A 104,447-nucleotide genomic window follows, 5' to 3' on the forward strand; every position below is an offset into this window, starting at 1 on the left:
CGGTGGACGACGGGAGGCGGGAGCTGCGAGCCCCGCGGGGACTGGATGGAGAAGAAAGACTCGGGGTGGGGAGGAAATCCGGGTGCGCGTGTATCAACCGAGACCGTGTACGTTGGGCTGGCGGAGAAGGGGGGAGTAAGTCGCTGAAGATTGCCTGGCTGGGTGAAGCTGCAGAGGGGTGCCAACTTCAGGCAGTTGGGTCTCTTTGTCGAGGGGGCCGGTGCTGGGTACCTTATCACCACTGCATACGCTTTGACGAGATAGCTGCCACTACTTTTGAACCCCAATCTTTCAACTAAGCAGTTATTTCCTTTTGAGATGAAGAAATGCACAGTAGGAGAGCGGGAGCTTTCATGGCTACGGACGCAGTACACGGTGTAAACAGCAGATGCCCGCGCCACGACCCGACTCGGAGGCAAGCAGCCTGGACGACATGGCGCACGTCCGCAAGCAACTCACGCGGGGGGGGGGGATGACGAGACGCCTAGAGCAGTGCCTTTTAGGGCTGGGGCGTGGCATCCGAGAGGCGTACTGGTTAGGAGGCCATGCGCGTATGCGCGCCGACGGCCGGGGGGATGAGCAGGACGTTTGACGGTTGAGTGATGATGCGCGCGGACGCAGGATGGGCGCCACGCGGTAATGGCCTTGCTGTTTGCGATGCGCATGTGGGCGAGCAAAGGGGTTTGATGCGTGTCCAACGCTCGCTGGCAACGTGGGTGGATGTTCTCGCCAACCGACCCGTCCCCCGTGGGCCCCGGCGGAGACGGGCGATGCTCTTGGTCCCCCTCTCCAAGAAAAAGGGGGGGGAGGGGGTTGTTGGGGCCGTTTGTACCCAAGCGCAGCAGCAACAGCAGACCAACGTGCTGGCGCCGTTGAAGACACCCCTCCTTCCGCTGGCGGTGTCTCGGCCGGTTCGAGACTGGACTCGGGGGAGGTTGTTTGTCACGGCGATGCCGCGGCCCTGGGCCCCCCGCGTCTGTCTTGAGAGCGAGAACGCCTCATCGAGACGGAGACGCATGACACGAGCCGGGCCGTACGTCAAGCGGCAGTGATGGCAGCGCCGGGCGCGCAGTCGGCGGCCAGAGGCGTCCCGGCCATGCCTCAGCCTTTGCTGAGCAGGTGATTTCTCGTGGCTGCGGGCTTCCAAGGCACAGACCTGGCCCGGTTGAAGCTCATTTATCTGCCGTCGTTGCCCAGGCGCGCGTTTGGAGCTGCACTCGGCGGCGGGCTGCTGGAAAGGGCCCGTGGGCGTCGAGGGCCCCTGGTCAGGGGAGAGGAGGAGGAGGAGGAGGAGGAAGTGAAGGCTCTCGGAGGGGCCGGCAGTAAATGAGAGACGGTCTGGGCGGCATAGATGTGCCTTGATTTGAACGACGATTCATATTGGATTCTGTCTCCGTGCAGTACGTTTGCCAGCCGAGTTCCCATGCGTTCTATCAATCTTGTCGGCGGACGTTTGCCCGGGCCATCGGACTATCTGACCACACACGCCCCGGGTACGGAGAATTAGGTACGTATTACTAGGCCAGGGCGGAACACTATCTAATTACCTACAGTAGGTACTGTACCTAGGCTCTGTGCCGTAGTGGGGGCAAGCACCAATCCTTGTCTGCTCCCCGGAGCAACCCACTTAATTACTGTGCTCCATAATTCGTACTGTAAAGCGTTTAAGCTATCGTCTCCCCGTCCACAGTGCCGGAACGATTCTGGTGTGCACGCAACAAACCTGGCCCTTTTTGCCCGTCCCTTTCCCCGGACAGTGCTGATTGCGGAGCCTGGCTGGCCCTCAGCCACCCCTTTTCAAGCTACAACACCTGCTCGAGGCAAATTGGGGAAACTCTTGGCGTGTTGCTCAGGGAAGGGGAGAGACAGAGAAGGGCAGGGAAAGACGGTTGCTTGTTGCTCCTTGTGCGAAGGGTAGGTAAGTCATGTCTAGTTTTGCTTGTGTTGGTGCTGGTGTCGTCTCCCGTGAGCGGCTCAAAGGACCGCTGCAAGCAACGCCAAGCAGGCGCATGTACTTCATACATCTAGCAGCCATGCACGGCCGGTAGAAACTACCTTAAGCATGCATGCTGCGTAATTGATAATTACTGTACATGTGTACGGAGGTGCTAGAGACGGCAGGGCCAGGTACAGTAACTATACATAGTAGACAAGGGGAGGCGCTTTCAGAGAAGAGGTGGTGGGCGGCTCTGTGGCGCACACATCTCATGCAGGTCTTGCTGCTCTTGAGGCGGGCGAAGGCCCCGGGCTTGTTTGCCGGTTTGCTTCGTGCATATGTGTGTGCATACGCTTATGAGGCGTGGAGAGTCGACTTGGCTTCCTTGACAGCATCGCTCATGAGGCCCGCTTGCTTGCCTTTCTTGGCTCTGCCAGGGCCAGCTCATACAAAACATATCGACTTATCCAGGGTAGGTTCTAATACTTGCAAGGGACGAAAAACGCTGCTTTTCGCATTGGAAATGGCGAGAAACAACAGACACGCGCACCACGACATATGCAGGGCGGCCGTGCCACCCCGGGCCGCTTTCCCCCTGATGCCTCTCAGCCAGCGAGCCAGTCAACCGCCGACCCAACACGTAGTGAACTGAATTTAGATTGGAAAGGATTGGGGTCCGGACTGTACAGTAGGTGGGCTTGTTGGGGCCGATGCTGTTGGGGGACAGCCTTGGTGGTGAGGGTGAGAGGTGCACGAGTGACGAGACAAGCGACGCGCAGAGCAGAGGACATACATTGTGCCGTCCCGATGTGCTTGCTGGCCTGCAAACAGGTGCCATGGCTTGCGAGTTGGCTGGCTGAGCTTGGCCTCCCCCGGCTCGCGCCACGCAGTTCTCGTCATCACAGGCACGAGGCGGCGGTGCAACCAAGAAGGCCGGTCTGCTTGGGACCCCCCAATGTTTTGCCCGATAAACGCACAGACTGGCGCCGAACATGACGACGGCGATGGCAGGGCCAAGTCAGGTCTGGGAGCAGAGAGGATCACGAGACACAAAGGCGCTTGATTCCTGTTGGCCGCCGTACGAGGCGCCAACTCCCAAGTTAGCGTATGTGCTATGTAGCAAAGAAACGGCCTCAAGGCTAGTACTGCAGGTCGAAAGAAGAAGGGAAAAAGACGGAGGGCGGGAACGGCGGCGCTGGGGTCGGACGGCGAGGAGAGCAAGGCGTGCTGGCCGAGGACGAAGAGGAGGGTCCGTAGAGGAGCGGGAGATGTCTTTAGCGAGACCTGGGTTTCGGGCGGGCAGGCAGCGGGGGCGACGAAGGATTGTGCCCTGGACTGTGGAGAAAGTTTGTGGCTCCAAAGACAACAAACAGGTGGATGAAAAGAAGGAGGGGATGAGGGGGAAAGAAAAGAAACCAAAGGTGTGTCGGAGCGTGCCGAGACGACGTGACTTGATTGGCTCGGGCCGGATCCGCCCTTGCTTTTTCCCGCACGTCCGGTCTCTTTATCGCGGCAGGTCGATCCGAGGCCGATTAGGGGGTGCGAGGGAGCTCTCGACATGGGCAACTGCACTGCTGGCCACCAGGTACTGTGAGTACATGCAACACCTGCCCCCTCCATGATTCCAGCGGCAGCGTTCTGGAAAGATGCGGGGAAGCATGCGCGTCCGTTATCGGAAGAGCTCAGAAGTGACATGGAACTTGAACAGTCACAAGAGAAGCCCTGCAACCAGACGCCGACGAAGCTCGGGGCGGCAAGGAATGCAGAGGCCGAGTATAGTAGACGTCCATCGAGAACCGTGATAAGCCGAACAACACCCATCGCCTTGACGGGCTAGAGGCAAGCAAGCAACAGCCACCTACCTAGCCTTGCGCCATCCCGGGACACGGTATTGCCTCTGGCGATGGACGGACTATCTTTGGACCTGGACCCTGTTGGGTGGGTGCAGGGTGCCAGGATCGGCATGTACCGGGCTCGGTAGCCATGCAGAACAGGGTTAGTGATGGTCATGGTACCGGACATGGTGGGACCCAGATGTGGAGGAACAAGAAAGAAGAAAATAGCCCAGGCGTCGGTTGCTTGCTGCCTGCTGCGCTCAGACGGCGTTGGCAAGGGGTGCCTGTCTCCATACCGACGATTTTCGCAGGGTTACCCGCTGTGTTTGGGTTGATGGAGCACGAGGGGGTTTACTTATTGATGACGGCATTGGAGCAGCCCGCCCTGGTTGAGCCAGGGAGAAATCCGCCAAAAGTCGACAAGAGGGCACCTGATGGAAAAATCGGGGCCAAGGGGCGTGAATCAATGAATGGAGGCATCGTGTCTCGGGTACTCACTCGTACGTTTCGTTGTCCACGCGGCATCAAAGAATGGGGGAAAGATAGAATACGTATCCCCAACCTCGATGCTTACTGAGAAGAGCGCATGACCCAAGGCCGTATGCAGTCTTGTTTTCTTCTTTCCCTGCCTCGAATGTGCAGTAGCATACCGTCTGGTTTGCGAGCCTATCGCGATGCCTATTGTCGATGGGGGACGTGCACCGCATTGTGCCCCATGATTGCGTATCCGGCCAGTCGATTTCGTCCCAAGCAGCTTGCGTCGACGACGACGAGGCCGTGGCCGCGGGCTCGACGTGCGGGGCGGCGGGGGAGAACAGCCACCAACGCCTGGCGGTGCACGGCGAAACGCCCGGACGAGTGCGGGGCCACCGCTAGTCCGGTTGGCCGGTGTCGACGGAGCGGCAACAAGGACAAGCGGAGGTGAACAGTGGGAGCGTGTCCTCTTCTCCGTCTTCGTGAGCGGTTGCTTGGAGTCGAGGGCTTCGAGACGCAGACACCGCAACGGGAGCCATAGGCCGGCGCGCACAGAGGACACGGGGTAAGGCTGTGGTGATGTCAGTCCCTGCTTGTAACAAGGCAAAGGGCAGCGGTGGTGTGCATGTGCATACGTGCGCTTCGGTTTGGTTGGCGCGTCTTGTCCTGGCCTTGGCCACAGGCTCCGAGATGCGCTGTTGGTTGGCGGTATTAGCGCGCGCGAGAGAGAGCAAAAGAGTCTGGAGAGAGAGGGGGTGAGAGAGGGGGAGAGCAGAGAGAGGGGATAGAGAGAGTGCAGTTGGCAAGTATACAAAGTATACACGCGAGGTACTTGCAAGCCAGCAGGTACTTGCCCCCAACCCCACCAGCTCGGCTCCGGCTCCCCTCATCGCTCTCGCGCCCACCGTGGCCGCCGCTGTGCCGAGAGCAAGGCACCGAGCTCTTGCCGAGGCTCAGGACCCTGTGCCCATGTACCGACTGCAGCCGCGGTACATGCCACTCTGCCGGCTACCAAAACAAGCAAGAGCCTTCTTGTTAGCGCCCTGATCGACCGCCAACTGACAAGCCGGCATTAGCGCGCCCCGCAGCCAGACCCAATCCCTGTTTTGAGCCCCAGCCAATGACGGTACTTGAGAGGTCCCTCTCTTTCGTCCGGCTCTCCAGCTCGACTTCAACTCTTCCTCCTTTTCCCCCACTCGCCGCGTCTCGTCATCTCGTCGAGTTCAACCGCCCACTGTGCATCGTCCTCCCTCTGTGGATCCAGCTTTCTCTCCTCCTCGCCCTGCTTTGTTCGTCTTGCCAATCGCCCCACCATTTAATATGTCATCGACTCATCATCATCACCCCAGTCTTCCCTTCTCCTCGGCGCTCTCGGAGTGAATGCAGGATTTGCGCCCTCGCACGTCGCCCGAGTGCACCCCAGCGAATGAAACCTTGAGGAACGAGGCAAACCGACCGTCCATTGTTCCTCATGTCAATAAGTCGCCGCAATAGGGAGAGAGAGTGTGTGTGAGAGAGAGAGTGAGGCCGCTTGGCCACGAGTCTGCTCACCGCCCGCCCGTCACCTCGTCAACCCCAGCCTCAACCGTTCCCAGCCTCTTTTGATGTCCTCGTGATCTGAGTGCATGATGTATGGGAAGCTCGTTGCCGTAGTGAAAATGCAGGCAGAAAAGAAATAAAAAGCATGAGGTTGGAGCCGATGCCGAGCAACGCGCCGCAAACACCTGGCAAGAGGCAGAACACAGCTACCGGCCGACGTACAGTATGCTCTCTCACAGCTGGATTTCCGTACCGTACGTGCTGTCTGGCTACACATCCGCACAGCTACCTAGGTAGTAGGCTGCACGTGCAGCAGGCGGGTTCCGGCCAACAACCACTCATAGCATAGCCAACCGGGAATTCTCCCCTTACGCGTCCAATTCCAGACTTGTACACGGAAGAAGATTAAAAAAAGAGGAGAGCAACACCCAGAGCAGGGGTAGAGGCGGAGCCAACTCTCCAGGCAGTGGGAAAGCGAACCCTCGCAGAGGCCACCCCCGGGCATTGTCATGTCGACTCGAAGAGCCCCATTTATTTGCCCTCTCGCCTCCCGCCCTATCTCTTCCTCTCCTGCTTTGGTCATTTTTTTTCTCACTCCCAACCGCCCAGGGGAAGGAGGTTTACTGGGGGCAAGAGCCGAGTCACTTTCCCCGATCGATACCTTCTAGATTCCATCTTGGTTGCCCTCCCCATTAAAGCTCGAGCCCCGTTGTGCCCTTTATTCGTAGCCAGAACTTCAATTTAACTTCCCGTGTCCTATACTGGCGAACGTTGGATCTTAAAACGAGCCTAGAGCTAAAGCCATTGCAAAGTTGAATCCTTGATAAAAAAAACATGCCTTCTACCGTGCCTTGAATGATTTCCTGAATCGTGCCTTGAATGGTACCTCCCTTTTTGTAGGTCCTGGATTGTGTAAAGCAAAATTGTCGCTCTGCTGTCTGATTGGAAGTCATCTACACGATGACAAGAATTGAGATCGTTTCCGCTGAATCTTCGCCTCTAGAACGCGAAATGAAAGTCTTCCAGCGGGTTGTGTGGAGGACTTGGAGGAAGATGAGCAGCTGGGTACCGTTAGTTTAATCATCTGTGAATGGGAAATCTCACTCACTTCTTTCGCCCTCTGACTGAGATTGACCAAGGATCTTATCAAGATCAAAAGGACTGTCGATGTCGAAAGTTTCATTCTCGGGGATATTGTCAAATCTCATCACGGGTTCATTCGAACCGTCGATGTCCATCCCTGCGTAACTGACCGAGTAGTCATAAAAGGAACGCGGATCCTGATATTCGCGTTGCATGGACAAGTGCGTAATGGAATCGACATTCTCCACGTTGTACGACTTGACGCCAAAATGTCGGATTGTGTTTTCGTTGTAGCAATCGCCAAGGATATCTTTTGACGCTTGAATCGGATCACTTCTGATCATGTCGATGAAACCCATTTTCTCCTTCGTGTAGGAAACAGGAAGGGCATATTTGGCGGCGCGCGTAGCCATGATCCCGCTGTGGCTGGATCCCATCCTCTCCACAAGATCGACGCCCTGATCGGGGAAGTACCCAACTTCGACGAGAGTGGACAAGAGTTCGATTTCGGTGCTGGGGTATTCCGATGACAGCGAGCTCGATTGGTCCAGAGTTGCAGACGATTCGTCCTGGACCAGCTTCTTGGATCCTGCGTCGTCCTCTTGAATAAACCACCCGAGCGCGTTCAGATACGCAGCGGGCTCAATGATGCTCATGATAGGGCAGGCAAGGCTCAGAAAATATGCCAGAGAAACCTTGTCCTTGCCGATTTGGTCTCTCACAAAGGAGTACACCTTCGCAACCAAAGCCCACTTGTTTCTGAATGGGTCTTTGTGCCACAAGGTGGTGAGAAACCCAGAAGCCGTCTTCTGTTGCACGTCGGGAAACAGCTTCAAGTAGTAACCTAGCAATGCTGTGTCAGCCATTTCAATATGCATGAAAAGAATTGAACATACTCCGAAATGCCATGAAGGCATTGAGAGGGCGCTTCGCTCGATCACAAGACACATCTTTTGTCTGCCCAGTGGCGCGAGGTGCTGCTGCGGTGGCCACGGGTGTAAGAACGTCGGCCTCCGTCGTCGATTCGTAGTATCGGGACGCAAGCTGAAAGATTGCGTCGTCCGATAGAAAGTTCAAAAGAATGTCGCTCCGGACAAAGGACAGATGATGCAAAACCTCAGCTCTAGTCGTCATTTTGTTTCGATGGCCAGCTGCCGAGATGTGAAGTGTGTGAAGTCAAAGATGTTAGTTCCAGAAAGGCGAGAGGAACACGAGGAGGTAGGTACCTAGTTAGGGGGGTGGTTGGATGGGGGGTGGATGTTCTGGTGAAAGGGGGTAGAGGTTCAGGGAGGTAGTGTAGGTACGAAGTATACAGTACCTCAGGTACCTACGAATATTTACAGGTACTAGTAGGTAGTAACGGTAGATGGTTGGCAGGGCGGAAACGTACCGACTGGGGTGCCCTGTGGCTGGGGCCCGGCGAGCTGCGAGCAGTTGGCCAAACAGCTCAAAACAAATTCGTGCATGTTTTTCTTTGAGCAGGTAGCAGCCTACCTATCTCGTAAATAAGATACCAGACATCTGATATCTAGTAGCTTCAGAAACGACGTGAAAAGCAGCAGTAAATTGCGTGAAAAATAATCCCCGGGGAAGGAGACCTCAGCTTTTATTGTAAACCATGCAATGTAGTATATTAAACATAAGGATCGCAGAAACCAGTTCTCGTCCATTTCTTAGCGTTCAAATGTCATGATGTGGAAGTCTGGGTCTACCTCATCCGGCTCATCCTGGAATCTCCAAGCTCTGACCAAAGTATTCATGAAAGGAAAGGTCAAGTGACCGCGCATGTCGCTGATTGGCTTTTTGACCTTTTGGTATATACGAATTAGCTCTGAATCTCGAAGGTGAAGCGTGAGAAAATCATACCATGGGCAGCTTGTACAAGAAATCCTGCACTGGTTCTTCGGTATACGAAGCGTTCTGTAGTTCATTTTCATCAGCAGAATCGCCTGAAGCAGTGAAGATTATTACTTACGTCCTCAGACAAATCTATCGCGGGATAACGTCGACCAGTTGCCTCGGACAGTGAATGAAACTGTCGAATTTGAGATTCGCGGTGAAGCACTCGTCGCTGACGTCCAGTCTAAAGTTTATTGTTAATGGTTTGACCAAACTGTACGACATAGGAGATGGCCTGCTTACCTGATCCATACGAGACCGGAGCTGAAAGTAATACTCCTCGAAAGTACTTGCCAGAGTGCTCAACGAACCAGGTACCGTTATGCGAAAGTCTGAGCTCTGCGACGGTAGTTCTGGAAATATCGGCTGGCTGTGATTACGCAAAAACTTGTTCCACGAGGATCCAGGAACGTTTCTGAGTGGGTGCCATGGTGGTGGAGAGTGCCAGGAAGAACGCCCAATCCTGGTAATAAGGTCCATTCCATCGCTGGAGAGTCTCACTTCGTCAAGTGTTGCTCCAAACTCAGACCCTGGTGCTGGGGCATTCAACCAAGTGCAGTTCTCGCGCATAAGTGACCAGGTAGACCTCAGGAAAGTTTTGATCGTTTCATCGGGCCGTGTCAACTCCAAGAGATGAGTCCATGTCTCCTCCAGCATTTGCGGAGAGATCAGAAAAACCGCGTAAAGAAGTGTAGCGACGGATCTTGCAACGAGAGAGCCGGTCTTGAGAAGTGGATGAGCTTCAGAATCGCAAGGTTCGAAGGTCATCAATATGGCCACGATTCCAAGATTTGCCGAGGCGTGTTGTTGCGCCGCGAATCTTCGACTCCACGGGTCAAATTCTTCCCCATTTCCGTCGAACTCTCGCGGGGCTTCTGGGTTAAACCCTTGGAGAGGATCTCGGGAAATGGCAGGGATGGCACTCGAGTACCACATGGCCAAAGCCCCTTGAACAATACATATGGCATCGCTCTGGTGATGATAGCCGATAGCATGAAGACGTTGGAGGATTTCGTTGCTGTCGTCCAGATTCTCCAAAAGGAATCGAGTTATTTCTAAGCTCTCGGATATCACGTCTATAGTGAGGAGTTTCATTAGCGGATGATCAAATAGAGCAAAAGCGAAAACACTTACCTTCAACGCTTGGAGGATGAAATGTTTCCTCTTCGTGTTTGTCGAGATATAGGTTCAAAGACCTTGTGCGGATGTCTTGTATGGCATCTCGAGGCGCCGAAACAACGTCTGATTGTTTCCAAAAGGGCTCAAAGGAGCAAATACTCTCCATATTGCTCGAACTCCAGCTCAAAAGTAGTTGGGGAGAGATTTCGGCAGGCTCGTTAATCGTAAAAGATTAAAAAATAACCTGTGCCTCATGGTGGTGCGGTGGTTGTCTGGTGAACAGGGCAAACACCCAAGTGGCTCTATTTTTCTGTTCAGCTGGCACTCATGTGACTGACCGCTTCAAGATGATGTCAGATTCTTCACCCTACTTCTTTCCTTGTTTTTCTTTCCAATTTTCTGCAACTCCAGCTATCCGCCAAAATTTCCCGAACACAACCCTACCTTACCTGGATAAGTTGTACAGGATGAGACCACGAGTGAAGATACCTGGACAAGATGACGTCGCAGACACTCTAGTGACTTTCGTCACGAGTGAGACTCAAGGGAACGTGCATGTTTTCCTGCCCGATACTATGGAAATGGGGCTCGTGGAAACCATCGCCAACAACTTCAGGTACGTAATTGTGTAACCCAGTGGGCGGATAGGGCTGACCTCTTCAGTCGCCGTGTACAGCAACCGGTCAAAGTTTTCCACGACGACTGGCGAGAGAAATACCGATTGTGTCCGCTCCCACTCGGTGTCCAGGCCAATGATATCACCTACGGTTCTCTCTGTTTCGAGTGTGGTACAGTATCTCCTCACCAGAGCTTCATAACTTACGACTAACTGAGCTCAGACTCGTCCGAGCCTCTTCCAGAAATGAACTCAAAAGACGACGTCGTGGATGGTAAGACAGGTCACATCCCTCGCCCGCGCAATAAATGGATCCTTTATCGCCAATACCACGCCGCAATTATCAAGAAGGAGATCGGCCTTATCACTGCTTCGGAGATATGTATGTGTGAAGGAAGTACTTCATCGAAAAGCCTGTACTAACATTCTGTAGCTACCATGATTTCGAACATGTGGAGACAAGCGTCTGAAGCCGAGAAGGCAATTTGGCAGCAGAAAGCCGAAGAGGAAGACCGCTTGCACAAAGAGAAGTATCCTGATTACAAGTACACGACAAAAAAATCTCCTTCGAAGGGAAATTGAAAGCAATCAAGCTTGACTCTGGGTGAGAGACATACTCACTATTATCTATGCGTCTCAGCCACTAATTATTGAATGTTTGCAGCACTGCGAAGCGATTCTATTCGATGCGCAACAAGAGAAATACCGATCAAATCTGGAAGAAGCGTGATGGGGAAAGCAAAACGTTATTTTCATGCTGGTTGTGGATCGGGGCCTGAGATTTGAACGGCTTTAAATTTAAGTCTTGAGAAAGCTTTAATCATCAGGCAGTCCGCAGAACTCAAGTTCAGACGAGAGCATGCTGTCATGCCAGACTCGATGAGCTTAATTAAAATACTTCGAACACCCGTTAAGTTGCCAAGGCAAGGGGCTTAACGGCTGAATATCCAGCCCGAAGGGTGAACATCGTATACCTGTAATTGAACTTTCCTAGGGGGGGACCCCCTAGAACCCCCCTCGCCTGCCGCGGGCAACATGCTGTTTAAACCGCTTCAACCTGCAGCCTAATAATCTCTCTACTGCTTCCTGACAGGCCCAATCTAACTACATACCGTATATCGAATCTCCCCCTTCCCGGTAGCTTATAGGAAGACGCCGTTTAGTCAAGGTAGAGTGGTGTATACGGTGGATTGGTCAGCTGTTGAGTCTGACGCCGTTGTTGGTCAGCGAGGCGCATCTTCATCCCTGCCTTGTAGTTAGCCGTGAACGCGGTACGTAGGAAACTCAGGCGTATAAACCTTCTGTCGGCGTGTACTTATAGAGGCTCTGGCGATCGAAAGGCGCCTCAAGGAGTAAGCCTTGCAGCGACGTAACCCGTGACACAGCAACATAGCTAATACCGGCCTGGAAGTCGCGTGTAGCGAGGTCAGTAACTATTTGATCCTTCGTTAGGCTCTGGCATTTGTGAACCGTGATAGCAAACGCCACCATCAGGGGAAACTGCGTGCGAGCGCAGGTCTCGTTGCCCACTAGGAAATCACGCCTGACTGGCAGGATGGGTGAGATTTTCCTGCCTTCGTTAGTTGTTAGATATGGCGGTCCGTCGTAGCCATCAAAGTCCACCATAATAACGGCTGGGGGATCTTCCAATGGTTCGGCGCCTGTGTTCCAGCCGATATCGTATATAGTACCCTGGGCGCCGTTAACTAGGCCAGCTGGCTGCCATAGGTTAGTTGTGAGCATTACCCTGGCGCCCTTAGCAACAGGGAACTTGTTAGATAGATTGCCAGCATTGTCGCTTGGTGCCTGCCCCGCGCCTTTGCCCTGATTTTTTGCCTCCACCTGCATTGCCGGGGCGTTGAGATGCACCATATGCTCGTAATTGTATTCGTTGACCCTGGCCTTTGTAGAATACACCCGCAAAGCGGCCCCGAAGCTGTCAACCTCGCTCTGCGTTAGTTTGGCCTGTACCCGATTGCTAAGGAGGTTCCAGGACGGTATGGATAACTTGACTTCACGCAGTTCCTGCAACGCCTGACGGAACTGGGCCTGATCATCACCAGCCTGGCGCTGTGCCGTGGTCAGGAAGACGGTGCGGTCAAATAACCGGTAGGCCACCTGCCCTCTCCTTTCCAACGAAGACAGGCCGGTGCTAGTCGAATACAGGGGCTTCTGCCGGACTGGTGGCAACTGGAAGAAATCGCCCACAAGCAAGACGCTCACCCCACCAAAGAACTCGAGGTTACGCTGTGGAAAGGCCTGCCGCAGACGGAATCGATCCGCGCGAGCTGCTCAAGCCCTAGCATGCTCTTTTCATCGATAACGAGGTATTTGACGTGCCGTAGGCGGGACTGAAGGGCGGCTGCGTCGGCTGGGGGAAGGTCGGTAAAAGTACCTCCTACCGGGAGGCGTAGCAACGAATGAATGGTACTGCCCTGTATCTGGTTACTCGCAACGCCTGTTGGCGCAACACGGCAAATAGGACTAGGATTCGGTAGGGCGGCTGCCTGGAGATGGGAGGAAAGCACCTTGATAAGGAATGACTTGCCTGTACCACCACCACCATCAACGTGAAGAAGGATTTGAGCAGGATTTTGCGCCTGGAAGTGACCCATAAATGTGTCATACACGAGCCGTTGTTGTGGGTTCAGCCGATCACGCCAGTGAGGGCCAAGGACCTCCACATCGTTGGCCATAGGGTGGCTAGCGATTAGGTCTTTCCAGTAACCGTCTCGAAGTTCCGGATAAGTACCTACATGCCGTGTCCAGTCGTAATTGACGTCGATATCGCGGCGGCCAAGTAGGTCGAGACCTTCCTGGGTAAGGGGGTTGTCAGGTAAAAGAGCGGCGAGGCGAATCCAGTCTTCGTCATCAAATTCTTCCTCCACAGGCAGAGCCTCGTATTGATCCTCTTGAGGCTGTAATCGAGCCTCTTTTGGCCGGCCGTAATGGTCATCACCATGACTGTGGTGCTGCCAACAATAGGAGAAAGCCTCAACGTGAGAACTAAAAAGCTGGCTGTCAAAGGTGAGGAGCTCATCAAGGCGGCGATGTGGGTGGTTTAATGTTAGCTTTACACGGCAGTAATCTGGCCACTGTTGTCCTTCTGGATCAACCTGATAGCGAGGAAAGTAAACCAACACACGAGGCCTGCCATTAACGTTGCCTGGCCGCCATTGCTTCCATGTGGAAGAGTCCCTAGAGCGGAAATTCCAGTGTTTGAGGAAGGAAACGAAGGTCAGGTCCTTCAGGGCTTCCGGGCGTCGACCATACTTTTCGTAGACGTTGGGGGCCTCGTCAACCTCACCGCCGTCAATACGTAGGGAGCGGGAATGCCTGTCAGGATGACGGCAGTCAACGTACAGGCAGGTTCGTGAGCCCTCCTGTAACGGCAGGCCGAGGAGTAAGTGGCTAACCTCCTGCTTCGAGTAATCCCGCTCAGCAACTAGCTGATTCAGGAGCTTTGACGTGAAGGAAACCAGGGGGTTGTGGTCCTTGACCCGGGGCATCAGCGCCTTCCCAATCTGGGCAAAAGACTCGCTCTTCTTTTCCGACTTGGAGCAGTATTTGGCTGCGTAATCGATCACCTGCTGGAGGCTCGTGCAGGGCGAAACATCTGTATTGGCTAGCCATGAAACGGTGAGCAAGCGGTTGTAGTGGTTAATCTGACCATCGTTCCTCTCACCCCTGAAGCTCCAGTGCTTGGAGTGAGGAGCCTTGTCAAGGGAGGCTAGTAGGCGCTGGTCGTGAGGAAATCCAAAGCGGCACTCTACCCGCTTGGTATGCTTATTGAGCTGCATACAGTAGTTGTTGCAGCGGTGGCGTTGCACGCGGTTGACTACCATGGATAGAAACTGAACGGTAAGTGGCTGCTGTAATAGATTGATGATCAGGGGATTCCCTTCCCCGGGCGCCTGTATTCGTTGAGGCTCTGGGTTGACAGCAGATACGTGATATCCCCAGATACGGGCAAATCGCTCCCGGGACTGATCATCGTCAGGATCCAAGTCTGGGTGGCCATTCAACCAATACAGGCCATGGTGGTGACTGGACCCCCTACCCTGCCACTCGTAGCGACCCCAAAAGTCCGTCAGGTTAAACTTCTGCTTCAGCACAATGGTTCTAAAAAGCGTATACCGCTTATGAAAGTGGTAAGCGGCGATGTGGGCGTTGTCTCGCAGTAGTTGCCGGACAGGGCCATCCGGGCCGCCTCAGGAGCTGCTTGCCACTCGTTAAATCGAGGCATATGACGGTACAGGGACTCCCAGTGGTAATCAGCTGCACTTGCAGTAACGAAAAGGCCAGGCCTGCCTAGGTTATAGGCACATGCTTCCAATTCCTTCCTTTGTTTATACCAATACGGCCGGGTGCCCCTGATTACCGCGGCTTGGCGCGTGATCGACTGGATCAGGGCCTGAGCCTCCGGCTCGTCAGGCTTAGCCATTGCTTCCTCTAGGTCAGCGCGTGTAAGGGCCTGATGGCGGCCGTCGCGTTGCTTGACGAAATAGCCGCTTCGTTTTCGGACCTGCGCACGTAAAAGCGTGTTGAGGGCGACGAAAGGCCATGTCTTATGGCGGGCAAAACGTCCGTCATGCCATCTCATCGCATGGCCAAGGTAGTCCTGGTACGTGATGCTCCGTAACCGAGGCTCCACGAAGTCGGCCTTGCCGTCAGGGTAGAGGGTTGGGAACGCGAGCGTCAACAGCGGCTGGGAACGGTTGAATTCGTCGATGGGGGTCCTGCGAACCGAAGGCAATGGCATCCGGTGTTGAGCCTGCGCGCTAGGCGGCATATGCTCAACATCAGCCATACGCTCAGAGTCAGGGGCAAGATTAAGGAATCGGGACTGCAGGGCGTTTAGTTCGGTATCGGTAACCTGCAAATCAGGGATCGCTGATGCGTCGGCATCGAAGGGATCCTCTTCTGAGGCCTCCTCAACAGGGCCTTGAGGTACCTCGCCGCCAGGTATGTCAGCCACTTGGCTGGCAACGGAATCAACTATGCTGCCGTCAAGAGGAAGCCGTTGCAGGCGATCCCGGCTCACGACGATATCGCGATAGCCCGGGTGGTGGCGCCGTAGGTAATGCAGCCAGGTCAACAGGCATGAACGGCGTACCCGGAAATCGCGAGCAAACTGCTGCTGGAAGCGAGGGTCGCCCTCCATATTTGGAGGCCGTAGGAGCACGATATCTAGCTCCTCCGGTAGCACTGGGAGCTCTTCAAATAGCCTACCAACGTTGCGAAGAAAGTGGACAACGTGGCCTCGATATTTATATTGAGCGCCACGCACTTGTAGGACCTTGACGTGTACGTGAATCCTAGCGATAAGCATCTCCTCAACCATCGTTAGATCGGGTAGATTGCCGGGGACTTCCCCAAAGTCAAGGTTATTTGTAGCGCTGAAGAAGTAGGGCTCGTCGGCGGCTTTCTTCCTGTCTCGACTAATGCAGCGGCTACAGATTCCCAAGCTGTTTCGCTTCATATCGAACCAACGCTCATGACAACGAAGGCAACTATGCATCTCATCGTCATTCAGAGCAGTATGGAACTCCCACACAAGGGCCTGATCTTCCTCACCAAGGGCAGGCAAGTTAAGGTCCCCGGTAAAAGGCGGATCAATACTCTGATCAAACTGTCGCTCTTGCGGCTGTGTGCCTTGACGTGTATAATGGCCGCGGCGATGACCCTGTAGCAAGAATGAAGGAGTGGTAGGAAGCGGTTCCTGTGGTATAGGAGTGCCTTGCACAACAGGAGCTGTAGGAGGAGTGTCTTGAATCGGTGTGCCCAGAACTACTGTTGGCAGGCTAAGGGTAGGAAGGATAGGGGAAGGTCCCTATAGCACTTGGGGTAGATGGCCCCAGCGGAGGTCTAGGCAGTATCAGTGCAGGAGCCAGGCCACGAAATAAAGCAGGCGTGGCAGGACGTTGTAGGCCGTTCACAGGCGCAGGCGTTGGCGCAGTCCGCCTTGGAGGCGTCAGGTTAGCTAGCGAATCCGTCCTCTTCGTCACTCTGCGTAGCGATGGCCTCGAGGCGATATTCCGCATTGCGGCAACGGCGACTCGCGATTCGGTTACCTGTTCCTTTCGGCGTGCCCTACAGCTAGCGCACTGACCTGTAAACTTCGTAGGGTCCTTGACGCTTCGAAATTCGACTTCGGGCTGGTCTTGCTTGCAGGTACGGCAGTTGCGGACTGCCTGGGGTATATCGTTCTCCATCTGACCGTATATATATCCACCTCTTACCCACCTAGACTGCTAGATATTGGTCGGGTAGGGAGGCTTTGCGAGGACTTACGTGGCTGCGCAACACACACCCGCAGGCGGTGCTAGCAGCTCACAAAACCGCCTCAAACATGCGCAAGGGTGTTGTCTGGCAGCCCAGATGTCCAATGCCGTGATGGATCTCGGTGGGGAGGTTGTCCTTGAGGTAGTTAGATCAAGTCTCAATGATTAGGGGGGAAACTGCACTGCTTGCCCGGAGACAGGGTAACCGGGGAATCTTGATAGCTAGGTCGGCCGCGGAGTGATATGTGAACCTAGATTTCGTCGCAAAATGGAAGTAGAAGCGTGCTTGGAAACCAACAAATTGATTGCATTGAAAAGAAGAACTGAAAAGCTCTCCGGAAAGCTGGCTAGCTCGTTACCTAGTCAACGCTCAGGGGTTTGCGGGCTTTGCGGCAGGCCTTCATTTAGTAGCGTTATCAACCAACCACTCCCCGCACGAGTTGAGTACAGGGGAGGACCAATTAGCCAATCAGAAGAGGTTTTATGCCCTTCTTTCTGACTGAATAAACGCCCTTCGGGCTGAATTAGTAGCTAGACAATTCAGACACGACATGGTACTAGATTTAAGCCACCCGGCTCTTTAAGTGACTGCGCCACAACCTCCCAATTCTGGTCGGCTTAAAAAAGCCAGGAAGGAGGCTGGTTATCTGGTCAAGGCGCTCCCTCCTTCAACCCTTCCAACTTTCACATACCACCATTCTTCACTTTCAACCGCCTTCTGCCTCCTGTACGCACGGCGGGTATTGCAAGGGCCGGCTTGAACGGCCACCCACTCCCGCTATTCGGTCACCCAAAAAGTGGGCTACTGTGGCTTGTCAAGACGCAGCGCCGATACCGCACATTTTGTATGCGCGCATTCCCCGCCCGTAGGTCGGAGACTGCAATAAGTGCCGTCCGCACCAATGCATACTGATACGTACGCCCCGGGCATGCGGGTCCCCTGCTCAAACGCATGGCCGTGTCGTTGAAAGTCTCACCGCCCCGGCGTACGGGCGGGGAATGCCCGGCGCTAGCCACACTAGCCCACCTTTTTAAGTGGCCGAATATTAATAATTAGCGGCCGTTCTGGCCGTTTAAGGCGGCCCTCTGCTTGTAGCGCCCCACATGTCACCTGACTGCGGGCAGCTGCCAGAGGATCAAGGCCCTCAAGAGCTGCCTGCCTACTGCCTGGGTTGGTACTTGGTAGCCAGCTTAGCATCTTCATCTTGCATCTTCATCTTCAATCACAATTACGATGCATCCATCCATCTGGAGCCACCGCCTCAAGGCCGCTGCCTTCTTTGTGCACTGCACTGCTTCTGCTACAAAGCCTACGATCCCTGCCCGTACCAGCAGCTTCAGAAGAAGAAACGCAGCCGTCGCCCTGGACTAATCACCCTGCATCAGCTCCAGTCAATCGCGTGCTTGGAAAAATATACGCAGCCATCGCCCCCAGACAGCGATATGGTCGCTCTGCAACACCTCCAGTCAAAGCGCACCAATGTCGCCCGGAGCATTCGAAGCGTCAGGAAATAACTCAAGCCGGAAGCCCTCTCTTTGATTCCGAGTACTGGACAAAGAGCTCTGAGCTCTGCAGCCTGGACCGGGACTGGCATCAGCCGAACTCTGATATCAAGTTCAAAGAGTTCTGTCGAGCAGGCGGGAAAATGTCCCGGAACGAGTGGCTACAGGCAAACGACGAAGCTTAGCAAAATGCTCAAGCAGCGTCTTCATTCGAGAAGCTGGGAGAAATTTCCGACACGCAAGCAGGGCGCCTCAACACCAAACGGCAGAAGCAAAGCTCGGAAATCCTCCGCCCGCCGTCACCCCCCATCGTCGCCCCGCCGTCACCCCGAGTACACACTGCAACAGCCCATACCGCAAATTTATGTGCGCATATTCCCCGCGCCTACGTACGGCTCCCAAGGCACACCTGAAAGTGAGATTATCGCAACATATAGAAGATAGCTCTCAAGCATCGGCTTGAGAGCACAGTGGAAGACACAGACAGGGGTCTCAACGAGGTGGATTTAGTGATGCATGTCTTGGTCTATCTATCGGGACGAGAGAAGGGCTTCATATAGATATAGATGCCACAAATAGTTGGCCAAAAAAAGGAAACTAAGATGTTTCTATACATAAGTTACGACCTCCACTCGTCACTCTGTTAGGAATGCCATCTTGGCCCGGCAGACCCCCTTTGCCGGCTCTTGTACCCCTTGGGCTCGGCTTGGACCTCCAGGCTCGGCTCTCCTTAACAACAGTATATTAGGCGCCCTAGCGGCGTAATGACTATATGTCTGTAAGAGAGGCCCTCATCACATAATTCTTGTTGTGCCTGTCCATCCTCTTAGACTTCTGCCTCTGCCTTATCCGATCGTGCGGCTATAACCTCCTACTCGGCCGGCCCAAACGACCTGTGCTCTAAGTCTTGCGAGAGCTCCTATAAAAGCTCTTGCAAGAGCTTTTGCAGGGCTATTATAAGGGCATCGCGACGATAATTTCGTCTTTTATAAGGTCAATCGCTTGGTGTTGTGACCCATCAACCGGTCCTTGTTAGCCTCTTCATTGTTAGCCGCGTCATTATTAGGAAGCGGCGTGGAGCTGCCCGGATTATATGTATCGTCGTATTGTTGATGGTATCGCAGGCCTTAGGTAGTGACTATAGCCGCAGTATTCTTGGTGTTTAGCGCCGGCGGCCTTATGGCCTAAGTGCGTTCGATACTTTCTACGATCTTGTGTGCCGATGGGCTACGCCTTGTGCAGTGTGTTTTCTCGAGGTTAAGGGCGCCCCTGGGACGAACATCACGGTCGAAGGGACTGTGGGGCAGGATGGCGGATGCAAAGTGTCTGCGTTTGTTTCTTTTCGTTGCACTACAGGTAGGCAGCAAGGGGTAGATGGTTGTTGCATCGCAAGACAAAGGCGAGCTGGAATCAGACCCGTTCCATGGCAGCCTCAAGGCTCGTTTGCTACACGCTGGAGCAGTTCCAGTCGCTGCTCCAGATAAAAGTCCCGCATCGCCACTCCGAGCCCTTTTCCTTTTCACCAGACGGACCGAGCGGTCGTGGACAAATGTAGAACGACCGGCCTGTTGCACCATCAGTGACTGACCATCTCATGCGCGGCGCAATGCTACGAGCGGCAAGCAGAGGGCAGCCTATCCAGCAAGTGTGTGGCACTACGACAAGACTCACCGCAGTTCACGCCCGGCTTCTTGGTCACGAGGCTGATGCATGGCTCGTCGTGCTCGCAGCGAGGAAGTAACCGCTTGCCGAGCAGCTTCGACCACGACTCCTTGGCCTGTATTGGATCAAAGACACGCTCCGGCGATTCTGCAGATTGTCCGGCGTCCTTTGAAGGCGACGCTTTGCTGAGCACGCTATCTTGTGGGTCTGGTTTCGAAGACATCGACGGCGTGGAGGAGCCGGATGAGGCTGGCGCATCTTGCGGCCCTAGTTTCTTATTTTTCTTCTCAGCAGAGACAGAGTTGGACATGGCCGGCTTAAAGAAACCCTGCAGAGTTTTCTGACCCGAGTTCGCCTTGGCCTTGCTTCCATTCGGGTCGGCACCAGGTTTGACCCGCTTTGCAGACCGACTGGAACCATTTGTAGGTTTCGACGATCGCTTGAGCTGGGACGGTTGCTGCGGGCTTTGGGCTGGTGCGTTGCGTATTGCAACGGGAAAGTCTGCAACGGGAAACTCATCGCTCGCTGAGGTGGTAAGCTTCGTGGACTCGCTACTGCCCGGAAACGAGCTCGAAATGCGTTGGCTTGCAGGGTAGTCCTCCGTCTTGGACCACGTCTCGAGCCTCAAAGGTGGTTGTGCGGGCGCGTTTGGCTCAGGCTTCTTGGAAAACATGTCGCGGATGCTTTGGCGGCGGTCGAACTCGGGTATCAACTTGGCAGACAAGGGGAGCACGTCCTTTTGAGACCACTCGCGAACCCGCTTTCCATCTTGAAACATGCCACTCGGATTCATCAAATCAGCCAGGGCAACCTGTCCGTGATCGACCTCGACTCGATCCACCATGGTAGCATATACGGGGCAGTGGTCAGAGCCCATCAGTCCCTCCTGGATGTTTGCGTCCATGAACCAGCTCTTCAAGCCATCACTGCACAGCACATAGTCGATTCGACTGCCGTTGTTTGCTGGCCGTGTGTTTCTCTTAGTATCCCAGCACGTGTTCATGCCCTCTCGATGTGGGTGGAAGCATCGGCACAGATCCCATAGAACAGGGGTTTCCCGACCAGCATCCCGTGGACCGGAGACAGTTCCTTCAAAGAGGAGCTGGTTGAAGATGCGCCGCGAGGGCATCGACATCCAGTCGTCCAAGGGTATTCCTTCCTTGCGCAAGACGTCGAGCAGATTTGTCGTGTCTAGTTCCGAGCGAGTGACGTTGAGGTCCCCGGTGAGAACAACCTGCTTTCCGGCTGCGACCACGTTGCGAATCCGTACGTCGAGAGCTTCAAGGAACCCGAGGCGAAAGTCATCACGGGCCTCGTTTCGATTGGCTGGGCTGTAGACGCCGAAAAGAACAAAGGCAGGGAATTCGAGGATAACGCAGCGCCCTTCGGAGTCCAGTTCCAACTCGTCGACGCTGCCTGAGAGCTGACCAGGGCGGGGATATCCCCCAATCTGCTGGTCCTCGGGAAGTTCGCGAAACTTTGTCGAGGATCTGGGGGTACAGAGAACGCCCGTTACTCCTTCTTCGGCACGTGTGGGTGCGCAAGTAGAGTTTCGCGTGTAAATAGCCACGCCGGAATATCCTAAGGGGAGTAAAGTTGGTTATTAGAGCTCATGGAAACAACATCGAGACGGGCGGAGGAGTATTGCGTGCCTTTCTTGTGCCTGGGAAGGCTAAAGTAGACATCCCATCCAGGCACGAGGACCATGTCATCCTGCAGATCTTTGCGCTGAATCTTCGTTTCTTGCATCACCACAATGTCGGCCTCCAAGATCTCGAACATGGCCTACAGAACCAAGGATTAGCAACTGCATCGCTTGCATTTTGACGGAGCGGGGTCTTGCCTGGAACGTTCTCTGTTCTCTCCATGGCTGATATCCGAAAGGATTCCTGCGATCGGTGTGAGAGGCAGTCTTTCCAGAGTCAGGTCCTGAAGTCTGAAGATCAAGAAAGCATACCTAATGCCGTTGACTGTGTGGTTCGTCAGCCGTGCCGCAAAACAGATGTACCATGCAAGATCGCTTACCATTCCAAGTCGTTATACGGAGCCCCATTGCTGAAAGAGAAGACAAGTTGTGGGTGATGCCTCAACATTGCAATGCAAACTCGGTGCTGCAAGATAGATAATGAAGGCGATGACATCAGCCACAGTCGAGATGGGCGCCAACGGGAGAGTCAAAGACTGACGAGATGATAGCAGAAGACAATGCTTCAGATTGATACGTGATGGAACTAAAGGTCATCCGATTTGCCGCCAAAAAGTCGTCACATTTGGGCTGGCCGTGAGACCAGACGTCGTCATAAACCACTAAGCCGTGCCCCACGTCGCGAGAAGGTCGAGCTCGATAGGTTGCGCGGGCGGAGCGCGATATCACGTGAGCGGCACGAGCTTTGACGCCTGGCAATTCAGGCACCCATGATTGGCTCGTTGGTTCCGCGCTGCCGAATGACCTGATCTTGCAATCCACCCCAACCTCATCTGCTTCGGAGTCGCCAATCCGTCGACGACATACCACGACAACCATGTTCGCCACGCGACAAACCGCCCGAGTCGCTTCGCGCTTTGCTGCGCAGCTGCGCGCCCCTGCCCAGCGACGCCTTGCGAGCTCGTCGACCGAGAACGAGTTCATCAAGGAGCGTCAGCACATCAAAGACCACGCCAGTGGGACGACAGGTAAGTGGGCTAGACTTGCTGGCCGACGCTGCGGGCAGAGCAGAGCGCACACTGACTGACTGGACCCAGAGCTTTGGAGGAAAATTTCCATCTAGTATGTCGTCCCGTCCCCGCCCGAGCGAATTATCGAGGTCGAAATCGAGGTCAACCTGGGCAACGCTGCCATGATTCTGAGGAAACCCAAGACTAACTAATGCCGAAGCGGCGTCATCCCCTGCCTCGTCCTCGCCGGAGCCAACGCTTACTACCTGTGGGAGGCTCATTGGGAGCACTGGTCGCACATGCCCCCTCTTGAGGAGCGCACCGAGTACCCCTACCAGAACATTCGCACCAAGAACTACCAATGGGGTGATGGTGACAAGGTGAGCCACGGCAGCATGTCTTGTGTGACGAAGGATTCTTTGACCACTAACGGAGTGATAGACCCTATTGTAAGTACCGACTATCTGACGCCAGGCCGTGTGTCGCGGAGTTCGACAGCCCCAGGAGTTTGCCGCCGTTCTCTTGGATCATCTGGTTGCTAACGGTCTGCATCAGCTGGAACGAGAAGGTCAACTACCACAACAAGGACAAGGTTGCGTAAAGTGGACTTTGAAGCCGGAGTGGTTCCAGTTGGCCTCTGACCGACACCCACCCAGTCGGAGAGACCCCTATACGGTTCCGTTTGTCGAATTGAAACCTGACCCTAATATATGCGCATGCCATGTGAACCTCGCTGCCGTGATGTGGTAATTGTTTATTTGATCTCAGTCTCGTCTTGGTTGCTTATTGTCTTGTCCGTATCTCTTGATCGACGGCCCAAGGAAGCATGCGTCCTACCGAGTACGCCCAATGCTCGCGGTGGACGAGCCGCAGCCGATTTCTATCACACCTCGTTCAGAAGAAGTAAAGTTTCCAAAGTCTCAGAGACGTGATTTGCGCGTTCAATTGCTCTCCCGGTCATGTAAATCGCTGGCTGTTGGGTGTGCTGCGGCAATTGCATCATCGGCAACTCATCGCTTACCGAAGAATACCCGGCCGCGATGGCGAGTTGGCGACCGAGGGAAGGAACGCGTCTCCGGCTCGACATCGAGAAACAAACGGTGCCAGACCAGCGGCGCACTCTCTCTCCAATGGGCGGACCAGTCCTTTGTCAACCGTGGTCGGCAGACGTCTTCCTCTTCGGCCTTGACCGCGTCTCCAATCGCAAACACTGAGCAAAAGCAGAGAATAACTGCGGCTGCGCCCATATTTCATGGCTTCAGTCCTTCACGCCGACGGGACTGCACTGCATCTCACACTGCGACTGCTGTATTGACGGGAACCAGACCCTGCTAGGCTTACAGAGTGAGCGCCTGTTGTGGCCATGGCTCGATACCTCAACCCGGCCAAAATCGGCCTCCTCGCCCTCATTGAGCTCTACACGGAGGAGGCTGTCCCGAGCGACGCGGTACTGCCGGTGCTCTCGTTCGTCACGTCACATATCCTGGACCATGGCCACGCCGGCTCGTCTCCGACGCCAGAAATGCGATGGAGCAAGGCAGAGCGCACAGTTGGTCTCGTCATCACTGTCAAGGATTTCGAGAGGCTGCTCGGCACCTATCCCTTTCTCATGGGCATGCCGGGGAGGACGCTGTGGGACCAATTCCTCACCAAGCTCTGGGACATCAATTCTCTGGATGCCCTCCACAGCTTCTTTGAGAGAATCTCGATGTTGCTGTCGAACCCCAAGGAAGCGCGCCGCCGATCGGACGACGATGAGTCTCACCAGCAAGACAGCAAGGTGAAGCTGTCACGAAACTCCCCATTTGGAGCCTTTGTCCGCAGGGCGCGCCTCGAGTTCCAGCGCCTGAGGTTTCACGATTGCACGGAGCTGTGGAGGGACTTTGTGAGGTACCGACAGCCAACAGCCCAATATCTGAGACGCAAGAATCCCGCCTTCGGCCGTCTCAGCTTCGATAATGTTTTGCTGCTTGGGGAGAAGGAGGAGTGGAACCTGAAAGGCGTTACTGCGTTGGCCGCGGTTGCGTACGGAGACATGCTCACCGGTGACGAGAGCGGCACTATCCCTGTGAGCACCGACGACATTGAGGTTCTCCTCGAGTTTCAGATCGAGCAGATGCAAAGTAAGTGGCTGTGCCCCGACAGTTCTACCCGTCGCTCTAATAGTGGTCTTCCAGAATTCGGCAACAGGATCCCCCTGGAAATTCGCCATCAGTTTCAGGATCTGCTTCGGGATAGCTTTCTGGTGCCAAGCCTCACGCATTACCTCAGGTTGTTATCTCCAGTCTCGGTTTCCCATACTTGTCATTGACAATGGAGCAGCTTCCTTGATGCTTGGAGAGCGGGAGACTACACCACAGCCTTTGACTACCTACATCGATACTTTGACTACACCATGCAGCATCGCGATCGACTCTTTTATCAGTACGCCCTCATGAATTTGGCTGTCCTCCAAGCAGACTTCGGGTGTCACCAAGAAGCCGTGTCCGCCATGCTCGAGACTGTGTCCACGGCGCGAGAAAATCGAGACATGACTTGCCTCAACTTTGCCCTGAACTGGCTCTTCCACTTCGGTCGCGCTCATCCGGACCTCGTGCGCGACCTGGAGTCGAACAGCCTGCTGGGGACTGGAAAAGAGAGCCTGGCCTTCCTCCGCGTCAAGGCAAAAGAGAGTGGAATGTGGACGCTGTGGAGCTCCGTGCTTCTCAGCGAGGCCAAAGTCGCTCTCATCAACGGAGACTCGGTGGCGACTTCACTTGAATATTTGGTGCGGAGCTCGCAGATCATCGTTGAGCGAAACTTGAAGAGCATGTTTGGCTCTCAGCTATCTTTGTACGCAGCGCTGTGGAACCGGCTCGGGCTGGCGCATTTGTCTTCTCTCACCTCCGACACATTCTTGCGGTGCCACGCGCGGCATTCAGTCTTTGATGACGAGCTCAAGCACACGTGTCGCATCGCCCTTGCACTCGCAGAACGCGGAAAGTACGACGAAGGCCTGGAAAAACTTGACGGCTTGGATCAAAACTCACTTCGCTCCTGGAAGCCGAGCCAGTACTGGCATAAATACAGGGGCATCATCAAACTCAAAAAGGACCTCCACCACAACAATCTGGATGGCGCCAGGCAGCTACTGGACCAGCTCCTGCAGTCCAAGGTGGACGACCTTGAGCCAGATATGGCCTTTTTGATCGACTCGATGCACATTGACTATCTCTCGCGAAGAGGTGATCTCCAGGCGGCCTTTGAAGAGGTGAATCGGCTGACTCTCAAACTCCAAGACGAAAACAGAGACATTGCCCTCCGTGTCAAGTTACTCTTGCTCAAAGTCTCGCTCCTGGACAAGTGTGGACGGCCGCAGAGGGCCTTCTCGACGGCCGTTCGGGCCGCCAACATTGCTTGGCGGGCACGGCTGATTCCCTGTCTGTGGCAGGCTATTGGCGCCGTCTCCAACATCTTGGTATCACTCGCGGAATTCGACGCCGCCGCCCAGCTGCTTGTCGCTGTGCTTCCGCGGGCCCTTGAATGCGGTGTGCTAGACGTCGCCGCGCAGCTGTATTCGTTCCTCGCCGACGCCAACATGGGCCTCGCGGGGACCATGCAGCCTAGGTCGAGCAAGCGGACCGAGTACATGACGAGGGCAATGGGGGCGCTGCAGAAGGCGTTTGATCACTACTCGGCTGTCGAGGACATTGAGCGCCAGTGCGAGACGATGGCCAAGAGAGCCGCGATTATGAGGATGACGGGAGATGTTGCGTTGTCGACAGACTATACTGCGGCCTATAATGAGCTACTAGCCAGAGCGGTGGCGTTGAGGCAGGGCTTGAGGTGAGCCACGACAGAGGGAGTCGAGGCCCTGAGTAGGGTTCAGCACATGACGAGGAATGATTCTTGAGTACCATTTGCCCAATTGCACGCAAATCTCCGTTGTCGCAACCGTTGCTGCCAGTAACTGCATCGGAAGAACTGAGAGCTGCCTGCTTCTCTGTTTGCCTGGCTGGCTGCAAACCTTTGCCGGTGCTATACCGCAGTCACGTTCTTAGAACTATAGGCTTGGGGACAGTACCAGCTAAGAGGCAAGCCGGTAAAAAGCAGTCGATCCGCGTGCAATCGGTCAAAGTGGATATTGACTGCTGAGCAAAGGGTCGTTGTTTTTTTACAGTCATGAGTCCGGTCTACGTGTCCCTCGGCATAGGTAGAGAGGGTCCTGTCTTTGTTCGGAGTATCGAGCTGGAAGTGGACAACCCTAGAGTAGAGCTTGATATACCCAAGAATAAAAGTTGACTTTGCTATCAGCGGTCTCGTAGACATTGGTCCGCTTCAGACGACGGCTGTGGCGCAAGGACTCGGCCCGAGCCGGGCAACCGAGGCGCCCGACCGGCCATCTGTCCGTGTCTTCGACCGGCGACCTGGTATCTCTTCCTCCGACGGACATGAGCTTGAAGGATGAACGGAACGCGGGGTACCATCTGGGACGCTAGCGCGTCATCGCAAGTAGTTGTCACCTTGAGTCTCATTCCCTATGGACATCAAAATGCAGACCCTGCCATGCTGAGATCTTTCCCATCCGGACGCAACACCACAAGAAACAAGAAGCAAGCCACCATACACTCCGCCCAAGGACTCTTCTTAAATCGTGGTCTCGTAAGGCAGAGGGGTGACGGTCTCGGGGGGGTTGTCGGTCAGGGAAACTGTTCGTGCCTCGCGGGGTTGGAGAGGCTGGCGCTTGACTTGGACGGTGATGCCCTCGACGCGGGCCTTCTTCTTGGCCTCGGCGTTGGACTTGACGCGCTTCAGGAAGTCCTCACGCGACCGGGAGGGCTGGATGTGCTCGATCCTGACGTTGATGCGCTTCTCGATGTATCGGTGCCACACCTTCTTGTAGATGATGACACCAACGGCGCTCTTGGTGACGTTGTAGACGACACCAGTCTTGCCGTGGTAGACCTTGTAGGGCATGCTTGTCGATTGTTAGCCGCGGCGTCCTTGCAATGGCCTTTCCAAGTCCAGCAGGAGGCCAAGGAGATCTCGAGCACTCTTACCCCTTCTGAACCGCACCGTTGACCTTGATGTCAACAATGTCGCCAACACTACTGCAAATCAGCCGCCTGCTTCCTTCAAAATCGTCGCGAAAACACCGACCGGTACTGTTTCAGGTACGTGTTCAGGGCGATCATGCCCTTCTGGCGAAAGTTCCTGCTGAAGGCATACTGCGGCTGGTCAGCGATGCGGCCGGGGTTCGACAGTCGAGGGGCTCAACGTACGCGGGTGCCCGCTCTCTTTCCGTAGGAGTGACCCATCGCGTTTTAGTTGCCGAACAGCGGGTTCGTGATCGAGGTTTGGCAGAGGTGGATGATTAGATCCTCCGTCGTGGGTGTGGTGTTTGTGCTGCAGGCTTGTGGGAATTCGGACTGAGAGCTTAGGTAATCCCTCTTTTTTTTCTCCTCCGCCAGCGAGATGCTAGGGCAAGTGCGTGCGCTTAGTGGGCCCTCTTGCTGGCGGCCTGCGTCGAGACTCTTAGGGCTCAGCAGGCAGGTTGCACGTGATGCTAGTCGGCGAAAATTACACCCCACAAGTTGCGACCACGAACTTTTGCAGACTTCCGTGCAACTAGCCATCTCCAGCCAACACCACAGGAGCAAGCCAAGTGAGTTTTCCGACCGAGTTTCTTGCAGCGCAAGCATTAACATCGCCCAGGATGCCTCCTCGCGCGTATTCGAAGACCTCTCGTGTCCCCCGCAGACCCTTCGAGGCTGCCCGACTGTCAGTATCACCGGCCACTGAACACGAGCTCGTCTCTGTTTAAGTCGATTGTGATGGGAGACTGACTGGGATACAACAGGGACTCGGAGTTGAAGCTTGTCGGAGAGTATGGCCTGCGCAACAAGCGTGAGGTCTGGCGAGTCGGTCTGACTCTGTCCAAGATCCGTCGAGCTGCCCGGTAAGATGCCCGGAACGACGAAAGACAGCGCGGGAATGGTATGCTGACCATCTTCGCAGTCAGCTTTTGACCCTCGACGAGAAGGACCCCAAGCGTCTTTTCGAAGGCAATGCCCTCATTCGCCGTTTGGTCCGCGTTGGCGTGCTCGACGAGTCGCGCATGAAGCTCGATTACGTGCTGGCCCTCAAGATTGAGGATTTCCTGGAGCGTCGCCTGCAGACCTGTGTCTACAAGCTCGGCCTCGCCAAGTCCATCCACCACGCCCGTGTCCTCATCCGCCAGCGCCACATCCGCGTTGGCAAGCAGATTGTCAACGTCCCGTCCTTCATCGTCCGTCTCGACTCCCAGAAGCACATCGACTTCGCCCTGAACTCGCCCTTTGGCAGCGGTCGCCCCGGTCGTGTTCGCAGAAAGAAGGCCAAGGCCGCCGAGGGTGGCGCTGAGGGCGAGGAGGAGGAAGACGACGAGTAAATGCATTAGCCATGTCATTGCGGTTCTCCCATATATCTTGGCTCGGTGGTCCTGGTGTACCGCTGGTGGGATAGGATGTCTAGTCACGGCTTGCGGCGTTGGCCAGAGGGTAAAATGAAATGGTTTCACGCTGAAGACGTTGTCATGCCGTGTATGTGCATCTTGTCACGGCTATTGAGCTTAAATGAAAGTTGCCGCCACCTTGCGCGCACCAACCATGGATGACGGTCGACTGCTTTCCACGTTCACTTGACATTTATGCAAGGCTTGAAACGATGAAAGTGCGCTTCTACAAAGCGGCTGGAGAAGTTGGTCGCTAATGCTTTGCCCGAATGTCTCCGTTAGGTCAATAATTCGTCCTTGCCCAGTATCTTCGCCATGGGGTCATTTGCTGCTGTCCTCTTCCGCCGGTACTCCTCCATTTCAGCCTCGGTGACCCCATTCATCATTTCTTCCCGCGTGCGCTTCTTGACCTTTGTTGTTGTTTCCAGGTCTTGGCCGGCCGCGTCCTGCCCATCGACCGCTTCCCCATTGGCATCGTCCTCGACAAGATTAGCTCCGGTCCGCTGGCGCTCAGCAATTTCCCAAGCTAGCTTGCCCTCCTCCCCTGTGCAATAGCTGTTCTTGATGAGGGAGTGGCAGCATCCGTAGCCCCATTTGAAGTTGGACCACCAGCTTCCCCAGACCGACGTGTGGTTGTTCGTCAGCACGTCCTCGGCGTACTTGGACTTGGCGGCCTTCAAGGGCGCGCCCTTGATCAGCCCGGCCTCGTCGTACTCGACAAATGTCTCCGACTCGGTCACCATCATGCCGCGCAGTGCCGCGGGCAGCAGCTTCTGATCGCCCCGCCCGTACCGGTCTGCCAGCAGTTCGTCGCGGGCTGCCCGCATTCTCTCAGTCTCTTCTCGCTCCTTCTTCCTGGAGAATGCGCCTGCAGTCGGGTTCGCCTGCAAGTGCTGTGAGGTGTTGCCAGTCTTCTCCTGAGTCTCCCAGGCGTAATGTTGCGCCTTTTCGAACTCGCCCGCTTCACCAGAAGACTTCAAGAAACCTTCCTCAGCAAAGACGGCCGCCGACTTGCCCCCTGTTGCGCCAGCGTTGACGAGCGACCGCGTTTTGGGGTCGTATCTAGCGGATTCGAGGTCCAGGTTGAGCAGGTATTTCGCCGTGTCTTCTCTTATTCTGAGCTGCCGTGTTGCCGTGCTCTGATGCTTGCTCATGTCATTTTCCTCGGCATACTTGTCACCCTCGTCCTCAGCCTCGTCGTCATCTATCGCCTGCTTCGCTTGCTTACGCAGTTCCTCCATCTGGTTGAACTCCGCGACCACATTCCGGTACTCCTTGGTATCGTAGCCGTTCCAACGATCGCGCTTCGCGTCCCAGCCGAGGTTGACGTCTTGGATGACCTCGTCGGCTTGTATATCCTTGCCCGTCCACTTTGCGCCCTTTGCTCTGGGGCGGCTCAGACAGTCCTTGGCCTTGTGCGTCATTGCGCCGCAATTCTCGCAAGCTCCCTTTCGGAACTTTGTGGCTGCTGGGCCGGCCTTCCTGCCCCTGTCGTACCATTGTGATGACTGTTCGGTCTTCTCCTCTCGTCGCTGATGCTTGAGGTAGTCGGCATCGTCGCCTTCTTCGCCGGTGTAGAAGGGCCGCTTGCTGATGAAGGATGGGATGTAGATGTTTTCCTCCTTTGATGCCGCGCCCGACGGGGGCTTTCGGGGGGGTGGCGGTGGCATGGTGAGGCAACCGGCGAGACTGTCTAGAAGCTGCACTCGAGCTCAAACAAGGAGCGAAAGCGAGTGCGATGACACCGGGTGGTGAGATGACTGACCCCGGGAGAAGTTCGGATTGGTGTGTCGGTGGTTGCTCCGCTTCGCTCAGGCGCAGAGTCGCACGGCTGGTTATCGTGAAGCTGCATACAGTATTGGAAATGCTAATCATCACGTGACCTCGTGATGATGCGGAGCGAGCGGAGTTTGCCGGACGCGTTGACCCACAGGGCGTCCGCATGCTTGACCACCTGAACGGACCGGTGCTCTTGTCGCGGAGAGATGCTTCGACGGCGATTTCTGAGCTGGTGCTGATGGAGCCATCCGGGGCAAAGCATGGACCTGTTCCGGGTCAGGCTGAATTGCATCGATCACTACCAGGCCTCACCAACGCGTTATGACCCCCAGTTGCGCAATGACGTACGCCCTTCGCAAGCATCCAAGGGTCCCAAGGTGCCCGTGGTGCGGATCTTTGGTTCTACGGAAACTGGCCAAAAGGTCTGCGCGCACGTCCACGGCGCGTTTCCCTACCTTTACGTGGAGTACCGAGGCGGATTGGCTTCAGAAGAAGGTTCGTTCCGCTCCCTTCGTTGTGAACTTTGCGTCTGGCTGACTCGCCCTGCAGTCGGTGCCTTCATCTACCGTCTTCATCTCTCCATTGACCATGCCCTTGCCGTGAGCTACCGGCGGGATCAGTATGGAGGCAATGCCAAGTTCGTGGCCCGCATCACGCTGGTCAAGGGCATTCCCTTTTACGGGTTCCACGTGGGCTACCGGTTCTTTCTCAAAGTCTACATGTTCAATCCCGTTGTCATGACGCGGCTGGCCGATCTTCTTCAACAGGGAGTCATCATGAAGCAACAGTTTCAGCCCTTTGAGGCGCACTTGCAGTATCTTCTCCAGTTCATGGTCGACTACAACTTGTACGGCTGCGACTATCTCGAGGCGTCCAAGACCACGTTTCGATCTCCCATTCCTCAGCAAGAGCAGGGGTCAAACTCGTCGCACCTATGGCACAGCTTGTCAATCCCACCAGAAAGTGTCACCGACGATCCCTCGCTGCCTCGTGTGAGCCACTGCTCAATCGAGGTGGACGTCTGCGTCCAGAACATCACCAACAGGAAGATTGTGAGGGAACGCCAGCTGCATCATGACTTCGTGGAGCGTCTTTCTCCTATTCCTGGAGATATGAAGTTGGTGCACAGCATGGCGGGCCTTTGGAAGGACGAGACGAAGAGACGAAAACGACAAATGCCGCGTGTGCAGCAGGGCAAGAGTCCCTTCCCTCCGGACGTGCTCGTCACAATGTCCGCGGACCCCCGAGATTCCCAGCCTCAAGGATGGATTCACGAAGAAGAATACCGCAACGACATTCGCGACCTGGTTGACAGAGAACAAGCAGATCTCAACGGCGAAGAGGTTGGATTCGATACCTTTGCCGGATCAACCGAGCTTGAGAGGGCAGTGAATACCGTCCTGCAATCTGTGGAGGACTTGTACCCTTCCAAGCTGATGCCGGCACTCGGTCTACCTTCGCATCCAAGCCAATCGTCCCATGGCGTATCATCCAGCATCGAGGTGGACGAGACAAAAGCTCGCCAAGTCCAGCTGGCCAATGATGAATTCTTTCCGGACGACTCCGACCAGGACGCCCTTGGCGAGTTGATTGACGGTGAAGAGTTTGATGAAACATGGGAGCGCAGAGCAGACACGGCTGGCCAACTCGGCTCAATAAAAGCTGGGAAAAGGGCTTTAATGGGCGCGCATGAGCCCCAATCCTACCTGCAAATACCGGGAATCTGTCTGAGCATGCTCAAGACAAAACGACTGCCGACGATGCCGGTGTCTGCAGCGCTGCTAGAAGCGGCCGAAGATGAGGGTCTGGTTGGCAGAGTCAAAATCACGGACAACCTGACATCTTCAGCACGGGATCAGCTGAAGCGCAGGAGGTCAAGCGCTTCTACTCCCAGTTCCTCTTGGAAACGGCCTAGAAAAGAGCCACGTTCTCTGGGTATCAAAGACAACGCAGCGTACGGCCTGCGTGTGGGACAGTCTGGTGACGAGCAATCTGAGCCTCGAGCTCGTCATGAAGCAAAACCAGTCTCTGCCACAAGTCGCCATGGCTCCTCTGCCGGGACAGCTGCTCCGAATCAGACCCTTAGCTATGCGATTGTCAAAGATCATCTGGATGCAAGCAACAAGTTGCACATCAGCCAGAATAGCCAGCTATCTGCCAGTCAGCGGAGCGACGAAGCCATGAACAGTAAACAGGTGTCTCTTGGCAGAAACGCTCTTCTGGCAGACCAGGGCCACGCCGGCTCTCAACTCTCGGTACTGTCCCTATTGTCCTCGGACCACCTTACTTCCCCAGCTCAAGCCGCCAAAATTCGAAACGCGCCTACCAATTTCTCGAATCGCCCGGCTCTCGTCTTTGCGCTTCAGCCTCCGAGCAGAGCGGAATGCAGCAGCATGAAGGAACACAGCCTGCCCGATATCATCTACCAGGATGCGTTCTACGGTGAAGAAAAGGACGTGCCAGAGCGGAACCGCGAATATGCTGGGCGGGAATATCGACTCGATAGCAACACGGTGCCGTTTCTCCCACCCTTTGAAGTAACTGGGTCGTCTCCAGCAGTTGCTGGCTTCAAACAAGACCCCGTCCTGAGAAGAGCCGGCCTTGAACAAGAACAAGACCGGCAGCGACGCGAGTGCAGCTGGAGGAGCTGGGAATTTGCTCAGCCACCGCCCAGTCGTCGGAGTGTGGTGGATTGGCATGACGAGAAGAGGGACGCCCTTGAAAAGAAGGTCGAGGAGCGTCGTGGGACTGTGGCACGCCCGGCGGCGTGGTTGTCGCAAATCTGCGGCCCAACGCCCAAGAACAAGCACGGATTCAAGTACACACAGAAGCGGAAGTCGACAAGCGTCGAGCATGAAGTTCAGTACATGAGCACCATGAGCCTCGAGGTTCATGTCAACACCCGGGGAAAGTTCGTTCCCAACCCCGAGGAAGACGAGATCCAGTGCATATTCTGGGCATGCAAGTCGGACGAGAAGATGCTGAACACCCAGGAATCGGCAAATGCCCTCCATTATGGAATGATTGCGCTCTCTGGCGATGATTCGGCCATGCGGAAGATGCCACCGTGCACCAGGGCCGAGGTTGTCGAAGAAGGCTCTGAGCTTGATGTCATGATTCGCGTGGTCGAGGTGGTGAGGACGTTTGATCCAGATGTTTTGACGGGCTTCGAGGTTCACAGTGGCTCGTGGGGCTACTTGATTGAGAGGGCAAGATGCAAATACGATTACAACCTGTGTGACGAGCTTTCCCGCATGAAGTCCGACTCTCACGGCCGGTTTGGAAAGAACACTGACCGCTGGGGCTTCAACACGACATCCACCATTCGCATTACGGGCAGACACATGGTCAACATATGGAGAGCGATGCAGAATGAGCTGAATCTTCTTCAGTATACCATGGAAAACGTCGCGTGGCATCTTCTCCATACCAGGGTCCCTCACTACTCGTGGAAGACGCTCACACAATGGTACAAGAGCGGGAAGGCCAGGGACTTGAGCAAGCTCCTGCGATATTACCGAACGCGGACCCGATTGGACATTCGGATTCTGGAAGCCAATGAGCTGATCCCAAGGACCAGCGAGCAGGCAAGGCTGCTCGGCGTCGACTTCTTCTCCGTCTTCTCCCGTGGCTCGCAGTTCAAAGTCGAGTCCATCATGTTCAGGATTGCGAAGCCTGAAAACTTCCTCCTCGTGTCGCCCAGCAAGAAGCAGGTCGGCGGGCAGAACGCGCTCGAGTGCCTGCCGCTCGTCATGGAGCCACAGAGCGCGTTTTACAACAGCCCTCTTCTCGTGCTGGATTTCCAGAGCCTGTATCCGAGCGTCATGATTGCGTACAACTACTGCTACTCTACGTTCTTGGGCCGAATCAAGGACTGGCGCGGCACCAACAAGATGGGCTTTTCCGAGTACAGCCGCCAACAAGGGTTGCTACTCCTCTTGCAGGAGTACATCAACATTGCGCCCAACGGCATGATGTATGTCAAGGCGGAGATTCGCAAGTCGCTGCTGGCCAAGATGTTGACGGAGATTTTGGAGACAAGAGTCATGGTCAAGAGCGGCATGAAAAAGGACAAGCACGACAAGACCCTGCAACAGCTGTTGAACAACCGCCAGCTCGCCCTGAAACTCTTGGCCAACGTCACGTACGGCTACACGTCGGCGTCCTTTTCCGGCCGGATGCCCTGCTCCGAGATTGCGGACAGCATTGTGCAGACGGGGCGCGAAACGCTGGAGCGGGCCATTGCGTACATTCACTCGGTGGAACGCTGGGGCGCCGAGGTTGTCTACGGCGACACGGACAGCCTCTTTGTGTACTTGAAGGGCCGGACGCGAGACCAGGCGTTTGAGATTGGCGAGGAAATGGCCAAGGCGGTTACCGAGATGAACCCGCGGCCGGTCAAGCTCAAGTTTGAAAAGGTCTACCATCCCTGCGTCCTGCTGGCCAAGAAGCGCTACGTCGGGTACAAGTACGAGAGCAGGGAGCAGGAGAAGCCCGACTTTGACGCCAAGGGCATCGAGACGGTGCGCCGGGACGGCACGCCGGCGGAGCAGAAGATTGAGGAAAAGGCGCTGCGGCTGCTGTTCGAGACGGCGGACCTGAGCCAGGTCAAGGCCTACTTCCAGTCGCAGTGCGACAAGATGATGCGCGGGGCCGTGTCGGTGCAGGACTTTTGCTTCGCGCGCGAGGTGCGGCTGGGCACCTACTCGGACAAGGGCCCGCCGCCGGCCGGGGCGCTCATCAGCACGCGGAAGATGCTCGAGGACGCGCGGGCCGAGCCGCAGTACGGCGAGCGGGTGCCTTACGTGGTCATCACGGGGGCGCCGGGCGCGCGGCTGATTGACCGGTGCGTCGCGCCCGAGGAGCTGCTGGCCAACCCGCACTGGCAGCTCGACGCCGAGTACTACATCTCGAAGAACCTCATCCCCCCGCTCGAGCGCATCTTCAACCTGGTCGGCGCCAACGTGCGGCAGTGGTACGACGAGATGCCAAAGGTGCAGCGCATCCACCACGCGGCCGCGGGCGGTGTCGGCGGCGGCGGCAGCGGCGGCGGCGTGGGCAACAATGGCCGCGCGGGCAAGAGGCCGACGCTCGAGTCGTACATGCGCTCGACGCACTGCCTCGTCTGCAATGCAAAGTTTGTCGCCGACGACAACGGCAGCGACGCCCAGGCCCTCCTCTCCCCGCTATGCCTCGCCTGCCGCGCCGACGCCCCCGCCTCGCTGCTCGCCCTGCAGACGCGCCTCGCCGCCGAGCAGCGCCGCCTGCGCGACCTCGTCGCCGTCTGCCGCACCTGCGCCGGGCTCGGGCCCCTCGACCCCGGCGACGACGGCGGCGCTTTCCCCTGCGACTCCAAGGACTGCCCCGTCTTCTGGTCGCGCATGAGGCAGCGCACCAAGCTCGCCGGCGCCGTCGCCTCGGCGGCGCCTGCTATTCGCGGGCTCGTCGATGCCGCGGACAGGGCGGCTGCGTTGGACTGGTGAGGGAATCAAGACTGGATGATGTCGGCGACGAATATCATGATGTTTATGACGACTATGACCGCCCAGCGAGCATGGCGCGGACATGGAGGTTGGATACAGCGGGGTGAACGGAGCAGAAATGGATCCTGTCGTCGACGGACTCGGGCAGCAAGCCAGTCCGCCATGTCTCGTCATGCCCTCACGCTGAAAGAAAGAAAGAGCACTCCTGTTTGGCCAACAGCGCGTGCATCGATTGCTTGACTGGCTGCCAGACTGATTGCGCGCTGGGAAAACCAGGGTGATTGACACGTTGTGGCCAAATACCTCAAGGTTTGGTCTCTGGCAGACGGCAATACTTGAAGGGCAAAAATACAAAGAGAATCATTGTAAATTGATGTCTTCATACGTGCTCCTCCTAGCCTGTCTCGGCACCCAAGTAAAGCCCGCGTCTGGAGACTCGCATCCCCTCTTGGCCACCCCGTGCCATGCCATAAAACGCCCTGCGCCCGCTATCAAAAGTGGATGGATTCCAAACTTCCTCCGTTTGCCCTCTCGTAAAAAAAGAACCACCATGCCGTTCACCAATGCCGGGCCCTAAACAGCCGTACTCAGCCATACATGGCGATGCCCATTCTAGAGTGAACCCCAAGCCCTTCCGTGCACTATTGAACACTGCCAACGACGGCGGCTGGCAATCTATCGCCATCATGCTGTTCCTCATCCAAAATGTCGTCCTCCATCCACCCGGAGAAGTCATCGTCGTCGTCAACGACAGCAGCTGCCGCTGCTGGCAAGGCGATGAGCGGACTTGCCGGCGCCACCTTGACATCCAGCAGAGACGCCTCGCACTTGCCCGTCGAACGGCCCTTGAGGGATTCTGGCGTCAATACCGGTTCTTCCCCGATGACGGCAGTGATGCCTGCCCAAGAGCCCCCGTCGTCCAGCCGCATTTCTTTATGCGGTGTTCCAGGCTGGGAATCATCTGGCGCTGCCACGACCAGCATCTTCTGCTCATTGCTCCCCATCTGCTCTGGGCTGGCCCCGCGCCTCCTGTTCTGCGGCAAAGACGATGGCGGCACAGGACGGGGCTCTTGTTCTTTGTCCGTCTCGTGGGCCTCCGCGAACGCTTGTTCCGCTGTGAGCTTGCGCTTGGGCGCAGCCACGGGCACAATTCTCGTACTGCCATTGGTGGGACCTGGCAAGGGGACTCCAGGTGGCGGGAGCGGCTGGCCTCGGCCCATGGGCTGGCTGAGGTCGACCTGGGTGACCTTTTCGTCGCCACGCTTGGCGTCTTTCTGTCGCTGGATTGCGTTCCAGCCCCATTGCCTAGCCTGCGCGGCGGCATTGGTAACGGCGGCGAGCGTGCCTCTCTTCACCTCTCCATTGGAAGACTCCGTCGAGGCTGTCGTAGCGTTGGAGTTTTCGCGCCGTAAAAAGAAGCCCCGACCCAGTGTCCCTGTCTGGTTCTTTAACGAGCCTGCTGGGGAGGACTGCGTCGGAGACTCGACGTTTGGTGTGTCGCCGTACAAACTGGACTCGGCAGAAGACGCAGTGTTTCGACGTCCACGAGGTACGGGGTGGGCGTTCACGTCGTCGCTTTTCTCGCCATCTCCTCTATCCTTGTTGGAGTGTTGCTTCGAAATCTTGGCCGACTGTTTGGCCTTGACCGGTGAGCCCGTAGGAGTGGTCACTGGCAGGATGTCTTGGGACCGCGAGTGCAATGCGGCCATGAAATGTGTGGCGTGGTCAGGTGGCGAGGAAGATGGCTTGAAGAGGTCGGCGTGCGCGGTCTCGGTGCCCACGATGGGGTCTGTCGAGTTCTTGAGAATGCTCGGCGAGCGCAACGGACTGGTGCTGGATGCCTTGGCGTCCACGCCGGTTGAGACGACCGATGTCGTGCTGTTGTTCTCATTCTTACCCAGCTTCCTGCCGAAGAGCCCTGTTCTCTCCTGCTGCCTCTCCAGCACAGGCAGACTGTGGCTTTTCTCCAGCGGCGGCGGGGTTTCGTTGATAACATGGGCATTCTCATCGGGGCGATGGGCCACGGGGGCCTCCTCGCTAGGCTGATCTGCCGAGGCATCGGCGTCGGCTGACGATTCGAGAGCGTCGTCGCTCTCAAATATGCCGCCTCTCCATCGCTTATGCTCGGTACGGAAGAAGGGGACGTCGTCCCAAAACGGCAGCACGAGTGTCTCGGCAAAGACCTCCTTGATTCGGTTCTCAATCTGGCGGAGAATTACCGTATACGTGATCTGTCTCGAGCTCACAATGGGTTCGATGGCCATCTCCATTTTGGGCATGGTCTGGAAGGAGAACCAGAGCCTGTTAGAGGGGGGCGCTTTTATCTTAAAGAGGACGTGGCCTTCAACACGCTTCAGGAGCACGGCCAGAACCAGGTTCACCTCGCGGGCCTTGAACCTGGCCCCGAGGTCGATCTTGACCGTGGCCCCGACCTGGATGCGAAAGTTGCCTGTATACCTGACGTCCGCCTCCACCACGCACTCGCCCTCGACGGTCAGGTCTTTGAGCTTGAGGTTTGTGAAGCACGGTGCTGCCTCTCCGGTATCGATCCCCTGGATGGTAATGTTGGTGAGGAACGATGGGCGCTTGACGCGGGATATCTTGTTGGTGATCTTGTCGCGAATGAAGTTTTCAAGGTCGCGTGTCTTGTAGACGGCCAGGAAAAGCCGGCCGAGCACGGCGTTGAGCCATCGCGAGTGAACGTGGTCCTCGGAGGAGTGCAATCTCTGGACCAACGAGATGATATTCTTGACATCAAACTGCTTAGGCTTGGGTGCCGAGGCGTCGAAGCCAAATGTCTGCTCCTGGTTCTTCAACAAGGCAAAATAAAAGTCTTCCTTTGCTGAGCAGTTCTCGGAAAAGAGGTAAAAGGGCTTGGAGACATGGCTATCGGGTGTCTGGTCTATCCCGTCAGGCTTGCGCGACAGACACAGGGCGTTGCGTTTGATAAACAACTCGCCCTCTGGAGTTGCGTCTCCTCCCGAGTATATGCTGATATCGTGATGTGCCAGCGAAATGACGTGTCGTACTTCGAGCTGCTCCTCGTCGTCGAACAGCATAAGGTGTCCGTGTCTTGGATGGGTCAGCCAGAGTCGGCGGATGCGCTCCGGGAGCCAAGGCAGCTTTACTCACCGAAGCACAACGTAGAAGACGTTGCCGGCCTTTTTGGGCCTCTGGCTCAAGCCATTAAGGTCCTGGGCGCCAGAGGCCGGCTTCCGATCAAAGATGCTCCTGTACATTGTCTGGTAGACGCTGGGGCTCGTGGGGGCCACCGTGGTCGAGCCCAGGGGAGTCGAGCGCTCTATGGGCTTGGCGTTGATGCCCATGGGCGTGTATTCGCGGCACACGGCAAAGTAGCCAGCGGCCACCTCCAGGTCTCGATTCGCACGCGCCTTGGGCTCCGAGGCGACAGCCTTCCGCGCCGCCTCGAGGGGTGCCTTGTCATCTCCAGGCTGGAGGATGCCGCCCTCGACATACTCGTTGTTGGGGCCGGCGACGACATCGTGGCGATGGGGGAGCGTATAGAAGCCGTGGGCGAAGACGACGGCGAGCACGAGAGGGATGAAGGTGACGCCTCCCACAACGTAGGCCACTAGAATCGCCGTCAAGCCACCCATGACCGTCGAGACTGGCGGGCAAGGAGTCGTGCTACCGTCGGGGGTAGCCCGGGGCGGGAGCGGGTGCTCGGCCAGCAGCTAGCTGTCTGCTCGACGGCGACAGGAAGCGCGAGAGGAACGGGCGGCATAAAGGACACAGAGACGAGGCGAGTGGCGGGGCCGACGACGAACAAAGGGGAGCCTCGCAGAGAAGGAACGGCGCCGTGCATCCCATGCCTTGGGAACGCACCTCAAGTGGCGAAACGATTTCGAGGGGCGGCGGAATCGTGCGTGAGGTTGGGTAGGATAGGTTGATGGTAGGGGAAGGGGGAGAAGGAGGGAGGGATGGCACGGTACCTACAGCTGGTGAAGAGTGCTGTGGAGTACAAAGTACTCCGTACCAAAGGGAAGCTCTCGCGGCCCGTGACATTAGTGTGGGTGTGGCGGGGCCAAGTGGCTTTCTCCTCTGACCTGAGCTTAGCGGCGAGTCAGCACCCACGTGTGTGCCGAGTACAGGGTACCGAGCAGCCCGACGCCTGCATTTCGGCACCCCTGCAGCCTCTCATGTAGACTGTACATGATGTACTCCCACGTACCGCCACGCTTGGGCTGTTTCTTGTTGCAGGTGTGCAAAGTAACTTAGCAGTACGTACGTCATGTGACGGGCCAGGCTGGCCACAGCGCCCTCGCCTCTCTCTGTGGCGTCCTTTGATATGAAGGGAGCCAGACTGACTCTCTCTTTCCGTCTGCCTCTCCCATCCTGCGTCTCCTAGTTATCCTAGTTATATGCTAGACGTACCGCGAACTCGCTTGGCCCTGTATATGTGGGGCGCAGAGAGAAAAGGGCCGATGGGATGGACACGGACGCCTCAGTCCGACTTACACCAGCCAGGCACCATCAAACATTCCAACAACTTGGCAAATCATGTAGTGGATATGTAAAGATATATGACAGTCTCGTACGGCCCGTCCATGGCATCCGCGAACCCCCACTTTGCCGACCTAGCATCGACACAGGCGCTGCTTTGAGAGACAATCCTCTCGGACACCTCTCAGACATCGCCTCACGGGCCGCTTCCACCCGGCCAACCTCATCCCACCTCCATGCAGTCTGGCCAACAAGCTCGGCATGAATCCTCCCTGCCAGGTCACGGGCGGTAGGCTATCTGCATTGCCGTCAACGCGCGCAGGCCCCGTTCTGTCAGTTGCTCGCCACAACCGACTCTTGATCAAGACGTGGGAGACTCGGCCTTGGCAGCCTTTCTCAATGTGCTTAAATACAACGCCCCTTTCACCGCGAAAAGGTAGACGAAAGAAACTCAAAAAGAAAACAAGGACGGCGTCCAAGAAAGCGATTGTTCAGGGTTGGTTCGTAGTCTCGCCAAAGAGGCTACTGGGCAACAAGGTAGACGAGGTAGGTTTCCAACCCGCAAGAATGCAAAACAATTAGGGAAAAGGCAAATCGTAAGTGTCGTCAGATACACAAAAAAAGAGGCGCAAAGGGTATTTCTCCCGGTGTGCGTGGCCAAGGTACACGACAAGCGGCTCCACGGGCCCCGCAAACATCAAGGTATTTCCCCATCGACGCCCATCATCCTCGCAGCGCCCCATGGTTGCGAGGGGGTCGTGGCTTCTCAGGCGCGGGAACGCGTCGACGCCATGGGCATGTTCAGCGAAGCATGTGAGTGCGTGTGCGGACCACGGCCTGCTCTCGAAGAGTGCGTCAAGGTTCCGACGTCATGTTTGCCTGCAGACGCACCGGTCAATTCACCGCCTCGCCACGGGCATGTCCACTGGCATTCCACACTTACCGTCGCAGCATGCTCTCACATTCTCAAGCCGGTCCGAGTCCCTATCCTGCCGCTCAATCATCTCCCGGAGGTCCTCGGCGCTGTCGTGAACCGCGCTCGCCTCGTACACTTCCGCAGGTTGACCCCCCGAGCCCCGGCCGCGCAGGCTCGAAAAGGTCCCAGACAGCTTAGGGGCGCCGGCCTTCCAGTATCCACTCAGCTTGCTCAGCGTGCCCGCCGATGTCCTGGTGGCTGCCGACTGCCTGTTGTAGTTGGCCGGCGTCAAGGTCGGAATCTCCATCGATGCCCCGTCCGCCAAAGTCTCATTTCGCGTCGTCCGCGAGTGGTACGAGGATAGCGATGGCGGCGCGCGCTCGGGCTGGTTACCGTTGGCGGGTCGGCGGCCGAACTGGGGGTTAAACTCTTCCACATCTTCGCGCGTCATGGTCTCCGCCATTTCTTCCGCGTCCGACTGGCCGTCCCGGTCTGTCCTGAGCAAAAGGTACGAGAGCGCATTGAACCACGTCTCGTGTCGTTGGCCCGTCGTGCAGGTGAACTTGATGGTGCGCCCGGGAGAGATGATGATCAAGCTCTTGCGGTGCAGGCCTGGGGGCATGGGGTTGTCGTCGCTCACGACACGCACGGCCTCGATCGGAACGCTCTTGGCCTTGAGCTCGGTGCGACCAGCAGTCGAGGGATCTCGATCGCTCCAGTACAGCGTTCGAGTGTAGGGATGGACCCAGAAGTAGCGCCTGTGTCGATTCTCCGAAATCTCGCCGCGCCCCGGCTTTCTCGTGTACTTCCAGAGGAACTCCCCGATCATGGTCTGCGTAATGGCTTGGATCATGCGAGGATCTGTGTCGGGACTGAAGCCCGCGGGACCCATGCCCATCTCGCCGGGTCGGATGTTGAAACGAGTGTCAAGTTCCGAGGCAAAGGACGATACCGACGACTTCCTAGATCGTGCCGTCAGCTTCGACGGCGAGTAAATCTCCGCAGTCCCGTGGGCCGAGCCGCCGCCATTGAATCGTGGTGTAGCAGTTGCACGGGCCGACGCAGCCGACGTTGGCCGTTGCTCGAGGGGGGTACGAGGCCGCTGCTGCTTCATTGCCGAAGCGGGCCACAGCGGAGGCCCCATGGTGCCCAGGGTGCTACGAACGGAGTTGGATCGCGCCGCGTCGATGAGCTGCCGGTGGTTGGAAGGAAGCGGCGGCACGTCGTGGGTAGAGCCCTTGCCGCTGGTGGCGCTTCCGGGTCTGAATGGCGGTGCTGCTGTCTCCAGGGCCGACCCATCCACCACCCCCTTGCCGCGAACTGGGCTGTCCAGGGTCTCCTGCCAGCGGTGGACCTTGACCGTCCCTGTGGTGTCAGGGCTGCCCATCGAGCTCATAGAGGCATGACGGTCGTGGCCGTGCTCTTGCTGCGGCTCGCTGTTGAGGAGCTTGTCGATGGCGCTTGAAGTCAAAGAAGTCTGAGCACCTTGGTCGCTCGTCGGCTCGCGCTGCTTTCGTGGTAAACGGCCGTTGGAGTTGCTCGAAATTTCCTTGAACGGGCGCTGCGATTCGGGCGTCTCGACGTCAGGGGCGTCTCGAGGGGTTTGGCTTGTCTCATCCTCGGCAATGATAGGAACAAAGTCGCCCTTCTTGCCGCGACCCAAAGCCAAGCCAAGCGCTTTGTTGTTGAACGGTGGCTCAGGCTGCCCAGGCTCACGGCTGTGGAAGTCATCGTCTCGGGGGAGAATGAAGCCGTCTCTTCTCAGACTGCGCGGCGAGAGCGGCCGCGTTTCGATCGACTCAATGTTAGTAAAGCCAAAATTGGGTGGCGTAGGTGTTCCCAATAGAGAAGTAGCTACGGGTTCCACGTGCTCGGACGAAATCGAGGACATGGCCAGGGCCGGTGGAGAGGGAGGTGGCTCCGTAATCGGATGTGTGTGTTCGGTCGCAATTGGGGACAAAGCCAGCGTAGGACCGACAGGCGGTGGCTCAGACACAGGCTGGACGTGCTCTGCCAAGATGTCTGAGAAGGCCAGGGGCGGCTGTGGCCAGACTGACTCTCGTTCTTCTTTTGGCTCCAGTTGCTCGGCTCGAATGGTCGACAACGTGAGGGACGGCGAAGTGACCAGGATATTGGGCTCGCTGACGGGCTCCACATGCTCGGACCTTATGATCGACATGATGAGCTCTGGCAAGGCCGGGGTGATCGCGGCGGGCATCTGCTTGGGCACATCTGGCTCTGCGATCGGCGCCACTGTCTCGATGGAGATGGCAGACAAGGTTAGAGATGGGAGAGGCGTGGCCACGGGATCAATGACTTGTGCAAGAACAGGTGCCAGGGTCAACTCTGGGCGAGGAACCTCTGGTTCCGCCACAGGCTCCAACCATTCAGCCATAATTGTCGACAGAGAGAGTCCGGGCAGAGGGATCTCCGGCTCGGGAAGCGGCTCGACGTGCTGCACGGAGAGGGGCGTGAGGCGAAGTGTGGGAGGAGTCGGCGGTGTCTGGACTTCTGCGCGAGGCTCGAAAGCCAGGGATTGGATAGACGAGAAATCCAGAGAGGGTGGGGTCGGCGGCTTCGCGAGAGGAGAAGACGTCGGAGGCACGGGGAACTGCGCGAGCTTCTCCCCAAAGTCCGGCTCGTCGTGCGTACCCGTCTCGCCGTGAGAGACGGTGGACAATGGTCGCGAGGCGGTCGCGTCGGCATCGTGACTGTCCCTCCATACGGTCGAGGGACGCATGACGGGTGTGTTAACGATGGATTCCATCGAGATGGGTCGAGGAGGCAATTCTTGGAAGGTATCCGTCGTAATCTTAACGGGCTCGGTCATGACGCCGCTGTCAACCATGATGACGTTGGGCAACTGTGGGACAGCGGGCGGGGGCGACACGTTTCGACGCATCGAGCCGGGGGTGAAAGATCGTGTGCTCCGACGGCTGGGCGTGCCGGCGCCAGACTCTTCGTCGCTTCCGCCAAGATCCTGCAGCTCGGCGAACAGACTTTGGCCAGCTTGAGGAGTCCCTCCGCTGGCGAAGCTCGCCGGGCTGCTTCGGAAACTGGGCTCTTCACTGGTTTGTCTGGAAGTCCGAGACATGGAGCCGCCGCGGCCGAGGCGGAGGCGGCTTCTCTGAGAGGACAAAGACGCCGTGGGTGTTCTCATGAGCGCAGAGTCTTCTTCGTCGGCCGAGGTGGATGCGGTGCTGTCGAAGGATCCCCGGCTCCTTTGTCGGGCGAGGCCAGCGGGCAGACTCGGGGGACGCCTCATCCGACCAAAGCCTCGGGATGGGCTCCCGGTCTCGGTCTCGGTATCGTCGCTACCCGAAAGCTCCTCGTTGCCGGTCTGGAAGTCCTCCGTCTCCGTGGCCCGCTCGTTGGCCGTCTCGAAAGCAGACTCGCTAGCTTCATTCGCCGTCTCGAACTGATCGCTGGCGTCTCCTCGGCTCGTGGCACCCGGGCCCCGAGCGGGACCGGTGCTTGCGGATGCTCCTCCTGGAGACACATCTGGGTTGTCCTCCCATTCAGGATCATCCACCAATATCTCATGCCGGCTAGAACGGAAGTTGCCGAGCAAGCGCTGCGACTTCTTCAAGTCCTTGGATTCTACTTTGCGGCTTCGCCGGTTGGATGCAGCGCCTGTCGCGTCGTTTTTAGCCTTTTCGAGATCGTCGCGGAGGTCCTGGATGAGGCGCCGCAGCTCAAGCTTCTCCGTCTTCTCGCGGTGCAGCTGGTTGCGTTGGCTCTGGATGGTCCTCTGAGCATGCTGCAGCGAGGTCTTGACCGTCTCCGTTTCCAGCATGGAGTGCCTGGGCGTGCCCTTGATGGGGGATGGTGGCGGAGAGTGCTCTGGAGTCATGTTATCCGTCGCCGTTTCAAAGTCATCGTCACTCGCGCCCGCGCCCGGCTCCCGGTCGGTTGCCCTCCCGCGCTGCTGGGAGAAGGCCTTGGCAAGCTCCTGGTTTTGGCTGGTCAAGTCGTCAATCTTGCGCTGCAGGGCCGTCCGTTCGCCCTCGGCCATGACCATGGTACGCTTGGCCGTGCCCAGCTCGATATCATGATGCTTGATGACGGCGGCGTGCTCCTCGGCGAGTTTTGAGAGTGAGAGCTTGACCTCGTCTAGGTCCTTCTGAGCGGCAGTTTTGTCAGCGTTGGTGATGCCGAGCGCCTGGGTAAGCCGCTTTTCACGATCAGCGGCCTCTCTTTGCTGCGACGAGAGCTCCTGCAGACGAGTTTCGAGGTTCCAATTCTCTTCCTTGTAGCGGTGCTCGCTCTCGTCGAGCGTCCTGAGGCGCTGCTGCAGGTTCTCGGCCTCGATCTCGAGCTTGGTCCTCTCCGAGTGGAGAGTCTTGTTTTCCTCATCCCGCTCAGAGAGGAGAGACTGCAGATTCCGAACTTGAGCGATGAGCGAGGTGCTGATTTCGGCGGCAAACTCAATGTCATGGACGCGGTTGGTCGGCTGGTTGCGGCTTCTGCGATTCGGCACGTTAAGCTTGGTCGGAGAGCCGGTGGCCTGGCTTTCAAACTTGGAGGGGCTGACGGATCGCTAGCATGACGGTTAGCAAGGCGCGCTCGGTGTAGAGGGCTACCAGGCAAATGCTCACCCTGCCACTGCGAGCCTCTGGCACGTAGGGGGAGCCCGGATTGACCTCATTGCTGGGCACGCGCTGCTTGGGCAGGAATACGCGGGCCGACTCGCGGGCCACGTCATTGTACTCCCTCTCGATCTCGACGAGCTTCTTGCGCAGATCTGGACCTATCTGGCCCTCGGCCTGCAGCTGCTCCACCTCGTGCAGCTGCTCGGTCAGCGCCTTGCGCTGGGAGACGAGGGCGGTGCCGAGTTTCCCAGCTTCATCGAGGCGGCGGTCCGTCTCTGCGAGATGGGCCTCGAGGGCGAGCTTGGCCTGCGTAGGGGACGAGCCAGGCCCAGCGGCGAAGAGGTCCTGGTCAAAGTCGGAGAAGCGATGGTGCGTCTTGGGTGCGGCGGCGGCGACGAAGGGGTCGTTTGCGGCATCCCCAGGAGCGGGGAGGCTTGGGCGCCCGTCCGCGGTGAGGGACGAGGCCATGGCAGCGAGCCAAGACGGTCAGGAAGACTGACTAGAAGCACGGCGACGGCATTCAGAGGTCGAATCCGTAGCACTCGGGCGGCCGTAGGGAGTCTTGAGTCGCACGCAGGACGACGTCGGGGGCACGGCGTGGAACCGAGGCGCGAGGTGGTGAGATGGACAGGTAATCAAGCAATCTATCCGAAGTATTTCCTGCAGGGGTGGGAGGAGCCGGAGCGCACAGTGAAGGAGGGACAGGCGCGTGGTAGGGAGGCGGAGGGGGCAGGCCGCGGGCAAGAAAAAGGAAAGAAAAACTCCTCGAGAGGCAGAATGGGAATAGGGAAGAAGCAGGCCGCCCTCGGTTTCAGCCGTCGATTGTCGGCAGCGAGAGAGAGGCGCTGGGCTGGAATGATGTCGCGCGATTGTTGACCATTCCCCGACGCCCAATTGAGTTGGCGCCCGTTGAGAGGAGCAAGATGCGCTGCTGGGCCGTGCCGCTGATCGGCCTAGCCGTGCGCGCTATCAACTTATAATGTTGTGAGTGTTTTCTGGTGTGTGTATTCTCTCGCTGGCGCTGCAGGGGAAAAGCGTCTCGAGGGGTGGATTCTTCAAACGCTTTTTTTTAGGAGTCGTCTTCTGGAGAGGGCTTCGGTAGCCAAAGATGCGAGGGAACGAACGAGTCGCGCACGCAAACCTACAGGATGAGATGGAACAGGGCGCCGCGGATAAGGAGCGAGAATGGGATGTTTAGGTAGCTGGTAGGTGTCACTGGGCAACAAACGGGCCGCTGCGGGGAAGAAGAAACGAAAGAAAACAAATGCGCTGCTAGCAACAAGGCTCTGCAGCAGAGCGAGTGTGAGTGGGTGTGGATGTGGATGGTGGTGAGTGGGAAGAGAGGGTTGGTGATGAAGAGAAGACACGCACTGCCACCAGTCGGTCGGCAAAATTGGGCGGCGAGGTGGGGGGCCATCCATGGTTAAGCTGGCTATCTCGGTGGATCGCCGCCGCGGCCAGGGAGCAAAAGGCAGCGTCTGATCCTAGCGCCCCTCGTCCAGCTTCCCTGTCTGCCGAGCTAGGCCTTGCTAATTACTACCTAGTCTGCAGTGGGTGTGTAAACAGTCCATAACAGCCCATGCTTGAAGCTGCATCAACGATAAACAAAGAGCAGCAGCGCCGGCAAACGGAATAGCTATAACTTAGATGCTCACTTCATCCAGCAATAGTCTTTCCGTCCGTACCGCCCACATCTTGGACCATCGGAATGCCCGCCAACTATCGTGTCTCGTCCGTCTTCTTTTGCTACTTTGAATTGACGAGACATCTCGACCCTCGGGGCGCGTCGCGGATCATGTGCTCATCTTCCTCTTAACTCGTCTTTATAGCCTGATCCACCGCATGATTGACTACTCCCGATTGACTACTCCCGATTGACTACTCGACCGGCTGCTCGATTTATTGCCCGATTAACTACCTGCCCGCCTGGCTGGCAGCCGCTGGCCCCCCGACCAACTGCTTGCTCTCGTTGAGCGCGCACATCGCCATCAGCTAACAACCATCAAGCGCATCTACATTGAGGTGATACAGCACGAGCATGATGCATATTGTGTCATGTGTGTATCCGCGTCACTCACTGCCAGTCGCCGCTAATGTGCTCGCCAGCGTGTGCGTCCTCGATATCGTACCTCGTCTTGTTTTGCCAGTCCACGGACTCCCACGAGTGTGCATCTTGTCGGATATCACTTGCAGACCGACTCAGACGCACAGATACTATGTCGCCGAGCTTACAGCATATCTGCAAGGAGCGCCAGTCAAGGACAACACCAAGTGCATGTAGGCGCAGCAGATGCTTCACCTAGCTGCATGTTCCGCCTCTCGGCGACCTTGGACGCCTTGCTTGCTTGTGAAGGCTATAGTCCCAATCAACAAGACGCAGTCGCTGCTTTATACTCAGACAACCAGGCGAAACACGTGCCGGTGCGCTGCATAAACAGTTTCTCAATACCTTTCCTTTTTCCTGTGCCCAGCCGGGTCTGGCACCGAGTTTGCGAGTCAAGCACTCGGGTAAGCAAGGTGCCGCCAACCAACAGGTGCTGGGCGGGCGGGGTTCACGGATCTCGGTCTGCGCGACGCGCTTCATCATCGCCTCGGCAGGGTGTGTCTCAGTTGGATGTCTCGGTTCGTTATTGTGGCGAGCTAGAGGTATCGAGTGCCAATGGAGCATCAAGGATCAAGGCCGCGCTCCGCAAAAGGAAAGCCTCGACGCGAAACCGCGTGTCTAGTCGATCCGTCAGTGATGGAGCGAGCCGAGCAGGATGGAGGCAAGTAGAAAGGAAAAGGGTGGTGAAGGGTCCGGCAATAGGCAATGTCATGTTTTGCTTATGCGTCCGGTCGTTTGTTTCTGCCCACTTCAGTCAAGTCAGGGTCTCCGTAGATTGAGCTTGATCAGGGTCGCGTGCTTCGGCTTGTTAGTCATCACCCCGCTGTAGCCAGCAAAGCAAATCTGGATCCTTTCGCGGCATAGATTAATCAGCTTGCAGACGCTTTAACCCTCTTGACATCACCGGCATGTTGCAAGCTCCTTGGTTCCGTCATTTTCCATCACGACCACCGCTTCTCACCTCAGAGCAATCAGCACCTAACATGGAGGCAACTGACGCCGGTGCGCCGCAGGTTGAAAGCAAACCTGTCGCCATATTCAAGCGAAGGGGCGCTAAGGGCAAGGCCAACTTGAGAAAGAGACCAGCAACGCCGCCACCGGCAAACAGCGACAGCGACAGCGACTACTCGTCGTCCGACGACGAGTCTGGCCGGCGCGTGAAGCGGCGCAAGAAGGCCGCCACTATAGTCACAGCCACGTCGAGGCACGTCGTGAGCGGCGAGAGTAACCTGGCATCGACCGTCTTCACCGCGAATCGGAACGCCCCCATCACCAGCGCCAACGACGCCACCAAGCAGACCAACTGGTACGACGAAGATGCCAAAGGCGCGCTCTCGACGAAGAACTTGCTTGGCTCCACACGATCGCTCTCAAAGGATGTACAGCCCGATGGAACATACAAGGGACTGGCGAATCAGACTTCCTTTATACAAAAGAACTCAGACGCACCGCAACGGACCGTAGGGCCCATCAAGGCTCCGACCAACATCCGGACCATCACCGTCACGGATTTCGCTCCCGATGTCTGCAAGGACTACAAGCAGACGGGCTTCTGTGGTTTCGGCGACAATTGGTACGTCCCCATTAACCAACACTACTCGTGACGGATGCTGACTTGAGGTTGTCGCCCATAGCAAGTTCCTACATAGCCGAGAGGACTACAAGCAAGGCTGGCAGCTCGACAAAGAATGGGAGAACGTGACAAAGGGCAAGAAGAACCTGGGGGGCACCGTCATGGCCAGCGCGAACCGAGACAAACAAGCAGCAGTCGAAGACGACGACGAGGCGATGCTCGAGAGCATACCTTTCGTGTGCATCATCTGCAGGGAGTCATACAAGGAACCGATAGTGACGAGATGCGGGCACTACTTTTGCGAATCGTGCGCCCTCAAGAGATTCAGGCGCGACCCAACATGTGCGGCGTGTGGGTCAGGGACGAACGGAGTGTTCAACACGGCCAAGCGGCTCAAGAAGCTCTTGGAACGGAAACGGGAGCGGGCGGCAAAGAGGAGACAGGAGGCGCTCGAGGCTGGCGAGGAGGTCAGCGAGGATGAAGAAGGCGGAGTTGAGGATGACTCGACGTGACGGGCGGGGACAAAGTCGCCGGCAAGACGGGGGATGTGGCCAACGACCAACTTTGATTAAGCGCCTCAGCATACATTCCGGGGTTAAGGAATCCGGTTGATTGATGCCTGGACTGTACACGGTTGGAGATTCTGCCTTCCTTCCAGACGTGTGGAACAAAGCGTAAAAAACCCAACCCAGATGATTGAGCCGCAGGACGCTGGGTGACAACAACTCAATCTCGTGAGCCGCCGCCGTACCAGGTACCTGCCGGGTGCGGAGCACCTGTCAAGAGAATCGCACAGCGCCCAGACGCTGCCAAACATCCAAGGGTCACTCCGCAGGTACAGGAGGTACTTGTACTACCTCGATCACGCATGCCAGGCCGTGGTCCCTTGCAGGCAATAAAGGCATGCAGCAAGTACCTGGTACGGCAGCCGCATGGCATATGGCCGCCGACGGGACAAGGTCACTGGGACACAGAGGCCGCCCCCATTACCACCTGATCGTCTCATCTTGCCCCCTCCGTCACCGGGGGTCACCGGCAGCTTCGCCATTTTGCATCATCCAGCCAACCAGCCGAGCATCAAGTCATCAGCCAACATTGAACTGCACACCTGATTATTTACTTGTCCTTCTTCTCTCCCCCCTTCTGCCTCTAGCCTCTCGTCTCTTGCATTGCTCTCCCCCGCCGGTATCCCCTCGGCGCCCCTCCCCCGCTATCCGCGAGCAACCTCTCTCCATCGCCCCGACCGCTGGTTGCATACGACACGAGTCATCCCGTAAAGCAGAGTCGGCAGCTGCAGACACGTACGTGCCCCTGCTTGGCACACTGGCACCATAAGCCATGAACTACATCAAATCCACCGTCAACACCCTCCGCGATCGGTACACGCCGGTATCGCACACGTCGACCTTTCGCCAGACGGGCCAGATCACCCCAGAAGAGTTCCTTGCTGCCGGCGACTACCTCGTCTACAAGTTCCCCACGTGGTCCTGGGGCGACGCAGACGACGAGAGCCGCCGCGTCAGCTACCTGCCCCCCGGCAAGCAGTACCTTGTCACCCGCAACGTGCCCTGCCACCGCCGCCTCAACGACGACTTCGCCGGCGATGCCGGCCATGAAGAGGCCCTCGTCAACGACGGCGATGACTTCAAGGCAGCCGCCGGCTCTGGCGCCGACGACGACGGCTGGCTGAGGACGGGGGGCTTGGCGAGCTCGCAGCCGCTCAAGGCGCGCGAAGTGCGGACCGTCGACGACTCTGGCAACGTGGGCGAGCCGACCGACACTGAAGACGACGACATCCCGGACATGGAAGACGACGACGACGACGAGGCTATCATCCGGGACGTCGGCAGTGATTCTAGAAACAGGTGCGCCCCCGTTCTCCCCTTCTCCTGATACTCTCCTCCGCCGCCTCGCATCTCGCTAACAGCGCCTCGCAGCGGCCGCCGCACCTACACCCTCTACATCATGTACACGCCTTACTACCGGACTCCCCGGCTCTACCTCTCGGGCTACCTGCCCAACGGCCAGCCCCTGCCGCCGCAGAGCATGATGGACGACATTGTGGGCGACTACAAGGACAAGACGGTGACGCTCGAGGACTTTCCCCTGTTCGCAAACAACATCAAGATGGCCAGCGTGCACCCCTGTAAGCACGCGTCGGTCATGAAGACGCTTCTCGACCGCGCCGACGCCTCCCTGCGCATCCGCCGCGACAAGCTCCGCGCGGGCAAGGCCGTCGGCAGCGAGCAGGGCATGGAGGGGCTCGTCGACGAGCTCAGCAAGCTCGACGTGCACAGCGCGCAGGAGGCGGCCGACAAGGAAGAGTGGGAGGAAGTCGATGGCGTTGATGCGGATGAGCACGAAGTGGCCATTCGCGTGGACCAGTATCTCGTCGTCTTCCTCAAGGTTGGTTTTCTCTCTCTCTCTCTCTCTCTCGCTATCTCTGCAATGACTTCCGTCTCGGGCACTGACTTGCATTTTTCCCCAGTTCATGGCCAGCGTCACGCCTGGCATCGAGCACGACTTCACAATGGGCGTTTGAACCGGCGCAGCACTCGAGACTGGGACAAGGCGTACACGTGGTGCTTCTCTGCAGCGGCTGGTTGGCGCGGTGGTTTTGGCGCACACGGGACTTGGCCATGATTTGGTCCTGAGGGGGCCCTTCTGGCGTCGGCATCAACACGCGTGAGTTGTTTGTCTAGCTTTCCTTTACCGACATGGACCAACTGGATCGACATGTTGAAAACATTTTTTTTTGGATTCTGTCACGCTGAATTGAACGCCGGGACTACGACTGCCGAGCGCGCGGACGGGTGGAAAAGGACTTGGATGGGAAATGTCTGTATTGACCAGGCTTGCTGCAAGGGAGGACACATACTCGTCGTCCTCGTTTCACCATTACCCAAAATACACAATAGACCAAAGTTTTCGACATGCACCTCGTGGCCTTCTCCCCTCGCCGAAGTGTACCATCTAGGTACCCTCCATCTCAGTCTTCAAGGCGTGATATCCAAGGTAATACTCCCGCGATGCGTCTTTTAATCAGGATCATAGTGGTATCAACGCATCAGCAACCAACTGCTTCATCATCTGTCATACATCAGAGACCCCACGGCAAAACCTCTCCAGGCATTGGAGGCCCAAGGGGGAAAAGAAAGGAAGGGGGACAAAGGGAATCATGGAACAAGTAATGGAGTTTGCATCGGCCATCGCCGGGCTGCTGCGGAAGGCGCCACTCCTTTCCGCGTCCAAAGTCCCATGTGCCAGGCGGCGCGGATCGGCCACGGAGGGTATAAGAAAAGAAAATATGGTATGCTGAGAAACCCGGGGTCCACTCGACGTCTTTTCCAAGACGATGTCGAAACCAAAGCGATTAAAGAATAAGTGAGGGCCGACCATGACGGGTGGTTTAAGTACACTCCGCCCTAAGCGGAACCAAACGGCGCACCAAAATTGCTCGTGTTCTTCATCTTGAGAGGGACGTCGGGCTCAATGTCGTTTTCGCCAGACTCTCCTTCGTCCACACTCTCACGTGCAGAGCCTGTGTCATGCGAGGCGTCGCCCCCCAGAGGCGGAGCTGGCACAGGCTGCCGAGGCTGCTCGCCGACGCCAGGCGAGCGGCATCCGAATTCCCTCACTGGGGAGGATTCGCGCAAGACGCTCGGAAGGGCGTCCTGCCAGGTTTTGAGGCATTCGAGCTTCCGATCCAGTTTCGCGAAAAACACATCATCATGAGCGGGTATGTTCTTGACCATCAAGGGGCCTTTGAGTGGTTTGTCTTCGAGTAGCTCCAGGCCGAGGCCCGCCCGACAATCCTCAATGTCGGCGAGCGCGTCCTGGTCCGATTCTGCATCTTCTGACGTTTCGTCGTCCTCGAACTCTCCAGGATCAGCGAGACCATGTCGGCCCAAGCAAACCGACCGTGCTTCGGCTGACGGTGTGGCTCGCATGCTCTCGTAGCCAGTCGAATCACCTCCCGTGGTAGTCATGGTTGGGAGGAGGGATAGGGAGTGGTTGGGCGTGTGACCGGCGTGCATGGTCAAGCGTCGAGATTCCTCAGCGGCCAACACCTGCAGGGTCTGGTCTTTGGATGACGTACGCCTCAGCCGCCAGAATCTGGTCCGGTCCATGGACAAGCGACGAGTTCGACGTGTTGCAGCGGAGTCGCGGGCCTGGCCGCCCCTTCGTAGAAAAATGGCCAAGGAAGAATGGGCCGGTGCCGGGGCAAATGTGGACCTCTGGACTGCGTTTGCTCTGAGGGGAATTCCCTCGAGCCTGGGATCAATCTCCCGCACGTCGATGATGGGAGCGGGCGGCCCTTTGCCATTCCGGGCCAGGGGATCCATGAAGTCGACGGCAGCGGAATGCCGGGGCTGCGAGCGAGGGCCGAGTGGCGAGACATGTGACGGCGCTGGCAGTCCACAAGGGGAGGTCCGAGAGCTCCCAGGGGTCGCAATGTGAGTGCGGCGCGGCGCGGCACCAAAGCGCGGGGGTGGGGAAAAAATATACGCTCTGGAGCTGCCACTTTGCGACGACAGGCTGGCAGCCGCAGGATCGTCAGGGTCGGACGGAGATGAACTGCTAGTTGGAGCGTATGTGCCACGCCGGCCAGCCCGAGATACAAAGCTGTGACGCTTGTTTATCCGAGCCGCAGCGGCTTTCAGGGTCGCATTTTCCTGCTTCAATTGATAGACTTGAGCATTCAGACTCTCGAGCTCACGCTGCATTGCCGTCCTATCGCTGGTCCATTGCTCGCGGCCGCTCTCCATGGCGATGTGCATTCGGTGAAGCACTTCCTCGGTCTGCTCCTTCGCCGGCCGGCTACTTTCACGATCGGCCATCCAAGCTTGGATCAGAAAGGAGAGCTGGTGGCGAAGCGATTCAACGGTGTCGGATCCGGTTTGCGGAGAAGCAACAGTGCCGTCAGACACGGGTCCTGACAGAGCCGCCACAGGCGTGGCACCGGCGCCCAGGTAAAGAGGGGACACGGAGCCAGGCGGCAGTGCGGAGATGGCAGTTGGAAAGGCGCCCGAGAAAGTGCCGGACTCGAAATTGGGTGCGGCCGAAGCTAGCGGGCACGCGGACTGCGGTACTGAGAAGACGGAATCGCTCTTGATGGACGCAGCAAGGGGCCACGTGTATGGGGGGTTGAAGCCGATGGCCGTGGTCGTAGGCGGAGCAGTTCGGGAAACGAGAACGGGTCCGGGTCCGGGGCTGGGGCTGAGTCCGACGTATGAGGGTGAGGCCTGGGATATTGCGGTGCCGGCAGGATAGCTCAAGGGCAATGCTGAGAGGAAGCTGTCGGGCAGGGCGGGATCTGGGCCTTGGGTGGCGGTCAGAGGTAACGAGGTCGAGAAGGGAATCGAGCCGCGTAGGGGGGCGGAGGCGGCGCCAGTGCCGAGCCCTGGGGGAGACCAAGCGCCGTGCGAGGGTTCCAACGGGATGGGCCTTGACGCAGGAGCCTTGGCTAAGCTCGGAGGAGGCGACCAGTCGAAAGAGGAATTATTGTCTCGAGCGATGCAGGGCGAGACAAGACCGTGGATTGTCGAGGGCAAGCTGCTGGAGAGTTGTGGGTGCGATGGAGAGCCGCGAAGCTCTCGAGATGGAGAGGGGCTGCTGAGGTATGAATGACTGACAGCGGGCGGCAACTGGTGCTGCAGGCCAGCGGCAACTGTCGCAGGGGCCGAAGCAGAGCGGCCTAGATCGGGACTGGCCGCACGGTATTTCCCGCCGGCAGGGGAGGAGTCGAGGGATGGAGCTCGACGAGGATTGCGGGAGACGGACGGATAGTAGGTGGCGGCGATGTTGACGTCGGTCTGCAAGCGATTGGGACATGCAGGCGCAAGGATTGTGTCGACCACGGCCGATGGCATGGCAGCGGGTGACGGCATGCTGACCCAGGCAGGTCAACAGACTGGTGCGAGGCGGCTGCGTGCGTATGTATGTAACGTAGGGAAACGGAAACCGTCAACCGAGGATGATTGATGGACAAGGCGCAGACGCGGAAGCCAGATAGAGCTAGCTGTCTGCCAATGGCGAGAGCAGGACAGGACCAGGAGGGCCGGCACAGTCCCAGTCGGTTGACTTGTTTTACTTGGTAGGGGAGAAGGTGGCACGTTGTCGAGGGCGTCAATTCGTTTGCGAGGCAGGCTTCTTGTTGTCGTTCGCCCAGGCTCCCATGTTCCGCAGCCGTCCGAGCAGGTGCCGGTGGAAAACGGGCTGGCTTGTCGGATACCGGCGTCCAAGGGAGGGCGAGAGGAGGGTTTGGCGGTGGGAACTAGAGGTTCAGGCCGTGGGGCAGGTTCCAGATTGTGGCGACAGGGGCCCGTTGGCTGCTGATGAGGGTGCGGGCAGCCAAGGAGAGTGGTGTAACGCGAGAGCGGGAGGGAGGATAGCGAGAGCAAGGGAAGAGATGCAACAGCGGCAGCAAAAGCAAAGGCGACGGCGACGGCTGAGGAGACGTATGCTCGGGATTGGCCCTTGGCTTGGGCCTGAACCGCGGGTTGCCACGTACCGGCGAGGCACGGGTGATGCAGAAAAGAGGTGGATGGCGGATACGTGTTTGGCTGTCGGGAGCTGTTTTGGCATGCGCGAGGCCGACCAAGGGCGGGCCGTTTTCTGTCTGGTTTGTTGGTTCCGGGGAGTGGGAGTGGGGGGGGGGGCTCGCGGGGACGTGGGCGGGAGAGAGGGTTGGAGGAGTCGGGCGTTGGAGGAGTCGAGGCCGGGGGCGGTGGAAGCGGCGGTGTCGACGATGTCGGTGTCGATGGAAGTCGTCGTCGGTTGGGCTTCTATTTTGGGCGACGAGGAGGGACGGTTCGTACCGGCTCTAGAGCAACGGGTGGCTGCATGGGCGGCCGTGAGGTGAGGGCAAAGCCACGGACGGAGCAGCATGTGTGATGCACGATGCGTTGCCTCACAAAATGCCATGCACTTGGGGTCAAGGGCCGGCGATGCAGGTGAGATGATACATATGGTACCGTCGGGAAGCTGGTGACGTGGACGTTGGGCGAGGGAGGCACAGAGGGAGGGAGGCACAGAGGGCGGGAGGAAGAGAGAGTGGGCGGCGACTCGTGATGCAGGCTAACAGGCAAAAAAGACAGGCCACTGTCACACGCAGATCGGCGCCAGGGCCAGGCAAGTACAGTGGGGTGTAGTACTTGGGCTGATATCATCCAGCGCCAGACGACGCACTGTCATGTGCACCGCGAGCCGTGCTTACTGATAGTGCTGTCGGCTGGCCATGTAGCGGCCCTGTACCGGCCTTGTTCCCCGTTGCCCATCAAACAGGGTCCAACGACTTGCCCGTGTACCTGGCGGCTGCGTTGGAGCACCCGCAGGGGCCCGGGAAAAGAAAGCCCACGCGCAGGACGGTGATGCAGAGCGCCAATCGAAGGCTGCCAACGCCCTGAGCAACCATGCCTGGTCGACGACGAGTGGCTGTCCTGCCATCGCACTCACCAACAACGAGATCACATGCCCCGACTTTTGATTTCAGTTATGACATGTAGCGAGCGGAACGACAGTCGTCAAGTCCGTATTCACATTCAACTGTGACTGATGACACGCACCAGCGATGCAACTCTTGTTGGCCGAGCAGACACTCTTATCTGTATGGTCTGTAGTATTGCTAGAGGAGCCAGCCCCGATGACTAAGCGTCGTGTCGGTCGAGAGACCACGCACGTCTTTGCAGAGCGTTGGCCCGATGAGTATCAGTACAAACAGTAGTTAATTAGGGGCGAGAAGGAAGAAACCGGGAATAATTAGCCTAGACCACCTCTTGGCCTGGATGGATGGGCGGCATCGACGGCAAGGGCCATCATTACTTTTTGCGCCCTCGACGGGTGCCCGTGCGTGCACAGTGCATACACGGACTGCTGGCCAGTGCGGCCAGTGGCGTTTCTTTGCCTTCCACTCATGACTCCGTACCCCGTCCGTATGCCAATGGGATGCGAAGACATCTGGAGCACTGCACAGGACACTGTACGAGACACTGTATCAATCCCTGCCGAGGTAGGTGGGTAGGGACAGACTGGCACTGTACTGTCCCTCTTTGTCCCTGGAGCCATCACATCACCGCTTCCGTCAACCGACGACTCACCGCTGCAGCGACAGAGCAGCCAGCAGGTGAAGAAACCACCCCAACGCACGGCACTGTCCGGGACCCGGCCAGAGCGTTTGCTTGCTTCTTCCGTCCTCTTTGGCCCCCATCGATTGCCCACGCCATCTTCGCTGCACGGCTCTGCATCGGGCAGCTTGCAAGCAGCTTGCAAGCAGCTGAACTGAACCCGCGGCACACACAAAAGCCGGACGGATGCCTGTTTCACGGATACGCACGACACACGGGCACCACCAGCCATCATGCCTCAGAAAGACAGCCGGCTCCTTCTTCCCTCGATAGCTTACTTGACTGACAGACATAGACGCCGCCCACACCCACTTTGCACCTCCCATGCGCCGCCGCCCCCGTCTTCGCCTGTCTCCCACATGCCTGCGGCTCCGTCCCTCACGCTCCGCGGCAACGGCTGCTGACCTCGGCCTTGCACCAAGCGCCTCTGCTTCAAGAACGCCACGCAGTAGCAGTCAACATAGCTACCCCCACAAATGCCTTCACTAACCCCAGCGGCCACGCAGTCCGGCCGCGGCCCAACCAAAGATGCGAGACATGGACCAGGATCTCGAGATGAGGGGGAAAAAGGCTCAACAACTCCATTCCGTCGGCGCTCCGTCCGGCAGCCATCGGTCTTGTAAGACACTCAACGCCTCTTTTCCACTTTCCGTGACTGTAGCCGCGCACGCCGCTCTATGGGCTCAATAAATCTGTTGGTATCAGGTGAGGGAGAGACACGGTCGCAGGTTGGACCAACCGACTTCATGCGTGACGGAGCGTAGAAGGGTCGTCCCAACGGCCATGGACCTTTGTAGAGAACCCGACGAGGAAACACGTCGTACCCTCCCGGTTGTCCCGAGTGTGCTCAGCTATTCACGCAAGAATCACCCGGAGACGGACACTGCTCGCGAGGGCAGTCGATGCTTACCATGGAAGCGACGGCCAGCCTTTTTGCCTGGTCTCACAAGCGGGCAGAGCACGGTAAGAGGACTGTGGCCTTGGTTGATGCGTGCCTGATGCCTCAAGTGCTCTTAGCACTGACACGCTCCGAGGCTTCGACCAGGGAAGCTGGGCCTCCATTTAGCCATGGCACTCCAAATGCCTGTCCTGCTTCAAGTCCACCCGCTTGCTCCAGTCTCTTGCCAAGTTCCCGGGCGATTACGTTTGGCTTCACTTGAAGTTCTGCTGCGATCCTTGCTCAGCCGGCAGATCAGTTGAGGCAGCAGACAAGAAACATCTACGCTCGATGCTCTTCTAGATCCCATGTGAACTCGCAGAGAGTGGTTCGTGGCTGCGGTGAACAACACCTCGTGATGATGGCGGCCTGGGCCGGTGACAGATGACCAACTCCTGGCCGAGATCAAGAGACAGAGACGAGGGAGAGCACGAGATTGGTCGGGTGGTTTGATGACAAGTCACTGGACGATAAGGTTACGTCGAGTCCAGTTGCTAAACTGCACCCGAGTCAAGCCGAGTGCTCACATGGGATAATGTTGAGAGCAACGCTGCTCGGGTTTCTCAATCAGAAGTGGTGCACAAAATGGAACAACAGCGACATTCCGGACGCAGCCCGCCCGAGCTTTGCAGTTTTAATCTAATCTACGGACTTTCTGAAAACCCCTAAAGACATCTTCACAATGGGCGGATCGTGGCTGGTCGCTGCTGGCCCCTGATCGTGCTTTCTCCTACACTCATCCGCAATCCAAGCCGCAGTGACATTTTTGCCGTCTCACCTGTGACATGAAAGGCTCCAGCATGATCCTGAAGCACCCTGATTCACTGTTTTCACCGTCTTGGAGGAGTATAACATCGAGGGCTCCAGGGTTGGTCCACTACTTGCACAACGGCTTAAACCACTTGGCCCTGTCTGAACTACAACCCACGGCTGCTGGCACAAGATGAATGGTAATTGATATCCTTTGATGACGAGTTTTTTGTAAGAAACGTCATCAGACCTCAAGACGAACGCTTTCGCTCCTGGTTTGCTTGGAGACAGAACGAAAGTCCTGGCCTCGGAGGTGGGAAAGGAGGTGAATAGTGTGTAGTAACCAAGAGCTTTTTGAGAGAGAAAAGCGCGCGAGTGGCCTTGACATGTAAGTGACGAATATATGGGGGTGCATGAAACTCGTCGAGATAAGTTGCTCACATGCCGAGGAATCCTCCGCTCAGGCAACAACTCAAGATAGTCCCGGCGTGTTCCAAAACTGGGAGAAATCTCCAGGGAGAGAGTCGGCCTCCCTGTTGAAGATTCGTACCATGCTCGTGATGGAAGTAAATAGGCCGTGCTCTGGCAAGTTTCAAAACCGAGCCCGCGAGAAACATCCGGGCTTTGCTCTCGTGAACGGTTCTCGACATCTTTCATCAGAGTCGAACTGAAAAGGAGGTCTTTTTAGAGAGCAAATGGGACGCGTAGAAGGGTAAGTAAATGGCACGAAGCCCAGCGATAGACTTGCTATCCGCTCATGCAACTGAGTCAGAGATGAATCACGTAGGCGTCTCTACCACGTTTTCAAACAAAACACACCATTGCTGAAATTAATCCCTGTAATAGTATGATTGCGTGAAGCAGCTCCTTTAGTCTTTCTAGCCTATACGGTGTCCTTCCAAAGCAGAGTCCCCCTGAACTACATGATTGCGTGCTCTTGCAGCCATGGGCCGAGCGTCGAGTCGGCCTGTAGGGTTGAAAAGACGGTCGGCTTTGCGTTTTCCAAGTTTTACCCCGTGAGTGTAGGGCTTGAATACGCATACAAGCCATGGCCCTGGTTGATATTCCGCTTCAGTCCCAAAGATTGTAGAAATCCTGGGCATGAAGCAGCCGGAGATGCAAGTAGCAAGCAATCACCTCGTATCTTTACTCTACTACAGACGATTATTTGTATCGCTTGACCTTTGGATGGAGCTCAGTATCAAGGCGAGCCCAAGTTTCATTGGATATTCCTTCATTCTCCCTCCTTTGGCATATTTCAGCGGCAAAATTCCAGCCTCCATGAATGGAGACGAGGTGATGCAGACGTCACATAGAACTTCTGCAGTGTAGGGCTTTCTACCGACTTTGAGTAGCAGATAAATCACCAGCATTGGCAATCACGAATGAGGAAAGGCTCATGAATGTGCTGTCTTAGGCCGTAGATGCCTAATCTTCCGCAAGCTTGTCCAATATCTCCTGGAAGCCCGATTCAGGGGAACACTCCAGACAGGCACACGTGTGCCAATGCCCCTTTTCCCAGAAGCTCGAGCCCATCTGTGAGCAGCCGGAGAGCTTGGCCCGGTAATGGGAGCCGACCCGTCAAGCCTCTCCCGTCGTCCACCACCTGCCCTCGCCCCGGGGATGAGAAGAGACGCGAAGTTGCAATAAGCTCTGTGCACTGCCCCCGAGCCCAAGACGGGGACCGAGCCCCATCAGGGACCTGTTAACGATATGGTCTAAGCACTACAGTATAACGAGCATGCTTATCTGCAGTCGAACCACGGTAGCACGACATACAGCATGTAACCGCCCGGTTGGTTCTGACACACGGGGGACAGAAGGTGATGAATGGCATCCAACACGCCCCCTCCCTCTGCCTGCGCGAGCCGTCCAATCGTCTTGGGCCCGCGCCCTCCGCGTGGCGTGCTTGGCGTGCAGGACCCCTTGGACGATCCGGGCGAGTTGGCGTTGAGCAAAAGAGGGTGCCTGGCGCCTCGTACGCTGCCAAGGATCGACCAAGGCAGTCCGTTTCAGCAATGACGGCGTTGGCGATGAGACACGGAGCAAACAGACAGGCCCATGCAGACATGTATGTACAGTATGTGCGAAGGGGCGTCCAAGGGGTCGTCGGGAGACTGGCTGATGGGGAGGCAGGGAGGGGACTGGCTCAACTCAACCCGATAGCCCTATTTGTCCGAGGCTGCAACGCAGCATGCACGCAGCAAGCCTAGACATGCATCGACCTTGAGATTCGCCGTCCCAGGCTGCGTCGACTGCAGCCGCCCCTCGTCGGCTTGCATGGGGCTATCCAAGGGCCGAGAACAGCCGGCAAGAGCAGCGATCGGCCGCGCTTTGCAGACATCAGCGGCTTGCTTATGCTCTCCGGCTCGTCTCGTCTTGGCAGACCGGGGCCTTTTGTACGCTGTGAACTGAACCCTCGACGGTTCTGGAGTCTTGGCTGGAAACAGCATGTATACTTGTAGGCTGCCTTGTGCTTCGCTCCGGGAGACTTCGGGAGACCGAGATGGTGTTCTGCAAACGCCCATGTAGGCAAGAGACAGTGACGACAGTGACACAACGCGAGAGCTTCCCCGTCTTACAAGACTCTTTCGGCACCTGCACGTACATGTAAGCGGAAACGACGGCCCCAGCGGCGCGTGCCCATGCCGACTGTCCAGTACATGACGTCGTTGCACGACAGCAACCAAAGTGATGATGCGGTCGACAAGGGCCAGAGAGAAGCGTTCTGGAAGAGGCGGAGAGACGACCCAGACGGGACCGAGGACCAATCACGCCCAGAGCCAAGAGCACCCACCCGGTCGACGTCAAGACGAGCCATTCACGGGTCCTTTGGTCCAAGGCAGAAAGAAACAACGGAGATGCAGGCAGAGGAACATGCATGGAAGCAGCAGTGGAATAGAGTTGCTCGTCCCATGCGGTGCAACCTTGGCCCAGGCAGCCTGTCCGTAGCTCGAGGGATTCGTACTGTCCGAGCGTCGCAGTGCGTCGGGCATCTGACAAGAAAGGGGGCGTGAGGGGAGGGGGGCGTGAAGGGGGGGTGGATAGGGGGTTTGACGTGACGCTGTCTACTCGCCATGGATAATACATCTACAGACAGGCGAGCCACTGCACTGTACCGTACGGTGTAGCACGGGGACGATGCGTGACGCGGACCACGATTCATCCCTATAGCCTCCCAGAGATATACGTCCATGCAGACGCCCAGCCAAGGCCCGGATCGGACTCGAACCCGGAATCGGTGGCAAAGCCGACGCCGCGCCGTCATGGCTGGAGAGCGCCTCCTTGGCAGCAAGCAAAGACGGGCGACGCCGGCCTGTCATGGACGCTCGAACGGGCCGTCCGGGGGGGGTGCTACAGCAGGGGGAACTCATCTGTCTCCTCCTCACCACCCCAGACACACGCGGCGTGAAAGGGCGGAGAGGGAGCAAAATGGCGGCGAGACAGGAGCGCGAGGGCAGCGTCGCACCGACAGACGCGCTGGCGCCATGCAGCGATCAAGGCGGCGTGGGGGAGGACGAGAGGCGCAAACAGGGGACGGCCGCATCTTAAGCTTGCCCGCGGCCCCAGGTCCGATGCCGGATCTCGATGGAGAGGGGGACCCGGACGGGCGTATTGTACTGTACTTTGCTCGTATAAGGCGGAGACGGCGTCTTTGTAGCTGTACTCGAGCGTGGTGATGTGCTGCATGTGGCATGCAACGCACTCCTCTCTGCGGCACGCCCCCCTTTCAGCAGTACTGCGTCTATGAAGTTCTATTTTTGGCTTCTCAACTGGCGGGCATGTTTTTACATACTGTATTACTCTTTCCGGTCTCTACCCCGGCTCAACGGACTGAATACGCAGAAATAAAGACGACACCGAGTGGCCGACCCCTCTGATCGCCGCCCTCTCGGCATCCGACATCCACGCAACCCCCGGTGTAGTCCCGCGGAGCCGGTCGGGCCCCGCCGAAGTCTTCGGCAGGCACCCGACGGCCGAGCCCCGGGCATCCGCAGCCGGGGCAAAGAAAGGGCTGTGTGCCGATCGCCGCCACGGCCTACCCTAGTCTAGTGCACGTGTATGCCGCATAAGGGGTGAATACGCAGGGTGAGACTTGCATTATCTTGACTGGTTGAGGCGCTCGAAGCGTCCTCTGCTTTGCCAACATCGAAGGCGCCGCCGTCCTTCGCCACGAGCCCGATATTCGACCGAGAAAAGCGAATACGCGCCCATAGCAGGCTCCGCCGAGGCCACACACTGCCACGCTGGCCCAGCGGCGTGGACATGATGCTCCGGGAGTGCCCTCGAGCACCCTCTCAACTCTCGACGCCCTGCTGCGCCCGAGGTAGGGGAGGGGCAACCACGCCTCTGGTGTCCGGGAGGGGAGCCTTCGCAGATAGCCGATCGTGGCCGCCTCTAGCCAGACAATGGCAGCAGCAGCCTTCTTCCACGAGTCTCATCCGGCTTGGAGAAAGGCCCGAGATCGAATCAGCCGACGGTGACAGGCCCCCCCTCCCCCCTTGGCGGCGGCGGCGGATTGCTCGGGCGCCCGGGGCCCTCGAGCGCGCCGCGCATGGGCACCGACGACGACGCTCGGCTTTTTCTCCAAAGGAGGGTTCCAGCGGCGGGGAGAATAGGAAGAGCTCTCGGCGTGCTGCCCAGGCAGAAGGCAGGGCAGGTTAACCACGAGCCCCCATCACCCTGCTGCGACAGGGAGGGTTGTGAAACGCGCCCCGGTTTTTCCTTCTCTTGGGCAGCTCGATTCGACTCGGGCGGGATCGAGGGGAGAAAAAGTCCCCGTCCGCCGTCGTCTTGCTGTAACCCTTTGACGCGGATGGCCAAGCTCCTTTTGTCTTCTTCTGCCAGTCGTCGGCGGATGAACGGGCCATCATGTGACATGTCAAGTGAGTCGGGGCCTCACAAGATGGATGACCCGGCCGAGGGCGGCACGGCGGCACTGTACAGGACGGCATGCACATCTTATGTACCGTCGAATCCGATCCGTCAGAGGGCACACGTCGCCCGGCCGGGATCATGGCACCCACTGGCAGCCCGCTCGCTGAGCGCCACCAGAGCCAGGACACGCCATGTGCCCCGGTGCGTGTTGGGGACCGAGGTCAACGCTTCGCACACACACACGTATTGAGTAGATGGATGGGCGCTATCAAATGCATGTATTTGGGCATGAGCGTGTGCGCGCCCGAATTCCTGGCATGTGCTTCGGTTGATCCCTCGATCCTAGCCATCTCATCCTCCCATGGCCCACGTCCGCCCACGTCCCCGGAGTCTGGGCCCTTCTCCCTTCTTGCTCGCCTTGCCGCCACGGCACGTGCACGCGCAGCGGCAACCATGGAGCTCTGCGCATGGCGTCGGCTTCACCACGGCCGTTGCGCGAGCCATCACCTGCCTGGCCGTTGCACGTGTCGACGACGGCGACTGGCTTGCCGCGGTGGCGACCTTGATCCTCGCGGCGCCCGGCTGGATGTATGTATGGGCCGGAGTAGTGTGTGTGTGTTTGTGTGTGTGGTGTGTGTGCGCGCGCGCGCGTGTGTGTGCAGAATGTGTGTGTAGGAGCCTGTTTTCCTTTCGTGACACAAAGCGGCCGCAGGGGTTCAACGCTGCTTGCCTACACGAGGGCGGATGGTGCGGCCACGCAGAAAGGGCCAAACAGGGCCGCCCGCGGATCGGTCTGGACCACTCAAGGTCGTCTTTTTGGCTGTCGCTGTCTCGCTGTGTCCCAAGGCGGGAGGAGAGGCCAGTCTGGCAATTCAAAGTCGGTCTTGGCCCGGCCCCGAAACCGAGTCTGCCGTCTCAAGAGTGCTGCTCAACCCTCTCGATGGAGCGGGCCGGCGAGGACGAGATTGGTGCGTGTGGGGTCCGAGAGACAAGATAAAGAGAGATAGGTTGCAGGCTGCAGAAACGGGCATGCTTGGCAACGTTCTTTTGGCCCGCCCCAGGCTCGCGACGGCCGCGCATTGGTCGAGCTCCGGGCCGCGGGCTGCGGAGAAGAGCAGCCGCCCATCCACCCCGTCCCTGATTCCCAGGGTCCAGACCCGGCAGTGGCAGGGATATGCGAGGCAGCTGTCTGTCGTTCCTTGAGTGCGGGACGGGAGGTTCAAGGGCCTCGCGGCGCGACTGGGCCTGTGCAACGCAGGGAGCGATACTGATTGCTCCCATGCACGCCAGGTTGCGGCAGTTGAGCGGCCGTGTACGAGACAGCTCGTGCGATACGACTTCTGACCGGTGCGACTTGCAGCGCCCAAGGGACGGACAACATGTTGGTGTTGAGCTAGGGAGACGGACGGGAAGGGGACCGAGCCAGCAAGAATGACAACAGAAAAGAAATGCGATTAAACGGCGAGTACGTGAGTTGCACATGTAGTCTGCAAAAGCTCGTAGAAGAGAAAGCCAGTCGTAGGGGCACCTTGATTGGCTGCCCGCCCGCCTCGATGCCGCCACCCATCCAATCCGGTCCCATCACCCATCATCAATTTGCGATGGTCATGCCGTTCGTTGTTCACAGAGAGGTATATCCCGCAAACCCATGAGGCCGGCCGCCTGGGACTCGAGACACAGTCGACGCCAAAACTCCAGCGCCGCGAAAAGACTGTGACAAGCGAAAGAGAGAGACAAGCAAGCCCAAGGGGAGGGAAAAAAAGACGGAGAACAAGGCGAGAGGGGCGACGCGTCGCAGATGGTCGTCAGCCCTGTCGTCGCAGAGGCCTATGCTCGGGCCGCAGGGCGGTGGCATCGTCCATGGCATCATGATAGATCATGACGTCTCTTCTGCCCTTCCACCAATCCAGGTCGGGGATCTCGTCGGCGGAGCCGTCGAGCAGGGTCTGGAGCATCTTGTTGAAGCCCCAGTCGTAGGCCTGCTGGGTGATGTAGCCGGCATCGACCATGACGGTGAGGGCCTCGTGGACCCAGTGGCGGTCGCTGAACTCGTCCTCCTTGGTCTTGACGGGGGCCGACTTCATGGCGTCGAGGAGCTGCTCGGGCGTCAGGGGCGGCGTCTTGCCGACGCGGACGCTGGGCAGGGCGCCTCTGCTGTCGCGCGGGTCGAAGCCCTTCTTCACCTCAAAGACATAGCCGTCGGTGCCGTCGGCCAGGTGGAAGTAGTAGTAGAGGCCGTTTTCCAGCGGAGCGAAGAGCAGGCCGGCGTGGCGCTCGTCGCTCGTGTCGCGCTTCTGTCCTCGCAGGACGACGATGTACACGAGGTAAATCTGCTTCATGTCCGTTCTTCCCCCCTCCCCGGGTGCGCAACGGGGGTGCCGACGGGACGAGACGCTGCGCGGAGAGTTGCAAGAGCACGATCGTCAGCCTTCTCACCGCGGGCTTGGATGGATGGCGACAGAGGGGAAAGGGGGAAATGGCGTGAGCGGAATGGCGAGAGAGAGAGAGCCAAGGCAAGGCAGAGTCGGGCCGGGGGGGCGAGGAGACAGTGTTGGGGCCGGAGGCAACAAGGTTGACGGTTCTTTTACCTGAGACGTGAGGACAAGACAAGGGGGGGCGCCTTTTCCCAGAGTAGGGATTTGTTCAGCACTAGGTATCGACGGCAGGCCAAAGGAGGGGGAAGAAAGAAGCCGGATATGGGCTAATGTGAGGATTGGGAAAAGGCTAAAACGAGAGGGGGGAAACCGAGAGAAGCAGGTATTTATTTAACGGATCATCCAAGGGGAGAAACGGATGGACGACGAGGAAGGCAACGGACCGACCATCCATCAGGGCACTGATACAGCCCGCTCGCCGTACGTATAGGCTGCCATAATTATACGCATTGCTGCGGTCTCTACACTCTACACTCTACACCCTACACTCTACAGCACTACACAGCATCCATCTCTGACCGCCCCGCGTTGAGCCCGGCCGGCATGGACGGCCAAACATCAGGTCCGTGTATCTTTGCTTGTAGTTAGTTAGTTACTCTACGTGCTCGTTTGCATCTCCACCAAACCCCGCTCTCCCCCCCCCTCCCCTTCGTCGCCGGCTCGACATGTTCGAAATGCCATCCAACCACGCATCGCTTTGCCGTCGCCGAAAGCGTTGAGGCGCATGCAGACCAATCGGCCTGGCTATCTGCGCTCCAGTCGCGAGTTGTGCGCGGCATGTGCAAGCTTGGCCCCCCCGAGTCACGACAAGGGACAATGCGTAACCGGCAAGGTTTTCGTCTTGTTTCATCTTCTGCCCGGCTCGGACATGGTTCAGCCCGCCTTGCGGCGCCTCTGAAGGCTCTGATATCCTCGTCGTTGTTGCGAGGCTGGTGCAAGAACCCCAAGGTTGCGTCGAAGCTGCATACATGCACACTGTATCTCGAGCCTGCGTTGCCGTCCCGCGAGGAAGCCTCTGGTTCCGGCAGCGCGGTTATCCCGCACCCAACGCTGCTTTCCACGTCGTCCCCCACGATGATCCGTTTCGCCCCAGGGGTTTAAGCCGTCCGTCCTTGACGCATCAAACGTGCGCGCGTCAAAGGCGAACACGACGGCGGCACGGCAGTGGGGCGTCGCCGTCCCCCCAAGCCCGCCCGCCGCCACGCGAGACTACTGGATGATCCGGCCTTGGCAACTCGCCTTCCACTAGCTGAGCTCGACATGGCGTCTGAATGCCGACGCCAAAACGAGCTCGCCCGCAGTGACCGCAGTGCGTTGCGGGAGCGAGACCACCAGCAGAGATGCCGGCTCCAGACGACCACCTCGCCACAAGCACCTGATGTGCCGTCTGGAGTGGTTGCGTCTCTATCAAACGAATGGAAAGAGAGCAGCGGCACACACGCGCACAAGCGTCTGACTTGCGAGTGAGTTCGACGACTACAGTCCGCCCGCCTACCAATGATTGGCCCTCGACGTATTGGCCCTCCCCCGGATCTAGCCGTCTCCCACGCAGGCAGTTTTCCCCATGTCCGTTCTCGCTACAACTCTGGGCAGATGGTAGGGCTCGGTATAAGCCTTGGCGCAGACGGCCAGACGCCAAGCGGCAGACACGGTGGCACACACCTCTCTCCCTGGGTACTTGGCCAACCGACCGACACACACCGAAGGAATAGCGACGTAGCATCGCTCTCTCGGCCGCCCTTGACAACGTCGCGGCCGAGCGCGGCGGGAGCATCTTAGCAAGCTACGCGTTGTAACGCTGGCATGGCACTAGGCTAGGCCAAGGCTCTTGTTGGTCTCTATCTTTACCCCCCCTCCTTTGAATCTCCAAAAGATGGGTTGAAAAGCTTGACAGCGAAGAGAGCAGGGAGGGGAGCGAGCAGGCCGATGGAGCGAGATCTGCCGATGGCCATGGAGGGCCTTCCCGGTCTTTCTCGCCTTGCATCTGACAAGCTACCGCTCCCGCTGCGACGCATCTCTTCCTGTGGAAACGCAAGCCGTGGTTTTGCGGCTCGGCAAGGCAGGACGTGGTACGGCAGGATTCTTGCAACTCCTTCTTCTCCCCCCAACTCCCCCCTGGAGCCATGGTTGAATCTCCCGAGTAGATAGTCGCACAGTCGCGGCCCGGGACGCTCACCGTGCGCGTGTAGCGAGAGACAAAAGAGAGATGTCAAGAGCGACTGCGGCCGGGCAGCGACGGCACACATGCCAAGGCACGTTGGTGAAGACGCCGGAGGAGAGAGCAGTCGCCCTCACGCCACCATCCCTCGTCTCAGTGGCAGCAGAAGCGGCGGCCCTCGTCGACAAGCGGGCGAAAGGATGAAGCGACGCAACTCGTGCGTGCATACATAGGCGGCGAGCGTTATACATGCTGCATATTCCCCCCTACCCCCCCCACGCGCGGCGAGACGAGGAGCGATGCAACCCTCCGTCGCTCGATGGGGCCGGGGACATGAGGCATGGTCCTTCTGGCGAGACCGGGCATCGGCGTCACAAGGCTCGTGAAGCTGCCGTCAGCAGTCGACATCAAGCCGCAGAGGCCAAAAGCCCGTGGCGACCCGAGGTCTCGCTCCCCTCGCTCATCCTCGCCCATCAGGCCACAAGGGAAGGGGGACGAAACAGGCCAGCCAGCCTGGGCCAAAGGCACACTGGCTGTCCCACTCGGCGGCGGCGGCAGCAGCAGGACATCTCTCGGCGTTACTCTGCAGCAGCCGCGACGACCAAGCGTCCCGTGCTGACTTGGAAGCGGCGACTGGATAGCGTCAGCAGCCGGACAAAATGGGCGACGGCATGAACTGGCGTGCAGTCGATGCGAGATGGCTCGCAGCATCAAGAGGCACGTGGCTAGGGCGGGCTCTCTTGTGGCTCGAGCCGAATCCTGCTCTCAGAGTCTCTTTGATCCCATGTTGCCATGGTGCAAGACGAGGATGGATGGATGGGGTGGCGACCAAAGTTGCATGCATCGACGGCGCGTTCGAAAAGCCCCCCCTCCTGTACACTCTGCGTGTCTGTGCCCGGGCAAGTGTGCTCTGCCCCTCCCCCATCCCGGCTGGCTTGGCTGTCTCATGACGGCGACCTGGCTACGCTGGCCCTTGGCATGTCGGCTGCGAATGCTGGCACGCGTCTCAACCAGGCCGGCTCTCTCCAGCTGCACCCTCCCGGGCACCGCTCGTGCGCCGCGGGTCGGCCGAGGGCGGCGCGGCCCGCACCGGCGGAGCTGGGCCCTACGGGCGACGACGGAGGCGGGGCTTGGCAGGGTGGACGACGACGGACTCCGGCGACGGCGATGGCCGGAGGGGCGGCGTCATGGACGGCGTTGGACGAGCAATGGCAGATGCAGGAGGTAGAGCAGGATGGGCGAGCGGAGGGGTGCAGGGGACGACTGGTGCGACGTCTCTTTTGTTCTTCGGAGAGGGAGGGGGGGTGGTTGTTTCTCGCGAGGCCCGGTACCTTACATGGCCTGGTCGCGGATGCGTCTCTCTCGCGACTACGGATACTTGGTCCATGCTGTACTGTACATTGTAGGCATCTGTCGGCACAGCAGTTAGCCGGACAGCGAGCTTGCGGCCCGGGAAAGGGAGCGAGAGAGATGCAGTCAGCATCGCCAAGGCGCGCCAAATAAAGGGGAAGAGCAAGGGGCTTCGTGTCTGTTGGCTTGGCTGGTCGGCGATCTGCACCGCTGGAGCCGTTTCCACGGGCCAGCCCTTTCTGTAGAGGTGTAACTAGAGGGAGAATGGCGTCGCCATTCACACGCGCGGCCATGTCTCTCTCTCTCCCGTCTCACGCCCGACGGTGATTCATCACTATCGCCCGCCCGCCCACCCATCCATCCATCCATCCCATGTGGGTGAGCGATATCCGTACTCTGTACGTGCTACACTGTGAGAGAGCGTGCGAGGGTCAGCCAGGGTTCAGGTCAGCATCGGCGGACGGCGGACGGCGGACGGTGAAGGGCCGGTGGACGGGCAGATGGATGAATGCCAAGACCACTCAAAAGGAAACAAGCGAAGGGAAAAAGCAAACAGCAAAGCATCCCAGCTTCCACCAAGCCTCACCGACGGTATCGCACGGCTGCGGCCGCCAAGAGAAGCGAGCAGGGGGGGGGGGCGGAGGGGCCGGGAATGGCGTCTCGGAGTGACCCGAACGGGCGACGTCGTAGGCTGCATACAGACGGACACGGTACTTGACGGGTGATGGACGATAGGTTGGGAGGCTCCCGGCAGGTCAAACAAGCTTATAATTACAGTGAGCAGGGGGGAGGGGGGGGACGCGCAATCAACGACGTTTTGTCTCGTCTCTTGATCCTACGCCGGAAGGGGAGGGAGGAAGGGGGGGCGGCTTGGGCATGGTTAGACGTGAGACAGGCTCGCCTTTTTCGCAGTCTCGTTCTCTTGCTGCATGAATGTGTGTGTATTCGTACTTGCGAGGTCAGCGAGATGCAGGAGCAGCAGCAGCAGGAGGAGGAGGAGGAGCAGCAGCAGCAGCAGGAGGAGGAGGAGGAGCAGCAGCAGCAGGAGGAGGAGCAGCAGCAGCAGGAGGAGGAAGAGGAAGGTGCATTTGCGTGTCTTTGTTGGACAAAGGCCGGCTGGCGGTGTTGGTGCTTCTCCCTCTCTCGCCTATCCATCTGCACGAGCCTGGGCTTCTCTTCTTTCCTCCCCCCCATTCCCGACACTGTCTGGCTAATGCGGACACGAGGCATGCCGGGACAAACGACTCACCTCTGTTCTTTCAAGATAGATGGGCAGAACCCGGTGCAACGGCGGGCACAGAGGGCGCGCGGGCAGGCAAGAGACAAACACGAGGGCGGGCGTCCAACAAGCGGATGGGATGGACGCCCTGCCCCCCCAAATCAAAGCGCGTTCTGTCGGCCGGGCTGGAATTTTCTTTTCGACCGCCCGGGCTCTTCTTCATCTGAGACGGACGGGGCCTGGCATTCTTGTCTGGGGCGTGCATCTAACTACATACATAGGTGATGACATGGGTGATGACATGGGTGATGACATAGGTGATGCCATGCACGCTTGGGGGACAGACAGAGACGGGAGACACAGTACGAACGAATGTGAGGAGGGCCAAGCATCTCGGCCGACGACGACGACGAGGGCATTCACGACGAGGGCATACACTGTGCTACCGACGACTGACGACGACGCCCCGTTGCAACATGGGATCGTCTCTTGCGCCTCGTCGATAACGCAGCACAAGGCGCGCGCCCGTGACGACGACGACGACGACGAGCCAATGTTGGTGGGATGACAGCGAGGCCAGCACTGCCGCCGGCCCTGTCTTGGCGCACGGCAGAGAGCGCGAGAGAGGCTCATTCCGCCTCGCCCCGGTCCTTGCAAGCCGCTGCTGTCTCTCTCTCGCTTCTTCACCCTGCCATTTTCCCTGTTGGTCGGACAGACTGGCCGAATCAGTACATCAGCCACCTTGGCGAGATGCCCAAAAGAGAGAGAGAGAGAGTCTTGGTCGTCCAAAACACTTCCACTTCCACTTCCACCCACCCCCCTCCCCTGGCCGCCTGGCTGCCTGGCGAGCGAGACACGGCGAAGTGGAAATGCCGATGTTTGCTAGTCTCCAAGCCCAAGCAAGACACCGTGTCCGGAGCCGGACGAAGCCTGAGCCTGCGCCAAAAAAGGGCCAAAGTCAATCTCAGAGGATAAATAGAAGCTTAAAACCAAGAAACCCCTGCGCGTCACCGCTCGCCGTGCCTCGCGTGTCTGACGCGAGGGGCGCATCGCCGCCGTCTTGGTCTTTTGCCGCGGTGTCATGGACCGCCCGACCACCAGCGCTGCCCACCGCGAGACGGACGGGACGACGCACCTCCGGTCGGGTCCGGGCCTGTCACCGTCGTCGAGGGGTCGGGGGAGACGGAGCGGCGGGCGGCGCTCCGGTCGAGGAGCCAACAGGGAGGGGATGACGACCCGATGGGATGCTTGGCGAGTGGTGATGGGATATGGTCCTTGGTAAGCCCGGTGACTCTGCCTGCACGCGGCATCTGAGGTGCAGATTGACGTCGTATTGCAGCGCAAATATGTACATTTGATCCTTGACGGGACGCTGTCTAAGACTTTTCTTGGCAGCCCTCTTTTTTCCTGTCCATTTTTTTCTTTTTTTGGCACGCGGCAAGCCCAAGCAAGTCCATGACTTCAAGAGCTGCCACGGGCCAGGGCCGAGACCACTCTTCTTCACCAGCGCGTCGAGGGGCATCGTGCGTCGAGGGACATCGTGGGTGGGCGTCATGCGGCGGAGAAGAGCGGCGGAGAAGAGCGGCCGTGGCTTGCTCCGTCCAGGGTCTCTCTTGTCATGATGGAGCCTCCCGGCCTGCACGCGAACTGCACGCAGACAGACGCCTCCTCCTCTGTCCCCCCCCCAACCCCCAACCCCCAACCCTGGCGATACGACGCGCTGTGAGCTTATCTAGGCGCCCCCTCGTGGTCCCTCTTGGTCCCATGTGTCCCATCTTCCAGTCCCCACCCGATTTCATCTCCCATCATCTGGCGACAGACCGCACTAGGCATCCCGTAGCAATCAAGCACCGATGCCACGCGTGCACGTGCGCCGCGAGAGAGGCCGAGGCGACGTCGTGGTGTGGTGTCGGTAACCGTGTGGGTGGAAACGCGCCCGTTGGAGTCCTCTCCTTCGCATCTGACTGATGCTTTTGTGCCGCCGGTCCGTCCGTCCAGACGTCCGTCCGGCTTGGGCTGAACTGGGACTGAACACGAAGCACATGAGCACCATTGCATGTGCATGGGTCATGAACAATCGTCGCTCGAAACGGCGCATGAAGCAGCGGTGCCGACTCTGCCGGCCTGGCCCAGAACAAGGGTCCTCTCGCATCGTCGCTTGAGACGAATCCACCGAATCCACCCCCTAGCAGCAAAAGCGGCCGACGTGATGACCGCCAATTCGCTTGTCCCCCCATTTGACGGTCCAAACCTTGTTGTTGTTGGCTTGCCTCCTCCAGCTCCAGCTCCAGCTCCAGCAGTAAGCCCGCCCAACAACTAGCCAGAGGCAGCAGCTGCTGAGCGCCGTCTCTGTGGGGTCGGTTAGTGTTAGATGCGGCACATTTCACCCATTAGGGCCAGCGTGGTGCAGTGCATGTGTTTTGCAATATTGCGGGAGAGCAGAGGAAACGTCATCGTGTTGGGCCTTGCATGCGTGTTCGTGAAGTCGATTCGACAAGACCCTCGTCTTCCACGCCAAAGACAGCGGTCTCGACTCTTCCCAGGCTTCCTTACCTGCCCCAGAGCAAGAGTGGAACCCAAAGTCAACCGGGGAAAAAAAGAAAGAAAAATGCCGGCCTTGCAAGACCTTGCCCAGGGTTAGCTCAAGTCTGCATCTCGAGCATGATCGGAAAGTTACTGGATTAGGTAGGTGGATAAGATGACAAGGTCGCCGCCGATCCAAAGAGTCTTGGTGCCGTAGCTGGGTGTGTCAGTGCGCGCATCGCCAACGGCGAGGTGCCCGCGGGCGAGAGGAGAGGCGAGCGTCTCGTCCCGGCACGCTAACGTGGCAAGTCTCGGAGCGGCGAGGGCGACGTGACGGCTCTCGGCGGCTGCTCGCCGGGCTGTGGTGGAGAAGATGGACGGACGGTCATTGTCGTCGTCGTCGTCGTCGTCGTCGTCATCGCTCAGCGCCCATCACGGCCCGGGGTCGTGGCGCGCGGGCCATGGCCTTGTCCGTGCATCGCCGTCGGCCTCTGTGTGTGCTCTTGCGGCGGTGGTCGTGATGCATGCCAAGACTTGGCCCTTTGCTTCATGAGGTGTGCTGCGAGACGAAGCACAGACGACGAGTCTCAGGCAAGCAAGGGAAAACCGTCGTCGAAAAGCAGGGCATCGTCTAGCCTCGGCACCCCTCCGTACTTTCCCCCTCTCTCCCACCGGCCCAGGTGTCGTTGCAGTTACAGGGCACGGGAGGGCCGACTACAGGTGGTACCGCCCTGTACTTTTCCGCCTTTGCCCTGGGCACGGCCTGTGCTTGTGGTGTACGGCCCTGGGCTTATGGTGTAAATATGCAGCGCCCGGGACTGAACATGACGACGGGTCTCTCCAGCATCGTGAGAGTGGTCCAGGCAACGGACGGGATTCCCCATGCTCATCTTACCCCGACATCGATAAAAGCACTATTCAATGACGCATGAGCTATAACCTAACCTGTGTCCGAATATGTACAGTGTAATTTGCCTTATCAAACATGGGGTCAGCATTGATTCTCCGCACCCGCTAGCCACAGGCGACTGGGAGCAAGCTGGGAAGACCCGGCGATGCGGAGCACTCACGGCCATCTCTCGAGACTGGACGAATACGGATGGCTCGCAATGGGCACTTTGTTGGACGTGGGCCGTGACGCCGAAAAAAGAGCGAGCCGAGAGGCAGGTTTACAGGTACAGTAGGTAGGTAGGTGCCTGGCATGCTGCAGTTACTTTGACGCCTCGTGCATCCTCGTGCACCTCTTGATGTATTTTTTACTCCAAGCCTTGATTGATTGATTTTTTCCCACTCCAAGCCTTGATTTATCTTTGACTGCAAGTCTTGATCCATCTCTCACGCCAAGTCTTGATCTAACTTTCACTCCAAGTCAAACCTCAAATGGCAGCCTGGCCGACGACAAAAAATGGGGACACGCTGATCTTGGGGGGAGGCTTTTTCGACCCGAGGGCCACACACACACGCGCGCGCACGCGCACACACACACTCACACACAGGTGATTACTAACTTCAAGCTGCTGTCATGAATTTTCTCTTATTTTTCCAAAAAAAAAATTAGTTTGTGTCCTACGAGGGCCCAGAGAGCCTTCGGTGATGATCCCGAGGCAGGCCATGTTTCCGCTCCTGCTGTACAAAGTACAAAGTACGAAACACTTGTACAGTACAAGCAAGGCCTTGCGGAGGCGTCTCCCCTGCTTTGCCAAGACGCCCAAGATTGCGACAAGAAGGGAAAGGAGAGGCCCAGCCGGCCGGCCCTTTGCTTTTGCGGCATGCCCTATGTACAAGTGCACACGCATGCAGAGACATGGCCAACGTGCTGGGAGGCGCCTGGTGCAAGTTCAGCGGACAGCACCGCCTAGCGCAGTTGTGCTTCCAGCACCCCCCGTGCCTCCCGTGCCTGAAAGGGCCTGGTATGAGGGCAATTAAAGGGAAAAAAGGATACGTCCCGAATCGGCCGCACAGTGCGCTGCAGCCACCCACCCAAAGTAGCGGCCACAAATGGCCATCTGCTCCCCACACGCCCCCCCTCCACAAACCCTCTTTTGAGCATCGCCAAGAGAAGAAGCGGAGAAGAAGAAGCAGACGAGGGTTCTGTTCTTTGATTACCGCCCGTCAATGGACCTCGCCTGGCCGGTACCGTACACCGCAGGGAGTCGCGAGAAACAAGCCTTGTTTTGGTAGCAATTGATAAGTAGAGCTTCCGATACCCTCTTTTTTCCCGCTCCTGTCCCCTCGACTCTCCCTCCCGCCCGGAAGCCTAAAGCGCGCAAGATTCAAGCTGCTTCAAAATTCATCCAGGCAGAGAAGCTCGCTTGCCAGACGCAGGTCGAAACTCACCTACTTGCTCTACCTGCTCTTTGTTTTGTTTTACTTTGCCTCTCTCTCTCTCTCTCTATCTCTCTCTATATCTCTCTCTCTGCGCCTGGCGTCCCAAATCACCCCTTCACCACCGTCATCTGATATATTAATGCCTCCTCCCGCCCACCTCTCGAGACCGCCCTCTCTCCTGCCCACAACAGTCCTGCCCACAACAGTCGTCGACCAGCTCTCACCTGCAACATTGACTTGACCCGTCATCGACTTGGACTCTCGCACACACTCGTCACTCGCATATCCGCCTCGCCGCTCGCGACGCGACACAGCACCGACCTCTATCCAACCTCGCCTCAGGCACATCGTGTTTGCTCGCTGCCTCGACAAATCCGTTGGCCCGAGCAACGACGGCACGACCAGCTAGAACTCGCCTGCCCAAACACACGAGACGACGTACTCGACACCACGAGCAAGCACATTTCTCGCAACACTCAAAAAGATTCGATCCTCTCTCTATCCCTTTCTCTCTCTCTCGCAGTTGTCGACCGTCAAGCTGTAGCCGCCACTAGTCAAAGGGCCGAACCAACCAGGCGATTCCGTATCGTGGTTGGCTGATTGTCGGATCCAGCCTATTTTTGCCTCGTGAGCCATTACGTCGTGGCCACAGGTACTTTCACCGGTACCTCCCCTGTACCTCGACTCCAGGGACCCCTGCTTGCCCACTGGAACGCCCTGTTAGCAGGCCCGAAACCCGGCACCCTCCGGCAGGCAAGGCAACCAGCGCACGGGCACCCGGAATCCGCCAGCTGCTAGTGAGTGGTGGGCGTCTGCGGTCTGCCACTTAACTGCACCAACGCTCCTATTCTCGAAAATGGCGCTTGCATCTCCTGCAGCCCCAGCATCGCTGGCCATGGGCAAGACTGGTAAGTGGCCCGCCACATCCGTGATGCATGGTTGCATCCACAGTTTCCATCCATTCTTCCATGGAAGAGGCCCTCGTCCCCCTATCCCCTCGTCCTCTTCATTTACTCGCTGCTGCTGCTGCCATTGCTGCCGCCGCGCACGCACCGCCGCCGCCGCCGCCACTCATTCGCCTGTATCACCTCCCCCCCACCCACTCACAATCGCTCCTCCGCTGCCCGTCTTTCCGCATGCCTCTGATTCGCATGACGTGACCGCTCTCTCATGCGGCTCATACGCTGACATATCCCTCTCGGGTCCCACAGCCGCTACATCCACTGCGACTTCCATCCCGGCGCCCTGCAGAGTACCGCCGCCGCCGCCGCCTCAGCAAGCCGCCTCCTTCTCGACCAGCTACTCTTCCTCCTCACCCCGCCAATTCCCCTCCGACATCATCCCCGAAGAGAGCGCCGAGGACTCCGGCTGCGACTCCCTCGTCGAGCCCGTCACTCCCGTCAGTGGCTACCGCTACTCGCAGGACTTTACCACCCTGCACAACCACCACGACTACAGCGCTGCCCTCCAGCGTGACCAGCCAATTTCGAAACCTCTCCCCCTCACCCCCAAGCGGCTGCCCGCCTTGATCCCGCCTGCTTCCGCCCCCCCGGCCCCGACTGCCACGAGGGACCTTGCTCCTCCCTCGACCGATCCCACGCCTCAGACGCCCCTGTCGCGTCGATCTGCCCGGGGCTCGGCCAGCAGCTTCAAGCGCACCGTGTCCAACCTTTTCCGCCGCTCCAACTCGGCCGACAAGGAGAGGGAATTCGCCATTGTCGACACACCAGCCCTGGCTGCCGCAAACACGAGACAGTCGAGTGGCGGGTCTACCAGCCGCAGCGGTCCGGCCCCCAGCAGCGACCGCGGCTTCTCCATCCGCTCCTCAACCCGCTCCAGCTCGCCCCCCTCGCCAGGCTCCTCTCTCGACATGATACCCACGCAGCGCTCCGCCATGGCGGGCGAGTCGCTTGCCGGCTCAGACGACTTCAAGAAGAAGGGCCGCGCCGCCACTGGCTTGACTCTCCGCGGCCGGGCCGTCAACTTCGTCGTGGGCAGGGGCCGACAGGCCAGAGGCCCACGACGCGCCAGCAGCTTCGATGCCGATGATCGAGCCCACACGCCCGCCCAGGAGGCCCGGAGCGAGGACGAGGGCAAGACGTATCCCCTCGAGCGGCTGCCGTGGCCTCTACCGCCGGATGCTGGCACGGGTGTCAAGGCCCGCCGCATGAGTCTCAGCCTTCCCGACGACTTCACCATCGACGTGGCTGAGCTGCTTTCCGAGTTCGAGTACCAGCACAAGATTCTTGGCCGCCACGGCAAGCACCTCGGCAAGGGAGCCGCCTCGCGGGTCACGCTCATGGTGCGCAAGGGCTGCCCCAGCGAGCTCTACGCCGTCAAGGAGTTTCGAGGCAAGTCGCACCGCGAGAGCCAGGCCGAGTACGAAAAGAAGATCAAGTCCGAGTTCAGCATCGGCAAGAGCCTCCACCACCCCAACATTGTCGAGACGATCCGGCTCTGCACCGACCACAGCCGCTGGAATCACGTCATGGAATACTGCTCCGAGGGCGACTTGTTCGGCCTCGTGCAAAAGGGCCACCTCAAGGGTGACGACAAGAAAAAGGACCGCCTCTGCCTCTTCAAGCAGCTCATCCAGGGCGTCGGCTACCTGCACGCCAACGGCATCGCCCACCGTGACATCAAGCTCGAGAACCTGCTCCTGACCAAGGACAGCAAGCTCAAGATTACCGACTTTGGCGTCTCCGAGGTCTTTTCCGGCACTCACCCCGGCCTGCGCGAGGCGGGCGGCCAGTGCGGCCGCAACATGGGCGCCATCCGCCTCTGCTCGCCTGGCATCTGCGGCAGCGAGCCCTACATTGCCCCCGAGGTGCTGGAGAAGAGGGACCAGTACGACGCCCGCGCCCTCGACGTGTGGAGCTCGGCCATTGTCATGATCTACCTGACGTTTGGCGGTGCCATCTGGTCGCGGGCCGAGCCCGGCAACCTGCACTACGACAAGCTGGTGGCGGGCTGGGCAAAGTGGGACAAGCAGCACCCCGAATGCGACGCCTGCATCACCGACACCGACTACCCCAAGTGCCTGGCCCTGGACGTGGGCGTCAACCCGCCCGCCCTGCGCCGGCTCCTGCTGCAGATGCTCAACCCGAACCCGCGCCGGCGCATCGTCATCGAGGACGTGCTCAACAACCGGTGGATGAAGAACGTCGAGTGCTGCCAGGTGGAGTCTTACGACGACCAGGCGCAGATGATTGACGCCTCAAAAAAGGACTTTTGCAGCAAGCCCGGGGCCCGAAAGATTTTCTGTCACAACCATCTCCCTCCCAAGAGCTCCGGCTCCCACTCTCTCGGCAAGATGCCGGGACAAGCCGGCTACTGAAGTCGGTTACGGATTCCCATGGCTCACGAGGATGCACCATATACAAGCCTCGGCGCCTCTACTGGTCACTTTTCATGTTCACTTTCCTCTGTCTCGGACGTGGCGCCCGACCACCGGACTCGTGGTCTTTTTTTGGTACACGGCACATGACAGGGCTCGCGAAGTCCCGGTGGCATTGTCGTTTAGTCTGGCGTTGTCGGCTTGACTGTCTTTTCTTGTCTTGTTTCATCTTCCTTTATATCAGCAACGGGGCTCACGACGGTTGATGCACTTCTTTTACATATCCCAGGACATGCACATACAGGGCGACGGCGGCCGCCCCCTTTTCATTTCTCTCGGCCCATTTTTGTCAAGGGAGTAGTGTACTTGGATAGAGACCAGGCCTGGTCTGGGGGATGGATGCTACTGGGAAGCTTGGGGCGGGCTTGCATGGCGGAATATTCAGGCGGCGGATTGGTTTGTTACACTGGCGCAACGATGAGAGGGCAAGGGAGGCAAGGGAGTCGTTTAGCGGGAGGAAGGGTCAAAAGACGGAGAGAGAGACAGCCAGGAAGCTACAGCGACGGACTGGGAGGCGAGGATTAGCCTCTAGCAAAGCACGTAATACATTATTACGAATGACGCCGATGATCCATTTTGTTCCGCCGTTGCCGGGTCATGGCGACTAGGCTTCTGGACGGTGGTGAGCTTCCCGGGTCTGCCCTCTTCTGCCCTCTTCTGCCTCTTTCCTTGTATGTGTTCCTGACTTGTCGCTCTGTTCCCCCTCCAGCGCCGCTGATGGCATGCACCTGCGGCCCCCCCCCCCCTCTTGCGAATCGCCGCCGAGATGCGAGGAGATGCGAGGAGATGCGAGACAGGCCCGTCTCTTCACAGGCTTGCCATGTGACGGGGGACGCTGCAGCAAGGCCCTCTTGAGGCTGCACGATTTGCCGGGATACCAGGGGGGCAGTTGTTTTGGCTGGCACGGGGCGTGGGTCCATCAGCCGGGACCCCCCGGGGTTTTTCACCGTTTCTTGCCGGTGGTTGAGAGGTGCGGGATGGCCTTGTTGGATTGATGGATGCGTTGAGTGGTGATGGCGTCAGGGTTCCGGCGATGGGTTCGTGCGTACGGATACCATCTGTACATGATGCTATACATGATGCTATACAGGATGCGGTACATGCGTATGGGGGTGGGGGGGGCAAGTACCGGCAGGGGAGGAATTGAGTTCAAGAAGGCATGCAGATGTGCCTGCTGTCCCCCTTTTCTCTCTCTCTAGAGGCTCTCTGTCTCTGTCTCTCTCTCTCTCTCTTGGGTGTAGGGAGCCGCTATTCGTCGACGCTGTTGCTACTTGCGTGCCATTCGCCCGCATGGTTCCGGCGGTGGATTCCCCGTCAAAGGTCCAGCCAGGGAGAACAAGGCAATGGGCAGCACACACTCTTGCTTGACCCGTACGGACAAGGCCGGCAGAGAAAAGGCGATGGGAAATGGCCGCCGTCGTCGTCACCCCGGGGGGGCTGTGGTCGGGTAGACGGCGCGCGGGCACGGCTGAAAAAGCGCTGCAAGGCCTTCTTTCCCACGCGCGTGGATCGCTGGTGCGGCTGCCGAGCGAGGGTGGCGGGCGAGCTTTCTTGGGCAAAGATGGGCCCCCTTTGGTTGGACCGGGGCCGGCTTGAGTGAGGGTCGGTGATGTCGCGTGCGTGCCGCCGGGGTTGGGGGGATGGAAGCCGTCTGGACTTGTTCTTCTTGCTTCTGCAGTGTCTCGGCGTTGGACGACCTTGACGGCAAGGGAGGAAGGAAGGAGGAGGAGAGGCTCTTGACAAAAACCAAGACTGATGGCCAATCTCTGTCTCTTTCTCTCTCTTTCTGTCTCTCTCTCTTTCTGCCTCTCTCTCTTTCTGTCTCTCTCTTCTTCTGTCTCTCTCTTTCTGTCTCTCTCTTTCTCCTGCACTGCATATGTACAGTATGTAAACGACGCCCCCCGGGGCCGATATCCGTCGTCGCATAACCCTGCCAACTACCGATCTCCAGCACGTGCAGCGCCGATCCTCGCCCAGCCCTCGACCAGGGGACGACGAATGGGCAATGGGGGGGAGCCGCTTCATCCGTGAGACTCGACCCTTTCCGGCCCCCAACCACGGACACTCACTCCGCGCTCGCGCACGTGCAATGCCTGGTTATCTACACGCCATGTCTCGAGACCCTCTCGCGAGGCACGACCGACGCGTGCTGGACAGGCAAAAATCGGCCATGTGCCGCTCGCGTTCAAGGCGTGCGAGGAGGCGTTGGGAAGAGAGAAGGGAAAAAAAGGAAAAATATGTCGAGAGCGCGCGCCATGCAGACCAAGCGCCACAGCCGCGGATCGATCGTGTGCGTGTGCGTGTGTGTGCGTCGGATCAAGCGTCCTGCACTCTCATTCTTGCCCACTATTCGCGACGCATCGTGTTTGGCACCGCACCGAGGGCGTCGGCGCCCCCCTCATCGCCTACGCACACACGCCTTTCCCTGATGCACATTCGGTTTTGCCCCCGTCGTCGAAAATGCGCTTCTTGGGACAGGGCCGGTGTGATGATGGTCAAGGTTCGACGGGGGGCGCGGCACGCTGGGGGAGGGGGGAGGAAAGGGGGAGGGGGGGGGCCTGGATGCCGGATAGCCGCACACATACGACGGGCGCTTGCGAGGGGATGATGACGCGTGGGGGCGTGCCGTAGGGCAGATGGACATTTCTTTGACCGCCGCTTTTGGCATCTCGGCGGTCTCTGGCTTCGACCTCGACCTCGACTCTGCAACGGCCGAGCTGGAAAACGCGAGCCGACGACGGCAGACCGCCCCGGCGCCGAACGCCGCTGCTGCCGACACCCGCTCGGCTAAGCGGTGCCGAGCAAGGGGGTTGGTTGGTGATGGCCATGGTGGTGGTGGTGGTTGTGCCCCTTCCCCCCCTGCGTGCCTGGATCCCCCATGCCGCCCATTAAGTCGCTCAGCAAAAAGGTGAAGTAAGTAAAAGAGGCCGACGGCATGTAGGCAAAAGAAAAAAAAGGGGGAGGAAGGTGGGGGGGTTTGGGGCGTGGAGTTATAGCGTGCGGTGCAGATGTGATGACGATGCTGTCCGTGGAGCGCAACGTCCACACCGGGGAGAACAGACGGAGGAGGGGGGGCGTGCGCTGCTTGCCTGCCCCGTGGTAGAAGATACCTGGCACCGTGACGGGCTGATACTGTGTGGCGCGCGCGAGTCCCTGGCCGGCGGCGCGATGGAGTGTCGTGGGAGGCGTGAGTTGAAGAAGGGGACGACGGCGCGAGCTTAGCCTCTGCGGACGGGGAGACGCGGAGAGCGAGGCCCGGGCGGGACGAGGGGGAGGGCACGCAGTCGTGTGGGCGGCCTTGTTGTTGGTGGAGCAGAGACCGGGGGGAGAGCGAGGACGGGGAGCCGTTGACGAGGCGGCGTCGAAGCCAAGGTGATGGAAGGTAAAAAGGGGCAGCAGATCACGGACGGGGTGTCGAGCAGACGGGCCGACTTGCTTCTGCAACAATCACCCTCTCTCGGCGGCCGGGAGAGGAGACGTAGTCTATTTGGTCACCATCGACATGCAAAGAAAAGACCATAGATGAAGACATTATAGACCAAAATCAGACAGGATGCAAGCCAAGACCCCAAGTCTCCCGACTCGGGCCCCCCTCCCCAGCCCCCCTTCTCGCACCGCCTGCTCGGAAAGTCCCAAGCAGCAGGTCCAAGAAACAGTTCGTCCATGTCGCGGTTGATTCTCCCGCGGCCCCCCCGCAGCCTCACGACAGCTTCTTCTGCATCAAGTCGGCCAGCTCGTCCAGCAGCTCGACCGTCTCGGCCGGGCTGGCAATCCACGCCGTGGTGCCGACGCTGCGGGCCTTGAAGTCGTTGGACCCGGCGCTGAGGAACTGGTCGCCGACGTGCAGCGTGTTCTCGCCGCGGATGGCGCCGCCGCCGCGCCCGAACCACTGCTGGCACACCGTCACGCCCCAGCTCTTGTCGCCGATGTCGACAAAGACGTCGCGCCCGCCGTTGAAGGCGCAGAAGGGCACCCCGCCCTTGCGCCCGGACCCGGCCGGCGTGCCCAGGCTCGACAGCTCCAGGATCCGCTGCACCACCAGCACCGTCTCCTCGAGCGACTCGCGCGCGATGCGCACCGACGCCGGCGACGGCACGATGCCCACCGCCCGCTCCTTGCGCACCACCTCGGCCGGCAGCCGCATCGTCCGCACGCAGTCGCGCAGCGCCGACTCGGCCACGTCGAGCAGCGCCGCAATGTCCGCCGCCGACCACGCCGCCATCTCGGGCGTCAGCCACTCGCTCCGCGCCACCGGCGCCAGCCGGTACTCGGACGACAGGTCCATGGCGAACAGGTAGTTTGCCTCGCCGCCCATGATGACGAGGCTCTGCTTCTGCGCGTCGTCGAGGTCCGTCGCCGCCGCGATGGCGTCGAGGAGCCCGTGCAGCCGGGCATAGTAGCGGTCTGCCGTCGTGTACCCGGCCGCCGTCACGATGCCGACCTTGATGTTTTTGCGCAAAAGATCTGTTTCCGAGTCAGCCGCCTCCTTGGACTGATGGATGGAACAACCCTCAAGAGGGGGCCGCCGGCGACAAAGAAACGGGGGCATACCCAGAAGGCGAGGGATGAGCGGGCTCGACGGCTTCAGGCTCTCCCCGTCGTCGTACAGCGTCACGTCACCGTCAAACGTGGCCAGCCGCAGCGCGCCGCCCGTGACGGCCATGATCTGGGCCGAGTTGAGGATGAGGCGCACGTCGTTGAAGGACGGCGCCACGTAGCGCCGCGACGAGATGTACCGCTTGCGGTCCTGGTACTTAAAGGCGGCCTCGAGCGGCAGGCGGGTGAAGAAGGGGCCCGCCGTCGGCACCAGCATGCCCAGCTTGGAGGGGAGATGGTGCTGCGGCGGCGGCAGAGGCCTGGTGCCGACGCCGTCCTGGCTCTGGCCCCGGGCATGGCTGTGCTTTTGACGCGATACTGGCGACCGTTGTCAGGCAGGCCAAGGAGCCGAGGAAGAAGGAAAAGACGTACTGTGGTCGTCTATCATCATCTCGACGTCGCGCATGATTTCGGCGTAGCGGCGGTGTGCCTCCTCGGCCATCTTGGTAACGTTGGTGTCGTCGCCCAGCACGCCCGTCGGCTGCGAGTAGAGCACAAAGGGCACGGCCAACAAGGCTTTGACCCATTCTGCAGCGTGGGAGAATAAGCACATGAAGCAAAGCAATGACAGAGGGGCGTGCCTGTGTGGACGGGGGCCGGCGCTGGAAACGCCCAGGGAGCAGGATCCCTAGAGCCTCACTCGATGGCCATTGCGCCCCTTGGCGTCTTGCCCCCGTAATTCATTTTCCCGGCCTTGTCGCAGACTTCTCGGCTGGTGGCTCTCTACGTACCGATGAACTGGTCTCGCCTGTGCGTCTTGAGCGCATCTTGAAGCCATCGTCAGCCGGGACAGCGGCGTGTTTGGGGGGGGGGGCACCACAGCCTGAGCCTCACATTCAACACGGAACCGAGTCGTCATGCTGGGCAAGACGCTGCTTCGCACAGGAAAAAGCACGCGTTTCGAGCTTCGGCGGGCCTTGAGAGAGAATCAACCAAACGAGGGGTCGCAGCCGCCCGTCTTCTGCGGCGCTCTGGTGCCCCGGCTCCGACCGACACGGGGCTCGCCTGGACAGAGGGGACGCTCGCTGGTCGGCTACGGCAGAGGCTGGCAAGATGACGGCGGCGGCAGGTCCGGGTGAGGTCGTCGTTGCTGGCGCGATTTGTCGAGTGACAGAACTTCAAACAGAGGAAGGAGGGCGAGGCGAACCGAGGTCGGACATTGACCCGGGCGGGGGATCTTGCTTCTAGAAATGTGGGGGCGGGGCCTTCCGAGGTCACTCAAGTACAGTACGTACCTGGTCTGCCAAGGAGCCAATCAGCTGTTTGTCCTCTCTGCTCTTCCATGTCAGCAGAGAGGGGCTAATATGGAGTGAGTATATGGACAAGAATCCAGCCAGTCGACGTAGAATCGATAAGGCGAATAATTCCCCATGTTCAACTACTCGGGCTAGCGTATACAGAGTCGTTGGCTTTCTAGTCTCCTAGCCAGCCTCACGGCCTTTGCATGCATACCCAAACGAAGCTGAAATCTATACTCAAAATCCAATCCCATCATCAACACCCGTCCTTGGATACCCAACACTCCAAGAGCCGCCGCTGCACTGCAACTGGCTCCTGGTATACCATCGAGGCGAGTCCGTGGTTTGCTTTCCTCCAAACTGGTCCCACGGGAGAATCAGACCAGACGCAGAGCTGTTTGAATGCTGATAACCATACGAGACATCGATGCTTCGCTGGCTGATCTTGTCTTTGATGTATTTTCGATTCTTTCTTTGTCTTTTTTTGGCCTCTTTTTTTCCTTCATGTCCTCTCCACCAGTGACCAATGCTTCTACTGTCCTTGTCTCCTCACATCTACTTACCTACCTGGCTGCATGGTCACTCCAACCGTTGAGTCGCTGCGGCCAAGGACAAGTCCCGAGAACACAGTTAACTATATTCTCGCTTGTCATCATCCGCGGCCCTCGGCCCCTTCCTAGGTCTTTGCCTTGGCTGTCCTCTGCCCAACGCTGACAGTGTATTCGATTTGCAATCATCCGGCCGGTCCGTCGCCGTGGCAGCTCATCACGACATCCCGTCCTCTTCTATCCAGCGACACCGAGCTCCTCGGTTAAGCCGCGCCACTCCGTCCCCGCGCTGCCTTCATGGAAGCATCCCCCGACATGTCAATTGAATCAAACGCCCGTCCCCAGTTTCTCGTTCAATAAGAAACATCCCGCTCTCGTCCCGACGCCTCGGAATTCAAGCCCGTGAGCCAAAGCGCCATGGCGTCTAGCTGGCAGGCGCGGCGGCGTTGGGCGGCATCTGGCCCTGTTGCTGCTGTGCCAGGAGCTGGGCTTGCTGTGCGGCGATTTCGTCCGCCTTGGTCATGATGGCCTGGACCATGTGTTGATCTTCTGCCGACAGATGGCCAGCCAGATTGGCGTAAAACTGAGGCTGCTCTTGTTGCATCCCTGCCGGGCATCGTTAGCATCAAGGTCAAAGGCATCCATTCGTCGGCTTACTCATCAAAACGGCCTTGAAAAGCTGATAGGGCTCAATCTTATCCAAGGGCGATTCGAGGAGGACGCTATCCTCTCCCAATTCGTCCTCATCGCCGTCACTAATGGGACGGCTGAACTTTTGAGCCTGATGTCGCCGTTAGTGACCTTGGAAAACCACGCGGATCAACGTCCACGTACCTCGTCATTCAAAAACTCCAGGTAGGCCTTGCTCTCGTCCTTGACTTCAGCCGTCTCCTCTTGGGTGGCTTCTTCCTCTCCGTTCCAGTTAGCGTCGTCCTCGTCCCACTCGTCATCCTCGCCATAGTCGTAGGTGGAGTCGAGCTGGAAGTCGTCCCGCAGAGCGTCTTCGCGATCTGTGTCTCCCGTCAGCATGCCGAACCCGGCGAAACAGGCAACCACAGGCACTCACTTCTCATTGCGTTGGGCAGCGTTCTGAACAGTTCAGTGATGCCCTGGAGCAGCCGTGGCCACCCGACAGACACGCTGGCCGGGACCTGCTCGTGATTCACACTTAGAAGCGCCGAAATGGCCACAATGCACAGCTTCTTGTCGTGGACCCGGCTGAAGGACGCCATGCTTCCGAACCAGAGGCTGAAGAAGCGGTTCGTCCATCCCTTGTTCTCCAGCACCTGCAGCGCCAGCATGGGGTTGTAGTAGATGGCATTGATGGCCATTTCCATGAGATGGATCTTGTAGCTCTTGATCTTGACATCTTGCGCAGCCAGGATGCCCATGGCCATAACGATGAAGCCCTCCACGCAGCTGTCAATGTGGCCTCGGAGGCTCAGCATCATCGCCTCGGCTAGCTTGCACGCGCAGATGCGCTCCACGCCGCCCTGCTGGACGTTTTCGGTGAACATGTCGGCCACCATTGAGTACAGGGCCTGAACGTATTCCGGCTTCTGGCAAAGCTGCGGGACGCCGTACTGGACGAAGTTGTCGAGAGCAGGCAGCATATCTTCCAGGTAGTACTCGGCGCCGGCCTTGAAGGTGGTGTGGATCAGCTCAAACGCCTGCCACATGTTTGGCGAGATGCCCTTGGCGGCAAAAGTGCAGCTGTCGATGATCTCAAAGACTTCGTTGTACAGGTCTGTTTCGAATTAGTCACCCCGTTGCCTGTGCCAACCGTCGGTCCACGGCTACGATGGGGGCATCTGCTTACCGTAGAGCTTATTCTCCAGAGTGATTTTGATCACCGGCATTAGCACCGCCTCGATGTGGAGTAGGACATCGGGGGTGCTCTCGAGGGTGAGGATGAGGGTTCCAATGGTCTGCAAGACGCCCAGGGCGGTGATGCTCTTGTCGTCGTACTCGGGATAGGCGTCGCCGTCATCGCCGGCCTTGCTCTCCTTCTCGAGAAGCTCACGCACAATGCGAAGATAGGTGTCGCGCAGTTGTTCGCAGAGGGCAACGGCGAAGGGGGTGAGCTCAGCGGCAAAGACCTCGACAAAGTCCTCCATGACGTTGGCCAGAGCATCGATGTCGGCCTCGTTTGCAAGCTTGAGCAGCTGCTGCATGATGGTCGGGATGCTCTGCTGCATGCTGGTCCGGATCACGTCGTGCCGGATGAGGGGCTGCAGCGCAAGAGCAGCCGTGACCCGCACGGGTAGCGCCGGGTCGGCCATGCAGTCCAGGATGTGGCGGTAGATGGTCAGGAGATTGTTCTGGTCCTGGAAGTTGAGCTGCTCGAACTTTTCAATGGTGTCGCAGGCTCGCGCACGGAGATAGCCCTGGACGCTGGTGAAATCCGGAAACACGTATCGGACCAGGAAGTACTCGACCTGGTCGGCAATGGGGCTCTTCTTGCTGAGGATGACGGGTGCGAGGGTACCAATCATCCTCAGCGCACCCTCCTTGGCCATGTGGTTCTTCTTGTCGTCTGGCGACTGCTCGTATTCATTCACCACGGCATTGACGAACTTGAGAATCTCAAACGTCTCTTTCCGGCGGTTCTTTGTGAGATTGACGAGGAAGTTTGTGGCGGCGACATCCGGGGCCGACGCCTCCTCGAAGTAGTTGAGCTTGCGGTGGAGATACTCCTCGGGCTCGTCCTCGAACTGCTCGACGTCGTCGGGGGTCAGGCAAAGCACCGGGAAGACGAAGTGGGTGACGAGATTGGTCAGGTGCGCCTTGAGGTGCGCCCACATCTCCTTGGGCCGGACAGACTCGTCGAGGAAGACGAGTGTGTACGACAGGCAGGGCCGACTGAGCCACGACGTCTTGGCAACCCACTTCTCGATCTCCTGGAGGTAGTGTTTCATGATTTCGGGTGCGATGTTGGTGGTAAAGTCCTTGGCAAACTGCGCGGCCTCGTCACCCTTGCCCGGGCTCGAGGGGTTACCGTGCCTGCGCAGTGTCAGCCACCTGAACAGACAAGGACAACAGCCTACTCACCTGATGAAGAGGCGGTTGAGGTTGAAGTAGGCCCATTTCTTGGCCTTCCACCAGTGGTGTTTTTCGCGGTCGAACTGATCGCCCTGCATGGAGCTCGCGGGAGCCGTCTTGGCGACGGTCTGGAGGAAGACGGTGCACCAGGCAATGTTGACCTCGCGCTGTTGCAAATAGGGGGAAAGCTCAAGCTGCAAAGCAAAACGTCAGTCGACGGGTATGGAGCCGCAAGGCCGGGGGCGGACATACCCATGTGGCGTGCTTGTAGGCCTTGAGAGCCAGGTGCAGCATCTCGCCCGCCTCGTCGCTCTCCTGGTTGACCAGCTCGTTGCAGATGGCCATGAGGCGAGGAAAACTCGTCTCGACGATGGAGTCGAAACGATGCCTGTCCTGGTTCTCTGTCGACTTGTAACGAAAAGCGCGGCAGAGGGCGAGCAGACACTGGAGGCCGGCGTGGGCGGAGGTGGGGCTGTTAGTGTTGAGCAGCTCCATGGTGAAGTCGATGAAGCGCGGCCAGCGAGCGGGAAAGTCGCATTGCAGGATGCGCTGGAGGACGGGGACGAGCTGTTGTTGGACGGGGCCTTCCGATGAGGCCAGAATCGGCACCAGCATGTCTCGGATGCGAGCCTTTTCATCTTCGGGTATCAAGGTTTCGTTGGAAAATGAATCGGACGGGTACCAGGCGCGGTTGACCCGATTTTTGATGTAGATGACGGCTGGGTAGGACGGTCAGCAGACGACAAAGTGCAGGCCGTCGACTCGGCGGAGGGTTCGATGAGCGGCCGGGTGAACGTACTGGAGAGCCGGACGCTGGCTTCGCGCTCGGCCTGGAGTATCTGGAAAAGGCAATCCATGAAACCGGCATGCTCTTCGACCTATAGATGACGAGACAGGCGTCAGTCGTGGGCCGTTTGGGGGAGACATGGGGAGACGGCCAGTGCGACCCGCCGATCCGTGTCAGAGCCACGGCTGTTGTGAGGCTCTCTGATGTAGGCCCCAAGGGCGAGAGATGCCGTATACGCGGGGCCGGTGTGGACAGGAGGCCGGCGTAGAGGGAAGGGGTTGGAGAGAGGCGAGGAAGCGTGCGTACCTGCTTCAGCTGAAGCTCAGCCCTCCGCCGATTATCCGCATCCGGTTCCAAGCTCGCGGCGAGCAAGCCCCTGACGGCGGCGGAGTCCATGACGGGCAGAGATGATGGGGACGTCGTCGTCGAGGTAGCGAAGAGGCCCAGTTGAGAAAAGGGAGAGCGGATGGCGGGGCATCTAGCGGCCGAGGGCTCGAGGGGTGCCGACGGGAGGATGCAGTGGGCGGCGCGTGGACCCGAGGAGCCAGGCCGAGGATGGCAGCGAGCAAGAGGATAGGCAGAATGAAGAGAATAAATGAAGGAGACGAAGAGGAAGAAAAGGATGATGGGGCCGGGGGTTTGGGCCGGGACGCGGGAGGCGGCGTGCGAGGCGGCGTGCGAGGCAAGCCAGAGAGTCGGCAGCGCGAGACACGATGGGTGAGGTTGGCGGTGGGACGGGACTTTTTTTCCCAGATTTCGTGTGTCGCTGTTGCGCCCGGATTGGGAGCTTGTTTTTCCCGTCCCAGGCACCGGCTTACCTAAGAGAGGAATCTGCACTTAATAAGGTAACCCAGCAGGGCGGACGGGGCCGGCCCCAACAACAGCAAATACGAAATACGGCACGTGCTCACAACAAACGTGGAAAAGGCCCACAGCGTCATTCGACGCTTATAAAAGCTGCCCTCGGTTCTTCCCTTGTAACGCGATTGTACTGTACAGTATGTGCGGGACGTGCATGCGTCTGCCATCACGTTCCTTGGCCGACGACCTGTCTCGCTGGGTGCTGGTATCGCGCACGACACATGGCATTTTGCATTGCTTTCGTTTTCCGGGGAATCCACACAAGCCACGTACTTGATATTAAACACACTCGGGCAATCAATCAATCACCAGAATCCCGGGACGACGGCCACATGTCTTCCAAGGCATGGATGGTATACCCCCATGTAGGTACTGTACAGAGTACAGGTACAGAGTTAATTACCGGTACAGGTCGAATCGGGGACGTGTCTGCGCAGCATGCATTCATTCACCATTCACCCCAATGCCGTCCGTCACCGACGATAACAAATCACTTGCTTCGTGTCGCTCAGATTTGTTTTGTTTGTTTCCTTGTCTTGCACACACACAACCATCTCGTGCGAGCCCACCGCGATTGTGGGCAGCGCCTCACGCACGACAACTAGCACTCGTCTCGCAGAACCCAAGCGCTGTTCAAAGCGGAGCTGTTGCTGCCCGACGCCGCTGCTGCTCCAGTCATGTCTAGTCAGTCTTGCACAGTAGGAGGAAGGGTCCAGGCCTGGTAGATTGGGCTGCCATGGTCAGCCGGGCTGGCTGGCATTTGGTCGTGACCGGCAGCCGACGACTGATGCTCCATAGGTACCATAGGTACCAAGGTAGTAGGCGATAATAGAGCATATAGTTAGAGGTACAGTACAATGCAAGTGTATTCGTGGTTGTCCCGCCTCAAACCATCATCCCCAGTAATCGCCGTCTGTCGAGTTCGCAGTACAGGGTAGGTATACAAGCAACCCGCCGCCAAAAACCGCCACTCGTCAATCGGCATACAGGGTCAACCATCCATCAAAACGCCCTCCATTCATCCCCGCCAATCCAGCCGTCGGGAATATCCTCGCTGCGCTCGCGCGCCTCCAGGCGCCGTCCCGAGTGGCTGAAGCTCATGGGGCCGTAGACCTCTTGCACCCGCACCGTCGCCTCCACCGACGTCCCCTCAAATGCCTTCAGCACCACACGACTTACATAATCGACTTCGTTCTGCAAGCCCGCTCGCCCATTCCCGCGATCCCCCGACTTGATCACCAACTCAAACCTCGTCAATTCCGGAAACATTCCGTCCTGCCGTTTCAACCCCAGGGTTTCGATGTCGTCGTGCATCCGCATGTTGCCATCCGGCACCCGGATTCCCAGCGACTTGACCGTCCGAGGCAGCATGTCCACAATGCATATCGCTTCGTACGCGACGTCCTCATTCCCGTCCTCTTCACTCGACTCGTGTGCCGACGGAAAACATATGCTGTCCTGGTCGAGATACAGCGTCTCCAGCTCCTCGAAGCGGGAAAGATACTGCAGCAGGCTGATGTGCTCGAACTCGTCTTCGCGGTACGGACGAATGATGTAGCTGAGGTCAAGTTCGAGGAACCGCAAAGTCAGCTGGGCAGGAGCCAGAGCATCCAACAGGTCGGCAACGGTCATCGGCCTATCCGCCCGCTGCCATGTCATGGGCGTAGCCACGTACTGGAACCGTTGCAGCTGGGGGCAGAGCCTGATGCACCTCTCAAGCACATCTTCATCGTCTTCCACCAGCACGTATTGCTCCAGCTGGAGCGTCTGGAGCGTCTGGAGCGCAGGGCCAAGCTGCTCGACCTCGAGCTCACGGAAGCCGCCATAGAACAGGTTGCCCTCCAACGCCAGCCACTCCAGCGCCGGACAGACTTCCATCATTTCGAGGAGTCTGCGCCGTTGCAGCGTCGAGGGGAAATGCTAGCCCCCGGCGAGCCTGAGGGTGCGAAGTCTGGGAAATACCTTGCTCACAAAGCCGCGGCCCCGCTGTCCTTCGTCCGTCTCGCAAAGGGGAACGCTGCAAAACTCGAGGTTCGGCATCAGTGCGAGAAGCGTCTCGAGGGACGCTTGGTCCGGGATTCGGTCCAAGTCGTGTGGCGATTTCACACCATTGACCCTCGGTCTGTATGCCCTCTCCTCGGGCGAAACCGCTTGCAGTCTCTCGCTCCACCCGGCACGCGGTATGTAGAGCTGCCTGACGCAATGGGCCAGTTCCGGCTGCTGTGCGAACGTTCGAGCAAGGCTAGCCCAGCCACCGACGCTCTCGATCCGGTGAAAGAGATAGATTTGCGCGACAGAACGCAGAAGCCGGTTTGTCAAGCACAGCGACTCAAGGGCTCTCCTCTCTACCGGTTCTCTGCGCCAGTCGCCCAGCACCTCATCACCGCCGCAGTGGAGACAGAGACGGCGGCAAATCTCGTGATAAATATCGATAGTGAGGCTCGACAACGTGTTGGAGGCTATGCCGTTTGGTACGCCGTTTGGTACGCCGTTTGATACACCGTTTGGTACGCCGTTTGGTACACCGTTTGGTACGCCGTTTGGTACGCCGTTTGGTACGCCGTTTGGTACGCCGTTTGGTGTCCCATGACGGGACAATAAGATGGATTCAAGGTTAAGTGGAGGATAGCCTGATTGCTCCATGGGTCTAGATTTCTGCTCACTGGGTTTTGGTCAGTTCCTATCCCGCGTCACGGCCCACTTGGTTGACTCTCGTACCGTCCAGCGGTCGACCGTGTGGCGCGTATCGCCGCCCGTCGTTGTGGTATGATTTGCAATAAAGAGGCTCTCGAATAGGCTAAGGAGAAGGCTATTCGTGGCTCGAGGGGACAAGTCCTTGGTGCCTCAACAGTGTCTTTGGCGGGAGAGCCCTGGGCGGAGATGGGAATTTCACGACAGCGGGCTCTCTCGACTCGCGAGATACGGCAGGCAATCGGGCATCGGTGACACTTTGGCAAGCACGCCCATGGTTGGTACCACAGCTCCGAGCGGCTCGAGGAAGCAGCTGGCTTGAACCGACGCTGGATTCGGACATTCTTGCTTGGCTCGTAATCAGGAGCTTCAGGCGGGAGAGCAGCTGACTCCTGGCAAGAACCGTCCTGCGGGTGCAGACCAATCTCGAACAGCATTGCCTCCGGTTTTCACAACCCAGCTCGAATTAACACGCCCTGATGACGAGGCGTGCTCTTTCCTGTCCACTCGGTCGATTCCTGGCCAAATGACCCTGGGACCCCAGATACTGCACGGGCAAGGCCTTCCTCGACAGTTCGCTCTGGACACCATGAGACTTGACATGGGTCAGCATTCGACTCGCGGACACGGGATTCCTCTCGTTTATTTGGGCGTGCACAGTCTCATGCTCGCTTAGATGCTCAAGGACTGCAGTCGGCGAACAAGGGTCAAGCCGGAGTCTGGTCAGGCTTGGGAGGCCATCGTGTGTGGGCTCTCTTCCCCTCGTCCAGCAAGAGTCTCGTATGTTAGCATCTCGTCGGTGCTGTTCTTTGCTAGTGGCCAGTGGACAAGCGCCGACGATGCACCAAAAGGCTGAACAGCGTTTGGTGGCTGCATAAGAGCACACCTCAGCCTGCCACGTACTGGACCGGCATCCTGGGCGTGGCAGCTACGTCGGGTGAAAAGTTGATGATGAACTCGAGCAGCTACTATCTGTCTGTGCTCTCGCTTACCATCGTTGAATCCATGAAGCAGGACTGGGGACCGACGACGTCGTCTGCTCTTCAGCCAGCCGTGTTTGTTCTGCGGTTTCTACCAACATACGAACGCAGCACACGAGGTATCCAGCCTTTTGGTTTCGGGTTTCTGACCCAACGTCCCCTTCATGTTGGGACGAGTTCGGAGTGCCTCAGGCGAGGACGGCATCTTTTGGCGTCTCATGTCGTGATGGAATCGTCTGCTAGAGACGCCCCCGTCACCCCCCGGCTTGCGGAACCCCCGAGACGTCTCGATATGTGGAAGTAGCAAGGCTGGATGCAATCGGCAAATTCGTGCCGCCAGGATCCTCCAACCCACCATTGCCTTTCCGGGTCCTAGGTCATCGCTTTCATGTGTCAACGCAGGGACATCGAGGTTGCTTTGCACTCAAGGCGCCGATGGTACATTGCCTGGAGATTGCTGTCTTCTTGACGACAAGCAGGGAAGTTTGTCCGCCCATGTCAATCAGTCAATCAGTCAATCAATCAATCAATCAGCTGGTTGCTTGACCCTCGGCCTCCTGACCTTTCGAAGTCTTGCCCGCCTTGCAAAATGGCTCGAGGGGCAGTACACGAGCTACCCAGAAAGGACACTTCATTCACCCTGCTCATCGGCCAACATGGCTGCCGCATGGCCTATAGTTTGAGCCTCGGCTCTGCTCGACCCAAGGGCAGTATCCCTGGCTGCTGCCCCTGACACTCGGTCCATCTCGAGATCGGCTAATTCCGCTCGCTGCTGGTCTTTGGCTGGAAGTATTGGGGGTCAGGCATGGCCTGAGCATAAGTGCCCGCCCGGTACCTCGTGGGAAAACGTCCTGCGCCGATCACGATCGTCCCGAGCGCGTGAGCTCGAGGTGGTTTTTCTCAAACGTACCATGTCGTTGAGCTGCTTCTCGTGGGATTCTGGCCCGTGCTGGATTCTTACCAACGTCCATATGTTGGTCCTGGGACGCGCCGTTGATCCAGCCGTTCTGGGAGTATGGTTTGGCCAGACGGCGGCGTGCGACTGAGCCGAGGGACGAGCCATTTCGCACCAGGCTCTATCGTTGCTGGCGTCCACCAAGTATTTCTCTCTCCTTTTCTTGGACAGTCAAGTGCTCTCCGCCTTCAGCCATGTGCAGATCGGCTGTCGGCGACGGCTCGATCGATGACAGCAGACGTTGGTGCCCATGTCGGCAGGATGATCTCCTCGGTCGAGGCACGGAACCCCCCGGGAGCCTCGAATTTGCGCATCGTCCGCAAATCATGCCATAATCTCCAACATAAGCACCGCAAGTGACAGCAAGAGGAAGCACAGATGGCTGACTGACGGACACCTTTCCTGCTCTGGGCGTCGTGGTGTTTGGCTCAAGTCATGCATGAACGCCATGCATACATGGCTCCTCCGCCACCTTGGCTTGCCGCAGACGGTCCTAGAATATCTGCATTGGGCGGCTCGCATTCGCCTGTGCACGATGTCGTCCGTCCCTGTTCCCCCCCGCCCGGGCCGCCGGAGGCTCCGAGTCGCTGCCGCCCCCGGGCATCTCACGCCTCGCCTATACGCCGCTGCGATTGGATGGTTGGTTGGCCATGGTCCGCTCAGACAGACAGCCCCCGGCTCTCGCTCGCCCCTCATGGGAGGAGGCATGATGGCATGGTGTCAGGGACAGAGCCGGAGGCATGTCGGCCACGCGAGCGCCGCCCCCAGAGTGCCGTCCGTCTGCGCCAGCTCCACTTCGGATGTCGGCTCATCCATCACGACCTCTTGTCCATCGGCGTTGAGCGCCAGTCGGCCGTGCTTGGGCTTTCCAGCAGCCATGGCTGGGTTGCCAAGTCGACAAGCTTTCCCACAGATGAGGAGGCTGTACATGCATACAGGAGATGCAGAGTGTGCGGTGAGCTCCGTCTGCCACTCGCACATTCGGCTTTTGTGATGGCGATGCTGAAGCTGCATAGGCGTCGTGGCAGGAGACGGCTCTCGGCGTAAAGTCAGCCCCAGGGGCGAGACAGCCGATCGTTGATGACGGCTGAAGCCTGCCAAAGACAAAGCGACCAACGCATCCTCGGACTTCTCCGCCCCTGGCCAGGCACCGGTGAGCTTGCCTCACTGTACGTGGCATCACTGTCCAGGAAATACTTGGCTTGCAAAATATTCAGACAAGTGCCGACCGGAGGTAGGGAGCAACCTGTCACAGTCTGGCTAGCTGTTGGCACGCAGGAACCCAACGCACACCTCCGCATCAGCATGCGGGCGGTCGGCGTTACCAGGCTTGGGGCCAGGGCGGGAGAGGGGCTTTGCATGAGGAAGGGGGGCAGGGGAAGGGGGGCAGGCTTCGAGGCATACCCAGACCCTCGTGCACCAGTCACTCAACCACCCGTGCTGGGCAGCCAGGGGACGGGTGGCTTCGACTCAGGCGGAAGGATTCAGCCCGACAGCCGCCTTCACGACGTTGCTTCGACACAAGCAAAGGGGCCCTCCCCCCTTTTCTGCTCCAAATAGGGCTCGCACGCGGACCAGGCATTCGATATGGCTGCCTCCCTTTTCCCTCTCCGCACGCACTCGCCCGTTCATGCACCCACCCACCCACACACGCAGGCGTAGGCGAAGATGTAGGCCATGGGGCATGGAGCATACACCCCTGGACTCGGCCCCTCGAGAGCTTGACGCCATGTTGCGCTGGAACCAACATCCCCCGACTGGATCCTCGGCCCTTCTCCCTCTCATGCGCTGTCGCCTCGGTCATGGCGCGGTTTGCACAGCTGTCACCCCCTCCCCTTCCTCCGGGCGTCCTTTGGGTCTCGACGCGGAGTTTTGGACATCTCCTCGGTTCGTGAGAGTGTGTGCCTCTTGTTCCAAGAACCGGCCGATGATACCGATGGTGCGGATGGGCAATGCTTGGAGCCCCCCCTCCCGAAGGTTGCAACAGCAGCAACAGCAACAGCAGCCGCCGCCGCCTCGATCCAACATGTGAGTCTTCTGGAAGCCAAGAAGGCGCGTGGGGAGAAGGATCAAATGTATATAAAGGGTCTTGGTCCGAGCAGGAGAGGGTGGAAGGGAGAACAGTCGTGCATCGCTCAGTCCACAGACAGAATCAGAGAGAGATTTCCACTCCTCGAGCCTCAACCCCCGTCAGGCCCGTGGCGCTTTCGCATCTTGTCGACTCTAGTCAAATACACACACACGCCGGGCTCGTTGCGGAACAAGGAAGGAAAAGCGTAAACCAAAACCAGAAAACGGCAACAAGAAGGAAAGAAGAAATATCGGGACGGCTCACCAAGCATCACCGCCCCCTTTGTCCCGCACCCCATCATCCAGCCATGGAACGCATCATCGGCAACGAGTACTGCTGCGCCATCTCGCCGCCCGCCGCCCCGGACTTTTGCCTGCACATGGCCCTCTTCTACCGCCGCTGCAACCGCACCGGCCAGCCCCTGCGCACCTCGCCCGCCACCGTGCTCGCCTCGCCGCCGCCCACCCCGCCGCCCGCCCGGCCCCTGCCCCTGCCGCCGGGCTGCTGCCGCGCGCAGCCGCCGTCGCGGGAGCCGCGCATGGGCCGCTACGCCGTGTACCGCCTCATCTACGAGAGTGGCCGCGCCGGCGGTGGCCATCATCACCAGCACCAGCACCAGCACCAGCCGCCGCTGCACAGGCTCTTCGTCGAGACGGGCCTGGCCGGGCCCGTCCGCGGGCTCTACCTCGACGTCACCGGCTCCCCCGAGACCGGCATGCGCTACACCGAGATGCCGGGCGACGACCCGGAGCGCCTCGCCGCCGCCGCCGTATCCACCTCTTCTTCCCCCCTGCCCTCCCTCTTCTCCGCCTCCTCCGCCTCCCCCCCCTCGTCCTCGGCCCCCGTCCTCGCCCTGCAGACCAAGACGCTCGTCGGCACCATCGCCGCCGAGGACTTTGACCGCTTCCGCGACATCTGCCGCCGCAACCCGCCGCCGCCGCGCCAGTTCGACGGCGCCCGCCGCCTCGTCCCCTGGGTGCCTGTCCGCCGCTCGCAGGACTGGGTCCACGAGTCCATTGCCCGCAGCGTCGCAGAGGGCATCCTCGACGTCGGCTTGCGCCAGCAGTCTGCCTGAGGGGGGGGGGGAGGGGGGGTTTCCTCGTATTGTTCGTGTGCTCCTTCATTTTCTCCTTTTTTGATTTTGGTCATAGTTCTCAACATGCTCCTTGCTGTCTTGACCTTGGTCCCTCTTGACTTGTGTGGCAGTATGTCGTCTCGCTATGTTGCGTTTTGGTATCTGGGCTTACAAGATGGTCAATCAACAACTGCAGCATTTAGCAATCGAGTTTTCAAGGGAGATGGACACAGTTTTGTCTTTTCATTTCAGTCGTCTTGAAAATGTTTGTCTCTAGCTCTCAGCTTGTGTCCCCTCAAGGAGGGCTCGCTTAGCAATCAAATGCTTCTTCGGCGCTTAAATCATGGACTACTGAACCACAACGCAGGGGAATGGAAGAAGTGGTGACCAGTTTAAAAAGCGAGCCCAGTTGAATTTCTCAAAGCGACAGTCTGCCCCCAACATCCATGCACCTCAACTTGTGTTCCCTCATCCTCAACATGCCCATATACAATCCACCCCTGCTCCCAAAAGACTACCCAGTCTTGACACACCAAGTCGACATCACACCCATCCACCCATCGGCCAACGAGTTCCACGCAGTCACGTTCCAGAGTATGCCGGCATATCCTGCACGCCTCGTAGCAGAGCACGCTTTCCCGGTGCGTAGTGCCAAACACATGGTTGCCATCCCGTCTAGACCTGGAGTGCCCACAAGTTCAGCGCCGGAGTCGAACATTATCTGTGGCATCTGATCCAGACATGCAACCGAGGCCATTCGTAGACTCACAGTGATTGCTCAGCGTGAAACTTATGGAGCGTCCAGTAGTTGAGACGTCAGGGCCTAGGAAGATTCTCATGCATCCGTCTCGTGATTGAAAAGGGGGCCGGAGCCCCCAGAGGTCCAGCATCCTAAGCGGGCCACGACAAGGTAAGAGAATTGCAAAAGAGCGTCAGGTCTTACTCCGGCCACGACAATTGGACAAGTCCAGGATCCAGTAATTTGATGTGTACTCTGTACGTCCTTTTGCCGGTGTAACATCGCAAATTTACCTTTAGACACAATCCAAAAAGACAATGATTGTGGATAGGCCGGCACTCTGTCAGAGGCCGGGTCCTTCTTCATCGCGACTCAAGACGAAGGGCCAACTAGAGGCTCAGGACGTCGCTCATAGCATCGCTGAGTGGCGATCCCGTTGATGGATAACCATTCGGAGGCACAACAATCAACGCAGCCGAGTTCTGGTCCTCGTCGCCGGAAGAGACTGGTCCAACCTGGTCAAAGGGAAACGGCACAATCCAGAATAGGCCAGCGGTAGCTTTCGATACAAATGGCGCAATACAAACCGTGAAACAAGGCTTTGCAATTTTCGATCAAAACCCACCAAGCAGACCCATCAGCAGGTCACACACAAAGCCGCCTAGCTGCTGTTTAATTAGCAAGGTTAGTCAAACAAGGTCCCAGAGTTAAACGTCCGGGTGGAGATCCTGGGACTTCAAAAATGGACATGTAGGCGGGGCGGAAGAGGAATCCTTGATGAAAATCTGGCTAATATATACAAACTCATGAGACTTACCCTGCTGCCTGGGCGCTGACCTTGCTGTTCTATCCAAAAGTGATGGCAAAAATCCAGAGACGATCAAGGCTAGTCGAGAAACAAGAAAAGACACAATGCAATCCAGACCTTGGAAAGACAACTCCACTGGAAGGCCGGTCCAGGCAGCAGGGCCGAGAGACGAATGTATCCAAGAAGGAGGGTTCAGGGCGCGAAGCCCTGCTTTCCCCCGCCAGCGCCAAATGCGTGGTAGAAAGGGACATATGCAACGTGATTCATCCTGGGCCGCGTGCAGTGTAGTCGGCGACAATGAAACTTGGCGACTCGTCCACGGAAGAATAAAAGAGGGGGTGAAGAAAAGGGAGAACCGTTGAGTCGAACGGATATTGTGTGCTCGAGCGGCACGTCCAAAGGTCTTGAGAACGAAACGTGAACTGGTGTAGTATCCAGGTAATTTTCGAATTGCCGCATACGACAGCCGGCAAACCACCAAACATTATCCAGGCCAACGTCCGGGGATGCGAACTTGCCATTGGAAAGCGGTAACGCCTAAGGCCAGGTCCAAGGGTAATAATCCGCGGAAGAGTAGAAGCAAGGAAATCAAAGCGCAAGGGCCAGGTCCTGAGAGGCCAAGTCGGGCGTATAAAGGTCCAGTCATTCATAGAGAAAACAGCAAACACTCACGGGGGGACTTTAACGCGCGAGACCCCCAGATCCGCGCCTGGCATCATCAAAGGGGTGACGATCAACGCCGGGGGGCTCGATGGTTCCTGTCGCTGTCGCGGTCACTACGGCGGTTACTCATGCCAGCGGGAGGTGTCTGGACGGCTGCGGGGGTTGTGGAAGGGCGAGAGAGGGGGGTTTCATCATACTGTTGTCCCTGGGCTGCGTAGCCTTGTGGAGGAGTCTGGGCCGGCGAAACTGCAACGGACCCATGTCAGATTCTGAGCGTCGCGAGGCAGGGGGGGACGAGGGGGCAAAGGAGAGATGTAGCCTGCGGCGCTCCATCGGACGAACCTCGGCCATAGTAAGAGTCATGGGGCTGCATTGTCGAATACGATTGCCCGGGAGCAGTGGGGGCCTGGGTTGGATACTGCTGGAAAGACGACGTCGTTGCTGGATACCCAGGCTGTTGCGGCGACGCAGAGGCGTAAATAGGTTGCTGCGGAGCAGCCGACGACGTCGACAACCGGGCACCATAGGGGTCATTTTGCGAGGGAAATCCAGAATGCGGCAGGTTCGCGCCTGTGCCGATGTAGGGAGCGTCCTGAGTGGTCGGGTAGCCAGGCCGCATCATGGAACCACCTGCCTGGGCAGGAGTAAACCTCTCCGGGGGAGGGGATTGTTGGGGTTGCTGAAAGCCGCCACCATACGCGCCACCAGTTGCGGCAGCATACGGCGGCGGCGGCGGCGGCTGCTGCTGCTGCTGCTGCGGCTGTTGATGTTGATGTTGCTGCTGCTGTTGCTGTTGCTGTTGCTGCGGCGGCTGCTGTTGTTGGGAGGAGTAGGAGCCAGAAGCACCAGTAAACCCTAGGTTCCCGGTTCCAGGGTACGTGACCTCATATCCTGGGTCACGGGCATAAGGATCCGACTGGAAGTGGCCCTCTGTAGGACCGTGGTGCTGCCGAGACTGATGCGTCTCAGAGTAGCGGTATTGAACTACAGGTGAGTTAGATGGCAGTTTCGCGGGATAGCCATAGGCATCTCTCGAGGCATGGATACCTCCAGAGGTGTTGCGCGTCGTCTGCGCGCGCCGCTCACTCTCCCATCGGGCGGAGTCGGCCTTGAGGTCCTCAATCATGGCCTAGGGCAAGGTGAAATGTAAGTCTCCCAACGGATGCGACCACGCTTTCCCACGTGGATGACCACCTCATGGAAGGCCCAGGGGGTTGGGTGGGCTCACCGTAGTCAGATTTCTGTAGGCCGTGATGTAATATCCTTGAACGGTTAGGTGAGACTGCGGGTTCTGTGAACCGGATCTGTGGTGAGCGTCAAATGTCCGGCAGCGATTGCAGTGTGCAGACGGGCAAAGGTTGACGACTGCCACGGGGACATGGTACCTCGTATTGGCCTGGGCGCACGAGGGCATCGTTGCCCAGATAGCGGCAGATGTCGGCGGATATGACCTCGCGGTCGATGCCATCGCGAGGCACGAAGTATTCGTTTTGCCGGGTGGCGGGCGGAGGCGGCGCCTGGCCTGGGGTGCGGGTCTGTCTCGACATGGCGGGAGAGGGCGAATATGGCGATGCAGTCGGAGAGGAGAAGAGACGCAGGACCAGCTCGGAGGCTGGAAGGAGGGGAAAGAAGAGGAGTAATGGGGGGGAAGGATGAGCAGAGGGCAGGGAGGCGAAGGGTAGGCGACAGGGGAGGGATCGAGAGAGGTGTGTCAGCAGGCAGGCGGCAGGCGGCAGCCGACAGAGCGAGTGAGGAAGGGAGAAAAGAGGAGGAAGAAGATGGTTGGATGCAGGATGGCAAACGGCAGAGAGAGGCCGAGAAAAGGCGGGCAGTGGAGGCGGGCTATAGCAGCATCAGCAGGAGCAACAGCAGCATCAGCAGTAGCATCAGCAGGCAGGCCGTTGTCCTTCCTGGTGGGGGGTGGGGGAGGAGTGGAGCCGCGAGAAAAAAAAAAGACGAGACGGAGCTGTCGAATCAGAGAGGGAACCCAGCAGGCACAGGGCCAAGAGGGCCAGCTGCTGAGAAGGTTATAGGCGGCCGGCGAGGACAAGGAGTGGGCGGCGGTGGGAACCCCAGCCACCCAGGGAGGTACTCTGTACTAAGGGTAGGTAGGTACCTCCTCGGACTCTCTTCGCAGGTGCCGAGTAATACAGCTCGAGGTGCGCGATATCGGGTACCACGCGAGGTATCCGTACAATACGAGCTGTCCCCTGGCTCTCACGTGCACAACGGCCGGCCCTTGGCTGTACTCTCTCGGCTGTCCTCTCTCGGCTGTTCTCTCTCGGCTGTCCTCTCTCGCGCCAGCTTCCGTCCAAGGGCAAAATCCGGCTTGGTTCCTGGATCAGCCTGCGTCGTGCAAACCTGAGGCCCGCCTTCAAGGACGGCTTTTCCCAGGGCGCTTATATAGCCCTGGCTCACTTGGCAACGCCATGGGGCCTGGATCCTGGAGCCAAGGTGGCTGACTGACTGGCACAGTCCGGGATCCGCCCGCCCAGCTGTTTTGTGACTGGCGGGCGGCTTGGGCCGGCACTGGGTTGGGCTCTGGGACAGAGAGCCCGAGTTACACCGCGGTACCCGCCCGATATGCCGTTGTCAGTCGGTGCCCGGGCCCCGTAGATCTCCTCCTCCAGAGCAGAGCGCCTTGGGTGTAGAGAGAGAGGGGGGGGGAGAGCGAGAGAGAGAGAGAGAGAGAGCTGCCAGCCCGATCTAACAAGGCTCGGCAGCCCAAAAAAGCTTGAGGCGGCGAGTGCCCGGAGCGGCCCATTGCGCGTTCGATGCCCCGTGAGCCGACCAAGGCCGTTTCCTGGATGCACTGTGCGATGCCGCGCCACGCCATCAAGTGCAGTAAGTTACAACGGATACGGTTCGGTGCCTTACTGTTCCTTACTGCTCCTTACTGTTCCTTCCTGTAGGTGTGCGCGCATGGGAACGAGTCCTCGTTGTTCGTTCTTCTGCCGCCCAATCTGCATCGCCGGATCCATCCAGTGACTGGGTCAGCACTTCCTGGGACACCATTACCACCACACCACTACCACCACACCACTAATACCACCACACCACATCCTTGTCTGCGCCATCAGGCAAGCCCGAGCCGAATGATCTCGCCTCGTTGCAGAGCGTCGCCGATGCAGCCTTGCCATGCGCGGCGCCGGCGTCGAGCTTTGCAGTGCGAGCCTCAAACCGCCAGATGGACAAATCAATCCTGTCCTTGGCCCACGGCTTGCCACGGCTTCCCAGTTTGTCGCCCCTGACAGTGAAGTGACAAGAGACCAGATCATGGCTTTTCACCGATTCGCAATCGTGG

The 104,447-nt window shown here is 58.4% G+C and overlaps 23 protein-coding genes across 23 annotated transcripts; 10 read left to right on the forward strand and 13 right to left on the reverse strand.

Moving 5' to 3' along the window:
• Positions 1-6,884: 6,884 nt before the first annotated feature.
• Positions 6,885-8,001, reverse strand: HRG_04790 (mating-type protein MAT alpha 1 HMG-box domain-containing protein; the record flags this gene model as incomplete). The annotated part of the gene is made up of 2 exons (XM_044863261.1): positions 6,885-7,711; positions 7,764-8,001. 2 exons carry the CDS (start codon positions 7,999-8,001, stop codon positions 6,885-6,887), a joined length of 1,065 nt encoding a protein of 354 aa, XP_044721875.1.
• A 2,459-nt stretch (positions 8,002-10,460) lies between these two features.
• HRG_04791 (HMG (high mobility group) box domain-containing protein) lies at positions 10,461-11,083 on the forward strand (the record flags this gene model as incomplete). Its single annotated transcript, XM_044863262.1, has 4 exons — positions 10,461-10,501; positions 10,549-10,673; positions 10,725-10,883; positions 10,935-11,083. 4 exons carry the CDS (start codon positions 10,461-10,463, stop codon positions 11,081-11,083), a joined length of 474 nt encoding a protein of 157 aa, XP_044721876.1.
• A 577-nt stretch (positions 11,084-11,660) lies between these two features.
• Positions 11,661-15,665, reverse strand: HRG_04792 (ATP-dependent DNA helicase PIF1; the record flags this gene model as incomplete). The annotated part of the gene is made up of 13 exons (XM_044863263.1): positions 11,661-11,746; positions 11,800-11,956; positions 12,050-12,144; positions 12,193-12,343; positions 12,398-12,760; positions 12,951-13,004; positions 13,050-13,101; positions 13,258-13,494; positions 13,579-13,617; positions 13,775-14,623; positions 14,695-14,784; positions 14,857-15,377; positions 15,456-15,665. The coding sequence occupies 13 exons, from the start codon at positions 15,663-15,665 to the stop codon at positions 11,661-11,663; spliced, it is 2,904 nt and encodes a 967-aa protein (XP_044721877.1).
• Positions 15,666-19,734: 4,069 nt separating this feature from the next.
• On the reverse strand, positions 19,735-22,003 carry HRG_04793 (endonuclease/Exonuclease/phosphatase family domain-containing protein; the record flags this gene model as incomplete). The annotated part of the gene is made up of 6 exons (XM_044863264.1): positions 19,735-19,853; positions 19,960-21,531; positions 21,603-21,735; positions 21,794-21,839; positions 21,908-21,920; positions 21,976-22,003. 6 exons carry the CDS (start codon positions 22,001-22,003, stop codon positions 19,735-19,737), a joined length of 1,911 nt encoding a protein of 636 aa, XP_044721878.1.
• A 469-nt stretch (positions 22,004-22,472) lies between these two features.
• On the forward strand, positions 22,473-23,206 carry HRG_04794 (cytochrome c oxidase subunit VIa domain-containing protein; the record flags this gene model as incomplete). Its single annotated transcript, XM_044863265.1, has 5 exons — positions 22,473-22,623; positions 22,693-22,717; positions 22,826-22,985; positions 23,047-23,054; positions 23,161-23,206. The coding sequence occupies 5 exons, from the start codon at positions 22,473-22,475 to the stop codon at positions 23,204-23,206; spliced, it is 390 nt and encodes a 129-aa protein (XP_044721879.1).
• A 762-nt stretch (positions 23,207-23,968) lies between these two features.
• HRG_04795 (anaphase-promoting complex subunit 5 domain-containing protein) lies at positions 23,969-26,434 on the forward strand (the record flags this gene model as incomplete). Its single annotated transcript, XM_044863266.1, has 3 exons — positions 23,969-24,728; positions 24,783-24,876; positions 24,928-26,434. 3 exons carry the CDS (start codon positions 23,969-23,971, stop codon positions 26,432-26,434), a joined length of 2,361 nt encoding a protein of 786 aa, XP_044721880.1.
• A 797-nt stretch (positions 26,435-27,231) lies between these two features.
• HRG_04796 (ribosomal protein l21e domain-containing protein) lies at positions 27,232-27,902 on the reverse strand (the record flags this gene model as incomplete). The annotated part of the gene is made up of 4 exons (XM_044863267.1): positions 27,232-27,562; positions 27,645-27,692; positions 27,745-27,812; positions 27,867-27,902. 4 exons carry the CDS (start codon positions 27,900-27,902, stop codon positions 27,232-27,234), a joined length of 483 nt encoding a protein of 160 aa, XP_044721881.1.
• A 398-nt stretch (positions 27,903-28,300) lies between these two features.
• On the forward strand, positions 28,301-29,014 carry HRG_04797 (s4 domain-containing protein; the record flags this gene model as incomplete). The annotated part of the gene is made up of 3 exons (XM_044863268.1): positions 28,301-28,365; positions 28,445-28,543; positions 28,603-29,014. 3 exons carry the CDS (start codon positions 28,301-28,303, stop codon positions 29,012-29,014), a joined length of 576 nt encoding a protein of 191 aa, XP_044721882.1.
• A 341-nt stretch (positions 29,015-29,355) lies between these two features.
• On the reverse strand, positions 29,356-30,747 carry HRG_04798 (pre-mRNA splicing prp18-interacting factor domain-containing protein; the record flags this gene model as incomplete). Its single annotated transcript, XM_044863269.1, has 1 exon — positions 29,356-30,747. One exon carries the CDS (start codon positions 30,745-30,747, stop codon positions 29,356-29,358), a length of 1,392 nt encoding a protein of 463 aa, XP_044721883.1.
• A 369-nt stretch (positions 30,748-31,116) lies between these two features.
• Positions 31,117-32,771, forward strand: HRG_04799 (DNA polymerase family b, exonuclease domain-containing protein; the record flags this gene model as incomplete). Its single annotated transcript, XM_044863270.1, has 4 exons — positions 31,117-31,351; positions 31,406-31,989; positions 32,050-32,664; positions 32,727-32,771. The coding sequence occupies 4 exons, from the start codon at positions 31,117-31,119 to the stop codon at positions 32,769-32,771; spliced, it is 1,479 nt and encodes a 492-aa protein (XP_044721884.1).
• Positions 32,772-33,249: 478 nt separating this feature from the next.
• HRG_04800 (DNA polymerase family B domain-containing protein) lies at positions 33,250-36,339 on the forward strand (the record flags this gene model as incomplete). Its single annotated transcript, XM_044863271.1, has 1 exon — positions 33,250-36,339. One exon carries the CDS (start codon positions 33,250-33,252, stop codon positions 36,337-36,339), a length of 3,090 nt encoding a protein of 1,029 aa, XP_044721885.1.
• A 641-nt stretch (positions 36,340-36,980) lies between these two features.
• HRG_04801 (uncharacterized protein) lies at positions 36,981-39,956 on the reverse strand (the record flags this gene model as incomplete). The annotated part of the gene is made up of 5 exons (XM_044863272.1): positions 36,981-37,720; positions 37,766-37,795; positions 37,850-37,853; positions 37,908-39,411; positions 39,472-39,956. The coding sequence occupies 5 exons, from the start codon at positions 39,954-39,956 to the stop codon at positions 36,981-36,983; spliced, it is 2,763 nt and encodes a 920-aa protein (XP_044721886.1).
• Positions 39,957-41,569: 1,613 nt separating this feature from the next.
• Positions 41,570-46,779, reverse strand: HRG_04802 (PH domain-containing protein; the record flags this gene model as incomplete). The annotated part of the gene is made up of 8 exons (XM_044863273.1): positions 41,570-41,682; positions 41,747-42,981; positions 43,034-43,084; positions 43,141-43,976; positions 44,037-44,230; positions 44,372-45,562; positions 45,611-46,259; positions 46,318-46,779. The coding sequence occupies 8 exons, from the start codon at positions 46,777-46,779 to the stop codon at positions 41,570-41,572; spliced, it is 4,731 nt and encodes a 1,576-aa protein (XP_044721887.1).
• Positions 46,780-49,398: 2,619 nt separating this feature from the next.
• HRG_04803 (zinc finger c-x8-C-x5-C-x3-H type (and similar) domain-containing protein) lies at positions 49,399-50,500 on the forward strand (the record flags this gene model as incomplete). Its single annotated transcript, XM_044863274.1, has 3 exons — positions 49,399-49,988; positions 50,050-50,123; positions 50,181-50,500. The coding sequence occupies 3 exons, from the start codon at positions 49,399-49,401 to the stop codon at positions 50,498-50,500; spliced, it is 984 nt and encodes a 327-aa protein (XP_044721888.1).
• Positions 50,501-51,326: 826 nt separating this feature from the next.
• Positions 51,327-52,530, forward strand: HRG_04804 (autophagocytosis associated protein, active-site domain-containing protein; the record flags this gene model as incomplete). Its single annotated transcript, XM_044863275.1, has 3 exons — positions 51,327-51,853; positions 51,926-52,394; positions 52,477-52,530. 3 exons carry the CDS (start codon positions 51,327-51,329, stop codon positions 52,528-52,530), a joined length of 1,050 nt encoding a protein of 349 aa, XP_044721889.1.
• An 883-nt stretch (positions 52,531-53,413) lies between these two features.
• Positions 53,414-55,861, reverse strand: HRG_04805 (uncharacterized protein; the record flags this gene model as incomplete). The annotated part of the gene is made up of 1 exon (XM_044863276.1): positions 53,414-55,861. The coding sequence occupies one exon, from the start codon at positions 55,859-55,861 to the stop codon at positions 53,414-53,416; it is 2,448 nt and encodes an 815-aa protein (XP_044721890.1).
• A 10,623-nt stretch (positions 55,862-66,484) lies between these two features.
• HRG_04806 (uncharacterized protein) lies at positions 66,485-67,018 on the reverse strand (the record flags this gene model as incomplete). The annotated part of the gene is made up of 1 exon (XM_044863277.1): positions 66,485-67,018. The coding sequence occupies one exon, from the start codon at positions 67,016-67,018 to the stop codon at positions 66,485-66,487; it is 534 nt and encodes a 177-aa protein (XP_044721891.1).
• A 10,569-nt stretch (positions 67,019-77,587) lies between these two features.
• HRG_04807 (kinase) lies at positions 77,588-80,029 on the forward strand (the record flags this gene model as incomplete). Its single annotated transcript, XM_044863278.1, has 4 exons — positions 77,588-77,600; positions 77,904-78,476; positions 78,549-79,443; positions 79,498-80,029. The coding sequence occupies 4 exons, from the start codon at positions 77,588-77,590 to the stop codon at positions 80,027-80,029; spliced, it is 2,013 nt and encodes a 670-aa protein (XP_044721892.1).
• A 3,760-nt stretch (positions 80,030-83,789) lies between these two features.
• Positions 83,790-85,544, reverse strand: HRG_04808 (IMP-specific 5'-nucleotidase domain-containing protein; the record flags this gene model as incomplete). Its single annotated transcript, XM_044863279.1, has 5 exons — positions 83,790-84,553; positions 84,641-85,003; positions 85,058-85,213; positions 85,417-85,452; positions 85,520-85,544. The coding sequence occupies 5 exons, from the start codon at positions 85,542-85,544 to the stop codon at positions 83,790-83,792; spliced, it is 1,344 nt and encodes a 447-aa protein (XP_044721893.1).
• A 1,351-nt stretch (positions 85,545-86,895) lies between these two features.
• On the reverse strand, positions 86,896-90,696 carry HRG_04809 (cse1 domain-containing protein; the record flags this gene model as incomplete). The annotated part of the gene is made up of 9 exons (XM_044863280.1): positions 86,896-87,077; positions 87,129-87,252; positions 87,306-87,481; positions 87,538-88,218; positions 88,291-89,474; positions 89,523-89,707; positions 89,766-90,232; positions 90,313-90,391; positions 90,607-90,696. The coding sequence occupies 9 exons, from the start codon at positions 90,694-90,696 to the stop codon at positions 86,896-86,898; spliced, it is 3,168 nt and encodes a 1,055-aa protein (XP_044721894.1).
• Positions 90,697-92,163: 1,467 nt separating this feature from the next.
• On the reverse strand, positions 92,164-93,042 carry HRG_04810 (uncharacterized protein; the record flags this gene model as incomplete). The annotated part of the gene is made up of 1 exon (XM_044863281.1): positions 92,164-93,042. The coding sequence occupies one exon, from the start codon at positions 93,040-93,042 to the stop codon at positions 92,164-92,166; it is 879 nt and encodes a 292-aa protein (XP_044721895.1).
• A 5,123-nt stretch (positions 93,043-98,165) lies between these two features.
• On the forward strand, positions 98,166-98,933 carry HRG_04811 (uncharacterized protein; the record flags this gene model as incomplete). Its single annotated transcript, XM_044863282.1, has 1 exon — positions 98,166-98,933. The coding sequence occupies one exon, from the start codon at positions 98,166-98,168 to the stop codon at positions 98,931-98,933; it is 768 nt and encodes a 255-aa protein (XP_044721896.1).
• Positions 98,934-101,213: 2,280 nt separating this feature from the next.
• Positions 101,214-102,690, reverse strand: HRG_04812 (transcription factor RfeG; the record flags this gene model as incomplete). Its single annotated transcript, XM_044863283.1, has 4 exons — positions 101,214-101,389; positions 101,486-102,272; positions 102,372-102,434; positions 102,529-102,690. The coding sequence occupies 4 exons, from the start codon at positions 102,688-102,690 to the stop codon at positions 101,214-101,216; spliced, it is 1,188 nt and encodes a 395-aa protein (XP_044721897.1).
• Positions 102,691-104,447: the final 1,757 nt, after the last annotated feature.

Source organism: Hirsutella rhossiliensis (genome assembly GCF_020360975.1).
Source record: "Hirsutella rhossiliensis strain HR02 chromosome Unknown scaffold00004, whole genome shotgun sequence".
NCBI classification, from domain to species: Eukaryota; Fungi; Ascomycota; class Sordariomycetes; order Hypocreales; family Ophiocordycipitaceae; genus Hirsutella; species Hirsutella rhossiliensis.